This window comes from Hyla sarda, chromosome 4, assembly GCF_029499605.1.
Source record: "Hyla sarda isolate aHylSar1 chromosome 4, aHylSar1.hap1, whole genome shotgun sequence".
NCBI classification, from domain to species: domain Eukaryota; kingdom Metazoa; phylum Chordata; class Amphibia; order Anura; family Hylidae; genus Hyla; species Hyla sarda.
In genome coordinates this window covers 373,904,961-374,049,139 of record NC_079192.1, presented here as the reverse complement: position 1 = coordinate 374,049,139, position 144,179 = coordinate 373,904,961, and the positions used below count along the sequence as shown (strand labels likewise).

The following is a 144,179-nucleotide window of genomic DNA, read 5'->3' as shown; positions in this document are numbered from 1 at the left end:
CTCATATCCCAAACTCCTATCCGGAACTCATATCCCATCCTCATATCCTGTCCTCATATCCCGTCCTCATATCCTCACCTTGTATCCTAACCTCAAATTTTTCATAATTTTTATGGTAACTTATTGTTACATGCCATATATGTATATTTATCTATTTTTTTTAGTTGAATATTCCATTTTCATTTTAACCTCATATCCTGTCCTCATGTCGTGTCCTTATATCCTAGTAGTATAGGGGGGACACCTTTATTCAAACTGCCCACCGGAAGTAGTGACAGGTGCCACACACCCTTTTCTGGCAATACCGTTCTAGGCCACACCTCCTTCTCTGCATTGCCACACACCCTTTTTCTTACATTTACTGACCGTCCACATAGTTTTTCTAAAAGGAAGTGAATGATTTTAGTGTGGAGCCCCGTGTAATATATGTGGACATGTCTGAGCAGCAGATTTGTAGGCTTTAATACATGTTATATAGTAATTGAAACATATATCAAAAGCTTTTTATAAAAGATAAGCGTACTTTTGTAGGGTTAAATGCATTTTAGATGTTGAATCAATAATTGAATAATATTCAGAACGACAAAAGTACAGCGTAGAGTAAAAATACATTAATACCCCATATTTATTTACAGGGATAATCAAGCAGCTTGTAATGAAGGCACATGTTTCTTTAGCCATAACATTAATACAACACTACACAATACAATATTGTGTCCCATCAGCCATAACATTAAAGGGATACTCAACTGGAAAAAAAAAATTCTGAATCAACTGGTGACGGAAAGTTATACAGATTTGTAAATTACTTCTATTTAATCATCTTAACCCTTTCAGTACTTATCAGCTGCCAGAGGAAGTTCTTTTCTTTTTGAATTTCCATTCTGTCTGACCACAGTGCTCTCTGCTGACACCTCTGTCCATTTTAAGAACTGTCTAGAGCAGGAGCAAATCCCCATAGAGTACCTCTCCTGCTCTGGACAGTTCCTAAAATGGCCAGAGGTGTCAGCAGAGAGCACTGTGGTCAGACACAAAGGAAATTCAAAAATAAAAGAACTTCCTGTGGAGCATATAGTAGCTGATAACTGGAAGGATTAAGATTTATAAAAGTAATTTACAAATCTGTTTAATTTTCTGGCACCCCTTTAATACCATTACCTAATATGTTTCATGAGCCATAACATTAATACCACCACCTAATATTGGGACCCATGACCTATAAAATTAATAAACACTGCCTAATATTATGCCCCATTAGCCATAACACTAATACCACTGCCTAATATCGTGCCTCTAGGTTAAACTCAATGGAATCTTGTCTTTTTTCAACCTTACAAACTGTTATTATGTGTACCTTTGGAGCATTCTGGGTTTTGTTTACTTTCTTTGTAAACAATGATATTCTCAAAGTTCACAACTTACACTTACAGTTATTTCACACCGCTCTATAAGTGCCTTAGGTACTACATACATGACAAAGATTCAGGAAAATAATACCCCCAATAATATATATCACAACCAGGTATTGTTCCAAATGTAAGTAAAAGAAATATATCCAATCATAAAAATATTCCTGACAAATAAACAAAAAGAAAATACTATATTGATGATGTTATATAATTATAATACATAAATAATTCCATTTATTATTATCAGTGACAGTAATAATAACAGGACATGTTTGAATATAGTATGTATGAACATAGTAAATAGAGTAGATGTAGTTTAGGCTTTAAGTATTTACATGAACAGGGTCCCTTTCATTTAATATAAATCTTAATTTTATACAATAAAAGTGTTGCTAGAGAATGCAAGTAAGTAAAATAGACAAAATAAATTTGAGGCATGGATCTCATCTCTAAGAATTATACAAGTTCACATTCTATAATGAAGTCACTGGAAGTGCGGAAAATCATGGCATATTCTTGGGATCCTGATAAAATGTAATGTTCTGATGAACTGTAAGGTTACACATGTTCAATGTAGCTATCTATGTCAGGCGGGGGGTCAATTCAAACATACAAGGCCTGAGAGCGTATGTTTTAGTGGTAGACCAAATGAGCTACATTGCTAGTGTTAGTCATTTTACTGCTGTAATTTTAAAATCCAATAGTGGAAATTAATTTCTAAAATAAACATCACACAAATTTGTGGGGATTTAACAATGAGTCAATTATTTTGAGCATTTTGTGTTTTGTTTGCTTTATTTGTAAATTACAGTGAGGCTAATTCCTAATTTTGGCTAAAATAATGACCAAATTACCAAGAATATTCCTATTTGCCATTTGAAGTTTGTCCCTAACTGGCTGATAGGAAAACAATACGAGAACAAAAAGGAATAAATACATTAATTGAAAAATGCACACAACACTCCATTAGATTTTTGAGGCCTTAAAGGGGTACTCTGCCCTTAGACATCTTATCCCCTATCCTAAGGATAGGGGATAAGATGTCTGATCTCAGGGGTCCTGCCGCTGGTGGCACCCCAGACATCTGGTGCATGGAGTGAACTTCGCTCCTTTCCGGTTGATTGGCGATGCGGGCGGAAGGCTCGTGACATCATGGCCACGCCCCGCTCGTGATGTCACAGCCACACCCCTTAATGCAAGTCTATAAGAGGGGGTGTGATGTCACGAGCCTCTGGCGCTGCACCCAATGCTCTAAATGAATGCCAGCGGCGGGACCCTTACCCCCTTTGGATAGGGGATAAGATGTCTAGGGGTGGAATACCCCTTTAAGGTATATTCACATATGTAGATATAATCTGATAATCCATCAATACAGCTGAATAGTTTGTTTATACAATACGTGCATGGATTTAGCCATCACAGAGACAAAGTCCTAAAACACATTTCAAATTTGCGATGTTTGGACATACCCAAAGGTAAATACTTTCAAAGTGCACAATTTATAGTTACATTTATTTTGCACCCACTCCCTAGGTGTTTCAGGCACTATATACATAACAAAGATTCATGAAAATATTGTGCCAACCAGGTAATATACAGGAAAATTTACACTGTGCCTATTGTAATAAAAGAAATGTGTCCAATCACAGAAGGGTTTGTAACAGATAAACTTAATTAAATAAATAATTAAAACAGTAATAATAATAATGATGTTATATATTTATAGCAGATGAAAAAATATGCAAATCAGCTCATCACACCATCTTCACAGGTAGTGTGTCCTGCAAACAGCTCAGGCTCCAGTTAAGAAGTCTCAGAACTGATTGGGATTCATGCCAAGCCAAAACTCTCTCCAGAAGGAAAGAGGACCCATCTGCAGATAGCTGTTTCGGGGTGTTTGCCCCTTGTCAGTACAGAGCAGGGTTATCTGGCTTGGCTGAGGTGAGAGGCCTGAAAATCCCAATCAGTTCTTAGACTTCTTAAAGGGGTACTCCGGTGAAAACCTTTTTTCTTTTAAATCAACTGGTGGCAGAAAGGTAAACATATTTGTAAATTACTTCTATTAAAAAAATCTTAATCCTCCCTGTACTTATTAGCTGCTGAATACTACAGAGGAAATTATTTTCTTTTTGGAATGCTCTCTGATGACATCACGAACACAGTTCTCTCTGCTGATATTATTATAATAATAATAATAACACTTTATTTATTGTTGTCCTTAGTGGGATTTGAACCCAAGTCCCCAGCACTGCAAGGCAGCAGTGCTAACCACTGAGCCACCATGCTGCCCTTAGCATACATCTGCTATGCATCTGCTATGCATCTGCTATGCATCTGCTATGCATGGGTGCTAAAATGGACAGAGATGTCAGCAGAGAGCACTGTGTTCGTGATGTCATCAGTGTTCCAAAAAGAAAGGAATTTCCTCTGTAGCATTCCGCAGCTAATAAGAACTGGAAGGATTAAGATTTTTTAATAGAAGTAATTTACAAATATGTTTAACTTTCTGCCACCAGTTGATTTAAAAGAAAAAAGGTTTTCACTGGAGTACCCCTTTAACTGGAGCCTGAGCTGTTTGCAGGACACACTACCTGTGAAGGTGGTGTGATGAGCTGATTTGCATATTTTTTTACCCAGGAGCCCGCGGAGTGCTATATGGCCTACTTGAATCGCCGTCTTACACCAGGAGGGGTGTCCTCTTCCTGAGGAAAGCACTGACCCCAATTAACTAGTCACAGGCCTCTCACCTCAGCCAAGCCATATTTCTCTGCTCTGTACTGACAAGGGGCAAACACCCTGAAACAGCTGTCTGCAGATGGGTCCTCTTTCCTTCTGGAGAGAGTTCTGGCTTGGCATGAATCCCAATCAGTTCTGAGACTTCTTAACTGGAGCCTGAGCTGTTTGCAGGACACACTACCTGTGAAGGTGGTGTGATGAGCGGATTTGAATATTTTTTACCCAGGAGCCCGCAGAGTGCTATATGGCCTACTTGAATCTCCATCTTACACCAGAAGTGGTGTCCTCTCCCTGAGGAAAGTACTGACCCCGTTTAAATAGTCACAGGCCTCTCTCCTCAGCTAAGCCAGATAACCCTGCTCTGTACTGATGAGGGGCAAATACTTTGAAACAGCTGTCTGCAGATGGGTCCTCTTTCCTTCTGGAGAGAGAGTTCTGGCTTGGCATAAATCCCAATCAGTTCTGAGACTTTTTAACTGGAGCCTGAGCTGTTTGCAGGACACACTACCTGTGAAGCTGGTGTGATGAGATGATTTGCATATTTTTTACCCAGGAGCCCGCGGAGTGCTATATGGCCTACTTGAATCTCTGTCTTACACCAGAAGTGGTCCTCTCCCTGTGGAAAGTAGTGACCCTGTTTTTATAGCAGATGATAAATAATGGTATTAATCATTGTCAGTAACAGTAATATTAATAGGACATGTGTGAACACATTGTAAATACTAGAGTAAAAGTATTTCAGGTTTTACCAATCATTCTCACATCAGCAATTTATCACAGGACCCACCATAGTAGCACTGAATTGAATCTAAACACTGCAAAATGTTTTGGTATTCTCACAAATGTTGGCCTTATACTTGCTGTACTTTTACTAATAAACAACAGGCTGCATTCTCTAGAGGTGCTGAGACACAAGACTGTAATCTAGTGGCTTATATGGGCTGCAGTGTTGGAACATGAAATACTTTTCTTGTTCCAAACTAGACAGAACCCTGACCCCACTGGATCCCATTATAGTCAATAAAGTTCATTGTAGACCTTTATTTATTCAGCCTCTGGCAGATTTATCACAACTTCATGGCTCTCAATATAAGCAAAAATGTTCCTAGATCTGTTTTATGTTAAAAATGTAAGTGTGATTATGGTGTTCCCTTTATAGTGCCACTGTGTGGAAAGTGTTATGGTAACCATTTTGGGTTCCAGCAAAACAACCACACCAAAGACTCTATGGATCGGCCTCATGACCTCTCCAAAACCCTAACATTGCAGATTTGCTCCTCTACATTGCACCTTGGGCCTTTAAAGATCCCTCTCATTCTAATCTTTTCACAACACTCAAGGCAGGGCACATTTTAAACCCTTTGCAAAACTAAAAGAATGCCCTAAATTATGAAATATTGTACCAAAACACTGTAATGTACTATATAGCAGGACTTCTCTGTTTCACCCTCACATAAATAACAAAGAATATCACACAACACTAAATAAATGCTATTGCGCCCACCCATGTTACACCCATCAGTGCCAACTAAATAGAACCAAGCAACACATAATATGCCCCACACCAAATACCACGGGAAGTACAAAATACTGTATTTTCCCCTAAGTGCTAAATAAACATGATAATACAGCACAAAATGCAACTCCAACAGCACCAAATATTACAGTGCAGCCTTATATATTACTCCAGCAGCACCAAATATTACAGTGCAGAACAAAATAACTCTCAGCTGTACAAAACAGATCCCAAAGTGCACAACAAAATACCTATCCAGCAACACATAATACTAAAATACCACATAAACATACTTCTCCAACAGCAGTAAACAAATACCACAGTGCGGCGTTAAATACCTCTCCATCTTTTCTTGTAGCTCTGTGTTATGCAACTCATCCGTTATTCTTACTAGAAATGTCTGACTAAATAACCGTTTGGCTGTTACCATTTGGGTTTGTTTTTAAAGCCTCTACAGCTGAATGAGACCTGATTGTTATTTTAAAGTTTTCAATTTAACCCTGAATAGTTGGTTGTGTTTACAAATCATTCAATAACTAATAATAGAAAAAGCTGAATAAATAAATATATATTTTAAATATTAATAATAAGGGAAAGTTATACATTTTCATGTGATAAGAAACAGATTTGTGTTGTTTATTTCAGGAATAGAATGCTATAGAGCCACTATTGTAAACTTTTACACCACCTGCAGTTTCTTCATGGTGTGGTACTGCACATTGCTAGAGGTGGAAGCCCCTACACATGTGTAGAGAGAAGCCACTAGCTTACCGTCACGTGTCTCAGCACCTCTAGAGAATGCAGCCTGTTGTTTCTTAGTAAAAGTGCAGTAAGTATAAAGCCAGCCTTTATGAGAATACCAAAGAATTGTGCAGTGTTTAGAGTCAATTCAGTTCTACAGTGTAAATGACAAGAAGAAAATTGCTTCACGTCTCTGGAGGTGTATGGTGGGTCCTGTGATGTTCGTTCATGTGAGAATGATTGGCAAAGCCTGAAATACTTTTACTCTAGTATTTACTATGTGTTCATACATGTCCTATAAATATTACTGTCACTGACAATGATTAATGCCATTATTTATCATGTGCTATAAATATATAACATTATTATTACTATAGTATTTTCTTTAAGTTTGCATGTTACTAAATCTTCTACGATTGGACACATTTCTTTTACTTACAATGATAACTAGATATGGAAAAAAGGGGAAGAGAGCAGAGCTTCCTCTGAGAGTAGTATGTTCATAGAAATTGGTTAATGCGTGTAGATGTGCGCACCGCTGCGGGTGTCTGCTCACCTTGCGGGGTTGTGTGCCAGACACAACCACCATGAAGCACTTTTCAGTGATTTTACGGAGCTGCCTCCCGGGAATCAGAAGGGGGACTCCCTTTCTGATCTAGGACATCAGGTAGATGGAAGAAAAAGCCGGGATCTGATGGCACGTGCCGCAATGATGCTCGGAGATCCAGTTAGGATAAATGTTCTTTTTTATTGCCAAATATTAGACGCGTTTCGAGGTTCCTACCTCTTTCTCAATAAAACATAGGCTTCTAATGTACTTAACAAACAGGTGCTGTTTAAAAGGAAAAAAAGCCCGCGATTGTAACCGGACCGCCCCGTGTGAACAGCGCTGTTCAGTGACGTGGCCGGCGCACTCCGATCATGTAAACACAGAATGTAAACAAATACATGCGGTTGTAAAATGAGTGTGGACATATAATCAGTACATGTTAAAAGTTTTGTATAAAAATTAAATAAACTAGACTAGCCTAGTTGATAGATGCATGTATATGTATCCAAAAGAAAATAATAACTACTAAATTATACATGCATCTATCAACTAGGCTAGTCTAGTTTATTTAATTTTTATACAAAACTTTTAACATGTACTGATTACATGTCCACACTCATTTTACAACCGCATGTATTTGTTTACATTCTGTGTTTACATGAGCGGAGTGCGCCGGCCACGTCACTGAACAGTGCTGTTCACACGGGGCGGTCCGGTTACAATCGCAGGCTTTTTTTCCTTTTAAATAGCACCTGTTTGTTAAGTACGTTAGAAGCCTATGTTTTATTGAGAAAGAGGTAGGAACCTCGAAACGCGTCTAATATTTGGCAATAAAAAAGAACATTTATCCTAACTGGATCTCCGAGCATCATTGCGGCACGCGCCATCAGATCCCGGCTTTTTTTTCCGTCTACCTGATTTTACTTACAATGGGCACAGTGGCCATTTGCCCTTGATATTACTTGGTTAGCACAATATTTTCATTAATCTTTGTTATGTATATAGTACCTGAAACACTTATGGAGTGGGTGCATAATAAATTTAACAATAAATTGTGCACTTTGAAAGTATTTACCTGTGGGTATGTCCAAACATTGCAAATTTTAAATGTGTTGCAGGACTTTGTCTCTGTGATGGTTAAATCCATGCGCATGTTGTATAAACAAACTATTCATCTGTATTGATGGATTATCAGATTATATCTACATTCGTGATTATACCATAAGGTAGTGCTGGGCGGTATGACCAAAAATGCATATCACAGTATTTTTGTAAGTTATTGCGGTTCCACAGTATTTAACGGTATACGAGCCCAGACCTAGTTTACAAAACGGCTTTGGAGAGCAAATTTTTATATTTCCCGCTGGCAGCCATGATCACTGCTCATGAGGGAAATATAATATAACAACTGTACAAAGGAGCCGGACTGGCATCACTCTGCAGCCGCCCGGGCTCCATCTGATTCTATCCCCGCTACCTTAACTTAATGACGGGGATGCTGCTTTCCACCCACCTCCTTGTCTCCCACCCGCTCATGCTGCACATCTCCCATCTGTCTGCTACCTGTTGCAAGACTACAACTGTTGTAGTCTTGTAGCAGGTAGCGGGCAGGAGATGTGCGGCATGGGTGGGTTTGGAGACAAGGGGGGGATGTAAAGCAGTGTCCCCGTCACTAAGTTAGGGTAGCGGGGTTAGAATCAAACTTAGCCTGGGCGGCTGCAGAGTGATGCCAGCCCAGGCTCCTTTTAACATCCCTCAACGCCGTGGAGTTTTTCTTGTTGCTACTCTAATTTCACTAATTGGACTCTGTCAATAAGACGGCTTCCACTACAAAGTGTATAAAAATGTATTTGCTATTACATGCATTTATGTATTTGTATTATGACTGGGCTATAATGTAACTAGTCTCTGTGGGTGGTCACCCTTGACACGTGATCCTGGATTTCCCAGGTGAATTGTCTGCTTGCTAACTGGGTTTCCTCCTATAAAAGCCTAGTTGGTCACTGATTTTAGTAGTATGAGTAAGGCTAGTTTACCCTGCTGAAACGCGTTACTGTTTTATCCTGTGTTGGTTGGTGCTTTAAAAAAGAAGTTGATTGTACGAGATACTGTGCTGGATCCATCTTTTCTTCTAAATACTTCTGCTGATGTTGGTTTACACCGGTCCAGGCACGGACTCTGGCATCTAGGGGTGAGATGATGAACTCTTTTGCTTTACTTTGGACTATCTTAACTCTTGTTGTGCTACCCCTGCACAACAGACTATTTGATTGGCTTGATGTACTATTGCGGACACTAGCCATGTTGACTAGCATCTGTCTGCAATCGCTGGACAAACGCCAGACTTGTGCTGAACTCATATGTCAAATATTCAATAGCACCAACACGAAACCCAGGATATTGTGGATCTATGGATCCATACGGATAATATGGAAAATGCCCTGATTGCTGAAACTAAAGTGTGGTGGGATGGGTCCATGCTGAAAAAATTTGTGGAGCAGGCCATGATTCCCAGAGGATTACGCATTAAAAAATTCCCCACTATAATATTTTCCCAGCAATTTAAACAGGATTGGAAACATCTCCTCACAGATTCCTCTTTAAGCTTCATGAAATTAATCATTGAATATGAGAAGCAAGCTTTACCTGAAATGAAAGAAAAAATAGCAAAATTGCAACATGAGGCTTCCCAATTTGCAGCACATGATGAAAGAGTTAATAATAACCTAGCTAAACTTGAGTCTTCCATTGCAGAAATAAAGGAAATAAAGTTTTGAACGGATCTGCAAGATTATAAGACAGGCCAAGAATATCACTGGCCAAATGTGAATGTTAAAGCCAACAAACCTCGTTCCATTCTCAAGAAAAACTTAAGCTACAAGTATAACCGCAACAAAGTGAACAAGCAAAAAAAGTCAGCTTTAAAGGGGTACTCCACTGGAAAACATTTTTTTTAAATCAACTGGTGCCAGAAAGTTAAAGATTTGTAAATTATTTCTATTAAAAAATCTTAATCCTTCCAGTATTTATCAGCTGCTGTTATGATCCACAGGAAGTTCTTTTCTTTTTGAATTTCCTTTCTGCCTGACCACCGTGCTGACACCTCTGTCCATTTTAGGAACTGTCCAGAGTAGGAGCAAAACCCCATAGAAAACCTCTCCTGCTCTGGACAGTTCCTGACATTGACAGAGTTGTCAGCAGAGAGCACTGTGCTCAGACAGAAAGGAAATTCAAAAAGAAAATAACTTCCTGTGGAGTATAACAGCAGCTGATAAGTACTGGAAGGTTTAAGATTTTTTAATAGAAGTAATTTACAAATCTGTTTAACTTTCTGGCACCAGTTGATTTAAAAAAAAATGTTTTCCATTGGAGTACCCCTTTAACTCCACTGGAATAGACTCCTTGGAACCAGCTACTCACTAACATGAACCTTCACCTGTTTCGGATTCAACCATTCCAGATAACACCATCTCCCTGACTCATTCGTCTCGGGAAGTGCGACCTATAATGACGGCTTCCACTCCAAAAAATGGAGAGCGGACAGGAAGCATCGACGAACCCTGCAAAAGGAATCCATATCGAAGGAGAATAAGAGATGCTAGGCTTGCCAATTTTCAATCTGTCGGCTATAATCTTGACAGAAGCCCAGACATCAGTACTAGCGAGGGGCCTCTTCTTTGCACCTGCGTGTAAGTTTGACTTTTTTCGTACCATGCTTGACATCAATAAGTTTGTCCGAAACATTACTCTCCGTAAACACTTTGCTGGCTTTGAAACATTAGACTGGGCTTCCACTGTAGATAATTATGGGACTATTACTCCACTGGAGTAATTGAATGATGTTGAAAATGATATATTGCCCCTCATTTACTAAAGTCTCAACTTTATCGGTTTGTGACCCTAAATTTCTGTCGCAGTGACTGTGCGACCAAATGTGCGCCCAGAATTTACACAGCAAAACTGACAGTTTTGCAAACACTCAAAGTATTTTTTTTGAACCGAGAAAATGGGCGTGTTTTTTGTTAAAAGGGGCGTGGTCCTGACAAAATTCTAAAAACACTCCGAGTAAGTTGGAAAACACTCTGTAAATGTGAATTGTGTTTGCTGAAAAACCGATAGCCAAGAGGATGTGTAAAAACTACCAAAAGCAAGTAATTTTGGAAAAGGCACAGCTTAACTTGGTGGGGAGTGCTTTCTTTTCTTTTTTTTCTTTTTTTTTCCATTCTTTTACAGTTCTACACAAGGATTTTTAGAATATGCAAAGCATTTAAAACTTTTAATTATGCCTTTTAATTGAATTTTTTTTTTCTTGGGGGGGGAGGGGGGGGGGGTTGTTTTTAAACTCCTGTACAGTCATGACCGTAAATGTTGGCACCCCTGAAATATTTCTAGAAAATTAAGTATTTCTCACAGAAAAGAATTGCAGAAAAACATGTTTTGCTATACACATGTTTATTCCCTTTCTGTGTATTGGAACTAAACCAAGAAATGGAGGAAAGAAATGTCACACCAAACTCCAAAAATGGGCTGGACAAAATTATTGGCACCCTTAACTTAATATTTGGTTGCACAACCTTTGGAAAAAATAACTCAAATCAGTTGCTTCCTATAACGATCAATAAGCTTCTTACACCTCTCATCCGGAATGTTGGACCACTCTTCCTTTGCAAACTGCTCCAGGTCTCGCTTATTGGAAGGCGCCTTTTCCAAAAGCAATTTTAAGATCTCTCCACAGGTATTCAATGGGATTTAGATCTGGACTCATTGCTGGCCACTTCAGAACCCTCCAGCGCTTTGTTGCCATCCATTTATGGATGCTTTTTGATGTATGCTTGGGCTCATCTCGGATGCAAACCCAGCTTTCTGACACTGGGCTGTACAGTGTGACCCAAAATCCATTGGTAATCCTCAGATTTCATGATGCCTTGCACACATTCAAGGCGCCCAGTGCCAAAGGCAGCAAAACAACCCCAAAACATAATTACACCTCCACCATATTTCAGTGTAGGTACTATGTTCTTTTCTTTGTAGGCCTCATTCTGTTTTTGGTAAGCAGGAGAATGATGTGCTTTACCAAAAAGCTCTATCTTTGTCTCATCTGTCCAGAAGACGTTTTCCCAGAAGGATTCTGGCTTACTCAAGTTCATTTTGGCAAAATGTAGTCTTGCTTTTAATATATATGTGTCAGCAGTGGGGTCCTCCTTGGTCTCCTGCTATAGCGTTTCATTTAATTTAAATGTTGATGGATAGTCCGCACTGACACTGATGCTCCTTGAGCCTGCAGGACAGCTTGAATATCTTTGGAACTTGTTTGGGGCTGCTTATCCACCATCCGAACTATCCTACATTGACACCTTTCATCAATTTTTCTCTTCCATTCACACCCAGGGAGATTAGCTACAGTGCCATGGGTTGCAAGCTTCTTGACAATGTTGCGCACTGTGGACAAAATCTATATCTCTGGAGAAGGACATGTAACATTGAGATTGTTGAAATTTTTACATAATTTTGGTTCTCAAGACCTCAGACAGTTCTCTTCTCCTCTTTCTGTTGCCCATGCTAGTGTGGCACACACAGACACACTATGCAAAGACTAAGTGAACTTCTCTACTTTTTATCTGCTTTCAGGTGTGATTTTTATATTGCCCACACCTGTTACTTGTCCCAGGTGAGTTTAAAGGAGCATCACATGCTTGAAACAATCTTATTTATCCACAATTTTGAAAGGGTGCCAATAATTTTGTCCAGCCCATTTTTGGAGTTTGGTGTGACATTATGTCCAATTAGCTTTTTTCCTCCCTTTTTTGGTTTAGTTCCAATACAAAGGGAATAAACAGGTGTATAGCAAAACATGTGTTACTGCAATCCTTTTCTGTGAGAAATGCTTCATTTTCTTGAAAATTTCAAGGGTGCCAACATTTACGGCCAGGACTGTATTAGATGGTCTAAGTCCATTTCATTTTTTTTGTTCTATTTTGTTGCTTAATTCCCGATAAATCTTGCTTGTTTCGTTTGGCACATGCTATTGATGATTTTGTAGTCTATATCCATGTTTTTTTTTTTTTTTTTTATCTCGGAGTATGTGCGACACATTTTCCCGTGCGACACAAAAAAAACATGTGCGACAGAAAATGAACCGACACGTGCAACACATTAGTAAATCCCCTCCCAGAAAAAGAGGAGTGAAATCTAAAACACTCCAGAAAGAACACTTGGATTTTAGCAAATCAGGGCCATTGTGTCCTAATACATCTAGTATGTATAACAATATTGTGTCACATAACAGTGGTGTCCTTTCTCATGATTATATTGCAATTACTATTGTTAGTTCGGACACGACGCTGCATCGCTTGTCGCTGCATCTGACCTACAGCAACTTGCAGATCATGGAACATCTTCTGGTCTTACTTCCCCATATCTAATTCTGACTTTTATCCTATTATGTCTAGAACCCCGGTTCTATATAATTTCCAGGAATGTATGGAGAAAGAAGTAAGTACCTCAGCTCGAGATTCCTCCCCCCTAAAATATAACCTCACATTTAATGAAAGAAATGCCTTACGTGAATTGGAACTTGTGGAGGATATTATAATTCGTGAGGCTGATAAAGGGGGTGTGTTTATTATTCTAGATAAGGGTTTGTATGGGAAAATGAATCAGGAAATATTGCCAGATAGTACTACATATAAAAGATTATCCTATAATCCCACACCCATTTTCAGGAAAGAGCTAGAGGATATTGTTGATCTTGGGCAGCGGAATGTTTTTTTGTTTTTTTTACTCCTAGACAGGCAGATTATATTAAAATACAACATTCAGTTATACCAATCTTTCACTCCCTGCCTAAGATACACAAACTAATCTTTCGTCCCCCGGTGAGGCCATTAGTTGCCGGCACATCGTCTCTCAAAGAGAAACTATGTGGGGGGATTTATCAAAACCTGTCCAGAGGAAAAGTTGCTGAGTTGCCCACAGCAACCAATCAGATTACTTCTTTCATTTTTAACAAGGCTTCAGCAAAATGAAACAAAAAACAACAGAGCGCTTCTGTGTGCGATCTTCCAGACCAAATGGGATAATGTGGGTGAGTGAGGAACGCACTCACCTGGTCAGGTTGTGCATATTCCAGGCACAACGCTGATGTGGGCTTAATGTAACAACTGCTGCGGCTTCCCACGCTGGATCCACCGGCGTGTAAGAGACAGTGAAGGAGGAGGAAATCGGAAGCTGAGATCGCGCTGTTGCAGAGAAGATTCAAGGATACTGGTAGAAGTCTTAATTTCTTTTATTCTATTCACACAACGCGTTTCTGGATATTAATAATCCTTTCTTCAGGCGTGATGGATTTCAGCAAAATGAAAGAAGCAACCTGATTGGTTGCTATGGGCAACTGAGCAACTTTTCCACTGGACAGGTTTTGATAAATGTCTCCCTATGTGCCGGGACCGATGTCCTATTACAACCCCTGGTCTCTCAGATCCCTGGTTTCTTACGAGACACTAAGCATGTTTTAGCTGTCTTTCATGATTTTTCACGGAGGGAAGGTTTTTCATTAACCTCCCTCTACTCTATTAATCCCCATGACAAGGCAATCATTGCCTTAAGGGGGATTTTACATACATATTCTAGCTATGCCAGTGATTTGCAGGAATTTCTTATTTTGTGTGTTGAATATCTTTTGACTTACAATTTTTTTATGCTTGATGGTGTTTATTTCCTGCAAATCACCAGCGCTTCTATGGGGGGCGAAATTCTCCCCCTCTATCGCTAACATTTATATGTGTTGGTGGGAGAGGGAGACTCTTTTCTCCCCCCATAACAATTTTTCTGATTGTATCCAGTGGTACGGCCGCTACATAGACGACCTCCTATTCATTTGGGGGTCTAGTGTATCGACCGTACAGGATTTTTCGTTATTCTTAAATGACAATCAATTGGGATTACGTTTTACCCTCCATCATGCACTGGATCAAATTTATTTTTTGGATTTTACATTACTTGGTAACTCTAATACTAATTCTATTATAACACCTACATACCGTAAAAACACTACTACCAACTCCATTCTACATGTGACCTCTTGCAATCCTTCTCACGTTATTAACAACTTACCGGTGGGTGAGATGGTAAGAGCTCGCCGCAATTGCTCTTCCCTAGATATTTTTCAAAAAGGAGACACAAGAGATTGAGTCTCGGTTAGTTTGTAAGGGGTTATCCTTTGTGGAACATCAAAAAAACATAACTATTCATAAAAACGATCATGAACTTATTGGTTCTAATAAAAAAGGAAACCCTATGAACATGTCAAGACTTAAACCAGTTCTGTTCATTACACGATATAGTCAGAAGTATAGGGATATGTGTAATCTAGTGCACAAATACATGCCTATTATTTTGAGCGATCCATTATATGCTGATGCTCTAAAAGACAGTTACAAATGTGTATCACGCAGAGCACCAACTATTGGTCAGAGAATCTCGCCAAGCCTCTTCAATAGTAAATTTGCATCTGAACCAACCTGGCTTGCAACCAAGGGCTCATTTAAATGTGGGCACCATATCTGCACTTGCTGCAGGATTGTGTACAACTCTCTTCAGTTTCAATCATATTCAACTGGCAAAAAATACAAGAGGAAACATTATACCAATTGTAATACTTCTAATGTTATTTATCTTTTTTCCTGCAGGGAGTGCAGATTACAATACATTGGCTGCACCGCAAACAAATTAAAAGTTGGGTCTCACAAACATTTATCGGACATTCCACATTTCTGTTCACGTAATATTTTTATGGTCACACAGTAAAAACATGAAGGCAGCTATTCCCCTCTAATGTTACAGGGAATTGAAAGAGTTACTCCACCTACCAGAGGTGGTAACTACAAACAGAGAATTCTGGACCGAGAAGTCTTTTGGATATCTGAATTTGGTACACGTTTTCCTAAAGCACTCAATAGAGGACAAGATGTTATACTGCATTATTAGATTTGTATACGTTCTCTTTCTTATCTTTACCATGTGCCGCAATTTTGTGCATTTATTGCACTGATTCTATATTTTAGGACCTTTTCCATGTGTATTTACTGAAGTGACTTGTGACTGCCCCTCCCTCTTGCACTCTTTTGACTGACGTGACTGACCCCCTGAACTTCTGTGACTAAAGTGACTGACCCCCTCAACTCCTGTGACTAAAGTGACTGACCCCCTGAACTCCTGTGACTGAACGACTGACCCCCCTGAACTCCTGTGACTGAAATTAGAGATGAGCGAACTTACAGTTAATTCGATTCGTCACAAACTTCTCGGCTCGGCCGTTGCTGACTTTAGCCTGCATAAATGAGTTCAGCTTTCAGGTGCTCCAATTGGCTGGAAAAGGTGGATACATTCCTAGGAGACTCTCTCCTAGTATTGTATCCACCTTTTCCAGCCCTCCGGAGCACCTGAAAGCTGAACTCATTTATGCAGGCTAAAGTCATCAACTGCCGAGCTGAGAAGTTTGTGACGAATCGAACTTACTGTAAGTTCGCTCATCTCTAACTGAAATGACTGACCTGTGTTATTTAGATTAAAGTTATTACCTAGATTTTCTTTTACTGTTTAGAGATGGATACTGAAACATGTTCTTTTTTCTCAATCTGTTTCTATTTTCTGATTGTTATTTATTTTTCAGAAATTGTACATTATTATGGGGGCGGTTATGCCCCAGCTCAGAGACATAACTTATTACATTTAGTGGCCTGAGTGAAAACTGCAAAATAGTAGAATTAATCTGAAATATTCATATAAAAATGTAAAGTTAGGAGAAAAAAAAACTTGTTTATGAGGTTACATATGGTAAAATCTAATGATAGGTTAACAATAAAATAAAAATTCTGAAATAGGCATCTTGCTTATTGACATCACACATACCCTTAGACATGTACAGGGCTCTTAAACTTGTTACTCCAATTATAGAGATTACAGGTATAGTACATACCCAGCCTACAATGTTGCCTCCTAAACAAAACTAACCTGCCAATGTTCAATCGGATTAGTAACAGCTCTAGTCTGCAACAGTGGAAGATGAAGGAAGGATTCATCAGAAGCACAAGCTGTGGGCATCACACCTACCCCATACACCTTGTGAGTCAGTGACAAAAATAGTGGTCAGAAATCTATATATTTCCCCAAAGTATCTGTCATATATAGCTACCAGGTTTCAAGAAGCACATATCTCATCTAGGGAAAGCTGGACGAGATATGAGAAATTCAGGAATAGTTAAATCCCAAGTAGACCATAGCTGCCGAGGACTTTGGCAATGTCTGTTCTCAGGCCAGGATTTTTATGGAATAATAAGCAGATTGGTAGTGGGGCCTTTCATTTACTTCCTGGCCAAACCAGGTTTTCAGTGTAGCCAAAATCAGCAGGTGCTGAAGAAATCTGATTAATGGGCTTTGAAGGGATTATCCACCATAAGGTGACTTTAGTACGTACCTGCCAGACAGTAATGGACATGCTTAGGAAGGATCCGTGCTGGTTTTGAGATAAATGTTGTGAGATTAACATAACGTTGAGGCTATTTCTTGTTGGAGTTTGTTCCCTTAAACTACAAATCCCATCATTCCTTGTTTGTAATTGTGAGGTCACTTTTCTCCCTTCCACACATCAGCCACCCCACCCATTGAAACACACCTGTAATCCTTTCCAAAAAAAAACTGTGTTTTCTGACCAGGATGCCTCCAGCTGTTTTTGTTTTATTTACACAGTTTTTCTTATGGGAAAGGGGGGTGATTCAAACTTTTATTAGGGAAGGTGTTAAATAATTTTCATTAACTTTTTTTTCCACTTTTTTTTGCAGTGTTATATGCAGTGACTATAACATGCAGTACATGGATTCAATACACTGATCCCTGCCATTGCAATGCATTGATCAGTGTAATCGGTGGTTGATTGCTCAAGCCTGGATTTCAGGCTTGGAGCAATCAATCGCCGATAGGACGTGCAGGAGGCAGGTAAGGCCCCTTTCTGCTGCATCCCAGCTGATCGGGACATCGCGATTTTACCGCACTGGTCCCGATCAGCCCAAGTGAGCTGCCGGGGAGCTTTCCCTTTTGATGCGGAGATCAACTAAAGAGTTAATGCTGGACATCTGCCTGAACTGCGATATCCAGCATTAGCCACTGGTCCTGGCTGCTGATAGCAGCCGGGACTGTGCGGGTATGATACGAGCTCAGCTCCTGAGCTCGCTTCATAACCCTCCCGTGCCGCAGCGCCGTTTAGAAGCGGCGTTTTGCGTAATGGGGTTAAAGCAATAGAACACAGAAGAATTGCGAGACCACCATGAAACACAGGTACAGACTTTATATTATAAACTACACTAACTTTACAGCATAGTCAGATAAAAATATAATCCCGGAATAGCCCCTTTAACAAGCTGTAGCTCAATGTTCAAGCTGTGGCTGAAAGGAACCTGCCCCTCCTTTAATAACTATTTTGTTGGGTGGGTGGTAATAAGTAACTGTATAGATAGGGATAAATACCGTATTTTTCGCCGTATAAGACGCATTTTTTCTTCCCCAAAACTGGGGGGGAAAGTCGGTGCGCCTTATATGGCGAATACACCCCTATTGCGGCGGTCCCTGCGGCCATCAACGGCCGGGACCCGCGGCTAATACAGGACATCACCGATCGCGGTGATGCCCTGTATTAACCCTTCAGACGCGGCGATCAAAGCTGACCGCCGCGTCTGAAGGGAAAGTGACACTAACCCGGCTGTGCAGCCGGGCTGTTCGGGACCGCCGCGGCGGTCCCGAACAGCCCGACTGAATAGCCGGGTTAGTGCTTACAGGACACCGGGGGGGGACCTTACCTGCCTCCTCGGTATCTTCTCCGTTCAGGGATCCCCTGTATGGCCGGCGCTCTCCTTCGTCGTTATCACGTCGTCACATAGGTGCGTCGGTGTGCGTAGCGACGTGATGACGGCGACGGAGAGCGAGGATACCCAGCCGGCAGCAGAGACGTTCGGGAGCGACGGTGACAGCAATGGAGCGACATCCAGGGCAGCGGTGACAGGTCCGGAGCGGCGGGGACACATGGATATTACCTCCTATGCAGCGGTCTTCAATCTGCGGACCTCTAGATGTTGCAAAACTACAACTCCCGGCATGCTGGGAGTTGTAGTTTTGCAACATCTGGAGGTCCGCAGGTTGAAGACCACTATTGGGTTCAAAATCTTTAATTTTTTAGATTTTGCACCTAAAAATAGGGTGCGTTTTATACGCCGGTGCGTCCTATAGGGCGAAAAATACGGTATTCTACAGTTAGCACTTGGATGGGTAGGAATTTATTTTGTATTTCATGCCTGAGTTCTAAGGCTGTATTTTTTTTTTTTTTTTTTTGCTGAAAAGTAAAAACAGGAGACGCCACTTTAACCTTTACTCCCATGTCCCTGTCTCTGGATGTTATTTGTCACTATTAGCCATGCTTTACAGAGCTAATCTCTCACAACCTGTACAGATTATTCAGGGCTCCAAACACATTTCTCGAATTCCAGAAACAGTTTCAGCTATAACAGAATCAGTCGGCAGAATGTCACACATATAACAGTGCCACCTAAAAGAAAACAGCCTGCGATGGTGGAAGAGAAAGGAAGAACTGTGCAACGGATGTGCAGTGGGCATCACATGATCCCCATAGACCTGCACACACACACGTTACACCGGCTCCCAAACAAATTGTTGCAATGCAGAAAAGAGAGACAAAATCAGAAATCGCAGTCTTGCACATATGGCGTTCCCTTTGTTCTCGTGAGATAAGCCATCACAGGTGTCTGCCTACGGTTTTCTCCCCATACCTATTGACAAGACCAGCACACTTGACTGAGCCTATAAGGGGGATTGAACGAGAATGCTGTCAACCAAACACATGCTATCTTACTTGTATGGCTAGCATAATTTAAAGGGTGCTCCGGTGGAAAACTTTTTTTTTTTTTAATCAACTGGTGCCAGAAAGTTAAACAGATTTGTAAATTACTTCTATTAAAAAAAAAATCTTAATCCTTCCAGTACTTATTAGCTGCTGAATACTACAGAGGAAATTCTTTTCTTTTTGGAACACAGAGCTCTCTGCTGACATCATGATCAAAGTGCTCTCTGGTGACATCCATTTTAGGAACTGTCCAGAGTAGTAGAAAATCCCCATAGAAAACATATGCTGCTCTGGACAGTTCCTAAAATGGACAGAGATGTCAGCAGAGAGCACTGAGGTCATGATGACAGCAGAGAGCTCTGTGTTCCAAAAAGAAAATAATTTCTTCTGTAGTATTCAGCAGCTAATAAGTACTGGAAGGATTAAGATATTTTAACAGAAGTAAATTTCAAATCTGTTTAACTTTTTGGCACCAGTTGATTTAAAAAAAAAAAAAAAAAAAAAAGTTTTCCACTGGAGTACCCCTTTAAGTACCTTCTACCTAAATTACATAAAGTTATCCCCAAGGCTATCATAATAATCTATGCTGCAAATTAAAGGCAATGCATTATACCACAGACTATTGTCTAAATGGCCAATACCCAGATCATATAGACTTTTATTAGTTATCCACAGCAGATTGGTTGCTTGTTTCGATGTGTTGGCATTGCTGCCTTATATTACATACAGCTTATCATAACGGCAGTAAAATCCCAGAAGCTGAGAAACTAGTGAAAATGTTATCAACTCATTTCTAACTTTATTAGAAATTCATAGTGACCAATAACACAGTATGATATAAAACATATACATACAAAATAAAGCGAAAAAGTCATTAAGTAACAAAGTTTTGTTCTCCTAAGGGGGTCAGCAGCACCGGTCACAGACTTTCCAGGACTTCAGTCTTTGCCTTTCTTCTTTTTGTCTCCCTGTGAATTAAATAAAAGCATGTTAGAATGGCAGCAAATAAGATATCACATATGTGGATTTGGAGTTTGTAGGTGGAATACATTCATTGATCTCTAGTCAAGTGTTCGGCCACAATCAGAATTCTGTTCTCAGACAACAGGTCCATTGTTATGGTCATACATTCTGGTGGTGGAGCGGCAGCCTTGATAATCCTCTTTGAAATCTTGCTCGCTGCAGGCAGTGTTCAATGTAGCTGAGGTGCGCCATGCAGCGTGCACAACTCTCGCTCCCGTCTGTCAGATTGACAGGCAGGGAGCTGCGCTGTGCTCGTCAGTGTCCAGGCTGCACTATGAGAGTTAGGACTCATGCATGAGTCTGAACTCTATGAGAGACTTGCGGCCGGGACATGTAGGGAGACCCCTAGTGGTCAGTTTATATAAATACCATTTTTTTTAATGATATGGTATTAGAAAGTTGTTTCTAATACATTAATTAACAACATATAAAAAAGTTTTTGTGATGACAGGTACTCTTTAAAGGGGTACTCCACACCTAGGATCTTATCCTCTTTCCAAAGGATAGGGGATAGGATGTCAGATTGCCGGGGTCCCGCTGCTGGGGACCCCTGGGGTCTCCGCTGCGGCACCCCGCTATCATTACTGCACAGAGCTAACTCGCTCCGTGCATAATGACGGGCAATACAGGGGCCGGAGCATCGTTACATCACGGCTCCGCACCCTTGTGACATCATGGCCCACCCCCTCAATACAAGTCTATGGGAGGGGGCGTGGCAGCCATCACGCCCCCTCCCATAGACATTGCATTAAGGGGGCTGCCCATGACATCACGAGGGGGCGGAGCCGTGACATCACAATGCTCCGGCCCCTGTATCGCCAGTCATTACGCACAGAGTGAGTGTGCTCTACGCAGTAATGATAGCTAGGTGCCGAAGGAGATCCCGGGGGTCCCCAGCAGCGGGACCCTGGCGATCTGACATCTTATCGGCTATCCTTTGGATAGGGGATAAGATGTCTAGGGGCGGAGTACCCCCTTAAGGCTACATTCACATACTAATTTTGCTGTACTGTTTTGAATCATTTTTTATTTTGGAAAACTTACCACTCAAAAACTGACAAAACTGAATGCAATCTTGCGCTCAATACAGTTTCCATTGACAACAATGTTATAAAAAAAAAAAACCTTATACGGTTTTAAAGGGGTACTCTGGTGAAAACCATTTTTTTTTAAATCAACTGGTGGCAGAAAGTTAAACATATTTGTAAATTACTTCTATTAAAAAATCTTAATCCTTCCTGTACTTATTAGCTGCTGAATACTACAGAGGAAATTCTTTTCTTTTTGGAATGCTCTCTGATGACATCACGAGCACAGTTCTCTCTGCTGACTTTATTATAATAAAAATAACGCTTTATTTATTGTTGTCCTTAGTGGGATTTGAACCCAAGTCCCCAGCACTGCAAGGCAGCAATGCTAACCACTGAGCCACCATGCTGCCCTTAGCATACGGTTGCTAAAATGGACAGAGATGTCAGCAGAGAGCACTGTGTTCCTGATGTCATATGTGTTCCAAAAAGAAAGGAATTTCCTCTGTAGCATTCAGCAGCTAATAAGTACTGCAAGGATTAAGATTTTTTAATAGAAGTAATTTACAAATATGTTTAACTTTCTGCCACCAGTTGATTTAAAAGAAAAAAGGTTTTCACCAGAGTACCCCTTTAATAAAGGACACAAAACCCTTTGTAAACACAAAAACAGGACACAACCGGACACAAAACCATACAAGTACAAAAACCTACACAACCAGATACATCTTGCTGTGTATATTTTTGTATGGGAGGTCAATGTATACGGTTTGCTATATGGTTGTATATGGTTTGCAAAAACAAAACTTTTTTTTTTGTATACTATACTATTGCACGGGACAATGCACAAATCCTGATCCACTGTGAGTCCTGTATATTTGGAGCATGTAATGACACCCTTGGACTCAACTGCATATTTAGGATAAGGAAGTAAACAGGCTTCCAGCTCTAGATTTGATAAAGATTTAAGTTGCATTGGACATCTGGTAAAAACACATCATTTGAGGGTCAGATGCATTTCTAGCAACTCGTGCGGGCATTCTCCTGACTGTACAGAAACTGCCCCAAACTGAGGGTAATGTTTCTCCTCCATGCAGAGCCTCTATGCAGCCAAGATTAGAGACAGTGAATAATACTTTGTGTTTTTACCAGATCTACAATTTAAGAAATCTGGAGCTGGAAGCCTGTCTTTCTTGTTCACTACAGTGCAACATGCAACACAAAGGGAAAATTCAGCTGTCACCAAAAATTATCAACATATTGCCACCTGCTGGTCACACAGTGGTACTACATCAGCTTAGATCATGTTTATAAATGATGGCACATCATGTAGAGCAGTGGTCTTCAACCTGCGGACCTCCAGATGTTGCAAAACTACAACTCCCAGCATGCCCGGACAGCCAATGACTGTCTTCTGACCATGACACCAATATAGGGCTTTATTTGCAGTCATAGGCGTAACTACCAAGAGAGCAGACACAGCAGTCGATATGGGGCCCAACGACTAAGGAGCTCGTCTACACTCCAATATTTACAGTTAAAGAATAAAAAGGGAATAAAAAGTTATTCTACCGCATTCTACTATGGAGCCCCCATGGTTATCCCACCTGTGCATTATAAATGTTCTGTGGTATTACTTAAAGGGGTACTCCGGCGCTTAGACATCTTATCCCCTTATCCGCCGCTGGGGACCCCCGTGATCTCGCATGCAGCACCCCAGTTAAAATCAGCCCCCGGAGCATATTCGCTCCGGGTCCGATTACCGGTGACCACAGGGCCGGCGGCGTGTGACGTCATGCTCCGCCCCTCAATGCAAGCCTATGGGAGGGGGCGTGACAGCTGTCACGCCCCCTCCCATAGGCTTGCATTGAGGGGCGGAACGTGACGTCACACGGGGCGGAGGCATGACGTCACACGCCGCCGGCCCTGTGGTCGCCGGTAATCAGACCCGGAGCGAACATGCTTCGGGGGCTGATTTTAACTGGTCCCCAGCGGCGGGACCCCCGTGATCAGGCATCTTATCCCCTATCCTTTGGATAGGGGATAAGATGTCTAAGCGCCGGAGTACCCCTTTAAATAATTTTTTTTTATATATATATATATTTTGCGCTATTATTATGTTCTGATGACGTGTCAACGTGTGACATCAATGTATGTTTTTATCCTATGCTGTCACACTGTACATGGTGACCTTTTTAGGTATGTTACATATGTGCTATGGCTTAATGCAGTATATGATCCCTGTAATGTAAAATCATTGTGTACATTATGAGTTCTGTGATGTCCCTGTGTACATTATCCATGTATTGTGACATTAATGTTGTATGCATTAACCCTGTACTGTAACTTGACTTTGTATTATTGCTGTATTTATGACCTCACTGTGTGCATTGTTGCTGTACTGTGGAATCACTGTGTGCATTGTTGCTGTACTGTGACATCACTGTGTGCATTGTTGCTGTACTGTGACATCACTGTGTGCATTGTTGCTGTACTGTGACATCACTGTGTGCATTGTTGCTGTACTGTGACATCACTGTGTGCATTGTTGCTGTACTGTGACATCACTGTGTGCATTGTTGCTGTACTGTGACATCACTGTGTGCATTGTTGCTGTACTGTGACATCACTGTGTGCATTGTTGCTGTACTGTGACATCACTGTGTGCATTGTTGCTGTACTGTGACATCACTGTGTGCATTGTTGCTGTACTGTAACATTATGGTGCACATAAACCATACACTGTGAAATTACTTTGTGTATTACTAAAAGGTTAACATGGTGGAATGTTAATGGAGCCCCGTGGTTACTCGTAACATCCCTGTTTGCAGTGTTCCCACTATATTTTGTTTTATCCAAAAAACATAAGTCCAAGGAAGGAGAAAATCCTTATAGCAAACCTATCCTGCTCTGGACAGTTCCTGACATGGACAGAGGTGTCAGCAGAGAGCAATGTGGTCAGACAGAAAAGAAATTCAAAAAGAAAAGAACTTCCACTGGAGCATACAGCAGCTGATAAGTACTGGAAGGATTAAGATTTTTACATAGAAGTAATTTACAAATCTGTTTAACATTTTGGCACCAGTTGAGAAAAAAAAATGTATTCCACCGGGGTACCCCTTTAATATAAATATCAACATTTTTCACCTCAGTGGGTTTAAAATTCTGGGCTGAATAATTTTCTTTTATAGTGGTAGGAGCTTTGTTTTATACACAGCAGCAAATCTCTTACAAAGAGTTATAAAATAATGTGCTGGTTTCCTAAAACCCCCACTAGAGGGAATGAATTTTCTTTATGTATACTGTTGTACATAGAACTGCCATTAACAACTTTTGACATGTTAACCCCTCAAGGGCTCAGTGTTTTTCCGTTTTTGCATTTTCATTTTTTCCTTATCACCTTCTAAAATTCATAACGCTTTCAATTTTGCACATAAAATTCCATATGATGGCTTATTTTTTGCGCCACTGATTCTAATTTGCAGTGACAGTCATTTTACCAAAAAGTCCACGTCGAAATGGAAAAAAAATGTATTGTGCGACAAAATTGAAGAAAAAATGTCATTTTGTAACTTTTGGGGCTTCCGTTTCTACCCAGTGCATTTTTCGGTAAAAATGACACCTTCTCTTTATTCTGTAGGTCCTTATGGTTAAAATGATGCCCTACTTATATAGGTTTGATTTTGTCGTACTTCTGAAAAAAAATCATAACTACATGCAGGAAAATTTATACATTAAAAATTCTCATCTTCTGACCCCTATAACCCGGGCCGGGCCGGTATGAGGGCTCATTTTTTGTGCCGTATTCTGAAGTTTTTATTGGTACCATTTTTGCATTGATCGGAATTTTTGATCACTTTTTATTCATTTATCATTATATAAAAAGTGACCAAAAATACACAATTTTGGACTTTGGAATTATTTTTGTGCGTACGCCATTGACCGTGCGGTTTAATTAATGATATATTTTTATAGTTCGGACATTTCTGCACGCGGCGATACCACATATGTTTATTTTAATTTTTATTTACACAGTTTTTTTTTTTATTAATGGGAAAAGGGGGGTGATTCAAACTTTTATAAGGGAAGGGGTTAAATGACCTTTATTCGCTTTTCTTTTTTGCAGTGTTATAGCTCCAATAGGGACCTATAACACTGCACACACTGATCTTTTACCCTGATCCCTGCAAAGCCATAGCTTTACATGGGTCAGTGTAATAGTGGGTTGATTGCTCAATCCTGTAGCTCAGGCTTGAAGCAATCAAACGCCAATCGGACGTGACGGAGCAAAGTAAGGGGACCTCCGCTCGCGTCCTAGCTGATCGGAACATCGCGATTTTATCGCGATAGTCCCGATCAGCCCGACTGAGGTGCCGGGAAGCTTTTACTTTCATTTTAGACGCGACAATCCACTTTGATCGTCGTGTCTGAAGGGTTAATAGCGCGCGGCACAACGATCGGTGCCGCACGCTACTAGACCAGGGTCCCGGCTATCATAAACCGCCGAGACCGACCCGGTATGACCCGGGGTCACAGAGTGACCCCGTTTTAAATAGCGGGACCAGGCGCAGGGCGTGCAGGTACGCCCTGCTTCCTTAAGAGGCCAGTCATGTGAAAAGTTGTTGATCGCATCGGGTCTTACTGCTGAAACCCACGGTGATGATTTTTTGTAGTATGGACTTACATCAGAATCACTGTCAGAGCTGGAACTGCTGCCGCACTTATCTCCATCCTATAAGAAGCAAAAGGAATACGAGGTCAGTGGAATAGTTACATACACAGATAATAATAGATATTGCAGTGGTTTTTTATTTCTATTTTTTCCCCGTCACTTACAGGTCTGATGTATTTTGTTCCTACATATTACTCTACTCCGCAGAGAATTCTGCCTAGCTTTATTGCCCATTCACTTAAATGGAATCCCGCAGGGTCACTCACACAGCAGAATGTTTGATGCGGAAATCCTACTTTCTGCACTCCTGAAAAATATAAGTCTGGTCTTACATTTTTCTGGACTTTGGCTGTGGAATCCTGTTGAAGTCAATGGAGATAAAATTTCTGCGCAAAATGTGGAATTGGTGTGGAAATCAAGCTAAATGTATGCTTAAATCCTGCAGAATTCACACAATTTTTGTGAATTCATGCATTCACACAGCAGAATTTATTTTATTTCTTCATTTCTTCTACAATTGCCTTATTCCTTCCACTCTTTCCCATCCTTCCACTCAGGGCTCAAGTCTTATAGGAACATGTGGGAACTGAGTTTTTTTCCAAAGCAGGAACACCATTCCCATTAGCAAGAGTACTGCAGGACCAGCCCTTGAGTGGAAATCTTGGGTGAGTTCCCACACTTTTGTTCCCAGGACTTGCTCCCTTGCTTCAACCCATTCCCTTCCTTCAATTCTTCCTTCCAACCTTTTAGCTCCTTTCCTTCACACTTTCTTTCTTCCCGTTATCCTTTAGGATCTATTCACATGGCAGAATTTCCGCCTCAAATTAAAGCCCATAGACTTCTATGGGATTCCGCACTCCAATTCTGCTAGCGGAATTTCACAAGCAGAGTTTCAGAAGGTTAAATAAGAGCGTGGAATGCCATAGAAGTCTATGGGCTTTAATGTGAGGTGGAATTCCGCAAGCAGAAATTCCGCCGTGTGAATAGACCCTTATTCTGCTCTTTGCTGTTCTTTATTCTTTCTTCCCCCTGCCCCTCCTTCCTCCCATCCCTCTCTTTTCTTCTTTCCTCCAACTTTCTTCCCTTATTCCTTCCCTCAACACTTTTCCTTCCTTCAGTTTTTTGCACTGAAAATAGTCACCTTTTTCTCCTTTTTCTTTTCCTTTCTATCCTGTCTGTCTTTATCGCCTTCCTTGTGACAGTGCTTATCTTTTCTGTTTATATTCTCTTATATTTTGAGTTCTTTCATTACTTGCCCCTTATTTTATCCATTCCTTCTGGCTTCTTTAAAGGGGTACTCTGGTATAAAACTTTTTTTTTTTTAAATCAACTGGTGCCAGAAAGTTAAACAGATTTGTAAATTACTTCTATTAAAAAATCTTAATCCTTCCAGTACTTATTAGCTGCTGAATACTACATAGGAAATTATTTTCTTTTTGGAACACAGTGCTCTCTGCTGACATCTCTGTCCATTTTAGGAACTGTCCAGAGCAGCATATGTTTGCTATGGGGATTTTCTCCTACTCTGGAGAGTTCTTAAAATGGACAGAGATGTCAGCAGAGAGCACTGTGGTCATGATGTCAGCAGAGAGCACTGTCTTCCAAATTTCCTCTGTAGTATTCAGCAGCTAATAAGTACTGGAAGGATTAATATTTTTTTATAGAAGTAATTTACAAATCTGTTTAACTTTCTGGCACCAGTTGATTAAAAAAAAAAGTTTTCCACTGGAGAACCCCTTTAAAGAAAACGGCATTGACCTCTTCAGTACATTAGAAGGTGTCAAAGTTGGTATTAACTTCTTCACCACCAGACTTGTAATCTTTAAACACTTAGATGTATGTGAATCTTATTTAGTCACATTATGGCAATTTTGTTTGTTCGATGTAAAAGTCTGATGATGTACATGGTGCTAGTTTTCACTTTTTGAATGTCTGTCCCCTATCTAAATTCTCTAGAAATGTTTTTTGATACAGGTCTGGGCAACTAATAGTCCTGGGACTCCTACCCCTTCCCTCATGGATAATTATCATCCAGCAGGTAGGCGTCTTTCATTGTAAGTATGTTTTATGGGGTTTTTGCACTGAAAATAGTCACCTTTTTCTCCTTCTTCTTCTTCTTTTCCTTTCTATCCTTTCTGTCTTTATCGTCTTCTTTGTGACTGTCCTTATCTTTTCTGTCTTTGTCTTCTTTCTTGTGACTGTCCTTATCCTTGTCCTTATCTTTGTCATCATCTTTTCCGAAAACTGGTTATTGAAAATTAATGTTATCATGCATAGAAGCGAACATTGTAAAAGCCAACGCCGGGCATTAAGGCCACACCCTTAGACCACCCGGGAACATCTCTAAAAATTCCTACTTTGGGACAAGATTTACATTATCGCCATCCCTCAATTTTGCTATCCCATTTGCAGTATTGTCCTGGCAAAATGAGGACAGTCAGCAACTACATTAACTACAACAGCCCCAAAACATGATGAAGAATTCTGAATCACAAAGAAGAGGATTTATCATTTCCTGCACCAGAAAGTTGGCAATAAAATACTGCAAGCTCTGTTGGTGGGCACTAACCCTTTGGAGCCAAAAGCCATTTCCTGTTTAGTAGGCAAATCTTTATATCCATAATATAGTGCTTATGTTTTCTTACGCCTCACTTCTTAATGGTTTTATTTTTCTGACAGAGATGGATTAAGGCTTATTTTTTTGCAGGACAAATTGTACTTTTTTTTTTATAGATATATGATTTTTTATCAAATTTTTTGGGGATGTGATGTGCTCATCCCCATTGACTGTACGAGACAGGAATGTGATAATCTAATAGTTTGGATAACTCCACACGTGGTGATACCAAATATGTTTTGTTTACATTTTTTTTGTGTGTGTGTGTGGGGGGGGGGGGGGTAATTTTATTGGGGGGATATTAGGGCTTGATAAAGGTCTCATTGTGAAGACCGAAATGTAGCACTGTAACTTGGATGGGTGAATAAACCACAATGCCTTATCCAGTGGATATGATGTCTATGGGGTATTGAGTTCTACCTTCAGTTGCTGAGCACCCACTTGGACCAGGAGTCCTGAACACAGTGCTGGTTCTTTCCTACTTGCTATACACACAGATATATATATATATATATATATATATATATATATATATATATATATATATATATATAATTTATTTTTATTTTTTTTGCTTTATTTAACACCTTTCCTTAGCCCCCCTCACCCCTTAGGGGCCTTTATAATCAATCATATGCATACATTGATATATTAGATTGGTGCTCCATTGGTACAGCCTGCCAATAGACGGCCACAGAGGGCACCAGGTCAAGCTTCCTTGACAATTAATCAGCATGATCAGGCCAGTAGACACCAAGGATATGCGCCAACAAATTGTTAAATTGATTGTGGCATTTAAACAAGTAAATGACCAGCAACAGAGACATTACCAGGTGGTGTCAACTGCAGATAGCAGCCGCTATCCACCAGGTATGGCACGGGCTCGACTCCCATACCCACAACATACTCCCTCACCCAACCCAAGATCATGGGTCAAGAAGGGTTTAAGGGGCCCTATATCCATTAAACACAGGTCAACTGAACTCGTTCATCTAGGCCTCATCGGTCGACCACCTAATGTGCAAGGAGGCCTTCCAACTTTCATCCAGTAGATGATGTCAGCAGAGAGAAAGATTACAACTACCTATTCCTTTTGTTTTCAGGAGGAGTAGCCACTGCCAGAGGATTATGAGTCCCTGCATCTAGTTTACTGCATACAGATTTTATAGTTCCCATCGAGCTTGACAGGAGCTGTAATAACCCTTTGCAGCTCCCTGTATATAATTGTAAATATATAGAGAGCTGTCAATCATTACACCTCCCACATGACTATGTAGCCCAGAATGAGCAAAGATTTACATGAATAGATAAAAGATATGGCTCCACATACTTACATTTCATAATGCCAGACATCGTGGATAAAGTTTTGCTTTACTACTAAAAATGAAAAATAAAAGTAAAATAACATTTTAAATCATTATTGTGACTGCTCCATGACAAAAGTCCAGAGAGATATAGTAAGCCATATTGTGGGTTCTATGCACTGCTTGTAGTGCTGCAGGATCATATATTTTCTACCAATTAATTTTATCATGATGAGCATTGTTATGGACATACAGACCCAAAAAAAGTGAACCCTTTTGAATTATGTGGATTTCTGCATTGATTACTAATAACATGTGGTCTTATTGTTATTTAAGTGATAATTATAGACTAACTATACTAACAAATAGTTGTGCCGTTTAGGTCTCTTGCTGAGCACATTGAGTAAACATTCACAATGTAGGGAGAAAAGGTAAGTGAATAATTGAATTTAATAACCTGTAGATTCCCTCTTAGCAGTAAACACCTCCACCAAAAGTTTTCTGTAGCTGCAAATAAGATTTGCAGTAATGCAACTCATCTGCGGGAGGAAGCATGAAGTGCTCCCAAATCTCCTTGTAGACGGATGCGTTGACCCTGGACTTAATGAAGCACAGTGGACAAACACCAGCAGATCACATGGCTCCCCAAATCATATAATATATTGGGCGACGTACAGGGGAGCACTCAAAGAGTCCACTCATGGTTACGGTGCCAGGATCATCTTTATTCAGGTGCAGTTAAAACATTAGCTGGACGCCAGGTTCCCGTAGCAGGGTAAGCAGCTTTCACGCCCGCACAAAGGATGCTTCTTCAGACCTGGTCTGAAGAAATGCCCTTTGTGTGGGTGTGAAAGCTGCTTACCCTGCTACGGGAACCTGGCGTCCAGCTAATGTTTTAACTGCACCTGAATAAAGATGATCCTGGCACCGTAACCATGAGTGGACTCTGAGTGCTCCCCTGTACGTCTCCTTGTGCTGCATTTGTATCTATGCTAGTGAAGCTCTTCTTTGGGGGGTGTTAGAACCTGAACAGAGGCCATACGGTGCACCGCTATATCGGGACATTTCTCATGCATACACCAGTTGGTTATACATGCCTAGCTGCTAGCCGTGAAGGGAGTGCCGATCGCTGTATCTATAATATATTGGGGATTTGGGGTTTTCATGAGCTGTAAGCCATAATCATCACAATTATGTTATTCACGGCTTGAACTACCGTATCTTGCCTTGCATGTAAGGAGTCTCTCTCATATATTAGTTTCCCCTTTTAAGTTGCATTACTGAAATAAATGAACTTTTGAACAATATTCTAATATTTCGAGTTTCACCTGTGTATTCAGGGGCAGAGAGTGTGGCAGTATTAGACTAGGATGTACAGAGTGTGGCAATAGGAGCACAGAGTGTGACAGTATTATATTTATAGGCACAGTATGTGGCAATATTATATTTAGGGACACAGAGTGTGGCAGTATTATATTCAGGGGTCATTGTATTGCAATATTAAATTCTGGGACACAGAGTGTGGTAGCATTATATTCAGGGGTACAGTGTGAGGCAGTATTATATTCAGGGGTACAGTGTGTGGCAGTATTATATTCAGGGGCACAGAGTGTGGCAGTATTATATTCAGGGGCACAGTGTGTGACAGTATTATATTCAGGGGCACAGAGTGTGACAGTATTATATTCAGGGGCACAGTGTGTGACAGTATTATATTCAGGGGCACAGAGTGTGACAGTATTATATTCAGGAGACAGCATGCAGAAGTATTGTATTCAGTGGCACATTGTGTGCGAGTATTATATTCAGGGGTCATTGTATTGCAGTATTAAATTCTGGGACACAGAGTGTGGCAGTATTATATTCAGGGTACAGTGTGTGGCAGTATTATATTCAGGGGCACGGAGTGTGACAGTATTATATTCAGGGGCACAGAGTGTGACAGTATTATATTCAGGGGTACAGTGTGAGGCAGTATTATATTCAGGGGTACAGTGTGAGGCAGTATTATATTCAGGGGCAAAGTGTGTGGCAGTATTATACTCAGGGGCACAGAGTGTGGCAGTATTATATTCAGGGGCACAGAGTGTGACAGTATTATATTCAGGAGACAGCATGCAGAAGTATTGTATTCAGGGGCACATTGTGTGTGGGTATTATATTCAGGGGTCATTGTATAGCAGTATTAAATTCTGGGACACAGAGTGTGGCAGTATTATATTCAGGGTACAGTGTGTGGCAGTATTATATTCAGGGGCACGGAGTGTGACAGTATTATATTCAGGGGCACAGTGTGTGTCAATATTATAATTAAGGGCACATAGTGTTGAAGTATTAAATTAGAAGCATAGTGTGGGGCACTAAAAGTAGGTTTTCTAAATATAGAAGATGGATATATACAGAAAAGTGAAGAGCTAAACATCTAGGTTTTAAACTTTGCAGAGGTGAGAAAAGCTGAAAGAAGAGGAGGATCAGATGGAGAAGAATAGAAAAGACTACACATAATTGTTATATCTGGGTTTAAATATACATTTTCCACAACACACTACATTACAGGCATTTGGTATTAAGAATTTTTCCTAATTGTGGACAACCCCTTTAAAATGTCCTAGAACTAATATCTATTTCTCAGGGTTATTTTTCTTTCCCATTTAAACACAGTAATGTAGAAGATTATTCTATAGTTACCTTTCCAAGGAGAAGGCTTCTGATCTTTGCTTCTCTGCAGTCACTGCCCGCAGAATATCAGTGATGCAAGCTATAAATTGTGAAGGATGGGATCAGGTGAAACAGGAAACACCCATCACAACTGAAAACAGGTAAATCAAGGAGTTTCCACCTGAATCCGTAAGATGAGTTTGCAAAAACCTTTTGTAGAGCTTTCATGTAAGTTTACAATGATAAATAGACGTAATAGACAGACACACAATGTGATTTATTTACAATATCGGAAACAAAGTGATTTATTTAACTCATCTCAGAGCAGTAACGTCAAGCAGACAAAGCAGAAAGATAGATATGAGATAGATAGATGGATATGAGATAGATAGATGGATAAGAGATAGATATGAGATAGATAGATATGAGATAGATAGATATGAGATAGATAGGTAGATGTGAGATAGATAGATATGAGATAGATAGGTAGATAGATAGATATGAGATAGATAGGTAGATAGATAGATATGAGATAGATAGGTAGATATGAGATAGATAGGTAGATAGATAGATATGAGATAGATAGGTAGATGTGAGATAGATAGATGGATGTGAGATAGATAGATAGATAGATAGATGGATACGAGATAGATAGATATAGATATGAGATAGATATATAGATATGAGATAAATAGATGGATATGAGATAGATGGATATGAGATAGATAGATAGATACATAGATAGATACAATGCAAATAAAAACGGCACTAATAATATCCAGAGTAGAAAAGATGTGCCCGCATATCTGGAACCTGGGTCCTCCGGTTCCTTAATCCAGATAAAGTAAATATGATGCAGCACTCCACAGATAGCAAAAAGGTGGTTTTATTCCATCATGTGCAAAGACAACGTTTCACCAGTCTCACACTTGAAAAACCCAGTGTGAGACTGGTGAAACGTTGTCTTTGCATATGATGGAATAAAACCACCTTTTTGCTATCTGTGGAGTGCTGCATCATATTTACTTTATCTAGATAGATAGATAGATAGATCACACTAACACACTTCTTATATTGTTTCATACATCCATCCTAGAAGAATTTAGATGTTGCCCGGGGGTGCAGTGGTGACAGGTAGATTCATGGTGGAACTTTTAGGTACAAACAGAAAGGTGGGGCATTTCTTCTCCTGCTTAGACATGCTGGGGATTGGCTTAATGTCGAGCATATTGCATAAGGACTACTACATGACTTCATGCTATTACTACACTTCAATTCTATGGATATTTCTGGTATATATATATATATATATATATATATATATATATATATATATATAAATTATAAGTTTTTCAGCAGATAGATAAGGAGGTAGGGGAGTTTTGCTCTTAATTTACACAAGCTTCTTATTACCAAATCCTTGTCTGTCCTCAGTTTCTTGCTCACAGTAGGTGTTAAGACCAGATATAGTTGCACAATAGTCGACAACATTTTTTCCTGTACTTTGTCCTTATCTCTCTTTGATGCAAGATACTGATTCCTGTAGGATCTTCAGTTTAGTGGCAGTAGCATCCCTATGGCAGTGCCTGTCAGTCATGTTGTCCAGGTGAATGTGCATTTGACACTAATATTGGGATCCTGTACCTTCAGTAGGGCACATATAGCGCCTTTGTCGATTTCAAATAAGACTTAAATGAGCCATAATATTGTATTACAAATCAAATTTGTCAATAGTACCTACTGACTTTCCTATAGTGGTTTATCTTTTGCTTACTATTTGTGCACTCTAATGAAGCAAATAGTAACAAAACAAATGCTCGTAAAAATGGTTATACAATTTCTTCAGGTTGCTATGGTTAACAATGCATCAGGCAATAGGAAAAAGATACCAGTCAGCATGAAGAAGTGCCTGGTAGTTATTTTACCATACACAGCTAATATGTATACAACATGGTTACACCCTTACTGTTATCATGACAACTACAGGTCTGCTTATTAACCCCTTAAGGACCGGAGGTTTTTCCGTTTTTGCATTTTCGTTTTTTGCTCCTTGCCTTTAAAAACTCTTTCAAATTTACACCTAAAAATCCATATGATGGCTTATTTTTTGCGCCACCAATTCTACTTTGTAATGACGTCAGTCATTTTGCCCAAAAATCTATGGTGAAGTGGGAAAAAAAATCATTGTGCGACAAAATTGAAAAAAAAACGCTGTTTTGTAATTTTTGGGGGCTTCCGTTTCTACGTAGTAAATTTTTCGGTAAAAATGACACCTGATATGTATTCTGTAGGTCCATACGATTAAAATTATACCCTACTTATATAGGTTTGATTTTGTCGGACTTCTGGAAAAAAATCATAACTACATGCAGGAAAATGAATACGTTTAAAATTGTCATCTTCTGACCCCTATAACTTTTTTATTTTTCCGTGTATGGGGCGGTATGAGGGCTCATTTTTTGCGCCGTGATCTGAAGTTTTTAACGGTACCATTTTTGCATTGATAGGACTTATTGATCACTTTTTATTCATTTTTAAATGATATAAAAAGTGACCAAAAATGCACTATTTTGGACTTTGGAATTTTTTTGCGCGCACGCCATTGACCGAGCGGTTTAATTAATGATATATTTTTATAATTCGGACATTTCCGCACGCGGTGATACCACATATGTTTATTTTTATTTTTATTTACACTGTGTTTTTTTTTATTGGAAAAGGGGGGTGATTCAAACTTTTAATAGGGGAGGAGTTAAATGATCTTTATTCACTTTTTTTTTTCACTTTTTTTTTGCAGTGTTATAGCTCCCATAGGGACCTATAACACTGCACACACTGATCTTCTATGTTGATCACTGGTTTCTCATAAGAAACCAGTGATCAACGATTCTGCCGGATGACTGCTCATGCCTGGATCTCAGGCGCTGAGCAGTCATTTGGCGATCGGACAGCGAGGAGGCAGGAAGGGGCCTCCCGCTGTCCTGTCAGCTGTTCGGGATGCCGTGATTAGCCGCGGCTATCCCGAACAGCCCGACTGAGCTAGCCGGGAACTTTCACTTTCACTTTTAGCCGCGCGGCTCAGCTTTGAGCGTGCGGCTAAAGGGTTAATAGCGCGCGGCGCCGCGATTGGCGCTGCGCGCTATTAGAGGCGGGTCCCGGCTTCACTATGACGCCGGGCCCGCCATGATATGACGCGGGGTTACTGTGTAACCCCGCGTTATATCAGAAGAGCAGGACCAAGGACGTACCGGTACGTCCTTGGTCCTTAAGGGGTTAAGCAATGCAGTCAGTTGTTTGCTGGAACATTATACATTTCTGTATATACTTGTATAACATTGTCGCCATCTAGCATTTCTGGACAGTGCCTAGTTGGGCCCATTCCTCTGGGACTCTCCTGACTGGTCATGGGACATTTACTCCCTTGGAACCATATGCTAAGAAGCTGATCTCATTGTAATATATAGCCGGAATCCTGCAGCAAGGGTTAGTATCAAAGATAACTCCAATTCTGACTATTTACCCCCTTATATGCAACAGCCATTGCTTTACAGAGGATGCACCTGCAAACTATCAAGTACTATTATCCATTCAGCAAAATGTGCAAATATAGAGGTTTATGTAAATTTTATCCACAGAACCCTGATGAAGTTACCTTCAGGTAATGGAACACATGGGGTCTTTGGTGGGGCGCCCATCCCCAGTCCCAGCTACATCACTTTTTGGTATCGGTATTGGTTTTGGTATTAGGTAGATAGGAGGGTTTAGGCTACATGACCACATACTGTAATACCATAGCTGTAGGATCGTATTCTGTATTTATGCACTGTTATTAAAGTCATATATATTTTCATGTATAGCCCTGCACCTGCTTGTGCGATATGCAATCTCATTGTTTAGGGGAACCTGTTTCATTTGTTGTATAGGAGGGGGAATGGGCACTCTTGAAGAGGGGAGGGTGCACCTCATTGCACCTCAATGGGGAGGATACAGCTGTGCTTCGGGAGAAGATGGCCGGAAGGGTCGAGGAGTGTTTAAACAAGAGACTGGGGGGGGGGGGGGGGGACATCAATATAGAAGGGGAGGACAATATAGATAGAGAGCTGGGACATATGAATGCATCTAGGTGTGGAGGAGAGGGCGGGGTTAGAATAGTTAATAGGCTTCATAGGAAAAAAAAATAAACATACACCTCTAAATTGCATGTTGACTAATGCCAGACGTCTAACCAATAAAACTGACGAACTAGAGTTAATAATGTCTCAGGAAAAATATGACATAGTGGGAATAACAGAGACTTGGTTGGACGATAGCTACAGTATGACTGGTCGGTTAACATACAGGGATATAGTATATTCAGGAAGGATCGGACTGTTAAGTCCAGTCTGAAGGCCGCACTGCGAGAGGATATATGTGAGAGAAATGATAATGTGGAGTCATTATGGGTAGAAATATATGGAGATAAAAATAATAAAATACTGATTGGGATTTGCTATAAGCCTCAGAATATAATGGTGGAAGAACAATAACTGAGGCAAATAAACAAGGCAGCAAATCACAGTGAGGTGGTAATAATGGGGGACTTAACTATCCTGACAAACTGGAAGACTGAGTCCTGTGAATCTCATAAAGGAAACAGGTTTCTGACTATAGCTAAAGATAATTCTCTGTCCCAAATGGTGCAGGGCCCGACAAGAGGGGGCGCCCTACTAGACTGAATATTAACCAACAGACCTGACAGAGTAAATAATGTGCAAGTCAGGGGGCACCTAGGAAATAGTGACCATAATATAATACATTATAACTTGTTCTTCCATAAGGGAACTCTGAGAGGAGCAACAAGAACAATGAACTTTAGAAAGGCAAAGCTTCATCAACTTAAAGAGGCCCATAACGCTGTACATTTGGGGAAAAAATCCTCTAAATGAGAGAGAGTGTAGACACTAAATGGGAGACTTTTAAAAATATCCTAAATTCTCAATGAGAAAGGTACATACCATATCACCGTATGGGAATAAAAGAGTCAGGAACAAGAGAAAACTCAATGTGGATGAATAAAAATGTAAAGGGGGCAATAAATGACAAAAAAAAAAGCATTTAAGCTACTAAAACAGGACGGCAGTGAAGGAGCACTAAAAAGCTAGTAACTGCAGATTAGAAGCTGTGCTCAGTCATATAGTTTACATTGACATCTGCAGCAGAAAATCATGTGCAACAAATCTGCACAGGATACCGTATGTGTGAACGTAACCAAAAGCAGCAAAAGTGGAGACAGAAAGACTCATTGCTAAATAGAGTAAAACTAACCCCAAAATGTTCTTTAACCCCTTAAGGACCAAGGGCGTACAGGTACACCCTTGGTCCTGCTCTCCTGATATAACGCGGGGTTACACAGTAACCCCGCGTCATATCACGGTGGGCCCGGTGTCATAGTGAAGCCGGGACCCGCCTCTAAAAGCGTGCAGCGCCGATCGCGGCGCCGCGCGCTATTAACCCTTTAGCCACGCGCTCAGAGCTGAGCCGCGCGGCTAAAAGCGAAACCGAAAGTGGCCGGCTAGCTCAGTCGGGCTGTTCGGGATAGCCGCGGCTAATCGCGGCATCCCGAACAGCTGACAGGACAGCGGGAGGGCCCCTACCTGCCTCCTCGCTGTCCGATCGCCGAATGACTGCTCAGTGCCTGAGATCCAGGCATGAGCAGTCATGCGGCAGAATCGTTGATCACTGGTTTCTTATGAGAAACCAGTGATCAATGATGAAGAACAGTGTGTGCAGTGTTATAGGTCCCTATGGGACCTATAACACTGCAAAAAAAAAGTGAAAAAAGTGAATAAAGATCATTTAACTCCTTCCCTATTAAAAGTTTGAATCACACCCCTTTTCCAATAAAAAAAAAACACACAGTGTAAATAAAAATAAACATATATGGTATCACCGCGTGCGGAAATGTACGAATTATAAAAATATATAATTAATTAAACCGCTCGGTCAATGGCGTGCGCGCAAAAAAATTCCAAAGTCCAAAATAGTGCATTTTTGGTCACTTTTTATATAATTTAAAAATGAATAAAAAGCGATCAATAAGTCCTATCAATGCAAAAATGGTACCGTTAAAAACTTCAGATCACGGCACAAAAAATGAGCCCTCATACCGCCCCATACACGGAAAAATAAAAAAGTTATAGGGGTCAGAAGATGACAATTTTAAATGTATTAATTTTCCTGCATGTAGTTATGATTTTTTTCCAGAAGTCCGACAAAATCAAACCTATATAAGTAGGGTATCATTTTAATCGTATGGACCTACAGAATAAAGATAAGGTGTCATTTTTACCGAAAAATGTACTACGTAGAAATGGAAGCCCCCAAAAGTTACAAAACAGCGTTTTTTTTTTTCAATTTTGTCGCACAATGATTTTTTTTTCTGTTTCACCGTAGATTTTTGGGCAAAATGACTGACGTCATTACAAAGTAGAATTGGTGGCGCAAAAAATAAGCCATGATATGGATTTTTAGGTGCAAAATTGAAAGAGTTATGATTTTTTAAAGGCAAGGAGCAAAAAACGAAAATGCAAAAACGGAAAAACCCCCGGTCCTTAAGGGGTTAACTAAATAAATAGTAAAAAAGTAAAAAATGAAAGTCTAGGCCCTTTCAAAAGGGATGAGGGACAAATGATAGATGGGCATAAGGAAAAAAGTAAATATCTTAAATACATTCTTCTCCACTGTGTTCACTCAGGAAAATGAAATGCCAGGTGAAATACAGCGAGATAAGGTAGTGCTGGGCGGTATGACCTAAAACTTATATCATGGTATTTTTTCAGGTTATGGCGGTATCACGGTATTACCGTGGTACCATGTGGGAAACAGTGTAGAAGTGCAGCGGCTGACAGTTAACCCCTTCCCCACCATGGGGACCATGCGCACTGCCCCTATAGCGGGGAAGGGGTTAACTGTCAGCTGCAGCGCTATCGTGATTCCCCCCACGGGCGCACTGTCAGCTATTTACATACATTGTCCGCCGCTGCAGTTTATAATCCCCGTCCCCAGCTGCAGAGCCTTCTCCCCCTGTGACAGGCAGGCACAGGACATCTTATCTTCATCCCCGCTCTGTTCTCTGATCCCCGAGCAGGGATGGGAATGTAAGAATCAGCAGAGCCTTCTCCTCCTGCAAGCGCTGAATGTACGGGCGCGGCAGAGCTTCTGATCCCCATCCCTGCTCGGGGATCAGAGAACAGAGCGGGGATGAAGATAAGATGTCCTGTGCCTGCCTGTCACATTTAGTGCTTGCAGGGGGAAGGAGGTCCTGCAGAGCCCAGGCCCGGGGATAAACAAATAGCCTGTGGGAAGGGGAGAGGGGGGCTGAGCAGGGAGCAGGCTCGGGGCTGAGGGAAACATCAGAGCCAGGGGATGAAGTTTCTGCGCTTTCACCTGGCTCTGATCACTGAGAACAAGCGTCAGCTGCAGGGGGAGCTGGGATGTGCACCGCACGTGAGCTCAGCGGCTCCGTCACAAGTAATTCATTCGGGGGTGGGGCCCGACCGGTATGCCGGTATGGGCAAAAATTGATATCGTGCGACGAAAAAAAAAACGGTATCCGATATGAACAGATATACTGCCCAGCACTAAGAGAAGGTAAACTCCCCAGTACAGGTCACCTGTCTAACCCAGGAAGAAGTACAGTGCAGCCTACAAAAAATCAAAATAGACCAAATAGGTCCAGATGGCATTCACCCCCGAGTTCTAAAGGGAGTTAAGTAAAGTAATAGACAAACCCCTATATCTAATATTCAAGGACTCTTCAGTGACAGGGAAGGTTCCCCAAGACTGGTGCATAACAAATGTGGTGCTAATTTTAAAGTGTTATCTCTTGTTACTGATGAACATTCTGTCAGCCTGCTGCTACCTCTAGGGGGAGCTCACTGGGGACATATATAGAGATTATATATAATGCACTGAAAATGTTAGATTATTAAAACATGACTTTTATTCGTATCACTTAAAATGTATAGTGAAAAAATATTCTTGAAAAAGGACGTATATCTATATACATTAGGCCGCCATCTTTTGTGCTCATTCATATAAAGTGCATAGTGGGGCAAAGAGCACTTGCAACGTCCGTATTGGGGCTGAGCATATCACCATCCATATAGAAGTATCAAAGGACTAAATAAGATGTTTATATGTTGCTGTTCACACAGGCACCTTTTACAATTGTCTGCCATACCACCTTCTTATTATAGGTGCCAGTAACCTTCTAGCTGTCACTTGTTCATTTGGCCGTAGGTAGGTACAGTATCATGCAGTCTCATAATCCCATACATACATATTATGTACAAAGTCCCGCACATTAAGTATTCTTCAATCCATTGGGGTTAGGCATAGGTGATAATGTTCAATGTGTTATTGGAATATATAATTGCAAAGACAAAAAATTTAAATACCCGATATCCTGAACTTGCTTCAACATCTTTGGCTCAGTTCATCAGAAGATCTTTGCCCACACAATAGATATCAGTTCTGCTCAGTGTCTTATGCTCAGTCCATCAGATGATCTTTGCCCACAAGGTAGAGGTCAATTCAGATTCAATGCATTTCTTGCTGTAAAATTCATCAGGAATCGTATTGTTACAGCATTTTCCTTCAGTAACCATCTTGTTTATTCGGCTCCATTGTAGCATGATGCCTATATAGTACTGATGGCGGCCGTATGAAATACGTAGGGAAAACCTCCTAATGGCAGCTGCTGACAAATTTTTAGTTGTTTTTTGTAAAAAAAAATTTAGATTTTTTTTTTTTTTTTTTTTTACAAATTTACAATATATTTTAATTTAATATTAACTTCACAAATTTTTAAGATCTCCGATTGCTGTCATTCAACTGCTTAATTGTTTATTTTAGATGGGGGGGGGGGGGGGGGACATTTTTTACTTTAGTAGTAAAACTGAGCCAGACATCTGACCAGACCTGTGGGGCAAGGATTTTCCAAATGTCATATGAGCTTTTAGGAAATTTGCTACATACTGGAGGACGCTGGATGCCTGGAGCCATTTTTGATATTTAAAGTACTATGCATGTGCTTTAGGGAGGATTTCAACCCAAAACAGCATATTAAATAGCCTGCATATCAGAAAAGCAGAAATCAGCAGCCAATGCTTTATCTACACATATTGATATCCTTCTATGGTGTTGCAGCAGCCATTGTGCAAAGGTGACAAAAAGAAGTGCAGCCATATTGGTTGTCTGGCAATGATGGGAAACTTTACAGTGTTGACAATGACAGTGTTTCCTATACAGGAATTATGTGTATGGTATACTATAGTGTAAGGACCACTGGCCTCTGCTGTATTGTTCTACTGTTTGCAAAGTGAGCTAGTGGGTGGGTGGGACAAATGTTTGATTGACAGCTAAATTATATATCATTGTTTTACTATGATGATGGTTGTGCACAGTGAACTCCAAGTAAGCAGCATTAGTATCCAGCACAAGCAGGATGACGCTCTCTGGCCTATCATAGTAGACCTGAATGAGCCCTAGAGTGAAAAAATATTGAAGATGTGGAATATACACCATTATATTCACATTAACATTAAAGGGGTTATTCAGCTTGTAAAAATTGATAGCTATAACCATATAGGCCATCAATATAGGGTTTTCAGACTTAACTCCCAGCACGGTCTACAGATATGCTGTATGAAGCGGCCTTGGCTTCAGCTGTCAATTTGGGTCAATTTGGGAAAAGTTTGGAGAAAAAATGTGTGCAACAGGCCCTTGTCAAAAGCAGGAAAATGTGAAAGTTAAAGTATGTGGCAAGGGGCAAATTGTGATGACTAGACAACCAATTAACAACATCTCCAAAATGGCAGAACCTGTGTGGTGTTCCTGGTATGCAGCGTTTGGTACCTATCAAAAGTAATCCAAGAAAGGACAACTGGTGAACTAATGACATGTCATTTGTGCCCAAGGTTCATTGATGTGGATCACACACTGTAATACTGACATATGAATTAAGCCTTTAAATTGGCAATCATTTTCCAATGTCTATTCCCGTATGGCCCGAGTTCAAGCAAACATAGGGTCACGTTGTTAAACAATTTTATTTTATGTTTTGTATCCATACAGTTATAAATATACATACAGAAAAATACAGATTTTACCTCCTGAGCGACTAGTAGGACAAGAAGTTTAGAAGATGTGGCAGCACAGGTAATTGTTGGCATTGTTTCAATGAGACCCTGACAACCCTGGACTGAACCTATAGTCCATACATTGTTTTCCTTAGTAACTACACCATAAATCCTACTTTCCGTGTCTGAATGATTATATGTATTAATGGGACATTAATGTAATTGAGAGGCTGCAGTCATGTCCATACACGTCTGGCTTTCCCTGGTATGGGTGTTGTCCTGTATGTCACTTATATTAAAACATGTTGCTTATTAAAGATCCTGGAAACTTTAGGCTGGGATCACGCAAAGCTGACTGGGTTATAAGTGGATTTCTTTAGAGAACTTAGTGTTCAATCCATTCTGTTCACTCTTTGGATTGCAATAATTTAAATCTGCAGTAAAAATCTATTGCAAGCCTAGAACCTGCTGGAGAGCTTTCCTGCTGTGAGTAAATGAAGTTTGTAAAATACCCTTAAACTTACATTACATTGTGGCATAATGATGCATATTCTGTGATCAAAACTGCACACCAAATGCACAATGGGTGAACACCCTAAGGCTAAGTTTCCACTTGTTTTTTTTCTGGCAGTTTTTGGAAAACTACCACTGCAGTTTTTGAGCCAAAGTCAGAAGTGGATCCATAAGGGAGGAGAAGTATTAGTCCTTCCTTTATATGTTCTATTCCTTTTGAATACACTTGTGACTTTGGCTCAAAAACTACAGTGGCAGTATACCAAAAACTGCCAGAAAAAAAGTGGAAACTTAGCCTAAATGGGGGTTTCTTCCAAAACAGTTTTAAGATACTTCTATCAGATATAGTGAGATGTAAGATAGCGCCTTCAACAGGGTTGTTTAGAATCAGAAGAATGTGTCCGTTTCCTCCCAAGAATTCACTGAAGTGAATAGAGCTCGGCTGCAATACTTTACATCGCCTTAGGACAGGTGTGCAATTGTTTTAGAAAGAAAGCTGACATGTTGTTCTAATCCTGCACAAACCATTTAACCCGATAACGACCATGGACGTCTATACTCGTCCAATGGCCGTTATCGGGGTATGAAGCGGGCTCCCGACTCGAGCCCGCGTCATACCGGCCAGCCCCCAGCTGATTCTTGTAGCTGGGGGCTGGCGTTAATAGCCGACTTGCGGCGATCGCCGCGGCCGGCTATTAACCCTTTAGATCGCCGCTGTCAAAGTTGACAGCGGCGTCTAAAGGTGCCTGTATTAAGTCCCTGGTGGTCCAGTGGGGTGTATCGTCCCCCCCCCCCCCCCCCCCGCAGCGCGATCGCGGGGGAGCGATCCACTACTGAGGTAGCCTGAGGGCTTACCTCTCCTGATGCGGCGGCTCCGGTGCTCCTGATGCGGCGGCTCAGGCTTTATCAATCGAGCGCAGAGCACGCAGATCATTGTGGTTTTATGAAACCACAATGATCTGTATGACGAATCTAATGATTCCTCCTAAAAGTCCCCTAAGGGGACTAAAAGTGTTAAAAAAAAAAAAAAAGTTTAAAAACACACACATTAACCCCTTCCTTATTAAAAGTTTAAATCACCCCCCTTTTCCCAAATTCCATATTAAAAATATGTAACCATAATAAAAATAAACAAACAAATGGGGTATCGTCGCGTGCGTAAATGTCTGAACTATAAAAATATATCATTAATTAAACCGCACGGTCAATGGCGTACACACAAAAAAATTCCAAAGTCCAAAATAGCATATTTTTGGTCACTTTTCATACCATAAAAAAAGGAATAAAAAGCGATCAAGAAATCCGATCAAAATAAAAATGGTACCGATTAAAACTTCAGATCACGGCGCAAAAAATTAGCCCTCAAACCACCCTGTACGTGGAAAAATAAAAAAGTTATAGGGGTCAGAAAAGGACAATTTTAAATGTATACATTTTCCTGCATGTAGTTCTGTTTTTTTCCAGAAGTACGACGAAATCAAACCTATAAAAGTAGGGGATCATTTTAACCATATGGACCAGTGGTCTTCAAACTGTGGCCCTCCAGATGTTGCAAAACTACAACTCCCAGCATGCCCGGACAGCCGTTGGCTGTCCGGGCATGCTGGGAGTTGTAGTTTTGCAACATCTGGAGGGCCACAGTTTGAAGACCACTGATATGGACCTACAGAATAAAGATAAAGTGTCATTTTTACCGAAAAATGTACTGTGTAGAAACGGAAGCCCCCAAAATTTACAAAATGGTGTTTTTTCTTCAATTTTGTCGCACAATGATTTTTTTTTCCGTTTCGCCATAAATGTTTGTGTAAAATGACTGATGTCATTCCAAAGTAGAATTGGTGGCGCAAAAAATAAGCCATCATATGGATTTTTAGGTGCAAAATTGAAAGGGTTATAATTTTTAAAAGGTAAGGAGGAAAAAACGAAAGTGTAAAAACAGAAAAATGCTTGGTCCTTAAGGGGTTAAACAGGCACTGTCAGATTCAAAAACCATTTACATGTTGTACATCTTGGCAAAACATTTACCTGCCTAATATATTTTGTAAAAAATGTATCTCATTTTTATAGAAATCACGGTTTATAAAAATGGCCACTTATACCGTCCAGAACATAAACCTGTCCGGCTGCAGCATCATCTATGTCCAGGCTGAAGCACAGGCTGGGACAAAGTCCAGGAAGTGAGGGCAGGACTAGCAATGCTCTGTGTTCACTCCTGTCCTGTCTATCAGACTGCAGAGAGCACTCGCTGGGAGAAAGCACAGAGGCTCAGTGCAGCTTTGAGATTTATTGGAGGAAGACCAATATCGCTCTCCTGAAGTTCCCCTATAAAAGGTTGAGTGGGAAAGCTCAATGTTAAGACATTGTCCCCTAAAAAAGACTCAACACTTAGGCTAGGTTCACACTATAGAATCTCCAAGTTGAATTCCATTTGGAAATGCTGGTGCAGCAGAATCCTATTGCTGGCAATGGGATTCAGCTGCACAATGCACAGTACGGAATTTCAGCAGCGGATATTCCACCAGCATTCAAACAATCTCTATAGGAAGAATCTGCTCCACGGACATTGCAATCTATGGGCACCGCAATATCTATGGTCCTAGTGCCAACTAATACAGTTTGCTCTGGGCGCAATCAAAATCTCCAGCCGGATTTGCCCAGCTGGAAATTCCGTGTTGTGAACCTAGTCAATTATCCTCCTCTCTGTTACAAGTGCAGCATGAAAACAAAGATGAGGTGGTTACAGAGCTGCCTGCATTATAGGATGAAGAAACCCAGCACAGCAGACTCAGGGAGGAAGTCCATCGTGCATCAATCTGCTGGGTGTGACTGTGTGGAAGAAGCAAATCACAATCCGTGATGAAAGAATGGACCAAAGTGTTGTTATAGATGTAGCAGAGCTGGAGGTATAATTTGATACAATTGAAGTTTCTACTCTCAGTGGTTTTACACAGGACTGCGGGTAGATCTAATGCATGTTGCATAAACCTCATATGTTCCTTTGGAAGACGATTTGGATGTAATTTATAAAAAAATATAAATCAATATTGTCACATTTTTTAGCCAAATATACTTCCTAGCTTTATTGAATGTCAGATTAGGGAAATTCTAGTAGCAATAGTTGCCGAATAAAAGGAATTTTACAGTATTACAATTTTTCCACCTACTTCACAGTATAAGAAAGCTACCACGCTCTTTTATTTATAGCCACAGATCCTGTATACATCAAACAAACATAACATATTCAAATAAATTACTAGAGAATAAACCCACAGTCATTCTGTTTTGGTTAAATTATTTCTGGATTAACCATTTTTCCCCTACAAGAAAAAAAAATTAAAATAAATAATCACCATTAAATTTACATTCTCTTCTGTTGACTACTGGAGGCTTAAAGGGGTACTCCACCCCTAGACATCTTATCCCCTATCCTTTGGATAGGGGATAAGCTGTCTGATCGCGGGGGTCCCGCCACTGGGGACCCCCGCAATATAGCATGCAGCACCCACCTGTATCTGCTTCCGGCAGGTGGGTGCTGCATGCTATATTGCGGGGGTCCCCAGTGGCGGGCCCCCCGCGATCAGACATCTCATCCCCTATCCTTTGGATAGGGAATAAGATGTCTAGGGGTGGAGTACCCCTTTAAAGCAATAATTGCCTAGAAAGAAGTAAAATGGAAAGGGAGGATGGATTACTGTATTTTTCAGGATTCTAAGAGAGGGCTATCAGACACACTTTCTTGTCAGATCCCCCTGAACTATCCTGATCAGCCGCACAGTCCTCTCTATCCCCACCCTGCCCTAATCCGATGATTGAACAGGTTATTGTCTCTTCTTTGAAGCCTTAAGAATAGGCACTCTTCCTTGACACAGAAAGAACAGCTACAAAGTGATCTATGTCCCTACCTTGCACCGATCAGCTGACTGAAGGGGGGCTGCAGCCAAACATGCAGTGGTTGTGCCTGGCACTGCAGCTTAGTCCCATTCAAGTGAATAGGTAAACATTTCAACTGCCTGGTAAACAGTGAAGAGACAGCAGGGCTTGTCGGAGCACCAAAGCCCCTGTATTCATGCGGACCAAGAGTCTGACCCCTACGAATTAGATACGGATGGCCTCAATAAGGAAAACCCCAAGGGGAATGAGGAGTAAGCAATACATTCACTAGGTATTGAACCACCTTCACCTTCTTTCTACCTTAGCCCACCATAGATAGAAGAAAAAAAAAATTGTGCATTACCCTATACCTCCCAATCAACCAAGCATTACCCCTTCTACTACCTCAGACCATAATCAATGATGCCACTAGCTTATTTACTACCCCAAAACATTAAAGGAGTAGTGTAGTGAAAGATATTTTATCCCCTATCCAAAGGATTTGGGAAAAGTTATAGGTCCCAGCGGTCGGACCCCCTGCGATCTCCTGAACGGGACTCCAGCAGTGATGGAAGGGGGCGTGCCAACCCCCCGCACGAGGCGGCATCAGGCTCGCCCCCTCCATGTATCCCATAGAGATAAATGTAGAGAGTGAGTCAGCCGCGGTTTCCTGCAGGGTCGGAATGGCTGCTTACAGCAGACTGCTGGGGCCCCGTTCAGGAGATCGCGGGGGGGGGGGGGGGGAGGGGAATCAGTGGTCGGACCCCCCGCGATCTAAAACTTATCCTCTATTCTTTGGATAGGGGATAAGTTATTTTTCACTGCACTACTCCTTTAATTACAGTGTTAACCCCTCCACTATGCTAAAATCACCAAGAAACAAGCTTTAACCCCTCCACTAACCTATGAAATGAACCATGAAAATATTAACCCCTTTACTACGGCACGGAAAAATTATCCCCCTCCACTGGCACAGACAACCAGAGAAGTCTGGGTTAGACTTAAATTTCCCACCCTTTTTTCTTAGGGATCATTTTTATTAGCAGTTCAGGCTTCATATGACACAATGCTTTACAGATGTCCTGTAAATAAATCCAGAATAGTTTGACACATGGTATACTTCTTTCCCATTGGATTATGGCAGAGAAAAATGCAACCAACCTATGAAACATATAAACCCATTACATAAACACATGAATTGAACCCGAGCAGGGCTGTGTAGTGCACTCGTCTATTAGGAAAATTGCCGCACCTTTTGTCTACCCCCATTAAAAAGTTCCCTCATAGGTGCATTGCGACTGCGTATAGCGATTTGGCTGTAATAGCTAAGGTCAGTGTAGAACCAGCACCTCATTGTTGTGTGACCTCATGGTAAGGCCTTGTTCATACCAAGCAGTTGAATCCAAAAAGAGATGTCTAACATTGGTGCAAATGTGGTGTGTGATCCTGTACATACTCATGATTGCCTACAATAGCTCCTTCCGCACTACAAGTCACACAACGCCTAAAAAAATGTCATAACAGCTGAAAATCCCAATATTGCTTATGCATGTTAATGCAATACCTATAGCTAGAGATGAGCGAACTTACAGTAAATTCGATTCGTCACGAACTTCTCGGCTCGGCAGTTGATGCCTTTTCCTGCGTAAATTAGTTCAGTCTTCAGGTGCTCCGGTGGGCTGGAAAAGGTGGATACATTTATAGGAAAGAGTCTCCTAGGACTGTTATCCACCTTTTCCAGCCCACCGGAGCACCGGAAAGCTGAACTGATTTATGCAGGAAAAGTCATCAACTGCCGAGCCGAGAAGTTCGTGACGAATCAAATTTATTGTAAGTTCGCTCATCTCTACCTATAGCAATACAGATAAAGACTGAGTGACAAAAGTTTAGGTCGAGGCTTTCCCACAGCAAAATGGGTTGTCCCACCATTAGAAGTTATCCCCATCCTCAGGATAGCAGATACCTGTCTGATTGTAGGGGCCCGACTGCTGGGACTCACCCTTGCTCTAGAGCAGTGGTCTTCAACCTGCGGACCTCCAGATGTTGCAAAACTACAACTCCCAGCATGCCCGGACAGCCAACGGCTGTCCGGGCATGCTGGGAGTTGTAGTTTTGCAACATCTGGAGGTCCGCAGGTTGAAGACCACTGCTCTAGAGCGTGGCAAGAGGCCTCACTGTATCCATTGTATCATCACATCCACTGGTGGCATATCACTACACCAATGTCAGATCGGTAGTGGTCTAACCGACGTGACCCCCTGGGTGTCATTAGAATGACCCTGTAATGGCCGTCCAATGGTCAGGTGACACAATTTAAAGAGGTCTGGTCCTAAATGTATATATGTTGGACTACTTTCAGTTTCCTTACAGGCAACAGATTTCAATGCTGAAGTAACCAAATAAGTCCCATTTTTTTGTGACTAGTGAGAGTCCTTAGTGTCTCACCCCTAGACAGAAATCTGAGTATGTAAACAGTAAAGTGAAATAATGTTCACAAATAACATATATAATACTCACTTCAGTCACACAAGTCAAAAATAAAAATATAGATCTGCTTTTTTTCTCTCGAAAATTTGGTTATCGCTCTTAGTTGTATTTTTTTAAGCCTGCTGCAGGTCACACACACACGCACATATCTCAGAGACTAGGGTATTTTTGGGTAAGTGCTGGGTTATGACTTAACAACAAAATAGAGATGAAAATCCAGCCCTAGACCACTCAAAAACTAAGTCCGGGTCTGGATGTGGCAGATTTCAAGTACAGGAAGCAGAAGCTGGAATGCATCTTGAATGTAGGAAGCGCTGTTTGATGCCTGTCAAGGAGAAAGGAAGGAATGGGGTCAGGGGCTGTGATAAAGGCTTTCCCTTAATACATTTTACCAGAATTTCAACTCAAATTATTATCAGTAACGCTAGAAAGAACGGATGTAGACATCAGAAACCAGCACACACAGGCCTTATGTACAGTCATGGCCATAAATGTTGTCACCCCTGAAATTTTTCTAGAAAATGTAGTATTTCTCACTGAAAAGGATTGCAGTAACACATGTTTATTTCCTTTGTGTGTATTGGAACTAAACCAAAAAAGGGAGGAAAAAAAAACAGCAAATTGGACATAATGTCACACCAAACTCCAAAAATGGTCTGGACAAAATTATTGGCACCCTTTCAAAATTGTGGAAAAATAAGATTGTTTCATGCATGTGATGCGCCTTTAAACTCACCTGGGACAAGTAACAGCTGTGGGCAATATAAAAATCCCACCTGAAAGCAGATAAAGGACACAAGTTCACTTAGACTTTGCATTGTGTGTCTGTGTGAGGAGAAGAGAACTGTCTGAGGACTTGAGAACCAAAATTGTGGAAAAATATCAACAATCTCAAGGTCAAAAGTCCTCTTCAGAGATCTAGATTTGCCTTTGTCCACAGTGCACAACATTATAAAGAAGTTTGCAACCCCTGGCACTGTAGCAAATCTCCCTGAGTGTGGACGGAAGAGAAAAATTGATGAAAGGTGTCAACGCAGGATAGTCCAGATGGTGAATAAGCAGCTCCAAACAAGTTCCAAATATATTAAAGCTGTCCTGCAGGCTCAGAGTGCATCAGTGTCAATGCGAACTATCCGTCGACATTTAAAGGGGTTCTCCGGTGCTTAGACATCTTATCCCCTATCCAAAGGATAGGGGATACGATGCCTGATTGCAGGAGTCCCGTCGCTGGGCACCCCCGTGATCTTGCACGTGGCACCCCGTTTGTAATCAGTCCCCGGAGCGTGTTCGCTCCGGGTCCGATTACTGTCGATCACGGGGCCGGCGGCGTGTGACCTCACGCTCCGCCCCTCAATGCAAGTCTATGGGAGGGGGCGTGACAGCTATCACGCCCTCTCCCGTAGGCTTGCATTGAGGGGCGGAATGCAACATCACACGGGGGCGGAGGCGTGACATCACATGCCGTCGGCCCTGTGGTCGCCGTTAATCAGACCCGGAGCGAACACGCTTCGGGGACTGATTACAAACGGGGTGCCGCATGCAAGATCACGGGGGTCCCCAGCAGCATAATTCTACTGTTTACAGAAAACGGAATGAGGCCTACAAAGAAAAGAACACAGTACCTACAGTGAAATATGGTGGAGGTTCAATAATGTTTTGGGGTTGTTTTGCTGCCTCTGGCACTGGGTGCCTTGAATGTGTGCAAGGCATCATGAAATCTGAGGATAACCAACAGATTTTTTGTCGCATTGTACAGCCCAGTGTCAGAAAGCTGGGTTTGCGTCCCAGATCTTGGGTCTCCCAGCAGGACAATGACCCCAAACATACATTGAAAAGCACCCAGAAATGGATGGCAATAAAGAGTTCTGAAGTGACCAGCAATGAGTCCAGATCTAAATCCCATTGAACACCTGTGGAAAGATCATAAAATTGCTGTTGGGAAAAGGCGCCCTTCCAATAAGAGAGTCCTGGAGTAGTTTGCAAAGAAGAGTGGTCCAACATTCCGGCTGAGAGGAGTAAGCAGCTTATTGATGGTTATAGGAAGCGACTGATTTCAGTAATTTTTTCCAAAGGGTGTGCAACCACATATTAAGTTCAGGGTGCCAATAATTTTGTCCAGCCCATTTTTGGAGTTTGGTGTGACATTAGGTCAAATTTGCATTCTTTCTTCCCTTTTTTGGTTTAGTTTCTATACATACAAAGGGAATAAACATGTGTATAGCAAAACATGTGTTACTGCAATCATCTTCTGTGAGAAATACTTCATTTTCTAGAAAAATTTCGGGGGTGCCAACATTTACGGCCATGACTGTATACGACTATGGAGGAGGCTACACATCTTGTTGATTATAAAGGCCCCCCATTCACATTAAACATGTGTCAACTGGACTCAATGTTTTTGTTCGCTATTTTTATGTATCCGGTCTACATCCTATTGGACTGACTATGTGACGGGGTCTGGTGCTTAGAACTGGTCCATTTTCTTTGCTTTTTTCCTGCATATTCCACTACCTAAACAGAAGGTTCTGGGATTGGAAGGAACCAAGCCGCAGGACCCCACTGTATTCTATGCACGCAAATAGATATTTTGCTCTCAGCGCAACATCACAGGGTGAGTGTTCCTATTCTGTAATACCACACCTGTGCGTGGCATACTTCACAAGGGGCGCTGTTGTGTCCCTCTTTTTTTCTTCTTTCTCTGGCCATTGTTTTTGTTGGCACTGTATGAGAAGAGATCGCCGATTTTTCTTGTATGAGAGATAGCCGACGGGTGTTCAGCTACCTTAAATGAGATGTCTGGCACAGAATTTTTTTTTTATTCGGTCCTGCCCGGGCTGCAAAAAATGACAAAACAAACTTTCACTTACCTCCATACGTTGCCCCAGAGCTCCGCAACAGCTGATCGGTCGGCCAGGCTGTCTGCTTCCTACTTTCTTTAGCCCGGCACGTCACATGGCACTTCAGCCCATCACCGGCCACAGCGATGTCCCGCCTCAGCCGGGGATAGGCTGAAGCACAGTGTGACGTACCGGGCTAAAGGAAGTAGGAAGTAAACAGCCCGGCCGACCGATCAGCTGTTGCGGAGATCTGGGGCAACATATGGAGGTAAGTGAAAGTTTGTTTTGTTTTTTTTGCAGCCCAGGCAGAACGGAATAAAAAAAATTCTGCGCCGGACATCTCCTTTAAACAGGCATTATTATTTGAACAGACTTTGCATAGCTCAAGTGAATATTAGAAACTTGGCATATATCTTATTATACAAAAAAGTTTCTTTCTCCTGTTATCAAGCATCTCATCTCTCCCCCTCCTCTCCTGTGAGACTGTATTCCACTCTTACAATCAGCTCAGCTTTGGGGAGAGCTGCAAATTATAGATAAGACTGCAGAAAAATACTACAAACAAGTTATATAATGGCCATAAATAGTGCCGCTTCTCATACACCCACAGCGCTGCCTATCCAAAGTAGTCACCTGAAATCACAGGTACTTTAAGACTTGTGCAGAGCCAGTTTTAGGGTTCTGTGAACTGTCCTGTCACTAATGAAGCGGGCACCTCAGACGTAATTTTATTAGATGTGGAGCTTATATTTTGTCACTGTACATTTGTGTTAGTGGTGTGTGCCACAAGAAGGTACTGCACAGGATACTATCCAACATAAGCATGGTCTAAACTTGGATATTCTATGCATTATGCAATGTTATGGAGTGGAGCCCATAATGACCCAACCACATAAAAAAAAAAAGATGATTATTGTTTGTCTCCATGGCTGGTTCCACTCTTGCCTATAACTGTGGTCTTGCTGTATCTGGCATCAGCTATACTTCCCTGGCTAAGGCAACTGGTGATAAAGAGTAGGGCAGGCCTCATGGCCTGTTTAAAGGTGAATCATCCTGCTATGCATTGCCTGTCATCTGCAATTAATTCCCTGTGCTTTGGGTCCTGTTTTCACTCCTGACCATGGATATTGCCTCTGTCTTGTCCTTTGAACTTTTTGCCCAGCACGTTTTTTATGGCCATAATACAATGTCATTCGGGTTGCATGAACACAACTAGGGGAAGCTAGTACTGGGAGCAGTGCAAATCTGTATACCTAGTGGGAAGCTACAATGCTACACTACCACCCATAACAGGCCCTATAGCAGTGGTGTACCATGCCTCTATGAAGGTACACCACTACATGAAAGGAAATATTTTTACCGATAGGAGCAGACTCACCTCTAGAAACACGCCTGTGATTAGAGGGTTCAGGATGTCCGATTTTTCAGATGCCTGGAAAAAGTTAAAAATATTGCATAATGGAGCAAATACTTTCCATAAATAACTCACATAAAGAAGGATGTGCAATGAAAATCACAAAGGTTTTAGGCAGTCGTTTTAGTTCACATCTTCTAATTCGAATACAAATCTAAAGGGGTGTTCTCATCTCCAAAGGACCTCCACCAAATAAGGACATACCCTGAATAGATGGAGTGTGCTATGGATGTGCGGGCGTCACTCCATTTTTTTTCTCTATTGAGTATATGAACATTGCTGAGCACATCACTTATTAATGCTCAGAAGCCCCATATTGGATAAATTAAGAACTGGCCACGTCTATATGGATCACTCAATTATTTTAGGTGTATAATTTCCCTTGGTTCTTGTGATTAGTGGGAGATCCTGGCGGTTGAACCCCCACTGACCAGCCTGTTACCCCTATCCTATGAATATGGAAAAGGAGATTTTTTAACACTTACCGTAAAATCTCTTTCTCGAAGGATCCATTGGGGGACACAGACAGTGGGTGTATCTTGCTGTCTCAAGGTGGTGTGACACTATGGTGATAAAAAAAAAGTCAGCTCCTCCCGGCAGGATACACCCGCCTTCAGGCTCTGAGCTAGTCAGTTTAAGTTCCAGAGCAATAGGAGGAGACCAATAGGTCAAGGAAAAACCCAAAACTGTCCGAGAACCAGAAGAAAAAACATAACTGAACACACCCTCGGACAGAGAACAGAGGAAAAACCAAAAAGGGTGGGAGCTGTGTCCCCCAATGGATCCTTCGAGAAAGAGGTTTTACGGTAAGTGTTAAAAAATCTCCTTTTCTCTTTCGGCTCCATTGGGGGACACAGACAGTGGGATGTACCAAAGCCGTTCCTTGGGTGGGCAGATAAGTAATCAGGCAGATGGCCGATCCACTGCCGCCTGCAACACTTTATGCCCCAGGTTAGCATCAGCCGATGCGAAAGTATGAACCTGGTAAAACCTCGAGAAAGTGTGCAAAGACGACCAGGTAGCCGCCTTGCAAATCTGCGAGGCCAAGGCTCTATTCTGGAGAGCCCAGGATGCCCCAACAGTACGTGTGGAATGAGCCACAACCCTGAAAGGAGGAATCTTCCCCTTACAGCGATAGGCTTCCGAAATGGCGGACCGAATCCACCTAGAAATGGTGGCCTTGGAAGCAGGTTGTCCCTTGCGACGACCTTCCGTAAGGACGAAAAAGGAATCACACTGACGAAACAAAGAAGTGATGGAGAGATAAGACCGAACAGCCCGAACCACGTCCAGCTTGTGCAGTAAGCGCTCCTTAGGATGGAAAGGAGCCGGGCAAAATGACGGGAGGACAATATCCTCATTGAGATGAAAGGCCGAGACCACCTTAGGTAAAAAGGAAGGGTCTGGCCGGAAAACAACCTTGTCCTGGTGGATCACCAGAAACAGAGAATGGCAGGTAAGGGCTGCCAATTCAGACACCCTCCGGATGGAGGTGATAGCCACCAGAAACGCCACTTTTCAAGAAAGGAGGCGGAGAGACGCCTCTCTAAGGGGCTCAAAGGGTGCACCCTGGAGGGCACTCAGAACCAAATTCAAGTCCCAAGGAGGAGAGGGTGACAAATAAGGAGGAACAGCGAGCGCCACTTCTTGCAGGAAGGTCCAGACATGAGGATTAGAAGCCAGGGGCCGCTGGAAAAGAACAGTAAGGGCCGAAATCTGACCCTTAAGGGAACTAAGAGACAACCCCAGTTCCAACCCAGACTGCAAAAAGGAGAGAAGTCGGGAAACAGAGAAGGTCACCGGGGAGAAGTCCTGTGCTTCAACCCAACAAAAATAAGACCTCCAAGTACGGTGGTAAATCCTTGCGGAGGAGGGCTTACGAGCCTTGAGCATGGTGTGAATGACTTGGGAATAGAGCCCTCAAAAGAGAACCCGCGGTTTCAACCGCCACGCCGTCAAATGCAGCGACCAGGTCTGGACGGAGCGGAAGGCGCAGTGGAGTGTCGTCCAGGAGCCTGACTACGTTGGCGTACCACGACCTTCAGGGCCAATCTGGAGCTACCAGAATGGCGGGGACGTCCTCTGCCTTGAGCTTCCTCAGCACTCTGGGAGAGCGGAAGAGGAGGGAAAAGATAGGGTAGGGCAAACCCCGCCCAAGGAATCACTAGGGCGTCCATGGCCAGGGCCTGAGGGTCCCGGGACTTGGACACAAACTGAAGGATCTTCCGATTGTGCCGGGACGCGAAGAGGTCTACATCCGGAATGCCCCAGAGGTCGCAGAGTTGCGCGAAGACCTCTGTATGTAGAGACCACCCGCCGGGGTCGGGTGAGGACCGACTGAGGAAGTCCGCTTCCCAGTTGAGCACCCCCGGGATGTGAATCGCCGAAATGGCCGGAACCTTGCTCTCCGCCCAGGAGAGAATCTTGGTCACTTCGGCCATGGCTGCCGAGCTGCGAGTTCCGCCCTGACGATTTATGTATGCCACGGCATTGTCTGACTGAACGCGCACAGGACGGGACTGAAGATGGGACTCCCAATGAAGAAGACAAAGAAGAATCGTAATTCCAATATGTTTATCGGAAGAAGGGTCTCCTGGGGAGACCAGAGTCCCTGAACCGTCCAATCTCTGAACACGCCGCCCCAGCCCGACAGGCTGACATCCGTTGTAACAACCTGCCAGTGAAGGGGAAGAAACGACCGTCCTAGGAGAAGAAGGGGGCAGCGGAGCCACCAGAGAAGAGACTGATGGACCCTGCGAGGGAGAACAATATGAGGATCGAGGGACAGAGGAGACCTGCTCCATCGGGAGAGAATCGCCAGTTGAAGGGGGCGGTAATGAAACTGGGCAAAAGGTACGGCCTCCATAGTTGCCACCATCCGACCCAGGACTTCCATAAAAGTGCGGATGGAGACTGATACCTGGGTCCGAAGGGAGAGGACCCCCAACCGAAGCGCCAGACGTTTGTCCGGCGGAAGATGAATTCGGGCAGAGGCCGTGTCGAAGTGAAGTCCCAGGAAGGTTAGAGACTGAGTAGGATGGAGGACTGACTTGTCCTGGTTGACCATCCACCCGAAGTGAGTCAGAGTGTGGAGAGTGACGTCCAGATTCTCCAGAGTCTGGGCTCTGGTTGGAGCCTTGATGAGAGGGTCGTCCAGATTCCCCTCGACCGGCGCAAGGACCTTTGTAAAGACCCGAGGAGCCGTGGCTAGACTGAAAGGGAGGGCTACGAATTGAAAGTGCCCCTCCGGAACAGCAAAGCGGAGGTACCGATGATGGCCCGGAAATATTGGCACATGGAGGCAGGCATCCTTGATGTCCACCGATGAAAGGAACTCCCCTTGTTCCAGGGACACCACCACCGAACGGAGAGGTTCCATTCGGAAGTGGCGGATGAGAAGAAGATGGTTGAGACGCTTGAGGTCCAAAATTGGGCGCACAGAACCGTCCTTCTTGGGGACCACAAAAAGATTTGAATAGAAACCCCAAAACCGTTCCCCTGGAGGAACAGGAACAATAACCCCCTGGAGAAGCAGAGACTGGAGAGCCGCTCAAAACTGCTTGGAGTCCGACTTCTAAGACGCGCGAGCCCGGAACGAGGGAGCCTTCTTGTCCCGCGAGGGCGCCTGGCCGGACCCTTTGTTGGAGCCAGAGGTCCGAAAGGACTGAAAGGAGAAGGACCTCCTTTGGGAAGTAGGGCGAGTCTTGTTTTGAGGTAACAAGGAACTCTTACCTCCCGTTGCCTCGGAGATAATCTCATCAAGGCGTTTGCCAAAAAGACGGCCACCCATAAAGCGAAGCTCAGTGAGAGACCTTTTGGAAGCGGCATCCGCATTCCAAGCTTTAAGCCACATAGAGTGGCGGAGAGCCGCTAGGTGACCCACAGCAAAGGCAGAACAACGGGCTGCCTGCATGGAGGCTGCACACAGAAAATCCCCAGCTTTAGAGCATTGGAGAGCCAGAGCAGATAGATCGTCCGGGGGGGTCCCGCTAAGATATCCTGATGGAGCTTTTGGCACCACTCAGGCCCTTGGACACCCATGTCGAGGCGAAGATGGGAAGAAGAGAAGAGCCAGCTGCTTCAGTGGCAAACTTCGCTAAGGATTCCACCTTCTTGTCCGTGGGATCCTTGAAGGCAGCGGCATCTGCCAGAGGCAGTGTAGTCGCCTTAGAGATCCGGGAAATTGGTGGATCCACTGAGGGAGGGGAAATCACCTTAGTGACAAAGACCTTGTCAAATGGATAACGTTCTTGAATTGTCTTAATTGCCGGGAACCTCTTGTCTGGATGTTTCCATGCGGTTTCCAGAATGTCGTCAAAGTCAGCGTGAGAGCTGAACTTTTGAGGTGCTGGCTTAGCACGATGAAAGGATACTCCTGGATTGACATCCAAAGATCCTGGGTCCTCTAAGTGAAAGGTGTCTCTTAGGGCTGTCACCAAAGAGTTCACCGTTGCAACTGAGTCCGGCCGGTCCTCTGAGTCAGATGCCGGCTCGGAAGCCTCATCCACCAGGGGAATGAGAATGAGTAGAGGCAGTCCTGGAGGGGGGCGACACTGACCGAGTACGCGGCTCTGGCGTGGCAGAGCAGCGGATCCGAGAACGTCCTCTGGAGGAGCGATGTTTGTGTCCAGATGACAGGGGGGGGCGGGACCCACAAGGGGAACGCTCACGTCTATCTGAAGACTCATTGGAAGAGTCAGACGAGGCACCCCTAGGACGCTTGTGAGAGCGTGAAGTATGTGGAGACGAGGAGCGGACCCTTCCAGAGGTCCTGCGCAGGGAAGAACCCTTCAAGGCGGACACCACTTCCCGGGAGGCCTCAGCCACCGAGCGGGAGACTTGGGTCAAGTCAGCCATATACTGGGACAGGGAAGAAACCCAGGCTGGTGGAGCGGCTGAATCCACCGGGACCGAAGGGGCATCAGGGGGTACCAGGGGGTCTGGAGGAGCAGTGGAGCAGGCAGGGCAAGTGGGCTCAGCAGAGCCAGACATCTTGTTATTACAGTGCTTACAGAGACAGTAAGTCACTGAAGTTCCAGGTCTCTGTTTAGAGGGAGGAACAGCTCTGGGTACGGACATAATGTGGGGAAAAAAAAGGGAGATAGGAACTTTCTCACCCTAGTCTGTGTCCCCTGTCAGCTGCAGTGAGGGAACTCGCTCCGTGCAGCTAGAGAGAGTGAAACAGGCCAGCCAATAGGAAGAGAGGGGCGTGCCTGAAGCAAGGCACTAAGTAACTGACCCCCTTCCTACTGAAAATCGCGCCCACGGCGCTGATTGGAGGCTGCTTCGCACCTCTGAGCGCTCCCAGCCCTGTGGGCAGAGCTACAGACCGGCTGAAGAGAACTGTCATGGCGCCCGCTCCTTGTCCCGAGCGCACCTGTCGTCCGCTTGTGCGCTCGGGGGAATAGAGCGGGCGGCCAAGCGCCGGCAGAGACTGCCGGAGAAAAGAAAGTAAGCCGGTGCAGAAGTGCCCGGTTCATAGCAGCGCCGCTGGCTGTCAGCCGCGTATGAGGCGCTGCCGGGAAAGTGAAAGTAAGCCGGCGCTGAGAGCGCCCGGCCCGGAACAGCGCCACGGCTGACAGCCGCATATAAGGCGCTGTGGACGAAGTAACACCAAGTACACACATAAGTGAAGTGCCGGGAATAAGGCGCTGTGGACGTAGTCGCACCAAGCACACACACATAAGTGAAGTGCCCCATATAAGATGTCCCTTCAGGTGCCACTGCTCCCCCAAAATAAAATGTAGCCCCTGTAAGCCAGCCCCAAAACCTGAAGGTGGGCCAAAACAGGGGGTCTCCAGAGGTTGCGAGTCCGTACCTATGGAGAAAAAGGGGAAATTACTTACCTCAGTCAGAAGAACTTACCTAATGGAGTCTTCAGTGAAGTCTTCAGTCAGCTTTAGTTACCTGCATCACGCCTGGCTGCTATGCGCAAGCGAGGCGAGCAGGGAAATAGGGGGACCCGGACCCATGAGGTACCAACCCAAGCGCTGACCGTTGGCGAGGGGGGGTTAACAGCGCATATACGCAATGTCTGTGCCCCCTTACTCACAATGGGGAAACGGGGAAAAGCAGTCCCTGAGTCCCCACCTGAAAACAGAAAAGAAAAGGAATAAAAAACTAACACATCCCTAACTAGGAAAACAAAAAAATCAGAAGACCTGGTCTGGAGCAATCCAGACCACGTCCACCTCCTTCAGACACTAAGCTTAAACTGACTAGCTCAGAGCCTGAAGGCGGGTGTATCCTGCTGGGAGGAGCTGACTTTTTTTTTTTTTATTACCATAGTGTCACACCTCCTAGAGACAGCAAGATACACCCACTGTCTGTGTCCCCCAATGGAGCCGATAGAGAAATAACCGTTCAACTAACTTAACTGAAGTATATACATATACAATTAAGCGTAAAAGACAAACAGGGAGCTTTCCATGGAAACCATTAAAGTCCTTGCTACTCTCTCCTAGCCTTTAGTGGCAAAATTTAAAAAGGGTTGTCCCAACAGGCTTACCCCCTATTAGGGTATATGTACATCGATGAGAGATTTATGCGCTTGTTCATGCTCCCTTTATAAGATAACAAACAAAAAATAGATATTCCAGACAACCCCCAATCAATTTGTTACGTATACTCCAAAATGGTACCACCAAACAAAGTGATGGCATATCCTAGCAATGGCCCTACCTAAAGATTTGCACTAACTTTTAAAGATATGAATACAATTTTAAAAGGGTTAAAAATACAAAAGCTTAAGTCTGCCATCTAGTGGTCAGTGTACAGTATTAGAAAATTCTAGAAATACAAGAGGAGAGTGAAGAGTGGACCATATTTGTGTGTGTGTGTGTATATATATATATATATATATATATATATATATATATATATATATCACATAGTAAAATATATAATAAAGCCTTTGTCCTGAGTGCTGATAAGTACTTACCCCTGCGGTAGTCAGGAGCGTGGTCATCCTCTTTGAAAGCTGTGATAGATCCTTGCACAGTGCTACAGTCATTCTGGCAAAGAGAAAGTTGATAACATAAAAAAAAAATGTATAACACTAATAATTTATATATATTTATTAGGGTGTGGAAGAAAAGTGTGTGTCAGAGATCCCCACTTGGGAATTCCTCCCAGATCGGGCAGCTGCTAAAAATTGTAGAATACCCAGATATGTTCATGCAATACATAGACTTCAAAGGGTATGATATGATGCTTCATTTAGCACTAGATACTGCTGTATATAGCTGCACTCTAGGTCTTTTGCTTTAGGCTTCTAGGTTCTTTTGCATTAGCTTGTTTTCCAAGCTGTGGCTTTTCAAGACAATACCTCCCATCACGATATACTGCTTAACACTATCAGGGAGAGATTTATCAAAACCTGTCGAGAGAAAAAGTTGCTGAGTTGCCCATAGTAACCAGTCCAATCATATTGCTTCTTTCATTTTTGACAAGGCCTCTGATTGGTTGCTATAGGCAATTCAGCAACTTTTCCTCTGGACAGGTTTTGATAAATCTCCCTCTATAAGTTCATCAGTCAATGACTGCGGTAAATCTAGACTTCAGGATGCCCTGAGCTGACAGAAATGACTGATATAGAGACAGATTTAACACTTACTTTGAGAGGGCAGTGCCCCTTGACAATGCTGGTACTTGCTTGTCACCATGCAGAATCAAAGCGGCAGTCTTGTGGAAGACTTCTATGGCGCAGGCTGTGAGCTCAGCAAGGCTCCGGATGGCAAGCGCATGGATATCCTGGCAAAAGAGAAAGATAATACAGTGTTACTGTCATGGAAAATTTTTCATATGTCATACAGACATGTGAAAAGTTAAGGTCGGTCGAGGTCTGGGTGTTCAGACTCCCACTGATCCCTAGAAAGAGACAGGAGACGTGCTCAGCTAAGTGGTTCTTTCTTCTTTGCCTGCAGGAGATAGTCTCCATAGCCATACCTGTATACATATACAAAAATGAGTTTTATGTGTTTTTAAAAGCCAAAATGTATTATTTCACAAAACAATATTACCATGGTAGATGCTATATTACAATTCAAAAATGAAGGCTAGTGCAATACATAGGAAACTTGTGGTCTGCTAACAGTATAATGCAGCTATACCATTACTCAAATGATGCAAACAGTTATCATTACAAAAGTGCTTTTAGTGCTGGGTAAATATAAAAGTCATAGGCACACTCTGCCCCCCAAGTATAGTAACACAAGTGCATGAATAGTATCGCTAGTAATGCTGGGTGCTGCTATAGCTGCATATCATACTTAACAAAGCTCACCCATTGTAACTGCAGGACCACGCTCCTTCACCCCTACGTACATTTCGATACTTCTTTGTCAAGAGGATCTAACTACTGGACCCACTGCTCCTCTTTTATAACTCACCTAATTATCCGGGATTGAAGACAGCCAGCCTCCATGATCAGTGGCGTGCGCGCACTGACTCACCGGAACTACCTGCTGCCCCACTTCCTGCATCACAGAGCTAGTGCGCAGATTCAGCGTTGTTATTCCGACACAACACAGAGGCTGGCGATGTTGTTATTGTATATACAAAGTGCAAAATAATTATTCTAACCCCATACTATGCTGTGACCCTCTTGTGTGACTATAACCCCTATTGATTCAATGCAATATACATATGTTCATTGCATCGTGATACAATATTAAAACAGTGATACATAAAATATATCTATATTAAATACAGTGCATGCAATTAGCAAGCTTCCGATTATTCAAAAAAATGCATATACATTACAATCCAGTGTATAATTATTACAAAATCTACATACATAAATCTCTAATTAGAGTAAATACAAATACATTAATAATATTAGTGCCATAGCGCATAAAAATCCCCCATATACAGTGGTCCCTCAACATACGATAGTAATCCGTTCCAAATGGACCATCGTTTGTTGAAACCATCGTATGTTGAGGGATCTGTGCAATGTAAAGTATAGGACAGTGGTTAACAACCTGTCCGGGCATGCTGGGAGTTGTAGTCTTGCAACATCTGGAGGTCCGCAGGTTGAAGACCACTGGTATTAAAAGGTTGTACTCACCTGTACCCGCCGCTCCGGGCTGTCACCGCTCGCCCTGGATGTCTCCGTCGATCGCTGTCGCCACGTCCCCGTGATGCCCCCGACGCTCCTGCAAGGCCTCTGCTTCCCTGGCATCCTCGCTCTCCGTCGCCGCCATAACGTCGTTACGCATGCCGCTCCTATTGGATGACGGGACGGCGTGCGCAGCGATGTGATGACGTTGGAGGAGAGCGCCAACGATGCAGGGGATCCCGAAGAGGACGCGCCGGAGCCCCGAGGACAGGTAACTTATCATCAGCGGACCACACGGGGCACCGTAAACGGCTATCCGGTGGCAGCTGAAGCAGTCAGCGCTGCCGGATAGCCGTTTATGCGGCCCAGACATACAAAAGCATCGTATGTTGATGCTGCCTTCAACATGCGATGGCCTCTGAGAGGCCATCGTATCTTGAAATGATCGTATGTCGGGGTCATCATAGGTCGGGGGGGGGGTCACTATACATAATTACTCCCCTAGAAAAATATATGTGCATATATACACATTATTATTATTATTTTTACACAGCATAGTGGGCAGCTACATTCTCAGATCTTCCGTGCACATGAAATGGTAACATCAGAGAATAAGAAATATACTCAAGTCTCCAGGTTTCAATACAACAAAAAATATAGAGAATAAAGAAAAATGTTAAAATCAATGCATGTTAAAAACCTACAGGTGGATATGACACTACTACCTAATAATACATATTCTACAAAAAGGGAGCAAAACTCAATTGCTCGTTGAGGCCATGTGGAACCATCGTACCTAATATCACAATCCACCAAGATTCTTTTTGGGCTAAGGTGCATTTGAGATTTCCTCCTCGTATGCCCCCTTGGATCTTCTCTATCCCTCTAATTTGTAGGCACTTAGGATCACATCCATATTTAATTTTAAAGTGACGGGGAAGTGTTTTTAATCCTGCCATATCATCCACATTTTTAGCCGCCAAGATGTCTCTCACATGCTCTTTGGTTCGAACCCGTAATTATCTTGACGTAAATATTACATACATTTTTGAGCAGCCATATGTGGCATAATATATCATATGTGTACAGCTACATGATATATATTGTCGAATGGAGAATTCTCATGAGCCATCAGCTGTTTTAAAATTCTTACTTCGAATGATATTAGCACATGCCAAACACTCCCCACAGGGATAACATTCCACTCTGGGATGGCTGTCACTGAAGGGCTGAGGAACTTTTGGGACATAGTGGCTTTTGACAAAAAGAGCTTTTAAGTTTTTACCCTGTCTAGCCGTCATAGGTATTCGATCTGGGATTTGGGAGGCCAAAAAGTAGATTTTTTATGCTTACCGTAAAATCTCTCTCTCTCGGAGGATCCATTGGAGGCTTGACACTAGGCAACAAGAAAAGCCGGCCTCTCCCAGCAGGGTATACTCGCCCACAGGCTCCTGAACTAATCAGTTTAGTCCCAGCGCAGTAGGAGAGGACCAAAAGGCAAGAAAAAAAACAGTAACTGTCCTAGGAAAGCACAGAATTAAAAATTTACTGAAAACACCCTCAGACAGGTAACCGAACCAGGAACACCAGAATAAATGGGTGGGTGCCGTGTCCCCCAATGGATCCTCCGAGATTTTACGGTAAGCATAAAAAATCTACTTTTTACTTTTTACTACGGCTCCATTAGGGGACACAGACTGTGGGATGTACCAAAGCAGTCCCTGGGGTGGGTAAAAGTTTTTTTTTTACTTAGGTGGAAGGCTGGACCACAGCCACTGCAACACCTTGCGACCCAGACTAGCATAAGCAGATGCAAAGGTATGTACCCAGTAGAATTTTGTAAAAGTGTGTACAGATGACCAGGTGGCCGCCTTCCAAATTTACAAGGCTGAAGCCCTGTTGTGGAGAGCCCAGGAGGCTCCGACAGAACGAGTGGAATGAGCTGAGATCCTGAAATGAGGAGTCTTCCCCTTGCAGTGGTATGATTCCGAAAAGGCAGAACGGATCCACCGTGAAATGGTTGCCTTTGAAGCAGGAAGCCCCTTACGACGACCCTCCGTAAGCACAAAGGAGTAACACTGGCGAAAGGAAGAAGTGACTGAGAGGTAAATCCAAACAGCCCGTACCACATCAAGCCCATGGAGCAAACATTCCCTGGGATGAGAAGGAGCAGGACAAAAAGACGGAAGGACGATGTCCTCATTTAGATGAAAGGCGGATACCACCTTAGGTAAAAAGGACGAGAGGGCTGCCAGCTCCGAAACCCTCCTTATAGAAGTGACCGTAATGAGGAAGGCCACTTTCCTGGAAAGGAGACAAAGAGAAATGTCCCTGCAAGGCACTGAGAACCAGATTTAGATCCCAAGGGAGAGTAGGGTATCTGTAAGGCGGGGCCCCATGAGCCACACTTTGTAGAAGAGTCCAGATGTGAGGATCAGATGCCAGGGGATGCTGAGAGAGAATGGAAAGAGCTGAAACTTGTCCCTTAAGGGAACTGAGAGTTAAGCCCTGACTGTAAAAAGGAAAGAAGTAATGGGAGAGAGAATGTAACTGATCTGAGGAAGGGAGGGATCCTCCCGAAATGCGTAATCTAATTTGCCTCATCCTTCTCACAAGAGTCAGCTGCGCCGATTTCAAGGTTTTTTTTCCTGCCTTACTTCTACTGACTGGAGAAGAGAAGTGAGATTCACACCAACGAAAATTAGACCGCCAAGTATGGTGGTAAATCTTTGCAGAGGAGGGCTTGCACGCCTTGATCATAGTGCAAACTACTTGGGGAGAGAACCCCCTGGCCCTAAGAACCGCGGTGTTAACCGCTATGCCGTCAAATGCAACAAAATTTAATTGGGGTGGCAAAGGGGACCCTGAGAGAGCAGGTCGGGACAAACTGTGAGGCACAGTAGCACGTCGTCCACTAAACAAACCACCTTGGCGTACCACGCCCGCCTGGGCCAGTCTGGAGGCACAAGAATGGCGGGAACGCCCTTCGCTTTGAGCTTCCTCAAGACCCTGGGAAGGAGAGGAAGAGGAGAGAAGACATAAAGGACGGCAAAGTGTGACCAGGGAATCAATAGGTTGTCCATGGCTAGGGCCAAGGGATCTCGGGACTTCGCCACAAAGCGAGGAACTTTAAGGTTGTGGCGGGACGCAAACAGGTCCACGTCCAGGGTGCCCCAGAGGTTGCAGATTTCCGCAAACACCTATGGATGAAGAGACCACTCGCCGGGGTCTGCCTCCCAATTTTTCTCCCCTGGTATGTGAATTGCAGAGATGGAGGGAACTCTGAACTCCGCCCAGAGAAGGGTCTTGGAGACCTCAGCCATTGCCGATGAACATGCGTGTGCTGGCCTGGCGATTGACATATGCCACAGCTGTGGAAACGAACAGGACTGTCCTGGAGAAGACGCTCCCAATGGCAGAGGCAAAGGTAGAGTGCCTTGAGTTTCAGGATGTTGATGGGGAGAAGAGCTTCCTGGGAGGACCAAAGGCCCTGGACCATCCGGTCCCTGAAAACTCCTCCCCAACCACTGAGACTGGCATCCGTCGTGATGACCTGCCAGTGGAGGGGCAGAAAAGATCGCCCCAGATAGAGAAGAGGGGACCGAAGCTACCACAGGAGGGAGTGGCGAGTCCTGGAAGGAAGAATGATCCTGTGATCGAGGGATGGTGGAGACTTGTCCCACCAGGACAGAAGAGAAATTTGAAGAGGGCGATAATGAAACTGGGCAAAAGGAACGGCTTCCATGGCCGTCACCATCGACCCAGGACTTCCATGCAGAACTGAATGGAAACTAGAACAGGACACCGGAGAATTCGAACTCCTGATAATAGGGCAAGGCGCTTGTCCAGTGGAAGCCGAATCCGGGCAGATGCCGTACGCTCAAATATGAAAAAGAGAAACAGTGAATCAAAGCACAACAATGTGCTGTTACACCTTACAGCCAATGAGATTTTCGTAAGATAAGATTGTGCTCATGTTCGGGTGTTTTACTATGAGCACAACACCATGTAGCACCTGTAACCCAAACAGTAGGGAGAATTCCGGGAGTGTTGCCAGCACAAACCAGTCCTGGAAGGATCCTGGATGGTCTAATATAAGCAGAATGCAGTGGCCGTAACAACGGTAGGAAAACAGGTGCACTCAGGTGCTCTCCTCGGGATAGCTGGTCATCCACTCTGTGAAATGGAATGGACGCGGTATAATACTATAACAAACAATTTATTGTTCAAAATAATGGACAATGCTTACAAGGGGTTTGACCCCTCTTCATCAGGTCCTGTGATTGGATACAAAAAAGTGACATTATTTATATACACTAAAAGCCGCAAAAATCCCAAGGTTTGGGGCTTATAAAATAAAAATGGTTATCAAAATCCATAAATATTAAATACATGAAATAAATACAACTGTAATAAAAACCAAGTAACAAATATAATAATGAAATGTGTTAAAAACATGTTTTACAGTAATGTTCATAGGATATTGATGTAACACACAGTTCCTTATACTAGAAGATAAACCATGAATGTTGTTGGCACCTTAGTAAAGTGAATACAAATGACCTAGTTGGGAATGCCGACAGGCTAGATGTCTTGACTAGAGATGAGCGAACTTACAGTAAATTCGATTCGTCACGAACTTCTCGGCTCGGCAGTTGATGACTTATCCTGCATAAATTAGTTCAGCTTTCAGGTGCTCCGGTGGGCTGGAAAAGGTGGATACAGTCCTAGGAAAGAGTCTCCTAGGACTGTATCCATCTTTTCCAGCCCACGGGAGCACCTGAAAGCTGAACTAATTTATTCAGCATAAGTCATCAACTGCCGAGCCGAGAAGTTTGTGACTAATCTAATTTACTGTAAGTTCGCTCATCTCTAGTCTTGACAGCTAAGTGCAGCAAAGCAGAACCAGAAGGGTTCAGCTAAGTATGGGAGACCGGTGGTGTAAATGTCATTAGCAATAAACAGAATATTAATGCTTGATATGGGATTAGTGTTTAGAGGATAGTATTATTTTTATGTTCCAAAAGTATTATGGTTTGCCTGTGTTAATAGATAGTGATATAAAAAGAAAAACAAAAAGCTGTTATGTAATATCATTGGGAATATTTTATATTTTGTATTAGACTTATTGATAGTAGACCTGTGAACTGTGTCCGATGGCACCATAAGATATATGGCTTTCAGATTAATTTATAAAACATACTCATATATAAATAACATGCAGCTGTCGGGATAAATTGCTTGTGGCATTTGTCTCTGGATATCCTATAGTTCTCTGGATGTAAAACAGGTTAACATCTTTGCTCTGGAATATTCTTGAACTCTTATTTGGCTGGAAAGAGAATAGGAAGAGAACACCAGAGAACACCTTGCACTCTACTTGTCGAAATTGTTTCTAGGGGGGTTTAGATTGCACTGCGCATATTGAGAGGTCTGAATCAACTTAGTGGCCTCATTCAGACCATAGGGCTGTAATGATTTCAAGCAATATATCCAATACATTTCTTTTTTCGCAAGTGCTTCAAACTGGTTTGTAATATGTGCTGGAATGTAGTCTCTGGGCATGTTGGTGAGCACATTTTCTACCCCTTTGTGTTTGGTGGTAACATGTCGGTACAGACATCAAACCCTTCTTTGATCTATGCTGATTTAACCTCTGATGTAATTTTTAGGAAGTCCACCCTACGTATTGTTGCCCACAGCAGCAATTGATCAGATATATTACAAACCTAGATTGACAGGTCATGTGAAATTTGACAGTAAAAGTTTTGCCGGTGTGTGTGCTAGAGAACTGAGTACTGCAATTTTTTATAGCATAGACATCTCTTCTTCTGGCATTTATAGAGCCGATTTATAAGTGTGGTTTCTGTTGACTCTGATTTGTCTGTTATTAGTTTTTTTAAGCGGCTTGGTGCAATAATATTCTTCAGGGATGGTGCTCTCCTGAATGTCAGTCTAGGTTTGGGGGGGTTCTAAGTCTTTTAGATAAGGATCACATTTCAAAAGACTCCAATGCTTTTTCAAGATGTTTTTAATGCTTTGATGTGCCACTGAGTATGTCGTAATAAAGTACTTAGCTGATTGAGTTGTTTCTTTCTTGTTTGCAATTTGTTCTTGTTTTTCTTTTTCAGGTATAGTGGTCTTGACAGGACTGGACAGTGGACTGGATCTCTGGAAGGATGACAGACATTCATCTTGGGTAAGTATACTCGCTTTTTGATTGGCGTTCTGACCTACATTTCTGGGGTATCCTTTAGCAACAAAAGATTTTTTAAGATTTTAGCTTGTTCTGAAAAAGTGTTCTCATCAGTGCAATTTTTTCTAACTCTTCGAAACTGGCCACAGGGTATGTTTTCTTTCCACTTAAAATAGTGGCCGCTCAAAAATAATATTAGAATCAACCGCTTTAAAAAATGTGTAAGTTGTTATTTTGTCATCTTGATGGGAAATTAGGAGGTCCAGAAACTCTATTGCGGTGTCTGAGAAGTTGGGGATTAAAGGTAATTCCCCAGTTGATTTCCTGGATTAGTGTCTGGATTTGTTCGGTGGTTCCTTTCCAGAGCAAAAAAGGTCGTCTATATACCTTTTGTAGACTACCGCATGCTCTTTGAAAATAATATTATTTACTATGAATTTTTCTTCGAAGCTGCCCATAAAAAGGTTCGCATAAGAGGGATCAACCCTTGTCCCCATGGCCGTCCCTCTCAAACAGTTTATCAAAAATCCTGCTCCTGAAATACCATCTGAACAAACAACTTTTTTGCTAAACTGTTTGAATTTTTTACGTACAATGGGGTGACCTTTCAACAAGTAAGAGGGACGGCCTTGGGGACAAGGGTCGCTCCCTCTTTCGTGAGACTTTTTATGGACTCATAGTCAATAATATTTTTCAAGAGCATGTGGTAGTCTACAAAAGGTATATAGACGACCTGTCTTTGCTACCAGACACTAATCCAGGAGATCAATGCTTACAACTGGGGAATTACCTTAATCCCCAATTTCTCAGACACCGCAATAGAGTTTCTGACCTCCTAATTTGCCATCAAGATGACAAAATAACAACTTCTACATTTTTTAAAGCTGTTGATTCTAATAGTTATGATAGTGGCTGCTCAAGAACGGAACATAAGTGGAAAAAGAACATATCCAATGGCCAGTTTCGAACAGTTAGAAAAAATTACACTGATGAGATCACTTTTTCAGAACAGGCTAAAATCTTTAAAAAATCCTTTTGCTGCTAAAGGATACCCCAGAACTCTAGTTGAGAATGCCTATCAAATAGCGAGTATACTTACCAAAGATGAATGCATGTCATCCTTCCCAAGATCCAGTCCACTGTCCAGTCCTGTCGAGACCACTATACCTGAAAAAGAAAAACAAGAACAAATTGCAAACAAGAAAGAAACAACTCAATCAGCTAAGTATAATACTAACTTTATAACGACATACTCTGTGGGACATCAAAGCATTAAAAACATCTTGAAAAAGCATTGGAGTCTTTTGAAATGTGATCCTTATCTGAAAGACTTAGTACCTCCCAAACCTAGACTGACATTCAGGAGAGCACCATCCCTGAAGAATATTATTGCACCAAGCTGCTTAAAAAGACTAATAACAGACAAATCAGAGTCAACAGAAACCACACTTATAAAAGGGGTCAAAAAAGGTTTGTAATATATGTGATCAATTGCTGCTGTGGGAAACAATACGTAGGGTGGACTTCCTAAAAATTACAGAGGTTAAATCAGCATAGATCCACGAAGGGTTTGATGTTCCATAGTCTGTGCCGAAATGTTACCACCAAACACAAAGGGGTAGAAAATGTGCTCACCATCATGCCCAGAGACTACATTCCAGCACATTTTACAAACCGGTTTGAAGCACTTGCGAAAAAAGAAATGTATTCGATATATTGCTTGAAGTCATTACAGCCCTATGGTCTGAATGAGGCCACTGAGTTGATTCATTAAGAAAGGTCAGACCTCTCAATATGCGCAGTGCAATCTAAACCCCTTACTAGAAACAATTTAGACAAGTCGAGTGCAAGGTGTTCTCTTGTGGTCTTCCTATTCTCTTTCCAGCCAAATAAGAGTTCAAGAATATCCCAGAGCAAAGAGGTTAACCTGTTTTACATCCAGAGAGCTATAGGATATCCAGAGACAAATGCCACAAGCAATTTATCCTGACAGCTGCAAGTTATTATAACATACGAGTATGTTTTATAAAAATTAATCTGAAAGCCATATATGTTATGGTGCCATCGGGCACAGTTCATAGGTCTACTACCAATAAGTCTAATATAAAATACTCCCAATGATATTAAATAACAGCTTCTGGTTCTTCTAATATTCCTATCTATTAACACAGGAAAACATAATACTTTTGGAACATAAAAATAATACTATCCTCTGAACACAAATCCCATATCAAGCATTAATATTCTGTTTACTGCTAATGACATTTACACCAACGGTCTCCCATAGTTAGCTGAACCCTTCTGGTTCTGCTTTGCTGCACTTAGGCTAGATGTCTTGACAGCTGTCGGCATTCCCTGCTAGGTCATTTGTATTCACTTTACTAAGGTGCCGACAACATTCATGGTTTATCTTCTAGTATAAGGAACCGTGTGTTACATCAATATCCTATGAACATTACTGTAAAACATGTTTTTAACACATATTATATTTGTTACTTGATTTTATCACAGTTACATTTATTGCATGTCTTTTATATTTACGGGTTTTGATAATTTTTATTTTATAAGCCCCGAACCTTGTGATTTTCGTGGCTTTTTTTTGTGTATAAATGATGTCACTTTTGTATCCAATCACTGGACCTGATGAAGAGGGGGTCCAACCCCTTGAAATGTGTTGTCCTTCATTTTGTACAATAAATCGTTTGTTATCGTATTATACCGGGTCCGTTCTATTTCACCGAGTGGATGCTCCGCTATACAGATGAGAGCGCCTGACTGCACCTGTTTTCCTACAGTTGTTACTGCCACTGCATTCTATCCTGTGAGGGTGCCGGTCTGGTCGCCCTACTCGAGCAATAGGACCAGAAGGAGGTCGACTTCCTTCTGGAGTCGGTACCACGAGATTTATTATGTGGTAATAAGGAGCTCTTACCTCCAGTCGCCTCTGACATAATCTCATCCAGACGTTTTCCAAAAAGTCGAGACCCAGTAAACGGAAGCTCAGTGAGATTTCTTGGAAGCGCAATCAGCGTCCCAGGCCTTAAGCCACATGGAACAATGAAGTGCCACTAGATTACCTATGGCAAAAGCAGTGCAACGGGCTGACTGCCTGGTAGCAGAGCACAAACAGTCTCCAGCATTGGAGAGTTGAAGTGCAAGATCCGCCAAATTTTCCGAAGGGGCCCCGGACAAAATGCCCTGGTGGAGTTGAGAAGTCCAGACAGAAAGGGCTTTTGACACCCAAGCAGAAGCGAAGGTAGGAAGTAAAGATGAACCTGCTGCTTCAAAAGGCGAATTTTGCCAGATTTTCAATCCTCTTGTCCGCCGAGTCCTTAAAGGATGCTGCATACGCCAAAGGCAATGTATTCGCCTTTGACAGGTGGGAAACCGGAGAATCCATAGTTGGTGGAGATGTCCATCTTGCAATGAGGTCCTGGGCAAAAAGGAAACCGTGCTTGTACCTTCTTAGTCTCTTGAAAGCGCTTGTCAGGACGCTTCCATGCTGTTTCCAGTAAGGTGCCATGAGAGCTGAAAACCTTAGGAGAAGGACAGGAGCGGTGAAAGGAAACTTCTGGAGCTGGGTGTGAAGTTTGTGGGTCCTCTAGGTGAAATGTGTCCCTGATGGCCGAGACCAAGTTGTCTACCAGGTCGGACGTGTCGGTTCGGTCCTTTGAGTCAGAGGCAGAACCTGACGCCTCATCTTCCAGTTCCCCAAGAGAGTGGGAACGGGTGGAGGCAGCCTTAGATGAAGGCGAAACAGACCTGGTAAGCAGATCTGAAGACCTAGGACGGCAACCAGGAGAGTGGCCCTTAGAAGAAGAGGGGCGTTTTTGGGGTGCAGGGGAAGAGGAGCGAGACCTATGAGGAGAGCGCCTATTCCGGCTTCCGGACTCTGGAGACGAGCCAGAGGAGAAACCCCTAGGGCGCTTGTGAGAGCGCCTAACATAAGGAGGAGAGCGGGCCTCCCTGGAGGGCTGGCGTAAGGAAGACCTCTCCAAAGCAGTCACCAAGGAACAGGAGGCCTGCGTCAAGTCGGAAATAGACTTAGAGAGGGAAGACATCCATTCCGGAGGGAGAGCAGAGCCCACAGGTTCTGGTTGAACATCCTGGGAAGATCCACCAGGAGGGCTGGGGCACGCAGTGGTGCAAGAAGGACAAGTGGGTTCAGCAGAACCACAAGGCATATTAGTTTTGCAGCCCACACAGGCATAATAGGTGACCAGGGCTGCGGGGACCTGTCTGGGCGGGGGGGGGGGGGGGGGCAGTTCTGGGTTCGGACATAGTGCAAGCAAAAGTAAAAATGGAGCAGTCTCCAATGTCTGTGTCACTCAGGAAGAGAGGAAGCAGGCTGTGTGAAGAAAAGCCTGTCCTCAGGAGAGAAGAGAGAGAGAGAGAGGGAGGGCTAGCCCAATGAAAAGGAGGGGGCAGGACCAGCACTAGCCAGGTCCTCATGTCCCCTGCAGCACATGCACCACGCTGATAGGTAGTTAACCAAAACCCCCAATACGCATGCTGAAGCGCTATAGGGCCGGAATCCCTGCCAGCGGGGAGTGGGCGGAGCTGAACTCTGTGAGGAAAACGTGAGAAAGGAGAGCTGTCGGCCGTTTGCGAATTTAGAATCCTGAGAAGGGGTAGAAACCTGAAAAGAAAGGGAAAGAAATACTCTCCTTGTCCTTAGAAAACGTACCTAATTAAGTCTTCAGTCAGCTAGTAAACACCTGCATCATGCTGGGGTATTTCCGTACTCAGGAGAAATTGCGTTACAAATTTTGGGGGTCTTGTTTCCCTTTTTCCTTTGTGAAAATGAAAAGTATGGGGCAACACCAGCATGTTAGTGTAAAAAATTACATTTTTTTTAGACTAACATGCTGGTGTAGACCCCAATTTTTCATTTTCATAAGGGGTCAAAAGGACGAATGGCCCCACAAAATTTGTAACAACTTCTCCTGAGTACGGAAATACCCCATATGTGGCCCTAAAATGTTGCAGTGAAATACAACAGGGCTCCGAGGTGAGAGAGCACCATGCGCATTTGAGACCTAAATTAGGGATTTGCGTAGGGCCGGACACGGAAGCAAGCGTTCCACTTGCCTCCGCCGCCAAAAATACCCTACGACAGTGTTTCCCAAACAAGGTGCCTCCAGCTGTTGCAAAACTCCCAGCATGCCTGGACAGTCAATGGCCGTCCGGCAATGCCGGCAGTTGTTTTGCAACAGCTGGAGGCTCTGTTGTGGAAATGCTGCTGTATGGAACGTTTTTTATTTTAATTGGGGGGTGGGGGTAAATGTGTAAGGGTGTATATGTAGTGTTTTACTTTTTATTTGTGGTAGTGTAGTGTAGCTAGTCTTTTTAGGGTACATTCACACGGGCGGGGGTTTACAGTGAGTTTCCCGCTGGGAGTTTGAGTTGCGGCGGAAAATTTGACGCAGCTCAAACTTGCATTGGAAAACTCACAGTAATCCCCCGCCCATGTGAATGTACCCTGTACATTCACATTGTGGGTGGGTTTACGGGTGCAAACCTCCAGCTGTTGCAAAACTACAACACCCACCACGTACTGACAGCCTTTTGCTGCTGGGCATGCTGGGAGTTGCAGTTTTGCAAGGAGGGCCACAGTTTAGAGACCGCTGCACAGTGATTTCCAAACTGTGGCCCTCCAGATCTAGCAAAACTAAAAATCCCAGCATGCCCAGACAGCAAATGGCTGTCTTAGCATGCTGGGAGTTATAGTTTTGCAACAGCTGGAGGCATACAACTACAACTCCCAGCATGCCCAGACATCCATTTGCAGCTGGGCATGCTGGGAGTTGTAGTTTTTCAACATCTGGAGGACCACAGTTTGGAAACCACTGTGTAGTGGTTTCCAAACTGTGGCCCTCCAGATGCTACAAAACTACAACTCCCAGCATGCCCAGACTGTCTGGACATGCTGGGAGTTGTAGTTTTGCAACTTGCAAGGGGGAGGGCACTTACCCCCGGCATCGTGGACGCCACCACCGGACCTCCTGACACCCGCTGCTCTCTTTAATCCCGCCACGCACCCGCCACACCTGCACACCAGATCGCTGATCGGGTTAATCAAATGCGGTCCCGTGGTGTCGGACGGGAGTGGACTTTAGCTAATTAACCTGATCAGCGCCGCGGGAGCGCGCACTTAATGAACGCCATATATACGGCGGAATGCATGAAGGTATCGCGTTATCCGCCATATATATACACATCGTTCTGCGTGAAGGGGTTAATGTCTCCTTGATGTTATGATACGTGGGGTTAAAAAAAAAAAAAACACACACACGACCTAAAAGACTGGCCCCTTATGAATAGGACACACAGGAATCAGAAGGAGAAGCATTTTAACCACGCCTCAAAATAAGCAGCATTAGAAATTGTCTGGCAGCCGATTATCACTGTTCCAACTATAAGAATAACCTGCTCTTTATCACTATTCATCAGGACTTGCCAAAAAAAAAAAAAATCTCTCATTAACTTCACGGGGGGAAAACTATAATTTAATGAAAAAAAATAATAAATAAAACACTGCAATTATGACTAGATCCAATACTGTCACTTTTACCTCTACAGTGGATTTCCTCGATGGATCAGCCTTATCCTCCTCTCCTGTTGCTTTCTCCTCCTCTTCCACTTTAATCATCCACTTATAAGCCGCTTTTCGTGCCTGAAATGCCAAGAGATGTCAGTGAGCGAAAGTAATTACTGGAAGGAGAAATCCATAAATGGGTTATCTCAGGAAACCGGCCAGCAGCCCAGAAAGTCAACGCTGCGATAAGAGATTAACATTGCCACGCTGCAGAAAAAGTCCCAGTATGATACAGAGTACACATAAGATGAATAGCCTTATAACAATAACTATAGGGAGAGTTATAGATCACCGTCACATAGTGCTCATACAGCATCTCTTATACACCAATAGCAGTAATCAAGGATTACCGCCACATAGTGCTCATGTATAGACTCTAGAAGAACACTGATATTGGTGTATAAGAGCACTATTTGGCAGTAATCTTTAAATCTCAATACTATAGAGAATTAAAGATAACTTCCACATAGTGCTCATGTATGGCATCTCCTATACACCAATATCAGTGTTCTTTTAGAGAATTGAAGACTACCGCCACATAGTGCTCATTTGTGGCATAACCTATACACAAATATCAGTGTTCTTTTAGAGAATTGAAGATTACCGTCACATAGTGCTCATGTATGGCTTCTCTCATTTTTTATAAAACCAAGGTTTATGCCACATACAGTGGGGCAAAAAAGTATTTAGTCAGCCACCAATTGTGCAAGTTCTGCCACTTAAAAAGATGAGAGGCCTGTAATTTTCATCATACGTATACCTCAACTATGAGAGACATAATGAGAAAAAAAATCCATAAAATCACATTGTCTGATTTTTAAAGAATTTATTTGCAACTTATGGTGGGAAATAAGTATTTGGTCACCAACAAACAAGCAAGATTTCTGGTTCTCACAGACCTGTAACTTCTTTTTTAAGAGTCTCCTCTTTCCTCCACTCGTTACCTGTATTAATGGTACCTGGTTGAACTTGTTATCAGTATAAAATACACCTGTCCACAACCTCAAACAGTCAAAGAGCTGTCGAAGGACACCAGAAACAAAATTGTAGACCTGCACCAGGCTGGGAAGACTGAATCTGCAATAGGCAAGCAGCTTGGTGTGCGGTGCATTATCAGATTATCTGCAAGGTAATTGCCGATACCGATAACGTCCAAAATTGTGAATATCGGCAAATACCGATAATCGGTCGATCCCTATACAAGATCACTGATAATCTCCCTCGATTTGGGGCTCCACGCAAGATCTCCCCCGTGGTGTCAAAATGATCACAAGAAAATTCCAGAACCACACGGGGGGAATCTAGTGAATGACCTGCAGAGAGCTGGCACCAAAGTAACAAAGGCTACCATCAGTAATACACTACGCCGCCAGGGACTCAAATCATGCAGTGCCAGACGTGTCCCCCTGCTTAAGCCAGTACATGTCCGGGCCCGTCTGAAGTTTGCTAGAGAGCATTTGGATGATCCAGAAGAGGATTGGAAGAATGTCATATGGTCAGATGAAACCAAAGTAGAACTTTTTTGGTAAAAACTCAACTCGTCATGTTTGAAGGAGAAAGAATGCTGAGTTGCATCCAAAGAACACCATGTTTTTCTGCTAAGGGACCAGGACGACTGATCCATTTAAAGGAAAGAATGAATGGGGCCATGTATCATGAGATTTTGAGTAAAAACCTCCTTCCATCAGCAAGGGCATTGAAGATGAAACATGGCTGGGTCTTTCAGCAAGACAATGATCCCAAACACACTGCCCAAGCAATGAAGGACTGGCTTTGTAAGAAGCATTTCAAGGTCCTGGAGTGGCCTAGCCAGTCTCCAGATCTCAACCCCATAGAAAACCTTTGGAGGGAGTTGAAAGTCCGTGTTTCCCAGTGATAGTCCCAAAACATTACTGCTCTAGAGGAAATCTGCATGGAATGGGCCAAAATACCAGCAACAGTGTGTGAAAACCTTGTGAAGACTTACAGAAAACGTTTGACCTCTGTCATTGCCAACAAATGGTATATAACAAAGTATTGAGATTAACTTTTGTTATTGACCAAATACTTATTTTCCACCAAAATTTGCAAATACATTCTTTAAAAATCAGACAATGTGATTTTATGGATTTTTTTTCTCATTATGTCTCATAGTTGAGGTATACCTATGATGAAAATTACAGTCTTCTATTATCTTCTTAAGTGGGAGCACAATTGGTGGCTGACTAAATACTTTTTTCCCCCCACTGTATACACAAATATCCATTTAAAAAAAATAAATAATTGACCACCACCACCACATAGTGCTCATCATGTATTGCATCACTTATACATTAAAGGGGTATTCCAGGCAAAAACTTTTTTTTATATATATCAACTGGCTCCGGAAAGTTAAACAGATTTGTAAATTACTTCTATTAAAAAAATCTTAATCCTTCCAATAGTTATTAGCTTCTGAAGTTTTCTGTCTAACTGCTCAATGATGATGTCATGGGAGCTGTGCATGATGGGAGAATATCCCTTGCATGATGGGAGAATATGCCCATAGGAGCTGGACAGCTCCTGGGACGTGAGTCATCAGAAAGCAGTTAGACAGAAAACAGCAACTCAACTTCAGAAGCTAATAACTATTGGAAGGATTAAGATTTTTCAATAGAAGTAATTTACAAATCTGTTTAACTTTCCGGAGCCAGTTGATATATAAAAAAAAAAGTTTTCGCCTGGAATACCCCTTTAATCTTAGTATTTTCAAAGAGAATCAAGTATCACCGCCACATACTGCTCATGTACGGAAACTCTTACACACTAATCTCAGTATTGTTATAGAGACTCATTGATCATGAACACATATTGCTCATGTATGAAATCTCCTATTCTGTAATCTTAGTATTCTTCAAAGATTGCAGCCACTCAGGGCTCATGTATTACATCTTATCTACTTATCTTAACATTATCGGAGAGAATCAAGGATCACTGCCATGTAGAGTATAAAGATAAGATTTAGATTTATAAGTATTTACAAAAACTGACATCTCCGGAACGCTGCAAAATCCTCTTCAGGGTATATTCACACATACAAGATCCTGCGCAGATTTGATGCGCAGGATTTGTAATTTGGATATTTACCCTTAAAGGAGATATGCAGTGTAACACACTTATCCCCTATCTTCAGGATAAGGGATAAGTGTTTGATCGCGTGCGGGGGGGGGGGGGGGGGGTCAGAACGATGGGATCCCCGTAAACTCAGCCTTTGGCTGTCCAGGCATGCTGGTTGTTGTAGTTTTGCAACAGCTGGAGACACCCTGGTTGGGAAACACTGATCTAATGTGTATGAGGACTGACAGGGCTTACATTGCTGGGACCAAAGGGTGAGGTATGTTGAAATCCAACATACCCAATCCTGGCATCACATATTGGGGGCTGTCAGGCTGTATAGTTTGCATAGTAGAAAACTGGGCATACTGTCATTGTGTTATCAGACTGAACATATACTCACATTTGTCAGCTTCTCGGGCCTCACAGAGATCTGCAACTCATTAAACAGGGACGATATTTCCTCAACAAAATCCTCATCAGCTGAAAAAAGAAAGATCACACTTCACCGACAGGTCAGATCTCCACCTATGACTAATGGCACTCTCTCTATACAGTGGTCCCTCAAGTTACAATATTAATTGGTTCCAGGACGACCATTGTATGTTGAAATCATCATATGTTGAGACCAGAACTCTATGAAAATCTGGTAATTGGTTCTGAAGCCACCAAAATGTTATCCAAAAATAGATAAAAGTGAGGATTAAAGGTAAATAAGTAGATAACGAATATAGATAAAGCAAGTCCTTACATATAAAAGTAAGAAAGATCTGCTGGGAGCTGTAAATCACTGTCTATTTCAGTGTTTCCCAACCAGGTGCCTCCAGCTGTTGAAAAACTACAACTCCCAGCATGCCCGGACAGCCAAAGGCTGGGAGTTGTAGTTTTGCAACAGCTGGAGGCAACCTCTTTGGGAAACACTGGTCTATGTAGAGGACAGAAGCTTCTTCAGGGTCCTGTTCAGAACATGCAATGTCCTAAAAAAAGGAAAATGGAGCCGCCCTCACAAGATGCCCAAAGGAGAAGCCAACCCTGCACAGGTAAAGAGTACAGAACATGTAATACCTCCCTGTACTGTAGGGGGCGCTACCAGACATCAGTCAGTGCATACACTTTAGGAATACAGGGGTTTTACCAGTGAAATATCCATTCTGATTGGTCGGGTCTTCCAGCCATTGACACATTTCGCAGATTCCATAGCATTGTATGTTGAGTCTGGTTTCAAGTTACAATGGTCCAGAAAAGACAATTGTATGTTGAAACTATTGTATGTTGAGGCCATTGTAAGTTGAGGGATCACTGTACAGTTGCAAATATTCTTTATATGTCTACACATTTGGGAGTTTTTATTTTTAATTCTTCCCATGCATCTAAAAATAATAAATAATTCACTTTGTAAACAGTCGCGATTAATAATCTCCATTTGTTTTGTGCTCATAGCTCTTATGCAGACCTATGTGTTTCTACGGTAACAGACTACAAACAAACGCTGTGCTGTCTGACCCTGAAACTGTATTTTTTCACCTTTCTCCTACTTCCCATTAGCTACTTAACCAAGAAGCAGAGAGCAGGTGCATGGTAATATAACATCAGGATTAGACTACACAGTATGCTAGTAGACCGTTGCCATGGAAACACTCACATAGATCTGCATATTATCGGTAAACATATAATGATCGGAGATTTGTAATGAAGGCTATTGAAAGAGAACTATCATGCAGAAAAACCAAAGGATAGGGGATAAGTTTTAGATCACAGGGGGTTCGACTGCTGGGACCCCCCACAATCTCCTGCATGGGATGCCGACTCTGCCGGGAACGGGGCATCAACCCTCGCACAAAGCACGCCATCTCCAGCTCATCCATAGAGATACCAGGGGCTGTGTCAGCCACCAAGGATACGTTTTTCTACATGATACAGTGCAAGGAATCAAAGAAAACAACATTATTGCAAAGCTGAACCTTCCATTTAAATTAATTTTACATCTTTTAACCAATTAGTGTATATAAATTATTGTACTGTATCTCTTAAAATCCGGTATCATGTTGCGTCAACCTAAAGACGACGTTTCAGCGAGGATGTTTCGGTCATAAAAAATATAGATGTGTATAAAATCCTCTTGCTGCAACTACAATCTCATGCTAAATAATCCTTCGACTCTGAAGCTGATGCATTTTCTAACACGCTGAGGGTCAAGCAAGAGGTGGAATATGAGGAAAATAAAAGCAAAAACAGACCAAGTCAGTGAGTGGTGGCCTGCTTTGATCTAATATTAACTCTCCACTACAGAAGCCTCACACTGTCTGTTCATCGTGTTTAGCTGCCTGATAAATCCCACAACATGGCCGCGGATGTTTGATCCTCCTACGCAGCCGCAAAGTTATTCCTACCGCAGCCTGGAAAACTATTTCCTAGATATCTCTGATGTATACGGAGAACTTGTTACAACAAAACGTCACAAGGGCAAGGTCTTTATAAATCATCATCACATAATTGATATTTTCACAGATTTTTTTTGGGGTTAAAAAAAAAAAAAAATTTAAAAAACTATCACATTTTTCTTTCTTACGTCAGGTTGCAAAAAAATTCTGAATCAGTGTCTGGAAGCATCTAAAATGTAATGTTATTTCAGGTGAATTTTCAGTGAGTGAGGGTGATATCCAGAACGGGGCCCCATCTTTTATCCTGAGTGTGCTGGTCCCCATCTTCTGAGACAAACTGGTTTCTGGAGTGACAGCCTGCTCCGCCAATCACCAGCTGAGGCAGGGCATCACTGCAGCCAGTATCTAGGGCAGTGGTCTTCAACCTGCGGACTTCCAGATATTGCAAAACTACAACTACAACTCGTAGTTTTGCAACATCTGGAGGTCCTCAGGTTGAAGACCACTGATCTAGCAGTTACAAGATACAGCTAACATCTGCTGCCTATATGCAGTGACCACTAATATGACATGAAAAGACATATGGACGGTCACTAAGGAGTTACAGGAGAACTGTAGTGCAATATAAAACTTATCCCGTATGCAAAGGATAGGGGATAAGTTTTCGATCGCGGGTGGACCGCTGGACCCCTCGCGATCTCCTGTACGGGGCCGCGGCAGTGTGCTGGAAGGGGGCGTTCCGTCCCTGCATGACACGGCGGCCGACACGCCCCCCAATGTATCCCATGTCTGCCGGGGCTTCCAGCTGGGGATGGCACGGCACTTCCTGCAGACTGTCGCAGCCCCGTACAGGAGATCGTGGGGGGCCCCAGCAGTCGGATCTGTAACTTATCTATAGGGGATAAGCTATATTGCACTACTGTTCTCCTTTAAGCTGACAGCACACGTGGATGTGTAGCTTAGTACCACTAATGATGTGAATTCTGTACATCAGCCCATTTTGAATTATATTTTTACAAGCTCTTTATAAGTTGTCAATACATGTCAGGACATTTAGAGCATTTTTTGTCTTTCTAAACTAAAGCTGCTTTTACATTTTTGAGGTATTTGTGTTTAGTTTTCAATTTCTTCTCTTATGTATTGTACCCACACAAAATATATATAGGTTTTTCTCGTGACATTTTGTACTTTATATTAGTAGTACATTTTTGTTGATCCATGCAGCATTTTTTGTGAAAAACTTTTTTTAAAAATTGAAAAATATCTGGCTTTTTTTATTGTGTTCACTGTGCTGTATCTTTATTATGTGGGTCAGTACAATCATGGTAATACCCAATTTATATGGCTTTTTATGTTCTTTTTTCTTTTTCCCAACAAAATCCTTTTTTCCCTTTGTGTTGCCATGTTCCGGTAGCCATAACTTTTAAATTTTTTTGTCTGACCGCATTGTGCGAGGTCTTATTTTTTGGAAGACTAGCTGTATTTTTTATTGGTACCATTTTTGTGATACATGCTACATTTTCATAATTTTAATTTGACACCAAAGTTAGTGATTCTTGTGTTTTTTTGTTGTTTTTTTCACGGTGTTCACTGAGCGGGATAAATAACAGTATCGCTTCATAGTAAGTCATTATAACGTGGCAATTCCTATTATGTATAGGCTTTTATTTTCTATAATACTGGGTCTGATTGGGAATGGGGCATTTACTTTTATATACGTTTTTTTACACTTTTTATTAATAACATTTTTAGATATTTTACTTTTTACCTGTAATAAACATGCTGCAGTAAATCTGTACTGTAGCACAGTATAACTGTCAGTACTGCACTGACATTGAGCCTATGGCTGGACCTCACAGGCTGTCGTACTAGGCAGCGACCTCATAGGCTGCCGTACTAGGCAGACAGGAGGCCATCAGTTGGCCTCCTGCTGCCATGGTAACCAATGAGACCCCGTGATCACTTCACAGGGTCCCGGTTGGGGAACAGGGAAAGCCCCCTCCCCCTGTCAATTCAATAGATGCCGTGATAAGTACTGATCATGGCATCTAAAGGGTTAATGCTGTTGAAACCAGCATGATCCCAGCAGCTGCGGCGGGCATTAGACAAATGTCAGATGAATCGATTCAGCAGGACCATAGTGATACAAAAGTGGGCAATACTGCCCCCTGGATGGCACTGGAATGCCATAAGGGGAGGAGGGGGGGGGGGAATAAAAAAGTAAAAAGAAACAATAAGAACATTTGGAAACTGTTTGTGCATGTTTCATCTGTTTTACTGATCGGGCAATGTGTTAATACAGCTCTCTACCCACCAAAAGACAGGACAGTAATTCTTGGGGAGGGGTGCTAAAAAAAGGGGCCAATAGGCCAAATAAGTTTGGGAACCTCTGATCTACCCTTTCTCAAGGTCTATGGAAAGAAGCATTAATGCTTTCAACTTCAGCTTTTCACTAGATTTCTCCTTTAAAACGGCAAAGTTTATAATAAAGAGAGTATTGAGGTCTATAAATACACGCCAGAAAAGCTGCTACAATAGACATAAAATGAGAGGTAATATTACATGTAGAGGATATAAAGATGAGTCGCTACCTTTCTCCACCTCTTCATCATCATCAAACTCTTCCATTGAGAATACATCCTTCAGGGACTCCAGTTCCTGCTTAAGTTCTGCCCGTTCTTCTCCTGATAGGGCCCCAATAATGGACTTCACCTAAGGGGCAAATAACAAAATTAGGGATATAAACTGATTTCTTCTCTTTGTCTCAGAAGAGACGCCATTTTTAAATCAGCACAAAACTTATGAATTAAGCATGAAGACAATAACATGGTCCATATATATTGCATACCGTTCACATGATTCTGGTAATGTCAGTAGAATATTCCAATCCCAGTACCCTGAGGCTAACTGGCCACCCAGACTGCCCATCAACAAATACCTAAAATCGAATAAGCCACATCTCTTCTTCCCCATTCACCAGCTGATCTGAACATAAATGCCTTTGAAAGATTCATGCTATTTTACACATAGTTAACTTTAGCCCTTGAAATCATGGTCTTAATTTAACTCCCACAGTTTGTAGATAATAGACGAAGCATTAAGGTACATGACATGTTCTGTACAGACAGATGAGTCAAGAATAGTGACAGCATTTGGTATTACAGCTACCTTTCCTTCACTCTCTTTGGACAGCATCTCTAATGCTTCGAGGTGAGCCAGACCCTGATACTCATCGAATAACAGTCCATAGTGAGCACGTCGCTCTGTCTCTGGGGTGACTTCACTGCTAACTCGCTGTTCTTCTCTTTCCTTTGCTTCTCGTAATACCTGTAAGGAGTGACAGCCAAAAGAAAAGAACATTAGGATCCTGTGCAACAGAGGATCACTGGTGTGTATCTATACACTGTGTATATATAAATATATGCACACACATGACAACGGCACTATTAAGAGGTGGGATATATTAGGCAGCAACTAAACAGTCAGTTCTTAAACTTCATAATAAGGTCCAAATTCTGATGTCTAGATGACAAGAGTGAGAGCATCTCCAAAAAGGCAGGTTTTGTGGGCTGTTAACAGTATGCAGTCATTAGTACCTATCAAACGTAATCCAAAGAAAGACAACTGGTGAAGCAGCAGAAGGCTCATTGATGCAAATAAGCACTGAAGAGCTACTGGACAGAAAATTGCTAAAAAGGTTAATGCTGGCCGTCATTAAAAGGTGTCAGCACACACAGGGCATCAAAGCTTGCTCTATATGGAGATGCATAGCAATAGGCAAATCAGAATGCCCATGCTGATACCATGTTCCCTGCTATAAGTGCTTACAATGGGCATGAGAGCTTTAGAACTGGAACATGGAACAATGGAAGGTGGCCTGGTCTGATAAATAATAATATGCTTTCTGTGGACGGATGGGTGAGTGTGTGTCAGTATCTCCTACTAATGTCTTAGAGCTAAATCCAACACAACATCTTCACAACACTTGTGGAGTCCATGCTATAAATGGTCAGAGCTGTTTTGGTATAATGGTTTTAAGGTTATGGTTAATTGGTGTATAGATAGAAGATTCCAGATAATAGTCCCTCCATGAGTGATTATGGTGACAAAACCAAAATACAAGATAAATAAACCAAGATATTGAGCAAGGCACTCAGTATGTAATGTGTAAAACATAGAGGGGATCAAGAATGACAGAGAAAGCAGATAAATTATTTGCAGATGCCACTATGAGTGTAAACAGGTTAAAACGCAAGATCAATGTTCATTATTCTCCTGACCTTTATGTAAGGCGTAGTATACATAAATGCAGTCTGACCTGCTTAGCTTTTGAAACCAGTTTAGTAAATCGCCTTGACCTACATGTGACAATGTAGCATTCCTGTTCATTAGTCCTTTGGTCTTTTTGAAGCCTGGGTCTCCTTCTGCAATAACGTCCATAGTCTTTTTGCCAATAAACTCCAAGGCATCCAACCCTCCGGTGAGAACAGTCTTCCCCTAAAGTAGAGGTTACACATCATACTTGATAAAAAGCTATTTTACAGCTAACAAAACAACTTGAATTATGTTCAGGTTCCCACACAACATTGTTTTTCTTACATGTCAAAAATCATTTTGGCAACATAACCCTTTATTCTGGAAGGTGCAATTTATACAGTGCAAGGAACGCTCTCTATGAGCAACTCTCCAGTCTGGCTAAAAGATATGGGACACTCTATGAAAAAAATGTCATGCACATGTAGTGGAAAAGAACAGTGCAGCATTAAAAGGGTACTCCGCCCCTAGACATCTTATCCCCTATCCAAGGATCTCTCCTGCAGCCCCTAGTCATCTGCGGCACAAAGCCAAAGTTTGCTCCGTGCCTGATGACTCACAATACATGGGCCGGCGGATCGTGATGCCCCTCCCAAAGACTTGCATTAAGGGGACGGGGCAAGGCATCACGAGGGGGCGGGGCCCTTGTATCGTGAGTCATCAGGCACGAAGCAAACTTCGGCACCGTGCTGCAGATGACTAGGGGCTGCAGGACATATCGCGGGGGTCCCCAGCGGCGGGACCCAAGGATAGTGGAGAAGATGTCTAGGGGTGGAGTACCCCTTTAAGGTCATGAAACATATTTTCTATTTCAGATTTGCAGTTTGTGCTGCAGTGGATACTACTGAAAAAAAAGGGTAACAGTCATTTGGAAAAAAACATTTTACATATTTTCCAGACATGTCAAAAGTTTAGATCACTCCCCGTCGAGATTTACAACCCTGTTGTGGCAGCGTTCCTTACTTCCCGGCCCGTGGTACCGTCCAACTCATTTACTGCATTAGAGTCTGTGGGAAGGAGTCGGCTTTGAATGACAGCCTACTATGCACTTCACCCGGCTGTAACTAGGACTGAGACTTGGTGCGATCTAAACTGGACAATATGTGGGAAGGGAAGAGTCAGGAAGTCGACAACACATTAGATGATTTTTGACTAATGTGTATGGCGGCCTTTAGTATCATTTTCATTCATAAACCTCAGCTTTCCTGTACAGAATCTATGGAAATAAGTAGCTTAATCCCTGCCATTTCTTGAAGAAGACTGTTCTTCCCTGGCACCAACAAAAATCCACACAGAAATTTTGCACTTATATAAAGGTCTGTAGAAACCCATGAGAAACGTGCATGAGAAACACAGTTGTCAGATTTGATGTGGGTATTCCCTAACTAGACATGCTTTATTTTGCATTTGCATGTCCCATAATACAATGAATGTAGATGGGGTTTTGAAAAGCCCATTAACATGTAGTGCAAAAAATCCACACAGAAGAAAGAGCATGCGCACTGTGTTGTGCATTTTTGCTGCAGATTTCATCCATTTAATGTATATAGGGGGAGATTTATTAAAACCTGTGCAAAGGAAAAGTTTCCCAGTTTCCCATAGCAACCAATCCGATTGCTTCTTTCATTTTGCAAAGGCCTTGTTAAAAATGAAAGAAGCGAGCTGATTGGTTGCTATGGGCAACAGGGAAACTTTTCCTCTGGACAGGTTTTGATAAATCTCTCCATAGAGTAAAAGCCATGGTGAATTTACAGCATGATCAATGACAAAATCCACATTAAGTAACACAAGCAGATCTTTGTATTGAAATAGGCGTGGATTTGCAGTGAGGTGCAGTTTAGACTATCAGTCACGTTCTTGTATTGGAATCCATGGTTGTACTTACTGTACTCTGCACTGCCGTAGAGATACTGGAGAGGAATCCCAGCGCTCCTGTAATGGGGGATGAGCCCTCCTCTGCCTCTTTGGATTCACTGCTTTCTGCAGTTATGGAATCTAACAAGGTAAATACACATAATTAACTTTATTATAATACAGATAAAATACAAAACCTTAGTTATCATATGCAATATTAGAAGTGACCTTCGGTAGTCGACGGGATTCAAGGCACTGAACACAGGATTAAAAGGAAACTGACGTTTATTCACCCATGATGCAACGCGTTTCACAGTACAACTGCTTCATCAGGCATTTGCCTGATGAAGCAGTTGTACTGTGAAACGCGTTGCATTAGCATTGCAAATCAATATTGCATTGATTTGGACGTGGATTGGCTGCAGTCACCTGTTATTTTCTTCGCCTTGATCCATTGTTGCACTTGGGGGAGTGTAACCTTTTGTGCTGCCTAGTTAATACACTACGGAGCGCTGTCTGTCTTTTATTTTAGTTATCATATGTCACCCAAATTTGGGCAGATTAATGAATAGACTAAATAGAATTTCTGACAACATGACAGAACAGAATAAAGCAAATACTTAAGCAACCCATTCATTTTAGATAAGTGTCAACTGAACAAACATCTGGCTGACAGCTATCTCTTTAATCCACGACAAAAAGAAGGAATGGGGAGCTTGGACATGCTGGTATGAAACGGCTGTCGCCACGCTCCCCGCTCCTTCATTTTGGCTCCAAGCTATGCTGTTATGTCTATTATTATAGACATAAAATAAAGGAACTTTGGATACAACAATTCCGGTGAGTGCTCCATAAATTTTCTCTACTATGCTGCTATGACATCAACATTAGTTAGTCTGCCAATGCAGTCAAAATTTGTTCATGTACGGTCACCTATAATTTAACACAAATGGCCAGCTTTGAATTCATCTGCATCCTTTTTTGTGGCCACAGACAATGGTCAGGAAGCTGACAACAGTCAAAGCAAGCAAGCTATGTAACTTGCATAACTCTCATTGACTTTAAGGGGAACCCCAAAGCTATGCTTTTTACCTAACTCCCAGAGATAAGCAAACAGCGTAATTCAAGAGCTATGCCGTTTGTGCAACTCCTATTAAAGACACTGAGAGTTACCCGAATTGCATAAATCACCTGCTTCAGCTGTTTTACCTGCCACAAACAGGCCACATGAGGCCCAGAGCGGAGATGAAAACATCCCTTTAAAGTGTAGCTGTCAGATAAACTTTTGACATATCAAAGAAATATCAAAAGTTTTATTCAGTCGGGGTCTCAGTCCCCATTTCTCAGCAATCTCTGTTCTGCAGCCCTATTATAAGTCTATAGGGCTATCCAGATATTGTTGCAAGCCGGGAAGAGAACTGCGCTACCATGCACTTCTCTCCGCTTGTTCTCCTGATCGGTGGTGGTCTCCACACAAAGATCCAGAGCGATCTAACTAAATGACAGAGACACAAATGACAGAGGATTTAAATTGAGCATTGTAAAAAATACAACAAAACTATATAAAATATTATAACAATGGAATAAACCACATACAGAGATGACTTACCTTCTGTGGCCTCCGTGCGGTCTCTAAATGACAGCTCTACAGGACTTGGGACACCCAATGAACTCTCTGCCTTCTCAATAGCAGAAGTGATGCCGTGACCTGCCAGGATAAGCATAAAAGATCCAGGGTGTGATGTAATCTAAACTTATTCTAAACTATCATTATTATATTTACATTACTATGCTAACTCTAATTAACAAAGGCCTTATACCCAACATGCCTACATGCCTATAAGCTTTAAAGGGGTAGTCCAGTGGTGAAAAACTTATTCCCTATCCTAAGGATAGGGCATAAGTTTCAGATCACAGGGGGTCCGACCGCTGGGGCCCCCCGCGATCACCTGTACGGGGCCCCGGCAGCCTGCGGGTAGGGGGCGCGATGACCACCAATTGAAGCGGTGGCTGACACGCCCCCTCATTACAACTCTATGGCAGAGCTGGAGCACTGCGTTCAGTAATCTCTGGCTCTGCCATAGAGTTGTATTGAGGGGGCGTGTTGGCGCGTGTTGACCACCGTACGAAGCGGCGGCCGACACGCCCCCTCAATACAACTCTATGGCAGAGCCAGAGATTGCCGAAGGCAGCGCTCCGACTCTCCCATAGAGTTGTATTGAGGGGGCATGTCGGCGAGCCAGTGCCCCGTACAGGAGATCGCGGGGGGGGCCCCAGTGGTCGGACCCCCGCGATCTGAAACATATCCCCTATCCTTAGGATAAGGGATACGTTTTCCACCAGTGGACTACCCCTTTAACCCCTTAAGGACTCAGCCCATTTGGGCCTTAAAGGGGTACTCCCGTGAAAACCTTTTTTTTTTAATCAACTGGTGCCAGGAAGTTAAAATGATTTGTAAATCACTTCTATTAAAAAATCTTAATCATTCCAGTACTTTTTAGGGGCTGTATACTAAAGAGAAATCCAAAAAAGAAATGCATTCCCTTTGATGTCATGACCACAGTGCTCTCTGCTGACATCTCTGTCCATTTTAGGAACTGTCCAAAGCAGCATGTGTTTGCTATGGGGATTTTCTCCAGCTCTGGACAGTTCCTAAAATGGACAGCAGAGGTCAGCAGAGAGCACTGTGGTCATGACATCAGAGGAAATGCATTTCTTTTTTGGATTTCTCTTTAGTATACAGCCCCTAAAAAGTACTGGAAGGATTAAGATTTTTTTTAATAGAAGTGATTTACAAATCTGTTTAACTTTCTGGCACCAGTTGATAAAAAAAAAAAAGAAAAAAGTTTCCACGGGAGTACCCCTTTAAGGACTCTTATTTTTACATTTTCGTTTTTCCTCCTCGCCTTCAAAAATCATAACTCTTATATTTTCATCCACAGACTAGTATGGGGCTTGTTTTCCGCGCGACCAGTTGTCCGTTGTAATGCCAATACTCACTTTACCATAAAATGTATAGCACAACCAAAAAAATACTATTTGTGTGGGGAAATTAAAAAGAAAAGCGCAATTTTGCAAATTTTGGACGGTTTCGATTTCGTGCCGTACAATTTACGGTAAAAATTAGTTCTTTATTCTTTGGGTCAATACGATTAAAATGATACCCATGATAACATACTTTTCTATTACTGTTGCGCTTAAAAAAAAAAAAAATTGCAAACTGTTTAACCAAAGTACGTTTAAAATCCCCCTTTTTTGAATACCTATAACTTTTTCATTTTTCCGTATAAGTGGCGGTATGAGGGCTCATTTTTTGCGCCGTGATCTGTACTTTTTATTGATATCATATTTTCTTATATAAAACTTTTAGCATGTTTTGTATACATTTTTTGGGAATAAAACGTAATTTTAAAAAAAAATGGCTTTCTTTTTCTTTTTTACATTCCCGCTGTTCACCGTACGGTATTATTAACATTTTATTTTAATAGTTGGGATATTTACGCACGTGGCGATACCAAATATGTATATAAAAAAAAAATTATTTTAATTTTGTTTTTTTTTGTTTTTTTTAACACACTTTTTGGGGGTGAAATAGGAAAAATGGGACAATTTACATTTTTATTGGGGGAGGGGGGTTTTCAATTTTTTTTTAACTTTTTTTACTCTTATTTTTAAACTTTAATAGTCCCCATAGGGGACTATTTATAGCAATCATTAGATTGCTAATACTGTTCAGTGCTATGCATAGGACATAGCACTGATAAGCATTATCGGTCATCTTCTGCTCTGGTCTGCTCGATCACAGACCAGAGCAAAAGATCAGTGGAAGGCAGCGGAGGCAGGTGAGGGGACCTCCGCCTGCCATGCTGGATGATTGGATCGCCGAGGCAGCGGTGCGGGCGATCCGATCATCCATTTTAGTGTCTGCAATGCTGCAGATGCCGTGATCTGTATTGATCATGGCATCTGAGGGGTTAATGGCGGACATGTCCGCCATTATGGGCAGGTCCCTGGCTGCTATCAGCAGCCAGGACCTGCCGCACATGACGCGAACATCGCTCCGATGCTCGTGGTTATGCTTAGGACGTAAATGTATGTCCTGGTGCGTTAAGTACCAGCTTACCAGGACGTACATTTATGTCCTGCGTCGTTAAGGGGTTAATAGCCACATGCACAATGCCAATTAGACCTCTTTTTAAATGTACTGAAAAGCATAGGGGACAACACTTTTCAATACCCGGGTATCCTACAAAAAAATTAAAAATAAAAAATAAAAAAAAACTCATAAGATTTACAATAGGGTTCAACAGTATACGAACACAACTGTACAGGTAGACTATTTAGCATGTGTATGCATAAACTAGTGTTCTGCACAACATACACTCACCAACAGTAGCCACCGTGGCCGTGGCTGTAGAAAGCAAGGACTTGCCCCAGTTACCCCAATAGCCCCATGATGATGGAGATTTGGCTGCAGATTCCTGCATGAACATAAAAGAATTAAATGCACCATGGATGGAAAGCAGAACTAAAAATAAAAAACTGTGCTCGCTCCTTAATTTAACCCCTCAGCTCCTAAATGACTGCACTTAACTGTATAGTAGAGATATGTACATGAGTTAGGATACGAATCTATGCAATTGAAAGCCATGGCCTTTTTTTTTAATGGCTGCACGGTTTGGGGTGTAAAACTGCTACCATATATTTTTTAACCGTATTCTCTACACCACTACATGGGACTCCCACCCTTTTAAACAGGTGGTATTGCTGAATAAAGGACATTATTGTGCAATGAACACTACTTGAAGTATCTTGATGTTCTGCGTCACTGCCTATACTCGCTCATATGCCTCCCTCCTATATATATATATATATATATATATACACACACATACACACATCCCCTGTCCATCGAAGAGCTCATTTGCATATTGAATAAAAATCAGTTTCCCGAAGAACTGGTTTTAGATTCTATAATAAGATTATGTATTAATCCACTTTTATGGACATTAAAGGTGTCTTATCGTTTCATCACATGGCTGGTTTATTATTGGGTACCCGAACTGGCGACCTTTACTCTATGTCTTCATGTGATATGAGGTTATTGTGAAAATAAATTATGATACTAGAGATTTCACATAGTCTGATCAGCACAAATGAGGATTTCTGTAATATAACACCAAAACGTTTTGCGCAATTAACTCCTTAAAGGGTTATTGTCATAAAAAAAAAAAAAAAAAAACTTTTGACTGGTTGCCCACACATGTCAAAAGTTTGGATCACACCAGATCTCACTCCTGAAACCTGACACGATCGGACCACTCCCCAGCTGGCAGATCTGAACCTTTTTCTGTACTTGTCTGCATAGATGGTGGCAGCACCATGCACGATTTTTCTACATTACATTCATTTTAAATTCAGCACCATTCCCCCTGCCACATAATTGTGATTCAATGGCACTGGGTCTCACGCCGGATACAGATGCTGTGGAGGCAGAGCAAAAAACTATTGTGCACTTAAAAGTCATAACAGCATTGGAGATCGACTTTTAAAGGGGTACTCCCATCTTGACATTTAGGGTATACCTTCACAAATAAATAATCACAGCATCTGACTGTGTAGTAAGCGCCCTACTATTTTATCCCATTAATGCATGCAATGTCACACAAGAGGTACCGTATATCCACCTGCCATATTTACAGTGGGGATCAAAAGTTTGGGCACCCCAGGTAAAAATGTGTATTAATGTGCATAAAGAAGCCAAGGAAAGATGGAAAAATCTCCAAAAGGCATCAAATTACAGATTAGACATTCTTATAATATTTAAACAAAAGTTAGATTTCCATCATTTACACTTTCAAAATAACAGAAAACAAAAAAAAAAAAAAAATAGTGTCTGCAAAAGTTTGGGCACCCTGCAGAATTTATAGCGTGCACTGCCCCCTTTGCAAAGCCTGCCAGTGTCATGGATTGTTCTCAATCATCATCTAGGAAGACCAGGTGATGTCAATCTCAAAGGTTTTAAATGCCCAGACTCATCTGACCTTGCCCCAACAATCAGCACCATGGGTTCTCAATCATCATCTGGGAAGACCAGGTGATGTCAATCTCAAAGGTTTTAAATGCCCAGACTCATCTGACCTTGCCCCAACAATCAGCACCATGGGTTCTCAGTTGTCTAGAAATCTGAAACTGAAAATAGTTGATGCTCACAAAGCTAGAGAAGGCGATAAGAAGATAGCAAAACATTTTCAGATGTCAATATCCTCTGTTCGGAATGTAATTAAGAAATGGCAGTCATCAGGAACATTGGAAGTTAAAGCAAGATCTGGCAGACCAAGAATAATATCAGACAGAACAGCTTGCAGGATTGTGAGAAAAACTATTCAAAACCCACGTTTGACTGCACAATCCCTCCAGAAAGATCTGGCAGACACTGGAGTTGTGGTACACTATTCCCCTATAAAGAGATACTTGTACAAATATGGTCTTCATGGAAGAGTCATCAGAAGAAAACCTCTTCTACGTCCTCACCACAAAAATCAGCGTTTGAACTTTGCAAATGAACATATAGACAAACCTGATGCATTTTGGAAAAAAGTTCAGTGGACCGATGAGGTTAAAATTTAACTTTTTGGCCAGAATGAGCAAAGGTACATTTGGAGAAGAAGGGGAACAGAATTTAATGAAAAGAACCTCTGTCCAACTGTTAAGAATGGGGGTGGATCAATCAATCAATCATACTTTGGGGTTGCATTGCAGCCAGTGGAACAGGGAACATCTCACGAGTAGAAGGAAAAATGGATTCAATAAAATTTCAGCAAATTTTGGGTGCTAACTTGATGCCATCTGTGAAAAAGCTGAAGTTAAAGAGAGAATGGCTTATAAAAATGCATAATGATCCTAAACACACCTCGAAACCCCAGGGGGGTTGATTACATCAAGCCTTCACAATCTCCTGACCTCAAATAATTGAAAATCTATGGATAGACCTTAAAAGAGCAGTGTGTGACAGACAGCCCAGAAATCTCAAAGAACTGGAAGACTTTTGAAAGGAAGAATGGGCAAAGATACCTCAAACAAGAATTGAAAGACTTTTGGCTGGCTACAAAAAAAGTGTTTACAAGCTGTGATACCTGCCAAAGGGGGCAGTACAAGATATTAACTCTGCAGGGTGCCCAAACTTTTGCAGACGCCATTTTTTTTGTTTTCTGTTATTTTTAAAGTGTAAATGATGGAAATAAAATCTAACTTTTGTTGACATATTATAAGAATGTCTAATCTGTAATTTGATGCCTTTTGGAGATTTTTCCATCTTTCCTTGGCTTCTTTATGCACATTAATACAATTTTTTCCCTTGGGTGCCCAAACTTTTGATCCCCACTGTATAACAGATTCAGATGAGATTATGGCCATCAACTTAGGCAGCTTTGACGGGCCTATGTATGACCATATTTAGACTGAGCAAAAAAAAGTTCTTCAACAGTAAAGGTAACTTTAATGCAAACAATGTCATCTGCTATCCTCCTATAAAAAGGACTGTTTTACAATATCTCCTTCTTGAAATGAAAAGTTCTTTCCCAAAAAATAAAAATATTTACCATCTACCTACAAGAATAAAAGCTGCATGGCCCACCGATCAATGGAATGGGGGTCCCAAGTTCCTTGCTCCTCCTCAATGCATGATCCTAGTAAAGAAGGGCTTGGATGAAGCGGTGGCCTCACATGTGCACTGTCTGGCAATTCAATATATATGGGGGTGGCCAAGTACAACTCTGGGGGTCCCAATGGTGGAGCCACTAGTGGCAGTTGATATACATCCAACATGTCTACATACTGCATATTAGAGGCGATGGACTATAAAGCAAATCTGTGTTATAAAGTAATAAGGATCCAACCTGAGGGAGGTTTTTTGGTGAAACCATGAAAAGAAAAATGTAAGAATTAAAACAAAAAGAAAAGCATGCTGCAAAGCGCCTTATAAAGAAGAGACACCATGTTCCTTACCTGCTCAGAATTTTCAGCTGTCTGGTCCTCCTCCTCCTCAGCTGACGCACTGGTAGATTTGGCCTCAGGACGTTTGCGGGTTATGGCCACTGGTTCTGAGACAACAACTTTTCCTTCCTCTACTCCGCTATTCTTCGTAGAAGCCGGGTTTTCATCCTGCACCTGGGGTTGGACAGTTTCCCCGGTGTTCTCACTGCTGTCTTTTTCAGACATGTTTACAACATCTAGAAGAAAATACAATTCTTAAAAAGGATATGCCATTGTTTTATGATTGCGGGGGGGTCCATCCTCTGGGACCTCCACCGATCCTGAGAATCAAGGGGCCGCAGTGCTGATCCACTTTTTAATGGCACAGTAGATAGGGATCTACAGCAATCCAATTCACATAAATGAAACAAAACTGCAGTTCCCTCCACAGCCAGGAAGCCACTGTGTAGGGGAAAACAATGAAGGGGGTGCAGCTTCTTCATACTCAGGAACAATGGGGCTACCAGAGGTTAGACTCTATGGGGGAGATATATCAAAACCTGTCCAGAGGAAAAGTTGCTGAGTTGCCCATAGCAACAGATCACATCTTTCATTTTGCATGGGACTTGTTAAAAATGAAAGAAGTAATCTGATTGGTTACTATGGGCAACTCAGCAACTTTTCCTCTGGACAGGTTTTGATAAATCTCCCCCTATAGATCATGAAATGATCCAATATCTTGGCAATAGGTAGAGATAGGAAGGCCTGGAAAAATTAGAAATTATATGTTTAAACCATGATATTTAAACTATATAACATTTAGACTTTCATTAAAGACATCTGAGAATCTTTGCAAGTTCTCCAGTCTCACTTTAAGAAGAGCAAATCATATCTATCTGATTCCTATTAAGGGTACGTTCACACATACAGGATCCTGCACAGATTTGATGCGGAGGATTTGTAACTGCAGATTAGAAGCTGTGCTCAGTCATTTAGTTTACTTCGAAATCTGCAGCAGAAGATCCTGTACATCAAATCTGCGCAGAATACTGTACGTGTGAATAGACCCTAAAGGGGTATTCCAGGATTTTTTTTATTTTACTATGCTACAAGGGCTGTAAAGTTTGTGTAATTCATAATATAGTCTTTGTACCTGTGTGTGTGACGGTTTTCTAGCAATTCTTATGTGAGTTTTGTCACAATATTTTTAACAGCATACAAAATGACTGTTGTCTCAATTACTGTTGTCTCCCAGGTTGCAGTGTGGCCGAGACATTACATCACTAGTCAGGTGATGACAGGGAGCCTGTCCTGCTTCAATGGGTGGAGCAACCGCTGGGTAGGAGAAAGATCATTCTGCAACGAATTGTATTTTTTGCAACAGTTGGAGACACCCTGGTTAGAAAACCCTGGACTTTTGAATGGAATGCAGCTCCTTTGTGTTTGAATGAGTGGGGTGGCTGATGTGTGGGAAGAAGGAAAGTGACCTCACACTTACAAACAAGGAACTATGGGATGAGTAGTTTAAGAGAACAAACGCCAACAGGAAAATCCCAGTTCACAAATAGATAGCCATAGCGTTCTAATAATCTCACAATTTAGCCATTTAGCCCCAAGACAAGCATACGTACTAAAATCCCCTTATGGTGGATAACCCCTTTTATGTTCTCCCCAAACTCAAATAAGATTTGCCTGTTTTAAAGGTCTGGCTGAAAGTAGATCCTTTTATTTTTTTTCCCTCCAAGTAAAATGGGGAGATCAACATCCATCATTAAAATGATTTTTGATTTGTTAAGTCTCAGTCACATGACACAGAATCGGGGGTCTGAACACTGAGACCCTAAACTATCAAAACTTTTGATGTCTCTATTAACAGAAATCTCCTATCCATTTAGTTAATCTACATGGGAGCAAGTTATTTGGGCTACTTATCCTTTATATGAGTCTTCCAATTGTGTCATGTCCCATGACATGCCATGTTAAAGAAGTCTTCTGCCGTAGATGCAGTGGCTAACCCTAGAAGTGCCATATGGCGGCACACAGAATACTACAAACACATCATGTGTAATCATAGGGACCCTGCCATACAGTGTACTGCCATATAGGGTTCATGCATGTGGCATTGCTAGAGACCCTTCTATGGAAACCATGCTGTGCCGTAACAGATCCCAGGCAGGCAACGAATGCTGCCATGAATAGTAACTAGGGATCGACCAATATCTTTTTTTTTTAGGGCCGATACCAATAATCTGGGGAGGTTAGGGCCGATAGCTTATACCGATATTCCGGTATAAGTTATGGGCTATTTATCCCCCTGCGACACCGCTGCAGATCACTGATTTAAAGCGGGCGCTTTAAATCAATGCACTGCAGTGGCTTTTGCGGTGCCATAGACTGCCACCGCCACCCGCTTCTCTCCCCCTGCCTGTCCGGGGGTCCTGAGACCTATCACCGCCACCGCTTCCCCTGCCGCCGCACTGCGCCTAGGGGTGCCTCCAGCTGTTGCAAAACTACTACTCCCAGCATGCCCGGACAGCATGCTGGGAGTTGTAGTTTTGCAACAGCTGGAGGACCTGCTGTAGGTATAGTATATTATACAGACCCCTGTCCATCCCAGAACCCTGACTCACCTTCCCAGTTGCTGCAGGGACCGTCCGGGGGGGGGGGGTGGTCCGGGCCATCCATCCTTCCTGTAGTGTCCGGCGGCATTCCGGGTGGAGGGTGAACCGGTCCGGGCTGTCCTTCTCCGGGGGTCCTCTTCTCCACTCCGGGCAGGCTCCGGCCTAGTAACGCTGCATAGACGCTGCTGCGCAGCGACGCACCTGAAGTGTCACGGCGTAGCGGCGTCTATGCAGCGTTACTAGGCCGGAGCCTGCCCGGAGTGGAGAAGAGGACCACCGGGGAAAAGGACAGCCCGGACCGGTTCACCCTCCACTCGGAATGCCGCCAGACACTACAGGAAGGAAGAATGGATGGCCCGGACCAACCCCATTACGGGTAAGTTTAATTTTTTTTATTGACTCGGAGGGTGGGGGAGGGGCCCGACCGGTATAGTGGTATGGGCAAAAATCCATACCGTGTGAGAAAAAAAAACGGTATGCGGTTCATACCGGTATACTGCCCAGCACTACGGTGGGGGGGGGTGCGACGCGGTGCAGTGGGTCGGGGGGGCGGTCGCGGTGCGGTGGGGGGGCAGGTCATTATCGGCAAGGTAATTGCTGATACCGATAATGCCCAAAATCGTGATTATCGGCTGATAATATCGGCCATACCGATAATCGGTCGATCCCTAATAGTAACCAACCTGTTGTGGACTACACAGTGTTACCAGAAATGTTGAAAAAGGTTTACAATTTGTAATTTTAAATTTTAAAAATAAAAGCGCTTTTTATCACAGCTGCAAGATCTAGCAAATTTCAGGGTAGGTCATTTGGAGTAGGAATTTATTTGCATGTTATGGTGGAAAATAAGTACAGTGAAATCTCCCTTAGTGGACACTTCCCAATAGTGGACACCTCCCAATAGCGGACAGTTTTTAATTCCCCGGCAGAGTCCCATAGGACTTAATGTATTTGCACCCTTCGAATAGGGGGACATTCCCAATAGTGGTCGTGGACACATCAAATAGGGAATAGGGGACAAAAAAACTCCCAATAGGGGACAAAACACAACCAATAGGGGACAACCAGGCTTATATGCTACCCTACCTTGTACACAGGGCTGCCGTCAGGGGGTACAGCAAATACCCCAGTAAGTAGCTTGGGTTCCCAGGGAGCCCTGGCCCCTTCTGGACCCCCCTGTAACAGCCCCAGCAAACCCCTTGTGCCAAATCATTCCCTTATTCCCATGCCAAATCATTCCTCCATGCCCTCCTCCCCCTGTTCTTCTAACTTCTTACCTAGCCAGCAGGCACTGATGAGTGATGCTTCTCTGCGCTTCATTCAGTGAGGACAAAAATGGCCATGAGCAGCGGTGGCTGCCCAAAGTGACGAGTGACTTTTTGACAGCCAAAGCTGCTCACAGCCGTCACTGTCCTCACTGAGTAAAGCGCAGAGGAGCGTCACTCATCACTGCCTACTGGCCAGGTAAGAAGAAGAACGGGGGGGATGAGGGAATGGGGGGATGATTTGGCATTACTTTTCCTAATTAATTATATTGTTGAGAACTTTTAAAGCCTTATTACAGTGCAAAATTATTTATTGATATTTAGCCTTTTATCGTGTTTTGTAGGTAATTACACTCTGGAGTGAGTGCAGAACAGTATTCCGTCATTTAGAAAGATGTTTAAGCCTTTTTTCCCCCCCAATAGGGGACATCTCCCAATAGTGGACACTTTTATTCCCTGTGAGTGTCCGCTATTGGGAGATTCTACTGTATTTAGTAACCTACAAACAAGCAAGATTTCTGGCTCTCACAGACTTTTTCTTTAAAGGGGTATTCCAGTGGAAAACAGCTTTTGCTCAAATCAACTGGTGCCAGAAAGTTATACAGATTTGTAAATTACTTCTATTAAAAAAATCGTAATCCTTCCAGTACTTATCAGCTGCTGTATACTACAGAGAAGGTGGAGTTATTCTAATCTGTCAGACCATAGTGCTCTCTGCTGACACCTCTGTCTGTGTCAGGAATTGTCCAGAGCAGGATAGGTTTTGCTCCTACTCTGGACAGTTCCTGACATGGACAGAGGTGTCAGCAGAGAGCACTGTGGTCAGACAGAAAAGAACAACTCAACTTATACAGCAGTGGATAAGTATTGGAAGGATTCAGATTTTTTAATAGAAGTAATTTACAAATCTTTTCAACTTTCTGGAGCCAGTTGATATGAAAAAAAATAGTTTTCCACCGGAGTACCCCTTTAAAGGGGCTGTGCGCTGCCCTGCCTTTCGGAGCTCCGCTCGCAGCGTCTGGAAGTTCATTACTCCGAACGCTGTGTGCGGGCTTCCGTGTTCGCGGCCGCGAGGGGCCGGGGGTGACGTCACGAGGGGGCGGCCGCGAACACGGATGCCTGCACACAGCGTTCGGAGTAATGAACTTCCGGACGCTGCGAGCGGAGCTCCGAAAGGCAGGGCAGTGCACAACCCCTTTAACCCCTTAACGACGCAGGACGTAAATGTACGTCCTGGTGCGGTGGCACTTAATGCACCAGGACATACATTTACGTCCTGTACATGACCGCGAGAATCAGAACGTGCAGCAGGTCCCAGCTGCTGATAGCAGCCAGGGACCCGCTGGTTATGGCCGACATCCGCAATCGTGCGGATGTCTGCCATTAATCTCTCAGATGCCATGATCAATACAGATCACGGCATCTGTGGGAGTGCGGTCAGAAAAAAAATGCATGATCGTAGCGCTGCCGCGGCGATCTGATCATCTGTAGCGGCGGACGGAGGTCCCCTCACCTGCCGCCGTTCGTCTACCGGCGTCTTCTGCTCTGGTCTGAGATCGAGCAGACCAGAGGAGAAGATAGCCGATAACACTGATCAGTGCTATGAACAGTATTGGCAATCAAATGATTGCTACAAATGGTCCCCTATGGGGACTATTAAAGTGTAAAAATAAAAGTTAAAAAAGTAAAAGTATAAAAAAAAAATGTGAAAAAGCCCCTCCAATAAAAATGTTAATTGTCACTTTTTCCCCATTTTACCCCCAAAAGTGTATAAAAATGTATTTTTTTTTATAAACATCGCAGCATGCGTAAATATCTGAACTATTAAAATATAATGCTAATTATCCTGTAGGGTGAATGGCGTAAACATAAAAAAAAAAAAAAGAAGCCAAAATGGCTGCTTTTTTTTTATAAAATTTTATTCAAAAAAATTATTGATAAAAAAAATGTATTAAAAGTTTTTTATATGCAAATGTTGCATTAAAAAAATAAAGCTCAGACCACGGCGCAAATCAATAAGCCCTCATGCCACCGCTTTTACGGAAAAATTTTGCACTAATTTAGTTAAAAAGTTTGCGATTTTTTTATGCGGCACAATAATAGAAAAGTATGTAATCATGGGTATCATTTTTAATCATATTGACCCACATAATAAAGAAAACTTGTCTATTTTACCGTTAAGTGTACAGCATAAAAACTGCAGTTGAGGTTTTCTTATCAATTTCCCCATACAAATAGTATTTTTTTGGGTTGCGACATACATTTTATGGTAAAATGAGTGATGTCATTACAAAGGACAACTGGTCGTGCAAAAAACAAGCCCTAATACTAGTCTGTGGTTAAAAATATAAAAGAGTTAAGATTTTTAGAAGACTAGGAGGAAAAAAAACGAAAAACGTAAAATGGGCTGAAGGCAGAAATGGGCTGAGTCCTTAAGGGTTTAAGAGTCTCCTCTGTCCTCCAATTGTTACCTGTATTAATGGCACCTGTTTGAATTTATTATCAGTATAAAAGACACCTGTCCACAACCTCAAACAGTCACACTCCAAACTCCACTATGCCCAAGACCAGAGAGCTGTCAAAGGACACCAGAAACAAAATTGTAGACCTGCACCAGGCTGGGAAGACTCAATTTGCAATAGGCAAGTAGCTTGGTGTGAAGAAATCAACTGTGGGAGCAATTATTATAAAATGGAAGACCTACAAGACCACTGATAATCTCCCTTGATCTGGGGCTCCACAAAAGATCTCACCCCGTGGTGTCAAAATGATCACAAGAACGGTGAGATAAAATCCCAGAAGCACACGGGGGGACCTAGTGAATGACCTGCAGAGAGCTGGGACCTAAGTAACAAAGGCTATCACCAGTAACACGCTACGCCACCAGGGACTCAAATCATGCAGTGCTAGACGTGTCCCCCTGCTTAAGGCTGCATTCACACCCCGTTTTTTACATACGGGTGCCGGATCCGGCTGGGGGAGGGGAAAACCGGGCGCCCCCATACCCCAGCCGGATCAGCCCGTGACTCCATTTACTTTAATGAGCTGACCAAAGTCAAACTGTGACTCCGGTCGGCTCAGTTTTGACCCGTATGCGGTTTCCTGACCGGACCTAAAACCGTAGTATACTACGGTTTTAGGTCCGGTCCAAAACTGGATACGGGTCAAAACTGAGCCGTCCGGAGTCACCATTTGACTCCGGTCAGCTCATCAAATTAAATGGAGTCACGGGCTGATCCGGCTGGGGTACGGGAGCGCCCGGTTTTCCCCTCCCCCAGCCAGATCCGGCACCCGTATGTAAAAACCCAGGGAACCCACAGAAGCATTTTGCTGAATATGAGCAGATAATATTGCCTGAAACACTGCAGAATTCATCATGCTGCTTTTGTCAGCAATCACATCATCAATAAATACAAGAGAACCAGTTCCATTGGTAGCCATACATGCCCACTATGCCATGACACTACCACCACCATGCTTCACTGATGAGGTGTATGCTTAGGATCATGTTCCTTTCCTTCTCCATACTCTTCCCATCACTCTGGTACAAGTTGATCTTGGTCTCATCTGTCTGTAGGATGTTGTTCCAGAACTGTGAAGGCTTTTATAGATGTTGTTTGGCAAACTCTAATCTGGCCTTCTTGTTTTTGAGACTAACCAATGGTTTCCATCTTGCGGTGAACCCTTTGTATTCACTCTGGTGAAGTCTTCTCTTGATTGTTGACTTTGACACACATACGCCTACCTCCTGGAGAGTGTTTATCTGACCAACTGTTGTGAAGGGGGTTTTCTTCACCAGGGAAATAATTCTTCGGTCAGCCACCACAGTTGTTTTCCTTGGTCTTCCGGGTCTTTTGGTGTTGCTGAGCTCACCAGTGCATTCCTTCTTTTTAAGAATGCTCCTAACAGTTGTTTTGGCCATGCCTAATGTTTTGGCTGTCTCTCTGATGGGTTTGTTTAGTTTTTTCTGCCTAATGATGCCTTGCTTCACTGATAGTGACAGCTCTTTGGATCTCATCTTGAGAGTTGACAGCAACATATTCCAAATGCAAGTAGCACACTTGATATTAACTCTGGACCTTTTGGGTGCATTCCCACAGGGCGTATATGCAGCATATTTGACGCTGCGCAAAATTTACGGCAGCAGCGGGAAATATGCAGTGTATCCCTTGCTCACTATACACACAGGGCTTTCCAATGGCAGCCCTGTGTGTGCAGTGAGTTTTGGAGGCGGAGCCGCGCATCACAGACACTCCGGCACACAGCCCTGCCACCAAAACTTACTACACACAGAGGGCTGCCGTCGGAAAGCCCTGTGTGTATAGTGAGCAAGGAATACGCAGCGTATTTCCCGCTGCCGCCATACATTTTGCGCAGTGTCAAATACGCTGCGTATACACCCTGTGGGAACGTACCCTTTATCTGCTCATTGTAATTGGGATAATGAGGGAATAACACATACCTGGAAATAGAACAGCTGAGAAGCCAATTGTCCAATTACTTTTGGTCCCTTAGCAAGTGGGAGACACATATGCAAACTGTTGTAATTCCTACACCGTTCACCTGATTTTGATGTAAATTCCCTCAAATTAAAGCTGACAGTCTGGAGTTTAAGCACATCTTGTTCATTTAATTTCAAATCCATTGTTGTGGTGTATAGAGCCAAAAATCTTAGAATTGTGTCGATATCCCAATATTTATGGACATGACTGTATGAGTCTTTCCTCATGTGACCCAATTATGTCTACTGAAGAATTGGGGAGGGTTGGAAAACCATTAAAAACCCCAACAATACATGCAGACAGTTATTTTTAAGGCTTGTTTGTTTATTTACTCATAGAGGTCTATGGGAGGAAAAAAGCTGCAAGTTCTTAAAAAAAAAAAAAATGCCATTCCATGCTGTGATTTTAAAACACCACTAATGGGTGAAAAAATGGCAAAAAAAAGTGTTGGTGTGGTGTTTTATATTTCTCTAACATCCTAAAACAGGCCTAAAATGTTTTTTTTTTTTTTTTTTTTAAATTAAGCACGCATTATCATACACACGGCAGATGTATTGCAGATGTAACGCCACGCCCCCCTAATGACATCACGTCACGCCCCCTCCCTTCATGTTAATAGGCCGTTACGCCCCCTCCCATAGACATGAATGGAGGGGGCCAGCAGTAGGAGCCCCGCGATCAGACATCTTATCCCCTAATCCTTTGGATAGAGGATAAAATGTCTAAAGCCGGAATACCCCTTTAAAGGACAAGTCTCATGCCCGACAGTACAGAAAAACTTATCCTCTATCAGCAGGATAGGGGATAAGTTTTAGATTGCGGGGGGACCGTGCGCTGTGGCCCCCCGTGATCATCTGTTTGGAGCCCCGCTTTTCCGACAAAGTGGCGCGTCACAACCCCTTCTCGAAGCGGGGGCCGCCACGCCCCTTGCATATGTCTCTATGGGTGAGCTGAAGATAGCCGAACGGCTCTCCCATAGAGATATATGGAGAGGGAATGGCAGCCCCCGCTTCGGGCAAGGGTCATGACGTGCCACTCTGTGGGAGAGCCGGGGCTCCAAACAGGCGATCGCGGAGGGCCACAGCGCACGGACCCCTCGCGATCTAAAACATGTTCCCTATCCCCAAGTTTTTCTTTACTGTCGGGCATGAGACTTCTTCTTTAAGGGGTACTCCGCTGAAAAAAAATCTTAGCCTCTATCCAAAAGTTAGGGGTAACATGTTTGATCATGTGGGTCCAGTCGCTGCGGACCCCCGCAATCTCCGGGCCGGAAGCGACTGCGTCCGGAACACGGAAGCTTGGAGCTTCCGTGTTCGTGATGTCACGCCCACCCTCTCCATTCATGTCTGTAGTAGCGGAGATTGCGGGGGTCCCCAGTGGCGGGACCCCCACGATTAGACATCTTATCCGACGGAGTAGCCCTTTAAGGTATGTTCCCACTGGGAATTTTATTTTAATTTTTATCCAATAGGCCCAGACTGTCTAATAACAGCAAAAAAAGCTTCAGACAAAATCCCCCCTCCCCCTTATTAAACTCTTGTATAAAATTTTTATATTATAAATATAACATTTTTATTATAAAAAAAATATATATATCTACATTTACCGTATATATCTGTGCACATGGTCAAGAATTTCGCATGGAAATCAGCTCTCTAACTAAATGGGTCAAGTTCCATGTGGGGGGGGGGGGGTCCTACCTAAAGGGAACAAATTGCATAAAGGAAATCCCGGAAGGTATCTTGCCCCCTATGGGTAAGTAAGACCATCCGCTGAAGTAGCTTGCCCCTGTAGGGAGTTATACCACCCTCCTGCTCCCTTTATGTAGTTTACACTCAGAAGATAGGATCCAAATTGAAAGCGGCTTGCCCCCTGTAGATAGAACCCCCCCCCCCCCCCAAAGGTAAACTATATAGCAGCAAATTTTTAGGTTGATAATTTTGTATGACCACAGGTCTAGACTGGGGGCGATCACCGATGTTCAATTGCTAATGGGACAGCATCAATTTAGCCTAAGGCTATGTATACATGTATTTTGGAAAGCTTTTTAGCCATAAACAGATAAAGAAACAAACCAAAGGCAAAATACTTTTGAAAAATCTGTGCGAGAACAGCCTCATGCTGAATTCCCACATGGTATTTTGGGCCTTTTTTTTTTTAGACACCTTTTGTGTTCCCACACTTTTAGGTATTTTTTAAAGCTATAAAATAGCCTGAGGCACAACTGCACACTGAGTTTTTATTAACCTGTATTTTAAATGTACCTTGCATTTTAATAAGATGGGCCACAAAAAAGTGCAAAATATTCCAAAAAACAGGCTTTTAAATGGGCACTATCAGCTAAAAAAATTTTTTAATATGTTGTACATCTTGGCAAAACATAAACCTTTCTAATATACTTCATGGCATGGACAAAGTCCAGTAAGTGAAGGTGGGCTAGCACTCCTCCGTGCTCTCTCCTGTCTGATAGCACTCCTCCGGGCTCTCTCCTGTCCGATAGCACTCCTCCGGGCTCTCCCCTGTCCGATAGCTCTCCTCTGGGCTCTCCCCTGTCCGATAGCACTCCTCTGGGCTCTCCCCTGTCCGATAGCACTCCTCTGTGCTCTCTCCTGTCTGATAGCACTCCTCTGTGCTCTCTCCTGTCTGATAGCCCTCCTCTGTGCTCTCTCCTGTCTGATAGCACTCCTCTGTTCTCTCTCCTGTCTGATAGCACTCCTCTGTGCTCTCTCCTGTCCGATATCACTCCTCGGGGCTCTCTCCTGTCCGATATCACTCCTCGGGGCTCTCTCCTGTCCGATATCACTCCTCGGTGCTCTCTCCTGTCCGATATCACTCCTCGGGGCTCTTTCCTGTCCGATATCACTCCTCGGGGCTCTTTCCTGTCCGATATCACTCCTCGGGGCTCTCTCCTGTCCGATATCACTCCTCGGGGCTCTCTCCTGTCCGATATCACTCCTCGGGGCTCTCTCCTGTCCGATATCACTCCTCGGGGCTCTCTCCTGTCCGATATCACTCCTCGGGGCTCTCTCCTGTCCGATATCACTCCTCGGGGCTCTCTCCTGTCCGATATCACTCCTCGGGGCTCTCTCCTGTCCGATATCACTCCTCGGTGCTCTCTCCTGTCCGATATCACTCCTCTGTGCTCTCTCCTGTCCGATATCACTCCTCGGGGCTCTCTCCTGTCCGATATCATTCCTCGGGGCTCTCTCCTGTCCGATATCACTCCTCGGGGCTCTCTCCTGTCCGATATCACTCCTCGGGGCTCTCTCCTGTCTGATATCACTCCTCTGTGCTCTCTTCTGTCTGATATCACTCCTCTGTGCTCTCTCCTGTCTGATATCACTCCTCTGTGCTCTCTCCTGTCTGATATCACTCCTCTGTGCTCTCTCCTGTCTGATATCACTCCTCTGTGCTCTCTCCTGTCTGATATCACTCCTCTGTGCTCTCTCCTGTCTGATATCACTCCTCTGTGCTCTCTCCTGTCTGATATCACTCCTCTGTGCTCTCTCCTGTCTGATATCACTCCTCTGTGCTCTCTCCTGTCCGATATCACTCCTCGGGGCTCTCTCCTGTCCGATATCACTCCTCGGGGCTCTCCTGTCCGATATCACTCCTCTGTGCTCTCTCCTGTCCGATATCACTCCTCTGTGCTCTCTCCTGTCTGATAGCACTCCTCTGTGCTCTCTCCTGTCCTATCAGACACACAGAAGAGTACTATCCCACCCTCACTTACTGGACTTTGTCCATGTCTGTGCTTCAGCTTGGACAAAGCCATGATGATTTCTATAAAAAGTAAAGTACCTTTTTTATGAAATATATTAGAAAGGTTAATGTTTTGCCAAGATGTACAACATATAAAAAGTTTTTGTATCTTGCAGTGCCCATTTAAGCAGATTTTGCACTATTTTTGCAGCTGTTTTTTGGCAATTTTTGAACTGTAGCATGTCATATAAAAATGGCTATTTTCAGTTGGGATGAGTTTTTGGCTGTTTATGGCCACAAAACGTACCAAAATATGGCAAAAAAAAAGGATATATGTGGAGCAATAAAACAGCCCATAAATGCTGGCAGACGGTTATCTTTTTGGGCCACTTTTTATAAGAACACCTGTATACACACTATGTTGTGCGGTCCCCACAGTTTACACTGCTGAGCAGCTCAGTGTAGGCGGGGCTTCAGAGTGACTGACAGTTCTGCTCTGCCACATCCCCAGTCTCTAACCTAATACAGCCCAATATCATTAAAAAAAAGTAAATAAATAAAGTATGATCACTCTATACACAAGTCATAATGTGAGGTTCCTATAGCTTGTTGCTGGCAGGACATGCTGGGAGTTATAGTGGAACAGTGGAGTCACCATCCAGCTGTCGGACTATAACCTCCAGCCTCCTCTGGCGAGGCTTTGCTGAATCTTGTAGTCCTCGCCGGGCAGTGAAGTTACCTGTGTGCAAAGATGCGCGGAGTCCTGCGGTGACGTCACCAGGGTCCGCAGCAGATCCCGCCACGTCACTTACGGCTCCAGTAACCTGACACTGCGTAGGTAAAGGGAACGGCCGTGACCCGGAAGTGATCTGTCAGCAGGAAGCTACAACTTCCGGGGAGGAGAGGCTATACTTCTTGTCCTGTGGATTGTGACTGTCGCTTCAGGAAGGACATGTAATGCCTGTCAGGAGTGAGCGGTGAGATCTCCGTATACTTATATAGTGTGAGGAGCGGCGGCGGGCTGTGTGTATAGTCTGCAGCTGCTTAGTCTTCCCACTAGTATATAGTAGTGTCCCGGGCTCTTACCCACCAACCTGCGCAGTGCGGGACCACTATCCTGGCGGCTATTACTTGGGGCCCTGAGATGCGCAATGTAGGAGGTTTATCACTGTTTCTAGAAGAAAAACTTTGTTGTCTGTTGCAATTACAGCTAAGCTGGTAAAATGGAAGTTGAGCTGTGATTGGTTGCTATGGGCAACAACGGCAGCTCTACTAACAGTTTCATAAATCTGCCTTGTTGTAACAGCCACTCTTATCAACTCTTATCAACCCAGCCACAGGTGATCTTATCCCCCTCCAGCCACCTATAACAGGTGATCTTATCCCCCTCCAGCCACCTATAACAGGTGATCTTATCCCCCTCCAGCCACCTATAACAGGTGATCTTATCCCCCTCCAGCCACCTATAACAGGTGATCTTATCCCCCTCCAGCCACCTATAACAGGTGATCTTATCCCCCCGGCCACCTATAACAGGTGATCTTATCCCCCTCCAGCCACCTATAACAGGTGATCTTATCCCCCCAGCCACCTATAACAGGTGATCTTATCCCCCCGGCCACCTATAACAGGTGATCTTATCCCCCCCCGGCCACCTATAACAGGTGATCTTATCCCCCCCCCCCCCCCGGCCACCTATAACAGGTGATCTTATCCACCCAGCCACTTATAACAGGTGATCTTATCCCCCCAGCCACCTGAAACAGGTGATCTTATCCCCCCCCCCCCCCCGGCCACCTATAACAGGTGATCTTATCCCCCCCGGCCACCTATAACAGGTGATCTTATCCCCCCCCCCCCCCCGGCCACCTATAACAGGTGATCTTATCCCCCCCCCCGGCCACCTATAACAGGTGATCTTATCCCCCCCCCCCCCCTGGCCACCTATAACAGGTGATCTTATCCACCCAGCCACTTATAACAGGTGATCTTATCCCCCCCCAGCCACCTATAACAGGTGATCTTATCCCCCCCCCAGCCACCTATAACAGGTGATCTTATCCCCCCAGCCACCTATAACAGGTGATCTTATCCCCCCCATCTCCGTAGTACATGGGGGGTCTTATTCACCAATCTCCTTAATACATCAAGGGTGTAGAAATAAAGAAAAAATAAATAAACTACTTGTACAAGGGACTAAAACGGAAATCAATCTACTTGTCCCTCATGATGATCAACTTGTCCTTTGTACACAAAATTAATTTTAACCAAAATAGCATGTAAATAAGGTCTTTATTAGTTCATTTAGTATTTGCATATTCCCTTTTTCCTCTTCACCCTGTAATAGCCATTATTTTTCCATCTACAGAACCATATGAGGTCTTGTCTTTTGCTGCATCGATTGTATTTTGTAATGACACCTTTCATTTTTCAATAACTTATGCTCCGTAACAAAAAATTATTTGTGACGTGAAATTGAAAGAAAAAAAATGCAATTTAGCAAATTTGGGGGGGTTTCATTTTTTACGCCATTCACCTTGTGGTGAAACGTACATGTTATTTTGATACTTTAGGTTGGCCTGATAAGAGCAAAACCAAATTTGTTTAGTTTTCATCATGTTACAAAAATTTTTTTTTTTAAACTATAAACTTTTGAGTATTTTTTGTAATTTTCTGACCCTATAGCATTTTTATTTTTCCGTATACTGAGCTGTATGAGGGCTCATTTTGTGCGCATAATCTGCTGTTTGTATCAGTACCATTTTGGTATTGATCAGACTTTTTGATAACTTTTTACTTAAAGGACATCTGCAGCATTAGAACACTTATCCCCTATCCACACGAAAGAGGATAAGTGTTTGATCGCTGGGGGTCCCCCACGATCTCCTGAATGGGGCCCCCCGCATTAGCGCTCAGTGAGAGCACTAATGCGCATAGCATCGACCTAGAGAGGTCGACGGTACGCCCCCCATACAGTTCTATGGGAGAGGCAGGGAGGCACGAACATTGCCGCTGCACCTTTCCTGTAGAACTACATGGAGGAGGCGTGTCGGCCACAACGTCATTTGGCAGAGCCGTAGCCTTGTGCAGAAGATCGCAGGGGGGGGTCTTACCGCTGGAACATCCTGTGGATAGGGCATAAGTTGTTTTTCAGCCACAGATGGCTTTACATTTTTTGAGGGATATGATGTTATGGAAAAAAAAATGCAATTCTAAGTTTAGTATTTTTTTACATTAATGTCATTGACTGTACAGGATATTTAATGTTATATTTTATTAGTTCAAACAATTACGCACGCGTCAGTACTAAATAGGTTTATTTTTATCATGTCTACATATTTTCATATGAAAATGGGAAAAGGGGGCGATGGGAACTTTACATATGGAAGGGGTAAAGGGGTAGTGTATGTGTGTTTTTTTAAATACACTTTATTGGTCCCTTATGGGACTTTAAGAAGGAATCAATAGGTTCCTTCAACAGGTCAATAAAGTTCCATAGAACTCCATTGATCTGTGTGATCTTTGCTGAGTCCACCAGTGCAGGCGCTTGTTCTTGTATTTTGCTGTTTACAGCCTCTTTCAGCAGCCCTACAGACTGCTTGTCCTTAGTTGGAGGTAAAAGTACACAGACCAGTCAAGGTCATGTCTAAAGTTCATTATTACATGAAAAACACGTCTGTTCATAAATGCATCATCCTTTACTGCAGGACCAACCACAACATGTGGTGATAGGGCCAACAATCCTACCTATCAGAGGTGACTTGTAGAAAGAGATCTTGGTGATGATACATACAGAGATCGGAGGGTTTGCTTCTAATGCTGGTCATTTTGCTTTAAAGGACATCTGCAGCGTGATTAACACTTATCCCACTTATCCCCTATCCACAGGATAGGGGATAAGTGTTTGATCGCGGGGGGTCAGACCGCTGGAACCCCCTGTGATCTCCTGTACGGGGCCGCGGCTGTCCCGTGCAGGGGGCGTGCCAGCCGCAGCATGACGTTGCAGCCGGCACGCCTCCTCCATGCATCTCTATGGGAGAGGCGGGGAGGCAGCGTTCGTGCCTCCCCCTCTCCCCCATAGAACTGTATGGGGACAGGGAGGAGACGGGGCGTCACCGTCGACCTCTAGGTCGATGCTACGTCACCATGAGCGCTAATGGCGGCGCCCCGTTAGGGAGAGCAAGGGGGTCCCAGCGGTCAGACCCCCCCCCGTGATCAAACACTTATCCCCTATCTTGTAGATAGGGTATACGTGTATATTGCGCTGCAGTTGTCCTTTAAATGGGCACTGTCTGATACAAAAACTTTTGATATGTTGTAAAGCATGTATAACCAATAGGTTTTGCAATTGCTTTTATTAGAAAATTTTCAGTATTTCATACTGAAAAAGCCAGTCAAAGAACTGCCCCCCCACCCCACGCGCTTGGACACATACTAGTCCTGCTGTGTCCATGCATCATCACCTATGTTATGGACACACTTCATTGATTGACAACTGTGAGCACAGGGCTCACAGCTGGAGGAAAAATCCTCTCACTGTCAGCTTGTGTCTCGCTACTGTCAGTGAGGAAAAGCTGGGTGTTGTAGTTTTGCTAATGCTAGGGGAGATGTGAGCAGACAGCATACTGAGGGAGGGGGCGGAGACCTGCACAGTGGGGCCACGCCCCCTCCCTTTGGGAGGAATTTAGGCTAGTGAGCTAAATTAAGTGTAATAAAAAAAAATAAAGGTGCTAGACACAAAAATTAGATGTACATGGTCAGGATTAGGTACTGAGTGATATATTAAAAAAATATGTGTTTTTGTTGGATATGACGGGTATGCTTTAATTTTGATTATTTTAATGGTTTCTAAGGCTGGATTCACATTGGGTGGTTGTGTGCTTCATGCAACATGGATGTATATTTGGGCAGGGTTCTCACATTGTACTGTGCAAGAACTGCAAACTGGCACATGGTTTACTGCAAGGTGGTACAGTTTTGCAGAAAGCGCAGACGCTGTACATATAAACCATGCACTTGACCTGTACTTGCTGCAAAAACCACCGCAGTTTGCAACAGTTGGCCACGACTACTTACCTATTTTAGCTTCAAGGGTTTTCCCACCATAGATGATGATGACATATCCCTAGAATTTTATCCAAGTGCCTGGACACCCACCAATTCTTGGATCCTTGTTCATTCTGCAGCAAAATCCGTTGAATTCAATGACAATCTGCATACCTTGCATGGGAATGGAGTTACCACGGAAAACTTCCATACAAAATGTTTGTCGGCACCATATAGAAACTCTTAGTGCGCCCTTCTCCTGGGTCGTTCTAGCATTTGGTAGATCTGAACACTAACTGGTCAAAACTATTGGCTTGTCTCTACAACATGTCAAAAGCTTTTTTTGTTTTTTAATTGACAGTGCCCATATAAGCTCTGCGGCGTTTTCATAGTGTTTTTGCTTTCTCTGGCTTCAACGTCGCAGGTCAACTTTTACAACTTCCTGCTCGGCAGCGCCCTCCAATCCCTTTGTTTTAGGATTACTGTGGTGGGGTCCCCAACAATTAGGATATTATGAACATAGTAGTGATGTGCCATAACTTTGTAAGATGTTATTCAAGATCTTTGCCAGAATCGTTTAACACAGAACCTTCTTTGCAGATGTGAAACCCTTTTTTTTTTTTGGGGGGGGGGGGGCAGCCGTGGTTGTTCAAGCTACATATGTACTTGAAGGGGCCACTATACAATTCCTGTACCTTTTTTAAAGCACGTATAGTGCTTGTGTACTTGTAAACTAGTTTTTTTTATTTCATCATATACTGTGTAAAGCTAGATAAAGACGGGGTTGTCACACTATCGTGTCATTACCTCAGCTTTGCAACATGTTGGATAGGTGTGGGGAAATGTGGATGTGACATAAGACAATGTAGTCTGGTTCCTTCGTCTTATAGTCACATTGTGCTGACAGTCCAATAGCTTCCCCATACTCCAGACGTCACCTTGTAGTCCAAGGCTCAATACTGACACTACCATGTAGTCCTTGTCTCCGTTCTTCAGCATTCTTACCTCATTGGTTGCAGAGATCACGGGAAAGCTCTTACATGTGTACGTGCGGGTGATGTTAGCGGAAGTTGTCTTTTCTATATTTTAAGGCATTTGAACAATTTGCAGACAATAACTGGATGGTAACTATGAAAGTGCTGACTGTGGGCTATCAGGGGGAATCTGGCAGGATCTGGTTTTTGCTGTAGCTTCTATGAAACTTGTTTTGTGTACGTTGCTGTAAGTTAAGACTATGCCTGGGGTTTTTCCTGTGGTTACACGTAGATTAACTAGTCTTGTTTTTCATCTATTCTAGACAGGATCACGGCTACAAGACAATGGTGGAGACAAACAGACTTCAGCTTCTCGCCACTAATAAGAGATCTGCCTAAGAGTCCTGGACTTGGACATTGTACATTAGAGCTTAATACTGTGTATGGAACTGCAAATGGAACGACGGGTTTGTCTCCTTTCCCTGTCCCTCTTCCTCCTTGTCTGCTGCAGCCTGGCAGATGGGCTTGCCAACAACCAAAGCTTACCAAATGGCACTCACCAGCTCATCCTGCACAATGCTTCCTTCAATACCCAGCTGCATATCTCTGCCAACTTTCCTTCACACCGGGACCAGATTGCAAAGGAGGGAAGCAGCACAGTGATAGAATGCCACCTGAATGCCAGTCAAAATGGGGACGTGGTGTGGTTTAATTCCAAAGGTCATCCACTGGGCGAGGTGGAAGGAGGTAAGCTTGGTATCTCAGGTGGGTAGGATGAAGAGCTCTCCTTTTGTCTTCAAGCAACTCCTGGCCTCCTGGAGTTATGGCTTCTCCAAACACAATATTACCATATACATTCAGAGAACCTCAGCTGCAACCACAGATTTTGGTTGATGAACCTGACCACCTAATGTGTATGGGCCTGTCCCGTGAAGGGAAAGTAGGATCACCTGTTGCTAATTTCAAAAGGTCTGATTCTGTGTTCTCAGAGGAGTCTGGTAGCAATGTATTCCCTTCACCCCATTCAGTACACATGCTTGCTTAGCCTAGCTAAGTGTGGATCAGGAGGAATGGCTGTTAGATAAAATAGCATCAGTAGTGTCATCTGTTGGATAAAAGAGCATCAGTAATGTCACTGCCATGACGATTATTAGTCAAAAGAACAATTCAGTATGTGGAAGGAAAACTACTGAATTTTACTTTTCTATAATACATTTTTTAAAGGGGTACTCCGCTGGAAAACATTTTCTTTTAAATCAACTGGTGCAAGAAAGTTAAACAGATTTGTAAATTACTTCTATTAAAAAATCTTAATCCTTCCAGTACTTATCAGCTGCTGTATACGACAAAGGAAGTTCTTTTCTTTTTGAATTTCCTTTCTATCTGAGCACAAGTGCTCTCTGCTGACACCTCTGTCCATGTCAGGAACTGTCTAGAGTAGGAGCAAATCCCCATAGCAAACCTCTCTTGCTCTGGACAGTTCCTGACATGGACATAGGTATCAGCAGAGATCACTGTGGTCAGACAGTAAGGAAATTCAAAAAGAAAAGACCTTCATCTGTAGTATACAGCAGCTAATAAGTACTGGAAGGATTAAGATTTTTTTAATAGAAGAAATTTAAAATCTGTTTAACTTTCTGTTACCAGTTGATTTAAAAAAAATATGTTTTCCAGCCGAGTACCCCTTTAAGTGATCTTTTTCCTCAACAGAAGTCACTTTTTAATTTTTAGAATATTTATATATTTTAACTTTATATATCTCAATGCAGACGATAAGAACCAGGCATGTTACAGGGCATAAGCATTCTAAGTAATTGTAGCAATCAAATTGGCATGTGCGTGTTTTTGTTTTTTCTTTGTTTGCAGACCAGATATTTTTGAATACCATTTCAACAACAGTACTAAATAAAGGAGAAATCCTTAATAGAAATAATATAGATTGTGTGCACTGTATTTATTAAAGAATGCAAAAAGCCCAGTTGGGCATTCTTAGGCATAGATTTAAAAACACGTGGAATAGTTTAACCCTATCATTAACCCCTTAACGATGCAGGACGTAAATGTACGTCCTGGTGATGTGGTACTTAACGCACCAGGACGTACACTTACGCCCTGAGCATAATCGCGGGCATCGGAGCGATGCCGGCATCATGCGCGGCAGGTCCCGGCTGTGGATCGCAGCCATTGACCCGCCGGTAATGGCGGAAACCCGCGATCCTGCGGATGTCCGCCATTAACCCCTCAGATGACGTGATCAATAGAGATCACGGCATCTGCAGCATCGGTCACTTAACAGGATGATCGGATCGCCCGCAGCGCTGCCGCGGCGATCCGATCATCCTGCACGGCAGACGGAGGTCCCCTCACCTGGCTCCGCTGCCTTCCGGGAGTCTTCTGCTCTGATCTGCCTTCCCGCAGACCAGAGCAGAAGATGACCGATAACCCTGATCAGTGCTATGTCCTATACATAGCACTGAACAGGATTAGCAATCGAGTGATTGCTATAAATTACTATAAGAGTGTAAAAATAAAAGTAAAAAAATGTGAAAAACCCCCCTCCCCCAATAAAAACGTAAATTGTCCCATTTTCCCTATTTTACCCCCAAAAAGTGTAAATTTTTATTTTATATACATATTTGGTATCGCCGCGTGCGTAAATATCCGAACTATTAAAATAAAATGTAAATTATCCCGTACGGTGAACGGCGTGAAGGTAAAAAAAAAAGTCCAAAATAGCTGCTTTTTTATAACATTTTATTCCCAAAAAAATTAATAAAAAATGTAATAAGTTTTGTATAGGCAAATATGGTATAAATAAAAAGTACAGATCAGGGCGCAAAAAATGAGCTCTCATACCGCTGCTTATACAGAAAGATGAAAAAGTTATAGGTCTTCAAAATAGGGGGATTTTAAACGTACTAATTTGGTTAAAAAGTTTGCGATTTTTTTTTTTTTTTTTTAAGCGCAACAGTAATAGAAAAGTGTATAATCATGGGTATCATTTTAATCATATTGACCCAGAGAATAAAAAACACATGTCATTATTACCATAAATTGTACGGCGTTACAACAAAACCATCCAAAATTAGCAAAATTGCGGTTTTCTTTTTAATTTCCCCACACAAATAGTATATTTTTGGTTGCGGCATACATTTTATGGTAAAGTGAGTGATGGCATTACAACGGACAACTGGTCGTGCAAAAAACAAGCCCTCATACTAGTCTGTGGATGAAAATATAAAAGAGTTATGATTTTTTGAAGGCGAGGAGGAAAAAACGAAAATGTAAAAATAATAAAATTGTCTTAGTCCTTAAGGTCCAAATGGGCTGAGTCCTTAAGGGGTTAATAGTGTGTGCAGACAGTGATTAGCCGGCTGCTCGTATCTTTTGAGGGACGGGTGAGTCGCCGAGCCCCTATACAGGAGATCGCAGGGGTCTCAGCAGTCAGTTACTTATCCCTTATCCATAGGATAGGGGATAAGTTGAGTTCTCAAGAATACTCCTTTTAGGTAAATGTGCTGTAGAAAGTTTTTTGCATTTGGGTCAGATATTTTGGCCCAGTTAAAATTTGGCTACTCTAGAAGTGGTCAGGTAGGTGAAAAATATATAATTTAACAAGCTCTTTTGGATTATCTTGGAGAAACCTTCTTTGGGACTGAGAGAATCTTGTCCCTATTGAGGACGCTTATTGTTAGAGATGAGCGAACTTACAGTGATTCGATTTGTCACGAACTTCTCGGCTCGGCGTCTGCTGACTTTAGCCTGCATAAATGAGTTCAGCTTTCAGGTGCTCCGGTGGGCTGGAGACTCCCTCCTAGGACTGCATCCACCTTTTCCAGCCCACCGGAGCACCTGAAAGCTGAACTCTTTTATGCAGGATAAGTCATCAACTGCCGAGTTTGTGACGAATCGAATCACTGTAACTTCGCTCATCTATTCTTTTTGTCTCCACTTACGCCAAGAAATGAGGAACCTTCACAGAGGACCCCTCTCTATTAACTCAGAATTGGGTTTTTGAAACTAGACAATCCCTTTTAAGTATTAGTATTTGCTGTCCAGTTCAATAGTTGACATAATGATATTTTATTAGTTTGCTTTTTTTATTTTTTGTAAAAGTTTAACCTTTTTAATTTCTTATGTTAATATTACAGGAGGAAAATGGTTGATCTCTTCTAGTGGAGCCCTCAACATCACCAGCGTTACATTCGCTGACCGAGGGAGGTACACATGTATGTGTCCAGTTGGGAACACCACTTCCTATTATACCGTCACCCTTCGTGTGACTTATACATCTGGAGACATGGGCATTTATTACATGATCGTCTGCCTGGTGACCTTCACCATCACACTCATCCTGAATATCACTCGGCTCTGCATGATGAGCAGCCACCTCCGAAAGACTGAGAAGGCCATCAATGAGTTCTTCCGTACAGAAGGTGCTGAGAAGCTTCAGAAAGCTTTCGAGATAGCAAAACGGATCCCTATCATTACTTCAGCTAAAACCCTGGAGCTGGCCAAGGTGACCCAGTTTAAGACCATGGAGTTTGCACGTTACATAGAAGAGCTGGCCAGAAGTATTCCCCTTCCTCCGCTCATCTTCAACTGCAGAGCATTTATGGAAGAAATGTTCGAGGCCGTAAGGCTGGATGACCCAGACCACATTGAAAAAGATCACGTGGGTGGGATCTACACCATTAGTCCAGGTATGAACCGGAGTGGATCTCCCACCGCGGACTCTGAAAACAGCTCTGTCCAAGGACAGGAGATTGCCGTCAATGTGTCTGTCCATCCTCAGTGCGAGACTCAAAGCATTAATACCAACCATTCTCAGGAGTGTGTTCAGTCAGCCTGCCTGGAGGAGGTTATTACTGTTGTGGATCAGGACACACCGCCCGAAGCCACAGAGTGACCACCTCATCTCCGTTGGGAACCCTCAAACTTGTTACAGACAGTATAAAAAAACCTCATTCTTTCAGTGATTCAGGGGCTGTACCAAACCACATTGTTACAGATTTTATTATAGTGGAGCATCCCTACTGGCAGCATCGATTCTTGCTTCTTAAATCATTCTTGACCAGTACATTAGATTTCTAGTTGTGTGTTGTTTTTTTTCAGTGGTTTGTATGACAAGATATATATATATATATATATATATATATATATATATATATATATATATATATATAATATATTGATTTCATACAAAACAGTGCCATTGTTGTACTGTTGTACTTGGCTTAAGTCTGGTATTGATTGAAGCTCAACCCTGTGTAGCAAAGCTGCAATATTAGGTACAGCCTGTAAACAAGAATGGCACCGTTTCTGGAAGTAACCAATCATTCTTATCTTATATTCGCTCTGTAAGTAAGTCTGCTTATGAACTATTGTGGTTAATTGTTTTTTTTCTGTGGTGCTTTATGGCATGACTGATAGACACAGTGAGTTTGCAGATATTTTCTTCTCTTTATAGTTACATCCTATATCTGTTCATATCCAAAGCTTCTTTCTAATTCTTCAGCTTGCTTGGGTACACTCCTTAGTTTGTTTTCTCAGGACTGTTAGATATGTAATTTTGGGTTCCTGCAGCTTTTTAGATACAGGGACTTGCAGAATTATACCACTGGCTTTGGATATAAATAGAGGAGAAATTGTCTCAGAATCCAAATTGGCATATACTCTCCCCCTGATAGTATGTTAAGGGGAAAGAAGCATTGGACACGTTGGATTTTCATTTGTCTGATCCTTTATTGGATAAGTTGTCTGGCAGCATCTTATGCCTTTGTCCTATTGAAAATACATACATACATGCATGCTCAGCGCACCCAATCATGCATGTGTATGGCCGTTTTTGTGAGCTGTCAGCTGATCAAGCATTCAGCCAATACCTACCCATTGTGATTTCAGTGGAAGGGAACCCTCCCCGGGGCAATTGTTGCCTATTATGTCAAACATAAAATCCTTAATAACCATGCTAAAATCCTGGTTCCATATAATTTTCCTATACTGTACTAACATATGCCATAGAGTTATACAGATATTACAGGAACATGGAAATTGGAGAGCAGAAGCCTTTTGGGTTCATACATTCCAAAGTAAAATAATATTCAAGGCAGAATGGAAAGCTAAAAATTGTTGACCAAAGCAAAGAAGTACTCAATGACTTCTTGGCCTGGTGTAGGACTGTCATCATGTATCATTTAAAGGAAATCCTTCCTACAGCGATTCAAATTACAATTATACAGACATTTCCCATCCTGCTTTGGGAGCATGACTCACATTACACATTTGCATAGGAGTAGTAGACGCAAAATGGTAGCACAACTTTAATCAAAATTTTACGTGAGCTAAACTTTGTTTTAATGCATCTAAAATGAAAACTGTGGCTTAAAATATCTGAATTGGTTGATTTATAGCTACAAAGACTATGCCGTGATACATGTATATTAGTTTGGAGCCTATAAAGCACACATTAAAGGGGTACTCCGCTGCTCAACTTTTTAAACAAACCGAATGCTGGAGCCGGCGCCGGGAGCTCGTGACGTCATAGCCCCGCTCCTCTCATGACGTCACTCCCTGCCCCCTCAATGCAAGTCTATGGGAGGGGGCGTGACAGCCGTCACGCCCCCTCCCATAGACTTGCATTGAGGGGGTGGGGCGTGATGTCATGAGGGGGGTGGGGCTATGATGTCACGAGCTCCCGGCTCAAGCCTTCGGAAAGGTTGTGCAGGGCAGCTGGGTCATGTGGATATCTAACGACAGTGATGTAATTTTCTCCTAAAAGGTCATCAGGATTTCTTTGAGGGCATTTTGTTTTGGCGTCTAGACTATATTCTAAATCTGAGCCGTCGAGGCAATAATCTTTATGAATTAAGAGTGACAAAGAAAAAGGCACTGCTAAACTCTGTTAGACCAGCCTTGGCCTTTTTAGGGTAGGAACACATTGCAGAAAATATGCCAGTCAACTGGATGAAGAACGCCTCCTTTACATTTCCTCTTCCAACTGGATTCCCTTCTGCTACTTAAACTCTACAGTGTATCTGCAATGTGTGTTCCTAGACTTAGTGTGTTAGGTGTCCAGTATTCAATCTCAAATCTTCTCGGGCCTATTGCCATTTCTCGTGGTCTTTGCATTTCCGATTGGATTAGACGCCAGCACCTTTCCTTCATTCTTGGACCAAATGACTGAGACAACGTACATCAATGTGTATTTAGATGATTCTTGCCTCCAGTTTCCCAACTTAATTGATGGACTGATTTCTCTCATGTCTGGCCCCTACAATTGGGTCAAACAGTAAAACTTTCCTTCCGTATTTGCTCACAGCACATTTTTGTTTAGTAGTTGCTGTTCTATTACATTTGCAATTCCAAGATGTTTTCACCTTGCAGAACATTTAATCAACAATACGAAGTATCTGTTTTTCCAGTATTACTGTCATGTATTTTCTATGTTCATGTGTATGTGACAATCCTGTACTGAATCATTCCTGATGAATTCCGGATTACCTCTGGTAGACTTGTATTTTTGTTGATTCTTATAGAAATGTTTGAAGTGATAAAAGAAAAAATAGCAATTGATTGTTGATCTTTCATTTTCTTATCACTTGTGCACACCAGTGTATTACGGCTTCATACAACCCTTAAGTTACTAGTTCATTATATATTTTTCTATAACAATTTTTTTTTTTTTTTTTTACTAACTCCCTATATATTACACCAGTAGAAATCGAAGTCTTTTTCTGCTTCTGACCACGCCAAACTTCGGTGCAGAATTCACAGCAAAATCCATCCCTTTTGCTAAAGATTCATTGAATTTTACCCGAATACGTTGGGGGGGGGCGCGTTTGGGATAAATCTGCTGAAAAAATTGTGCACTACAGTTAGACTCCAAAATGGTCCTGTGATCTGCGCTCTTACTTGTAGATGTCCCACAATTCTTATATTAGTAGTAGGGACACGTAGGAGTAAAAGTGCAGGATCAGGCTAAACAAGGTTGGTTCATAGTCTGTAACCATGGAGACACATAGAAGCTGTCAACACAGAACAGTAGAGGAGTTTTAGGGTCTATTCACACGTACAGTATTATGCGCAGATTTCAAGCTGTGTTCAGCCATTCAGTTTACATTGAAATCTGCAGCAGAAAATCCTGCGCATCAAATCTGCGAAGAATACTGTAAGTGTGAATAGACCATTAATTAAGATTGTTTCCAAAGTTGCTTCATCTCTTAGATACATAGAGGTAGCAAAAGCAATTGAGTTGTGAAGGTGGTTGTTTCCTTTTAGGCTAGGGCTACACAGCGACTTTGACCACAACTTTTCGCAGCTCAAATAAATAGTACTAAATCACAGCCAGTATAAATGAATGGGGTCTTGTTGCAACCAGCAGATGGGCATCGCCCAACAGTTTTTTTTTTTTTTTTTTTTTTTTAATATAGCAGATTACAGCCACAGCAGTTTGCCTCTTGGCCTTGTAATATTACATTTGCAGAGCAGACCTCTCTTTTGAATCCTAGAGCACTAAGCATTGTGCCCTCCTCTCGGACATACAAATACACTGCACCAGGGGGGCCTGTTTTAAGGCTGACCAATTCTGACCCCTGGGTCCCATCCATACCACACCTCACTCCTATATGCATGGTCTTTAAAGCCGACCTGCCCACCTTCCCTCGTCGTAATTGAAAGAGCTTTATTGTTTGTTCAGTCATTACAAGTCATACAATAAATTACAATCACACAAAGCACGACAGTACAATACATACCACAGGTTCCCTAAGCTATACATCGCACATCATGCTACTCTAACACTCCGCTCAATCCTGTAAGAGAAAAGCACAAAAAATCGAAATAACTACAATAAACAATACAATCTGTGATCAGGGGAGAGGTGTGGGCGGATCACAGGGCCAAACTACTGGGCTATAACTTCAGGAGGGGGAAGGAGAGGGGTCTTGGAATAGTCTCTCAGCAGGCTCAGAATGAACCTGTGGCAGTCCTGGATGGACATGTTCTCCCTGTTGATCACGAGGTGGTTCTTGGCAAGCCACACAGCATCCTTAAAATAGTTCATAAGGCGCAGGCCTCCTAGATGGCCTCCACATGGTGGGTCCCAGGGAACAGACCGCAAAGCATCGAATGGTACGATAAGCAGTCCAGGTATAGAGTCTCTGAGTTCATGTTCCAGGGTGTCCAACAGACCCTGAGCAAAAGGGCACTGCCAAAACACGTGCAAAGATGTTTCCTCCATGTAGGGGCATCGGGGGCAGTACCGGGTTCTGCATAGGTCACGGGCATGCATGAATGAATGACCTAAGAGAAAGTTCTCCCTTAATAGTCATCCACGACAAGTCCTTATGTCCATTGGTAAGCCGCTTTGAAGCCACATTGGCCCACACAGTCTCTGCTGTGGCTGCAGGTAGCTTGGAGATGGTCTTCGTCTTCCACAGATAAAGCTTCAGTCCCTCCAGCTGGTGCTTTCTCACAAACTGGACAACGTCCCTATAGAACCAGGGGGTGTTCCAATTGTAAGCGATGAAGCTTTACCACTATTACCAGCCAAGCTGCCTCCAGAGGGGCAAAAGAAATAAGCAAGACATAGACCTGCCCGATGAGCCAGTCTTTTCCACAAGAGTCCACTGCATGCTGACACATGCAAAGGAGGCCCTCAGCAGAGTGGGGATATCGGACACTCCTTTCCCACCTTTGTGGGGCTCCTTATGTCTCACATTCTGCTTGACTCTGTTCATTTTGCCCCAGATGAAGCGAAACACAGTCCGGGTGATGGCCTTGCAAACGGTGGCATGGGGAGGCCAGGTAAAACTTCACTCCGCAAGACCAGTGTTTTGGCCTCCATCGAGAGCTTCCTGGAGCTCCACAGTCCGATCTTAGAGTTCATTTTTGCCAGTCAGTCTTGCCAAGACTTTAGGGCCGCTCCTTCCTTCCCAAACCAGACTCCCAGGATTTAGATGGTCTGGTATAACAGTAAAGGGGAAGGAGAAGCCAGATGCCATTCCCCGTAGAGCATATCCTCCGACTTCCCGCAGTTGACCTTTGCCCCCGAAGCTTTGCCGAAGTCCTCGCAGGTCTGGACGAGTCCAGTCACCGGATGCCGGTCAGCGCAGAAGACTATCACGTCGTCCATGTAGAGCGAGCTCTTGACCTTGTAGCGATCTGGTCCTGGTCTCCCCTCACCACTAATCTCCTCTCTCATGCCATTGCATGATATGAGAAACAATAGCCATGTGACTGTCACGATGCCGGCTGGCAGGTAGTGGATCCTCTGTGCCAGAGAGGGATTGGCGTGGAACGTGCTAGTGGACCGGTTCTAAGCCACTACTGGTTTTCACCAGAGCCCGCCGCAAAGCGGGATGGTCTTGCTGCGGCGGTAGTGACCAGGTCGTATCCACTAGCAACGGCTCACCTCTCTGGCTGCTGAAGATAGGCGCGGTACAAGGGAGTAGGCAGAAGCAAGGTCGGACGTAGCAGAAGGTCGGGGCAGGCAGCAAGGATCGTAGTCAGGGGCAACGGCAGAAGGTCTGGAACACAGGCTAAGAACACACAAGGAACGCTTTCACTGGCACAATGGCAACAAGATCCGGCAAGGGAGTGCAGGGGAAGTGCACAGGTGAACACACTAATTGGAACCACTGCGCCAATCAGCGGCGCAGTGGCCCTTTAAATCGCAGAGACCCGGCGCGCGCGCGCCCTAGGGAGCGGGGCCGCGCGCGCCGGGACAGGACAGACGGGGAGCGAGTCAGGTACGGGAGCCGGGGTGCGCATCGCGAGCGGGCGCTACCCGCATCGCGAATCGCATCCCGGCTGACAGCGGAATCGCAGCGCCCCGGGTCAGAGGATGTGACCGGAGCGCTGCAGCGGGGAGAGTGAAGCGAGCGCTCCGGGGAGGAGCGGGGACCCGGAGCGCTCGGCGTAACAGTACCCCCCCCCTTGGGTCTCCCCCTCTTCTTAGAGCCTGAGAACCTGAGGAGCAGACTTTTGTCTAAGATGTTGTCCTCAGGTTCCCAGGATCTCTCTTCAGGACCACAACCCTCCCAGTCCACTAAAAAAAAAGTTTTCCCTCTGACCTTTTTGGAAGCTAAGATTTCTTTGACAGAGAAGATGTCCGAGGAGCCGGAAACAGGAGTGGGAGGAACAGATTTGGGAGAAAAACGGTTGAGGATGAGTGGTTTGAGAAGAGAGACGTGAAAGGCATTAGGGATACGAAGAGAAGGAGGAAGAAGAAGTTTATAAGAGACAGGATTGATTTGACACAAAATTTTGAAAGGGCCAAGATAGCGTGGTCCCAACTTGTAGCTAGGGACACGGAAGCGGACATATTTAGCGGAGAGCCATACCTTGTCTCCAGGGGAAAAAACGGGAGGAGCTCTTCTTTTCTTATCCGCGAACCTCTTCATGCGTGAAGAGGCCTGTAAGAGAGAATTTTGGGTCTCTCTCCATATAATGGAAAGGTCACGAGAAATTTCATCCACAGCGGGCAGACCAGAGGGCAAGGGGGTAGGGAGGGGGGGAAGAGGGTGACGGCCGTACACCACGAAAAATGGGGATTTGGAGGAAGATTCAGAGACCCTGAAGTTATACGAGAATTCGGCCCATGGAAGGAGATCTGCCCAGTCATCCTGGCGGGAGGAAACAAAATGTCGCAAATAATCACCCAAGATCTGGTTAATTCTTTCTACTTGTCCATTGGACTGGGGATGATATGCAGAAGAAAAATTTAATTTAATCTTGAGTTGTTTACAGAGAGCCCTCCAGAATTTAGACACGAATTGGACACCTCTATCCGAGACAATCTGCGTAGGCAACCCGTGAAGACGAAAAATGTGTACAAAAAATTGTTTAGCCAACTGAGGCGCAGAAGGAAGACCAGGAAGAGGGATGAAATGTGCCATTTTGGAGAATCGATCAACGACCACCCAAATAACAGTGTTGCCACGGGAAGGGGGTAAATCAGTAATAAAATCCATACCAATCAGAGACCAAGGCTGTTCGGGGACAGGCAGAGGATGAAGAAAACCAGCGGGCTTCTGGCGAGGAGTCTTATCCCGGGCACAGATAGTGCAGGCTCGCACAAAGTCCACAACATCCGTCTCCAGAGTCGGCCACCAATAGAAGCGGGAGATGAGTTGCACAGATTTCTTGATGCCCGCATGACCTGCGAGATGGGAGGAGTGACCCCATTTGAGGATTCCGAGGCGTTGGCGTGGAGAAACAAAGGTCTTTCCTGGAGGAGTCTGCCTGATGGAGGCAGGAGAAGTGGAGATCAGGCAGTCAGGAGGAATGATGTGTTGCGGAGAGAGTTCAAGTTCTGAGGCATCCGAGGAACGAGAGAGAGCATCGGCCCTAATGTTCTTATCGGCAGGACGAAAGTGAATCTCAAAATTAAATCGGGCAAAGAACAGAGACCACCGGGCCTGGCGAGGATTCAGCCGTTGGGCAGACTGGAGGTAGGAGAGGTTCTTGTGGTCGGTGTAGATAATAACAGGAAAACTTGATCCCTCCAGCAGATGCCTCCATTCCTCAAGTGCTAATTTAATGGCTAGAAGCTCTCGATCCCCGATGGAGTAGTTCCTCTCCGCTGGAGAGAAGGTCCTAGAGAAAAAACCACAAGTGACAGCATGCCCGGAAGAATTTTTTTGTAGAAGAACAGCTCCAGCTCCCACTGAGGAGGCATCAACCTCCAATAGGAAGGGTTTGGAAGGGTCAGGTCTGGAGAGCACGGGAGCCGAAGAAAAGGCAGACTTGAGTCGTTTAAAGGCGTCTTCTGCTTGAGGAGGCCAGGACTTGGGATCAGCATTTTTTTTGGTTAAAGCCACGATAGGAGCCACAATGGTAGAAAAATGTGGAATAAATTGCCTGTAATAATTGGCGAACCCCAAAAAGCGTTGGATAGCACGGAGTCCGGAGGGGCGTGGCCAATCTAAGACGGCAGAGAGTTTGTCTGGATCCATCTGTAGTCCCTGGCCAGAGACCAAATATCCTAGAAAAGGAAGAGATTGGCATTCAAACAGACATTTCTCAATTTTGGCATAGAGTTGATTGTCACGAAGTCTCTGAAGAACCATACGGACATGCTGGCGGTGTTCTCCTAGATTGGCAGAAAAAATTAGGATATCGTCCAGATATACAACAACACAGGAGTATAACAGATCACGAAAAATTTCATTGACAAAGTCTTGGAAGACGGCAGGGGCGTTGCACAGGCCAAAGGGCATGACCAGATACTCAAAGTGTCCATCTCTGGTGTTAAATGCCGTTTTCCACTCATCCCCCTCTCTGATGCGGATGAGGTTATAGGCGCCTCTTAAGTCCAATTTAGTAAAGATGTGGGCACCTTGGAGGCGATCAAAGAGTTCAGAGATGAGGGGTAAGGGGTAGCGGTTCTTAACCGTGATTTTATTAAGACCGCGGTAGTCAATGCAAGGACGTAGGGAGCCATCTTTTTTGGACACAAAGAAAAATCCGGCTCCGGCAGGAGAGGAGGATTTACGGATAAAGCCCTTTTTTAGATTCTCCTGGACGTATTCAGACATGGCAAGAGTCTCTGGGGCAGAGAGAGGATAAATTCTGCCCCGGGGTGGAGTAGTGCCCGGGAGGAGGTCGATAGGACAATCATAAGGCCTGTGAGGAGGTAGAGTCTCAGCTTGTTTTTTGCAGAAAACATCCGCGAAGTCCATATAGGCCTTAGGGAGACCGGTTACTGGAGGAACCACAGAGTTACGGCAAGGGTTACTGGGAACCGGTTTTAGACAGTTCTTGGAACAAGAGGACCCCCAACTCTTGATCTCCCCAGTGGACCAATCCAGGGTTGGGGAATGAAGTTGAAGCCAGGGAAGTCCAAGGAGAATTTCCGAGGTGCAATTGGGGAGGACCAAAAGTTCAATCCTCTCGTGATGAGATCCGATGCTCATAAGAAGGGGCTCCGTGCGGAAACGTATGGTACAGTCCAATCTTTCATTATTTACACAATTGATGTAGAGGGGTCTGGCGAGACTGGTCACTGGGATGTTGAACCTGTTGACGAGAGAGGCCAAAATAAAATTTCCTGCAGATCCAGAGTCCAAGAAGGCCACAGCAGGGAAGGAGAAGGCAGAGGCAGACATCCGCACAGGCACTGTAAGACGTGGAGAAGCAGAGTAGACATCAAGGACTGTCTCACCTTTGTGCGGAGTCAGCGTACGTCTTTCCAGGCGGGGAGGACGGATAGGACAATCCCTCAGGAAGTGTTCGGTACTAGCACAGTACAGGCAGAGGTTCTCCATACGGCGTCGTGTCCTCTCTTGAGGTGTCAGGCGAGACCGGTCGACCTGCATAGCCTCCACGGCGGAAGGCACAGGAACAGATTGCAGGGGACCAGAGGAGAGAGGAGCCGAGGAGAAGAAACGCCTCGTGCGAACAGAGTCCATATCTTGGCGGAGTTCCTGACGCCTTTCGGAAAAACGCATGTCAATGCGAGTGGCTAGGTGAATAAGTTCATGTAGATTAGCAGGAATTTCTCGTGCGGCCAGAACATCTTTAATGTTGCTGGATAGGCCTTTTTTGAAGGTCGCGCAGAGGGCCTCATTATTCCAGGACAATTCTGAAGCAAGAGTACGGAATTGTACGGCATACTCGCCAACGGAAGAATTACCCTGGACCAGGTTCAACAGGGCAGTCTCAGCAGAAGAGGCTCGGGCAGGTTCCTCAAAGACACTTCGGATTTCCGAGAAGAAGGAGTGTACAGAGGCAGTGACGGGGTCATTGCGGTCCCAGAGCGGTGTGGCCCATGACAGGGCTTTTCCGGACAGAAGGCTGACTACGAAAGCCACCTTAGACCTTTCAGTGGGAAACAGGTCCGACATCATCTCCAGATGCAGGGAACATTGGGAAAGAAAGCCACGGCAAAACTTAGAGTCCCCATCAAATTTATCCGGCAAGGATAGGCGTAGCCCAGGAGCGGCCACTCGCTGCGGAGGAGGTGCAGGAGCTGGCGGAGGAGATGACTGCTGAAGCTGTGGTAGTAACTGTTGTAGCATAACGGTCAGTTGAGACAGCTGTTGGCCTTGTTGCGCTATCTGTTGTGACTGCTGGGCGACCACCGTGGTGAGGTCAGCGACAACTGGCAGAGGAACTTCAGCGGGATCCATGGCCGGATCTACTGTCACGATGCCGGCTGGCAGGTAGTGGATCCTCTGTGCCAGAGAGGGATTGGCGTGGACCGTGCTAGTGGACCGGTTCTAAGCCACTACTGGTTTTCACCAGAGCCCGCCGCAAAGCGGGATGGTCTTGCTGCGGCGGTAGTGACCAGGTCGTATCCACTAGCAACGGCTCACCTCTCTGGCTGCTGAAGATAGGCGCGGTACAAGGGAGTAGGCAGAAGCAAGGTCGGACGTAGCAGAAGGTCGGGGCAGGCAGCAAGGATCGTAGTCAGGGGCAACGGCAGAAGGTCTGGAACACAGGCTAAGAACACACAAGGAACGCTTTCACTGGCACAATGGCAACAAGATCCGGCAAGGGAGTGCAGGGGAAGTGCACAGGTGAACACACTAATTGGAACCACTGCGCCAATCAGCGGCGCAGTGGCCCTTTAAATCGCAGAGACCCGGCGCGCGCGCGCCCTAGGGAGCGGGGCCGCGCGCGCCGGGACAGGACAGACGGGGAGCGAGTCAGGTACGGGAGCCGGGGTGCGCATCGCGAGCGGGCGCTACCCGCATCGCGAATCGCATCCCGGCTGACAGCGGAATCGCAGCGCCCCGGGTCAGAGGATGTGACCGGAGCGCTGCAGCGGGGAGAGTGAAGCGAGCGCTCCGGGGAGGAGCGGGGACCCGGAGCGCTCGGCGTAACAGTGACCTGGCCTCTTTGGTGCTCCTCTTTTAGGCTGCTTTCAATCTATAGAATTCTCCGTATTAAAGATCCGTTATAATGACCTGTGAACAAAACCATAAAAAATGGCCTTTATAGTCTATGGGATATTTACATTACCCATTTTAACTCATCATAGCCCGTTATTAATAACGGACGTTATTAAGTGACGGGAGAGCTAACGGGAGATATAGTACATGCTCTATTTCTACCGTCACAAAATAACGTCTGTTATTAATAACGGGCTATGACAAGTTAAAATGGGTAATGTAAAAATCCCATAGACTATGATGCCTGTTTTTAATGGTTTTGTTAACGGATCTTTAAAACAGAGAATTCTATAATGTGAAAGCAGCCTTACATCATGGAGACATGAGAGAGACAGAGTGCAAAAGAGGCCTTGTCACATTTACATGACATGAAAGAGGAGGAGCGTTGAAGAGAACAGGTCACATGGCCATGGTCTCTCAAGTCCCAATTATATCAGAGAGGAGAGAAAAGCGCTGCAGTCAGCCTCAAAACATGCTCCCAGTTTAACTTTTATTAGCATAGAAAGTTTGGGCTATATCTCTGCAGCCCTTGACCTGTTTTTGGTAAGAAATGTATCTTTTTACTTGGGATGAACTACACCAACCACCTGTGTATTCAGGATAGAGTACTTGATCCATGTGTCAGTTTTCGTTTAAGCCCCAGCTTTGTGCATAAAATATGCATTTGTGCACTGCGCTTGCTGAGTAGGCAGGGCTTGAGATGAGACATTTCCATTACAATTTTTGGCTAGAAAATTCGGCACATGGGGATAGACATCCCCTCTTTGCACCAAACCCCGCTGGCGGGGTTCGGTGCAAAGAGGGGATGGTCTATCCCCATGTGCCGAATTTTCTAGCCAAAAATTGTAATGGAAATCTCTGCTAGCTTATAGATGGTGAAGATTTTCTCCAATGTTTCTGGAACTCCTGCGCTGGTGGGGGAGAATTGATCCCCCTGAATGTATTTCGTAGAACAATTTAAGCTAAGCGTGCAGCCAAGTCTACTCTCTCCTTGCGGCAATCGCTCATCTGAAACAGCTAAAGATGCAAAATACCTTTTGGATTTCCATTTAGCAGATGTCTTGGCGCCTTTTACAATGTTTTCTGCGCTGATGTCTGAATTATTCATGGTAACTTCATTGTATGTTCCTGCAAGTCCTAAAATGGGAAATATGTTGATTTCTGTATTAAACCTTGAGAAAGATATGAGCGGGAACCCAAACATTTGACATAGAATTGACATGCCACAGAACATGCGAAGGCACACCGGCCTGCAGAATTGAATTCCTCAATTACACCCAAATTCCCTTCTGCAACGCTTGCAGCGGAATTCTGGCAGAACTTCTATGTTCTCAAAACACAGAATTCTGCTGAAATTCAAAGCCCCATCGACTTCAGCAGAATTTTGCAAAATTAAAGTTAGGTCTTGATATTTTGCGGTAAACTGAATTTTGCTGTGTGAATGAGACAGGAGAATAATTTTGCCAGAATTCTTCCGCGGAATTCTGATGGAAATTCCACCTTGTGAACATAGCCTTAAAGGGGGAGATTCAGCAAAACCTGTGCAGAGGACCCTACTATTCCTAACACCCCTCCTGTCCTTAAAAAACAATTTCCGAGCTTTGTATCATACCTTTACCCTTGCTCACATTGTGAGAGCTCCTGGCAGAGAAAGTGGGAGTTCCCCAGCAGGCGCAACGTTACTGAAGCCTGCGAGAGTTGTGCTTGGCCATGCCCTACATGCACTTCCTGAGTTTGGTCTCCTGCCAGGCCGGGAGGAGACCAAACTGTTTGACTTGCACAGGGAACAGAACAGAGCCACCTAGTGGCCATTTTTCAATTACATTAAAAACATAAAGGTTGAGAATTTTAACAGCAAGTAAATAGCAAAGTGTCTTATACTTACATAGGGAACAAGGTATTAAAAGTTTAATTTGGTGACCGGTACTCTTTAAGGTGCTTTGGACTTATGTCTAGATCACTGGCCGAAATCATCATGATCTGCACCTATCTTATAGAAAAGTGGTCTTTAAACTGTGGACCTCCAGCTGTTGCAATACTACAACTCCACGCATGCTCGGACAGCCAACGGCTGTCCGGGAGTGCTGGGAGTTGTAGGTTTGCACAGTTTGAAGGTCACTGGTTTGAAGGCTACTACAGTAGAATAAATGTACTGTACAGCAGTGTCTCTCATGTCTTAGACCACTAGAAGACACAATTCTAATGTTAATTCGTTATGCAAATTAGTCTTCCTATAGTGAGTAAAGAGATGCCATGGAACCTACAGGGGCGCGCCAGCATGCAGTATTAAAGGGGTTGTCCCGGAATAGAAAACCAGAGCTAATATAATCCCCAAAAAAGCACCACCCCTGTCCTCAGGATATGTGTGGTATTACAGCTTGTTTCCATTCACTTCAATAGAATTGATCTGCAATACCACACACAATCTAAGGACAGGGTTGGTGCTGTGTTTGAAAGAAAGAAAGATCTGGTTTTCTAATCCTGGAAAATTACTTTAAAGGGGTAATCCGGTGGAAATTTTTATTTTTTATTATCAACTGGTGCCAGAAAGTTAAACAGATTTGTAAATTACTTCTATAAAAAAAAATCTTCATCCTTCCAATACTTATTAGCTGCTGAATACAACAGAGGAAATTATTTTCTTTTTGGAACACAGGGCTGTCTGCTGACATCATGACCATAGTGCTCTCTCTGACATCTCTGTCCATTTTAAGAACTGTCCAGAGTAGGAGAAAATCCCCATAGCAAACATATGGACAGTTCTTAAAATGGACAGAGATGTCAGCAGAGAGCACTGTGGCCATGATGTCAGCAGAGAGCTCTGTTTTCCAAAAATAAAAGAATTTCCTCTGTAGTATTCAGCAGCTAATAAATACTGGAGGGATTAAGATTTTTTAATAGAAGTCATTTACAAATCTGTTTAATTTCTGGCACCAGTCGATTTAAAAAAAAAAAAGTTTTCCACTGGAGTACCCCTTTAACCTCTTAAGGACGTATGGTGTACCTGTACGCCCTACCCCCGGTCCCGGTGTTTAAAACGGGGTCACACCATTACCCCGCATCACACTGGGTCGGTCCTGGCTGCTATTCACAGCGGCACAACGATCGGTATTAACGATATTAAGCCTTCAGACGCGGCGATCAAAGTTGACCACTGCGTCTGAAAGTGAAAGTAAACACTTCACGGCAGCTTAGTCGGGCTGATCGGGACATCGCGATAAAATCGCGATGTCCCGATCAGCTAGGACGCGAGCGGAGGTCCCCTTACCTGTCTCCGCCGCGTCCGATCTGGGTTTGATTACTCCAAGCCTGAGCTACAGGCTTGAGCAATCGAGAACCTATCTGACTGATCCGTGCAAAGCTATGGCTTTGCAGGGATCAGCATAATTGTTAATTTCTAACGATAATTTGTTTTCCCTTAGTCCTAACAGTAGCACAGATGGGGTATTCCACCCCCCGCGAATCGTTAATTTCTAACGATAATTTGTTTTCCCTTAGTCCTAACAGTAGCACAGATGGGGTATTCCACCCCCCGCGAACTGGTAGGACAGATGGAAGTTTTATTGAACCTAATTAAACAATCAGTAAGACACACCCACAACCCCCTGTATAAGTAAGAGGGTCATCCTCTGCCTCATTGTGTAGTAACAAGAAGAACTAAAGGTAAATAATAGAAGAAAATAACTTAACTAGGGAGGGAAAGTTGTGCTACTGTTAGGACTAAGGGAAAACAAATTATCGTTAGAAATTAACGATTCCCTTACGTCCTAACCAGTAGCACAGATGGGGAAATGGCAAGCAGAAACCCTATGAGGGAGGGCTCTCATGCCTGACGGCAGATAATACTGTCCGTCCAAATGAGGAGAAATCGGCCAATCTACTGTCAAGTCTGTAGTGGGTGATAAATGTGGAGAGTGAACTCCAGGAAGCAGCTTTGCATATATGTTCCAAGGGAACAAGACTCCTTTCCGCAAAGGAGGTAGATACAGACCTGGTGGAATGAGCTTTTACAAACTCAGGAGGCTCCTTACCTTGGGATACCATGGCAATACGAATGGCATCTTTTACCCATCTACTGATGGAGGGCTTTGAAGCTTTAAGACCTCTCTTGGGTCCTGAAAAGAGAATTAGCAGATTTTCATCCTTCCGAAACTCCAAAGATCTTCTTATATAGATCTGGAGACATCTCGAGATATCTAGGCAATGAAGAGCACTATCTTCATTGGAGGATGGAGGAGGAGAAAATACTGGCAGGGATATAACTTGATTTATATTTTGGAATGATGGAACCTTAGGTATAAAGGATGGCATGAATCTGAGTAACACTCGATCCGGCAAAAATTTAGTATATGGTTCAAGTGCCGAGAGCGCTTGAAGTTCCCCAATCCTTTTGGCTGAAGTGATTGCCAGTAAAAAAGTTATTTTAATGGTAACAAACTTCATGTCCACCTCCTCCAAGGGCTCAAAGGGGGGAGATGCTAACCCCTTGAGCACCATCGATAAGTCCCATGCTGGGACAGGTTGTATAATTGTAGGTTTTAACCTTGAGGATCCCCTCAAGAATATTTTGACTAGTGGGTCTTGAGACAATGGTTTATTGAGAAAGGCAGAGATGGCTGATACCTGAACTCTGAGTGTGGAAGGAGATAGATTCTTGTCTAATCCCTCCTGGAGAAAGTTGAGGATTGTGGCAACAGCTGGATTCTGTCCAGGTAGTTGTTTCTTGGAGCACCAAGACTGAAAAGTTGTCCAAATTCTTTTATAGGCTCTGTTAGTGGACTCCGCTCTGGAATGCGAGAGGGTATTCAAGACCGCACTAGAAAGCCCTTCTAGACGTGGAAGGGACTGGTCAACCTCCAGGCTGTCAGGTTGAACATTTGAAGATTTGAGCAGCTGTGAGTGTCCCCCGACACTAGTGCTTGCTCTGGGGGAAGCCTCCAGAATTGTCCCCGACTCATTTGCAAGAGTTGGGTAAACCAAGCTCTCTTGGGCCAAAATGGAATTATGGCTATGACAGAGGCTTGGTCCTGCCTGATTTTCATCAATACCCTTGGGATCAAGGAAATTGGAGGGAAGATGTAGGCCAGCCTGAACCTCCATGGGATTGAGAGAGCATCGATTGCTACTGGGTTGTCTTCCCTGTACAGGGAACAAAATCTCACCACTTTGGTGTTGAACCTTGTTGCCATAAGATCTATTTCTGGCATACCCCACCTGAGTATTATTTGTTTGAACATCTCTGGATGGAGAGACCATTCTCCAGTTGAAAGTCCTCTGCTCAGGCGGTCGGCGATCACATTGAGAGATCCCCGAATGTGAACTGCCGACAGGTGGGTTAGGTTCCTCTCTGCCCAATCCAAGATCAGACCCACCTCTCTGAGGAGGCTTTGTGATCGAGTGCCTCCCTGCTTGTTGATGTACAATACAGCCATCATGCTGTCTGATTGGATCTTTACTGCTTTCCCTTGAAGAAGAGAAGCAAAGTGGAGGAGTGCTAATCTGATGGCTCGAATCTCGAGGAGATTGGAGGTTAACCCTCTCTCCTGAGGAGACCAAGATCCCCGCACTAACAGATCCAAGAGATGCGCTCCCCAACCTACAAGGGACGCGTCGGTAGTAAGTATGATCCAAGGGGGTTGGATCATTGACTTGCCGTCCTCGAGGTGAGACCACCATCTGAGAGAGGACCTGACTCGATAAGACAGGGAGTGGCACTTGTTTTAGGCCCGAGGGCCTGAGATTCCAAGTGGCGAGCACCTCTGATTGAAGAGGGCGTAGATGCCAAAGAGCCCAAGGAACCGCATCCACGGTAGCGGACATAAGTCCCAACATCCGCATGAGAGTGCGAATGGAAACTCTCCGGGGTACAGAGAGAAAAAAGGGCCAATTCCTGCACCCGAGATTTCCTCTCGGGAGAGAGGTAGAGTGTCATGGAGATTGAGTCGACTATGAAGCCGAGAAACCTCACTGAGGTAGTAGGGAGGAAATTGGATTTGGCCCAATTGACTATCCACCCTAACTGGAGAAGGAAGGATACTGCTAGTTGCAGATGTTGGGACAGGATCGCAGAAGAAGGAGCTCTGAGGAGCCAATCGTCTAGGTAGGGAACGATGCTGAGCCCCTGGAGCCTTAGAGCAGCGACTACCGCTACCACCACTTTGGTAAATGTGTGTGGGGCCGAAGAAATTCCAAACGGGAGGGCTACAAACTGGAGGTGTTTTAGAACTCCCCCTACCTGAACTGCGATCCTTAGATACTTTCTGGATACCGGATGAATAGGAATATGAAGGTAAGCATCCTTTAGATCCAGAGTAGCCAGGTAATCCCCTGGCGAGATGAGGTTGACCACAGATTGAATAGTTTCCATACGAAAGCGTTTGTGCTTCACATACTGATTGAGATATCTCAGATCTATAATCATCCGCCAGTCTCCTGTTACCTTGGGAACTAGGAAGACTGGAGAATAAATTCCTGACCCCCGTTCTGAAAGAGGAACTTCCTCTAAGGCATTCTTCTGGATGTATTCCAGAATGTAGGTTTCTAGCGCCCCCTGTTTGATTGGTGAAAAAACTCTTGTCTCCACATAATTGGATGGGGGAATTGATTCGAGGTCTATCGAATAACCATCCGAGATTAATCTCAGGACCCAAGGATCCTGAATGTGGAGGGACCAGGCGCTTGAAAAGTGGTGAAGACGACCACCAACTGGAATCTGGGGGGCAGGATGGGAAACTGGAAAGGTCACCTCGGCAAGGAACCCAGAGCTTCGTAGAAGCCCGCAGTCAGAGCTTTCTGTTGTCTTTGGAGCCACGGGAGCGTTTTCCGCCCCGGCGTTGATTACCCCATTCTCTCTGAGGCTTAGGCTGGGGGGCTGATCCGCCCCCAGAACGCCGGCCTCGACCACGAAAGGAGGAATAAGGAAGGGACTTGCCTTTCTTGTCAGAAAGTCCCTCCATAATGCGGTCCAGCTCAGCTCCGAAAAGAATGCCGGGTTCGTAAGGCATAGCACATAAGGTGTTCTTGGAAGAGTTGTCAACCTTCCAAGGTTTTAACCATAGAGGACGTCGTCCAGCGGAAGCCAGGGCCATAGACTTGGAGGCCAATTTAAGATGCTGGGTGGAAGCATCGCACAAAAAATCAACGGCCAGATTGGACGTCTTGAAGGATGAAAGAATTTCATCTCTAGGAACCCCCTGGTCCAAATCCGACTGGATGTTAGAAAGACGGGTCTTCAAAAAGTTTGCTACCTCAGAGCAAGCTATCGCCACTGATGCAGACGCAGAAGCAGTGGAGTAGGAGCGCCTCATGGCACAGTCAGCCTTCCGATCCATTGGATCCTGCAAGGAAGACCCATCCTCGGCAGGGACCACTGTCCTCTTGGACAGTTTGGCAACTGCCATGTCAACCTTAGGGACAGGGCCCCAGGAAGAAAGCTGAGAATCCTGTATAGGAAACATGGTCTTAAATCTTTTAGTTAAGACAGGACCCTTTTCTGGTTTTTTCCATTCCGTTCTAAGCACGGACAGAAGGGTATCATCCGCTTTAAAGACCCTAGGTCCCCTAGAGGCGGAGGTAGAGGCTTCCCCGGGATCAACATCCTGGTCCCCCGACCGGATGGATCTCAGAAGACGCTGGGTCTTTTCCAGCGGAAAAAAATAAGATGCAGTGACCTCCTCATCCGAAGAGGAGGACTTGGAATCTTCTCTCTCCTGATCCACAGACATCTCCATTCTGGGAGGTGAAGAAGGTCTGGCGCGTTTCTGAGAGACAACGTGTTCCAGCTCCTCAATAGAGGCTTGCATAGCCGACATGTTAGAGGAGACCCACACATACATATCCTGGACTGTAGGTTCAGTCTGATGGGAAGGTAGAGACTTAGCCCTACAAGGAGGGCACCTGGAAAATTCATAATTATCCTCCAGGGGAGTATTGCAGTCATGGCAAGAGAGGTGCTTGCGCTTGGCGGATCTTTTTGCCAAGCCTTCACAATCCCCTGAGCCCTCGGTCGACATATCTAGGTAAATATGAGAGGAGTCATTAGATAATGTAGCGGCAAGAAAAAATTGCGGCTAGCTAAAATATAATAAAAATACCCAAAGTTCTCAGCAAGAGACCAGGTAAGAGAGATAGGGAAACAGTAGTATCCGCAAGGATGCACTACTAAGACTCAAAAAGACAGGACTGTGGAAGTACCAACAGCTCTGCGCTCTAGGAGGCTGAATGGCAGCCTAGGGGGAGTTTAAATATCCTCCTGGCTGGCGCCAAAACAAGACTCCGCCCACAAGGCGGAGTTGCAGAAAGAGAAATCCTGTCTTACAAAAAACAGGAGGAAAAGGAACCCTATTAGTTAGAGGGTTATAGAAGAGGCTCCTCGCTCGGTTTCGCCGCATTATTGGCAAAAACGGCGCAAAAAACCGAGCCGGGAGCGAAAGAGAGAAACAGGAAGTGACGTCAGACGCCGCTGACGCACTTCCGGCCGGGGCCGCGATTGGAGTCGCGGCTCCGAGGATAGGAGCAGATGGGCGCAAACTAAGCCCAGAACTGCAAGTAAGAGAAAACCCCCCCCCTCCAACAGGAGTAAGGGGGTCACCATCTGTCCCACTGTCCGGGAGGACAGAAAAAAACACAATGAGGCAGAGGATGACCCTCTTACTTATACAGGGGGTTGTGGGTGTGTCTTACTGATTGTTTAATTAGGTTCAATAAAACTTCCATCTGTCCTACCAGTTCGCGGGGGGTGGAATACCCCATCTGTGCTACTGGTTAGGACGTAAGGGAAAAGATCAATGTGTGCAGTGTTATAGGTCCCTATGGGAGCTATAACACTGCAAAAAAAAAGTGAAAAATAAAGTTAACAAAGGTCATTTAACCCGTTCTCTAATAAAAGTTTGAATCACCCCCCTTTTCCCATAAAAAAATAAATAAAATAAACATATGTGGTATCGCCGCGTGTAGAAATGTCCGAACTATAAAAATATATCATTAATTAAATCGCACGGTCAATGACGTACACGCAAAAAAATTCCGAAGTCCAAAATAGCATATTTTTGGTCACTTTTTATATCATGAAAAAATGAATAAAAAGCGATCAAAAAGTCGGATCAATACAAAAATGGTACTGATAAAAACTTCAGAACACGGCGCAAAAAATGAGCCCTCATAACGTACACGCAAAAATAAAAAAGTTATAGGGGTTAGAAGATGAGAATTTTTAACATATACTCCCAAAAGTTACAAAATTAAATTTTTTCTTCAATTTTGTCGCACAATGAATTTTTTTTTTTTACGTTTCGCCGTGGATTTTTTGGGTAAAATGGCTAATGTCACTGCAAAATAGGATTGGTGGCCCAAAAAATAAGCCATTATATGGAATTTTATATGCAAAATTTAAAGCATTATGAATTTTAGAAGGTGATGAGGAAAAAATGAAAATGCAAAAACGGAAAAACCCTGCGTCCTTAAGGGGTTAAAGGAAAACTGTCAGCCTTATCACCCACACGAAATCTTTATACATTGGGTTATATTGTGGGTGAACAGGAGTCCAACTTTCTTAAATATGTCCAATAGGTCCTGAGATATGCCCACCAGAAGATCCACTGCTGAATTCAGTAAATCTTGCAGTGGGGGTGGAGCTTTGCAGTGGGCGTGGCTTATTGACTTCACTAGGATGTGGAGTAACAGACAATGAATATATAAATTAAGCCGATGAAACCCCACCCCCTGTGAAGCCCCGCCCCCACTGCGTGATTCACTGAATCTTCTGGGGGACATATCTCAGGATCTACTGGACATATTTAAGCAAGTGAGCCCTTGTTAGGCTGGGTTCACACTACGTTTTGTAACTACGGTTCCCGTATACGGCTGGGAGGAGGGGGGGTGGGGCTTAATTGCGGTGCCCGCACTCAGCCGTATAGGGGAACCGTATTTAATGCATGTCTATGAGCCGACCGGAGTGAACCGCAGCCTCCGGTCGGCTGCTTTTTCAGCCGTATGCGGTTTCCCGACCGTAGGCAAAAACGCGGTCGACCATGTTTTTTGGAGGCTGCGGTTCACTCCGGTCGGCTCATAGACATGCATTAAATACGGTTCCCCTATACAGCTGAGTGTGGATGCCGCGATTAAGCCCGCCCCCTCCTCCCAGCCGTATACGGGAACCGTAGTTACAAAACGTAGTGTGAACCCAGCCTTAGACTCCTGTTCACCCACACTATAACCCTGCGTATAAGGTTTAGTATGGGGGAACGGGCTGACAGTTTTCCTTTAAGGTGCTTTGGACTTTTGTCTGTATCATGGACCAAAATGATCATGGTCTGTACTTATCCTGTAGAAGAGTGGTCTTTAACCCCTTCAGGACCAAGCCCATTTTGGCCTTAAGGACCAGAGCGTTTTTTGCACATCTGACCACTGTCACTTTAAACATTAATAACTCTGGAATGCTTTTAGTTATCATTCTGATTCCGAGATTGTTTTTTCGTGACATATTCTACTTTAACATGGTAGTAAATTTTTGTGGTAACTTGCATCCTTTCCTTGTGAAAAATCCTAAAATTTGATGAAAAATTTGAAAATGTTGCATTTTTCTAACTTTGAAGCTCTCTGCTTGTAAGGAAAAAGTACATTACAAATAAAAAAAAATTTGGTTCACATATACAATATGTCTACTTTATGTTTGCATCATAAAAGTGACGAGTTTTTACTTTTGGAAGACACCAGAGGGCTTCAAAGTTCAGCAGCAATTTTCCAATTTTTCACAAAATTTTCAAACTCACTATTTTTCAGGGACCAGTTCAGGTTTGAAGTGGATTTGAAGGGTCTTCTTATTAGAAATACCCCACAAAAGACCCCATTATAAAAACTGCACCCCCCAAAGTATTCAAAATGACATTCAGTCATCATTTTAACCCTTTAGGTGTTTCACAGGAATAGAAGCAAAGTGAAGGAGAAAATTCACAATCTTCATTTTTTACACTCGCATGTTCTTGTAGACCCAATTTTTAAATTTTTACAAGGGGTAAAAGGAGAAAATGTATACTTATATTTGTAGCCCAATTTCTCTTGAGTAAGCACATACCTCATATGTCCATGTAAAGTGTTCGGTGGGCGCAGTAGAGGGCTCAGAAGGGAAAGAGCGACAAGGGGATTTTGGAGAGTACGTTTTTCTGAAATGGTTTTTGGGGGCATGTTGCATTTAGGAAGCCCTTATGGTGCCAGAACAGCAAAAAACCCTCACATGGCATACCATTTTGGAAACTAGACCCCTTGAGGTACGTAACAAGGAATAAAGTGAGCCTTAATACCCCACAGGTGTTTCACGACTTTTGCATATGTAAAAAAAAATTTTTTTTTTTCACTAAAATGTGTGTTTCCCCCCAAATTTCACATTTTTCCAAGGGTTAATAGCAGGAAATACCCCCCAATATTTGTAACCCCTTCTCTTCTGAGTATGGAGGTACCCCATAAGTTGACCTGAAGTGCACTATGGGTGAACTACAATGCTCAGAAGAGAAGGAGTCATATTTGGCTTTTTGAGAGCAAATTTTGCTCGGGGGGCATGTCGCATTTAGGAAGCCCCTATGGTGCCAGAACAGCAAAAAATACCCACATGGCATACCATTTTGGAAACTAGACCCCTTGAGGAATGTAATAAGGAATAAAGTGAGCCTTATTACCCCACAGGTGTTTCATGACTTTTGCATATGTAAAAAAAAAAAATAATAATTTCCACTAAAATGTGTGTTTCCCCCCTAATTTCACCTTTTTGCAAGGGTTAATAGCAGAAAATACTCCCCAAAATTTGTAACCCCATCTCTTCTGAGTATGTAGGTACCCCATAAGTTGACCTGAAGTGCACTATGGGCGAACTACAATGCCCAGAAGAGAAGGAGTCATATTTGGCTTTTTGAGAGCAAATTTTGCTCGGGGAGCATGTCGCATTTAGGAAGCCCCTAAGGTGCCAGAACAGCAAAAAAAAAAACACATGGCATACCATTTTGGAAACTAGACCCCTTGAGGAACGTAACAAGGGGTACAGTGAGCATTTACCCCCCACTGGTGTCTGACAGATCTTTGGAACAGTGGGCTGTACAAGTTTTCATTTTCATGGACCACTGTTCCAAAGATCTGTCAGACACCAGTGGGGGGTAAATTCTCACTGCACCCCTCATTACATTCCGTGAGAGGTGTCGTTTCCGAAATGGGGTCACATGTGGGGTTTTGTTTTTTTTGCGTTTGTCAAAACCGCTGTAACAATCAGCCACCCCTGTGCAAATCACCTCAAATGTACATGGTGCACTCTCCCTTCTGGGCCGTGTTGTGCGCCCCCAGAGCACTTTGCGCTCACATATGGGGTATCTCTGTAGTCGGGAGAAATTGCGTTACAAATTTTGGGGGGCTTTTTTCCCTTTTACCTCTTGTGAAAATTTAAAGTATAGGGCAACATCAGCATGTTAGTGTAAAAAATAAAAAATTTTTACACTAACATTCTGGTGTAGACCCCAACATTTCCTTTTCATGAAGGGTTAAAGAAGAAAAAGCCCCCCACACCTTGTAACGCAATTTCTCCCGAGTACGGCGATACCCCATATGTGGCCCTAAACTGTTGCCCTGAAATACGACAGGGCTCCGAAGTGAGAGCGCCATGTGCATTTGAGGCCTAAATTAGGGATTTGCATAGGGGTGGACATAGGGGTATTCTACGCCAGTGATTCCCAAACAGGGTGCCTCCAGCTGTTGCAAAACTCCCAGCATGCCTGGACAGTCAACGGCTGTCCGACAATACTGGGAGTTGTTGTTTTTCAACAGCTGGAGGCTCTGCTTTGGAAACAGTGGCGTACCGGACGTTCTTATTGGGGGAGGGGGGCTGTGTAGGGGTATGTGTATATGTAGTGTTTTTAACTTTTTATTTTATTTTGTGTTAGTGTAGTGTTTTTAGGGTACAGTCACATGTGCGGGGGATTACAGCGAGTTTCCCAGCGCAAAATTTGCTGCATCTCAAGATGCGAGAAACCCACTGTAAAAGCCTCGCCCATGTGAATGTACCCTGTACATTCACGGGGGTGGCGGGGCAGGGGGGGCTTGCATCAGCTGTTGCAAAACCACAACTCCCAGCATGCATGGTCTGTTAGTGCATGCTGGGAGTCATAGTTTTGCAACAGCTGGAGGCACACAGGTTAGGAAACACTGAGTTAGAAACAGACAATGTTTCCCAACCAGTGTGTCTCCAGTTGTTGCAAAACTACAACTCCCAGCATGCCCAGACAGCTGAAGGGCATGCTGGGAGTTGTAGTTCGGCAACATCTGAAGGGCCAGATGTTGCTGAACTAAAACTCCCAGCATGCCTGGACAGTCAGTGCATACTGGGAGTTGTAGTTTTGCAACAGCTGGAAGAGCACAGATTGGAGACCATTATACAATGGTCTCCAAACTGGGGCCCTCCAGATGTTGCAAAACTACAACTCCCAGCATGCATGGTCTTTAGTGCATGCTGGGAGTTATAGTTTTGCAACAGCTGGAGGCACACAGGTTAGGAAACACTGAGTTAGAAACAATGTTTCCCAACCAGTGTGTCTCCAGCTGTTGCAAAACTACAACTCCCAGCATGCCCAGACAGCTGAAGGGCATGCTGGGAGTTGTAGTTCGGCAACATCTGAAGGGCCAGATGTTGCTTAACTAAAACTCCCAGCATGCCTGGACAGTCAGTGCATGCTGGGAGTTGTAGTTTTGCAACAGCTGGAAGAGCACAGATTGGAGACCATTATACAATGGTCTCCAAACTGAGGCCCTCCAGATGTTGCAAAACTACAACTCCCAGCATGCCCAGACAGCCAAAGGCTGTCTAGGCATGCTGGGAGTTGTAGTTTTCAGACTCCTAGAAGCAGCAGTGAAGATCTTCACTGCTGCTTCTGAGGACCATATACTCACCCGTCGCTGCTCGTCCACGTGGCCGGTCCCGCGCTGCTCCTCGGTCCCGCCGCTGGATCAGGTAAGTCCGCCGGTCCCCTCCTGTTCCCCCCCGTGTGCCGCAGGTCCCCGCGAGCCCCCGCAGCCTTCGTCCCCCGTTCTGCCCGACTTCCAGGGGCGGGCAGTGCGGGGGATCTGAACTTTCACCCCAGATCACTGTGATTGGTCCACAGGGACCAATCACAGTGATCGCTGACCAGGACCATCAATTGATGGTCCTGGGGGTGAAGCAGAAGTTGTCCCCTGCTGGAAACAGCGGGACTTCTGCCAGTTAACCCGTGCGATGCTGCGCATCGCCGGGTTAACTGCATGTCATTTATAAACGCCGGGATGCGCGAACGCACTGCACAACCCGGCG

The 144,179-nt window shown here is 43.5% G+C and overlaps 3 protein-coding genes across 7 annotated transcripts; 1 reads left to right on the top strand and 2 right to left on the bottom strand.

The window, feature by feature from the left end:
• Positions 1 to 20,644: 20,644 nt before the first annotated feature.
• Positions 20,645 to 34,607, bottom strand: LOC130367085 (uncharacterized). 2 transcript variants are annotated; one of them, XM_056569471.1, is made up of 7 exons: positions 34,575 to 34,607; positions 33,192 to 33,261; positions 30,961 to 31,010; positions 30,534 to 30,576; positions 28,678 to 28,826; positions 26,595 to 26,642; positions 20,645 to 20,827 (listed from the first exon to the last, which is right to left on the bottom strand). In XM_056569471.1, exons 4-7 carry the CDS (start codon positions 30,550 to 30,552, stop codon positions 20,798 to 20,800), a joined length of 246 nt encoding a protein of 81 aa, XP_056425446.1. In that variant the 5' UTR covers positions 30,553 to 30,576; positions 30,961 to 31,010; positions 33,192 to 33,261; positions 34,575 to 34,607; the 3' UTR covers positions 20,645 to 20,797. The 2 variants fall into 2 exon arrangements, with proteins under 2 accessions (XP_056425446.1, XP_056425447.1); XM_056569472.1 differs by lacking the exons at positions 30,961 to 31,010; positions 34,575 to 34,607 and having other exon boundaries at positions 33,192 to 33,369.
• A 10,826-nt stretch (positions 34,608 to 45,433) lies between these two features.
• On the bottom strand, positions 45,434 to 108,822 carry FAM114A2 (family with sequence similarity 114 member A2). Of its 2 annotated transcripts, XR_008843132.1 has the most exons (15): positions 108,683 to 108,822; positions 95,887 to 96,110; positions 92,267 to 92,360; positions 89,489 to 89,587; positions 87,911 to 88,020; positions 86,074 to 86,208; positions 84,880 to 85,038; positions 84,303 to 84,423; positions 79,734 to 79,813; positions 76,235 to 76,336; positions 62,019 to 62,155; positions 61,344 to 61,416; positions 54,368 to 54,421; positions 50,183 to 50,477; positions 45,434 to 47,112 (listed from the first exon to the last, which is right to left on the bottom strand). XR_008843132.1 is itself a non-coding variant. In XM_056516829.1 (14 exons), the coding sequence occupies exons 2-14, from the start codon at positions 96,097 to 96,099 to the stop codon at positions 50,391 to 50,393; spliced, it is 1,464 nt and encodes a 487-aa protein (XP_056372804.1). In that variant the 5' UTR covers positions 96,100 to 96,110; positions 108,683 to 108,822; the 3' UTR covers positions 49,786 to 50,390. The 2 variants fall into 2 exon arrangements, 1 of the variants encoding a protein (XP_056372804.1); XM_056516829.1 differs by lacking the exon at positions 45,434 to 47,112 and having other exon boundaries at positions 49,786 to 50,477.
• On the top strand, positions 108,781 to 119,150 carry MFAP3 (microfibril associated protein 3). 3 transcript variants are annotated; one of them, XM_056516832.1, is made up of 3 exons: positions 108,781 to 108,920; positions 114,287 to 114,710; positions 118,115 to 119,150. In XM_056516832.1, exons 2-3 carry the CDS (start codon positions 114,407 to 114,409, stop codon positions 118,870 to 118,872), a joined length of 1,062 nt encoding a protein of 353 aa, XP_056372807.1. In that variant the 5' UTR covers positions 108,781 to 108,920; positions 114,287 to 114,406; the 3' UTR covers positions 118,873 to 119,150. The 3 variants fall into 3 exon arrangements, with proteins under 3 accessions (XP_056372807.1, XP_056372805.1, XP_056372806.1); XM_056516830.1 differs by having other exon boundaries at positions 114,287 to 114,728; XM_056516831.1 differs by lacking the exon at positions 108,781 to 108,920 and adding an exon at positions 109,264 to 109,283 and having other exon boundaries at positions 114,287 to 114,728.
• The last annotated feature ends 25,029 nt before the right edge of the window (positions 119,151 to 144,179 follow it).

Coding starts and splice junctions, on each gene's coding strand:
- LOC130367085 (XM_056569471.1), bottom strand. Junction 26,643..28,677: donor AGAAGAAGAAGGAGAAAAAG/GTGACTATTTTC, acceptor TGCTTCTTATAG/GATGGAGATAAGTGCGGCAG. Junction 20,828..26,594: donor GCTCTGACAGTGATTCTGAT/GTAAGTCCATAC, acceptor TTTAATTCACAG/GGAGACAAAAAGAAGAAAGG.
- FAM114A2 (XM_056516829.1), bottom strand. CDS start 96,099: ATGTCTGAAAAAGACAGCAGTGAGAACACCGGGGAAACTGTCCAACCC. Junction 85,039..86,073: donor GGAATGCTACATTGTCACAT/GTAGGTCAAGGC, acceptor CACTCCTTACAG/GTATTACGAGAAGCAAAGGA. Junction 84,424..84,879: donor CCAAAGAGAGTGAAGGAAAG/GTAGCTGTAATA, acceptor TTTGCCCCTTAG/GTGAAGTCCATTATTGGGGC.
- MFAP3 (XM_056516830.1), top strand. CDS start 114,407: ATGGAACTGCAAATGGAACGACGGGTTTGTCTCCTTTCCCTGTCCCTC. Junction 114,729..118,114: donor AGGTAAGCTTGGTATCTCAG/GTGGGTAGGATG, acceptor TTAATATTACAG/GAGGAAAATGGTTGATCTCT.